This window comes from Parasteatoda tepidariorum, chromosome 9, assembly GCF_982258835.1.
Source record: "Parasteatoda tepidariorum strain Cologne lab strain chromosome 9, Ptep-v5.0, whole genome shotgun sequence".
Taxonomy (NCBI): Eukaryota; Metazoa; Arthropoda; class Arachnida; order Araneae; family Theridiidae; genus Parasteatoda; species Parasteatoda tepidariorum.
In genome coordinates, this window is record NC_141763.1 from 43,192,383 (window position 1) to 43,323,619 (window position 131,237).

General features: G+C 30.4%; 1 protein-coding gene across 1 annotated transcript; it reads left to right on the top strand.

The window, feature by feature from the left end:
- The first annotated feature begins 12,972 nt into the window (after positions 1-12,972).
- Positions 12,973-120,086, top strand: LOC107448262 (nose resistant to fluoxetine protein 6). The gene is made up of 15 exons (XM_087151688.1): positions 12,973-13,803; positions 61,609-61,832; positions 72,318-72,432; positions 75,389-75,482; positions 85,771-85,865; positions 87,160-87,330; positions 95,141-95,234; positions 96,287-96,370; positions 98,985-99,150; positions 100,588-100,667; positions 102,648-102,770; positions 104,351-104,471; positions 109,963-110,149; positions 114,395-114,537; positions 116,382-120,086. Exons 1-15 carry the CDS (start codon positions 13,506-13,508, stop codon positions 116,631-116,633), a joined length of 2,247 nt encoding a protein of 748 aa, XP_087007814.1. The 5' UTR covers positions 12,973-13,505; the 3' UTR covers positions 116,634-120,086.
- The last annotated feature ends 11,151 nt before the right edge of the window (positions 120,087-131,237 follow it).

Sequence of the window (131,237 nt, forward strand, 5' to 3'; positions counted from 1 at the left end):
CTCGGAATAAGTAAATTTTATAATGGTGTGCAAAAATACTTTAATTCGCTTAAAAAGTTCTTATGGTGAAATATGCGAAAGGTAAATTTAACCATAAGGGTTGCAAACAAGTAGCGACTCTCCTGACCAAACGATCGGGACCATATTTTCTAGATTGCGACTACTCCGATATTTTGTGCTGTTCGAATCCGTCAGAACCCCGCCCCCCGATCAATAGATCAACAGTTATTCAAAGTGGTTCGCTAAAATTTTTTTTTTTTTAAAATTATTATTATTATTATTTTTTTTTGCGAACTGTACAGATGATTATACATTGAAGAAGTACAAAAGAATATTTGCAAAATTACTTCGAATAACTTTTCTATCAAATTTAAGTATGACAAAAAATTTGACGCAAAAAAAAATAAAATCAAACATTATTGAGGAATGTTATGCTAGAAGTCAGTGAAAAGTTCATTTGTAATATAAAAACAAATACTTTCTTCATTGTCATCATCGAAACAACATTAAAGATGCATAAATAATACTGATATAAAAAAACGCATATTATTAAAGACAAATGACTAGTTTACATCGTAATAGTTGCATCTTATATTCTAGAAATTTTTTTAAACATGTGTTAAATGAGGAAAAACATATGGGGAAAACATTTGATACTGTCTCATTAGCTAAATGTCATGGCTTGAACGTGCGTTTCATATTTTCATTGTTCCTATTTTCAATTTACCAGAATGTTCTACGAGTAAAAATGCCGATGATTGGAATCTATAAAAATAATCTCCTAATTGGTTATTACTTGCTAATATTGACAACGATATCGATGATTTTTTTTCTTCATGTTTATTGGCAAATTGATTAAAAGAACGAAAGCAATTAAATGTCTGAAAATAAATATGTGTTGAACAGTAACTTAAGTACACTTTTTTTAACTCTTTATTATTGCATTTTCTTAACATACTAAGCCATGCACCTCCGTGTCCATGCACCACTCTGTCCGCCGCACTGATTTCGAGTAATTTACGCAACGTCGGGTTCCCGATTTTCCTAAATGCCTCCTAGGGGGCAGGGCAGGGCTAAGCGAAGCTTTCTTGAAATACTATGTTCTGTAAATTAAGAGAAAGAATCCATAAAAATTTTATAAAGCAGTTTTTAAATATACCTACGCTACCACTACGACTTTAAGGTAAATAAATTATAATGGTATTTAATATTTTAGTATAAAAATGTGCTACTGCAATTAATGTAAACATCACAGATTAAGCTCGTATTTCATGTATATCCATCTAATCATGGCTGTATTCATTTTTCAATGGCAATTAATGTAAATCTCCGATCAAGTTCGAACATACTTCTAATCATGGTTACTTTATTATAATGTTACCACATTGTTACATAATTCAAAATGTTTTATTCACTGTATATAATTTTCATGATGAATGGGATAGGGGCCGCTGCACGGCCTAGGCACCCAGTTTTGTTTAAATAAAGAAAAAGAAAGAAGTATTAAAATGTGCGAAACCTCGCAGTTTACTGTCGCGGTTCCCTGTAGAACGCCGAAGTCGATAATCACTGGCTGCAGTCAGTAAGCGAGTGGGTGACCACTTTGATGAGCTTGCGTAAGGATTGAGGGTGCGCAATTTCGGTCCTTGTAAACTGTTCTACCATAAATGCTCGACCTCGAGGGCAGGTCATCGGGTTATCAAAGCAGGGGAGCCATCCCCTCTGCTGAGTATCGAAATTGCGATGGCATGTTCTCGGATCATCCTCTGGGATGTTTACCAGATCGTCATCAATGGCATAAAGAAATACGCCGAAAACAAAACTTCGCTTATCTAGATAGCTGCGTTAATAGGTACACGTTAAACATTGTACTTTTTGTACATAGCAATGTACAGAGTATATAAATTGTACTTTTAAATTATATAACGATATAAAGTACATAACAATGTACAGAATATTGAAATACTTAAGTCAAAAATAATGCGTGGCTAATCTAGATAGCAATATTAGCTACATAAATACACATTAAACATTGTACTTTTTATACATAAATCATTATAACAAAATTTTTTTCTGGATAACAATATTTAAGTTTTTTTCTCATGTACCCTCTTCTCAGAGTGAGGTCATACAACTTTTTGTCATCAACTAAAAGGAAGGTACTTTACTTTTTTGCTATAGGGGGGGGGGAGCTTTTTTTATCGCAGTTATAATAATAGAAAAAACAATTGTGGACAAAATGAAGGAAGAAACAGGAATACAATAAAAATAAAATTATAAAATATTCATGGAGTGCAAAAGTTATCCTAGAAGGCGTAGCTTATTATGAGTAATACATATGGATGATAAGCAAAAATCACTCTACATCGTTTAGTTTTTGTTGTATTGCCACACACGTTACACATTTACGACCTCTACAATTACAGGAGATATTCAAAATTTTGACCAGATGCCTAGAGACAGTAATTACATTGCCTAAAGTGACGCATTTACTCAAGGATACCAGATGCATCTGGAACACATACTGCCACAACAGTCAGACAAAAGCTTTGTCAGATTGTAATGACAGATAGTCTGTAGTCTTTGTTGAACTCCTGTAATCGTAAATATGTTATATGTGGAGAAATACAGTAATATCAGAATGATGCTGATTGATTTTTGCTTATTGTTATTATATATTACGCATAATGTGCAGCATTTAATTTTTATCATGTTTTCACACACATTTTACATTTACGACAAATACTACTATGTGAGATAGTCATGGCCAGACGCCTAGAGACAAGCACTACATCAATGATGCCTAGAATTGCACACTTTCTCAAAGATACGAGAAAGGTATCTGGAACTAATCCTACTGCAACAAAGCACTCTGCTTGACTCACTGTGTAGTGGCAGACAATCTGTTGTCTTTGTGAGACTCATGTAGCAGATGCTCAAACGTTTGGACGTTGCGTTACTCCTAAATATGTTATATGTGGAGAAATACAGTAATATCAACATGATGCTGATTGATTTTTGCTTATTGTTATTATATATTACGCATAATGTGCAGCATTTAATTTTTATCATGTTTTCACACACATTTTACATTTACGACAAATACTACTATGTGAGATAGTCATGGCCAGACGCCTAGAGACAAGCACTACATCAATGATGCCTAGAATTGCACACTTTCTCAAAGATACGAGAAAGGTATCTGGAACTAATCCTACTGCAACAAAGCACTCTGCTTGACTCACTGTGTAGTGGCAGACAATCTGTTGTCTTTGTGAGACTCATGTAGCAGATGCTCAAACGTTTGGACGTTGCGTTACTCGTAAATATGTTATATGTGGAGAAATACAGTAATATCAGAATGATGTTGATTGATTTTTGCTTATTGTTATTATATATTACGCATAATGTGCAGCATTTAATTTTTAGCATGTTTTCACACACATTTTACATTTACGACAAATACTACTATGTGAGATAGTCATGGCCAGACGCCTAGAGACAAGCACTACAACAATGATGCGTAGAATTGCACACTTTCTCAAAGATACGAGAAAGGTATCTGGAACTAATCCTACTGCAACAAAGCACTCTGCTTGACTCACTGTGTAGTGGCAGACAATCTGTTGTCTTTGTGAGACTCATGTAGCAGATGCTCAAACGTTTGGTCGTTGCGTTACTCGTAAATATGTTATATGTGGAGAAATACAGTAATATCAGAATGATGTTGATTGATTTTTGCTTATTGTTATTATATATTACGCATAATGTGCAGCATTTAATTTTTAGCATGTTTTCACACACATTTTACATTTACGACAAATACTACTATGTGAGATAGTCATGGCCAGACGCCTAGAGACAAGCACTACAACAATGATGCCTAGAATTGCACACTTTCTCAAAGATACGAGAAAGGTATCTGGAACTAATCCTACTGCAACAAAGCACTCTGCTTGACTCACTGTGTAGTGGCAGACAATCTGTTGTCTTTGTGAGACTCATGTAGCAGATGCTCAAACGTTTGGTCGTTGCGTTAGTCGTAAATATGTTATATGTGGAGAAATACAGTAATATCAGAATGATGTTGATTGATTTTTGCTTATTGTTATTGTATATTACGCATAATGTGCAGCATTTAATTTTTATCATGTTTTCACACACATTTTACATTTACGACAAATACTACTATGTGAGATAGTCATGGCCAGACGCCTAGAGACAAGCACTACAACAATGATGCGTAGAATTGCACACTTTCTCAAAGATACGAGAAAGGTATCTGGAACTAATCCTACTGCAACAAAGCACTCTGCTTGACTCACTGTGTAGTGGCAGACAATCTGTTGTCTTTGTGAGACTCATGTAGCAGATGCTCAAACGTTTGGTCGTTGCGTTACTCGTAAATATGTTATATGTGGAGAAATACAGTAATATCAGAATGATGTTGATTGATTTTTGCTTATTGTTATTATATATTACGCATAATGTGCAGCATTTAATTTTTAGCATGTTTTCACACACATTTTACATTTACGACAAATACTACTATGTGAGATAGTCATGGCCAGACGCCTAGAGACAAGCACTACAACAATGATGCCTAGAATTGCACACTTTCTCAAAGATACGAGAAAGGTATCTGGAACTAATCCTACTGCAACAAAGCACTCTGCTTGACTCACTGTGTAGTGGCAGACAATCTGTTGTCTTTGTGAGACTCATGTAGCAGATGCTCAAACGTTTGGTCGTTGCGTTAGTCGTAAATATGTTATATGTGGAGAAATACAGTAATATCAGAATGATGTTGATTGATTTTTGCTTATTGTTATTGTATATTACGCATAATGTGCAGCATTTAATTTTTATCATGTTTTCACACACATTTTACATTTACGACAAATACTACTATGTGAGATAGTCATGGCCAGACGCCTAGAGACAAGCACTACAACAATGATGCCTAGAATTGCACACTTTCTCAAAGATACGAGAAAGGTATCTGGAACTAATCCTACTGCAACAAAGCACTCTGCTTGACTCACTGTGTAGTGGCAGACAATCTGTTGTCTTTGTGAGACTCATGTAGCAGATGCTCAAACGTTTGGTCGTTGCGTTAGTCGTAAATATGTTATATGTGGAGAAATACAGTAATATCAGAATGATGTTGATTGATTTTTGCTTATTGTAATTGTATACTACGCATATAATGTGCAGCATTTAATTTTTATCATGTTTTCACACACATTTTACATTTACGAGCAATACTATTAGATACTCATGGCCAGACGCCTAGAGACAAGCACTACATCAATGATACCAAGAATCGCGCACTTTCTCAAAGATACCAGCTGTGTCTGGAACAAATCCTACTACAACAACAGTTTGGCAAAAGCTTTGCCAGACTGTATTGGCAGACAGTCTGTTGTCTTTTCTAAACTCCAATGGAAGACATTCAAAGTTTATGTCTTTGTATTGCGTGTAAATGTGTAATATGTGGAGAAATACATTTATATATTAAAATGATGTAGATTGATTTTTGTTTATCGTCATTTTATATTGTGTATAATTTGCAACCCCCTTCAGAGACTACAGATTGTATGTGCGACGCCATGTTGGTCTGCTTAGCTCTTTTACTTTTGACATGATTTTTTAAATCACCCTGCATTGTTTAAGATATTCGAAGAGTTATCATACGATATCTATTTCAAATTATTTTTACATTCACGACATTAGTCACAATCAAAAACAAATCTTGTTCCATTATACTGAGGATAAATTTTTCGGAAACGGGAATTAGTTAGAGGAGAATGCTAAATATTCAAACCCCGCAAGATATGAATATCGATAATGTTTTCAATGGAAACAAACTAGTTCGGGAAATACATACCGCCGTGTTGTGAAAAATAATTCATTAATGAAGAAAAAAAAAGAAATAGTGTTTAAAAATTTTGAATAATTATTAATTGATTCTACTTTTTAAGGCAATCTCAAACGTTATATTTAGAAAGTATTATGTATTACCTTTGGTAATGACGTCAGATATTAGTACAAAAAGCAAGAGCAATAATCGGAATTTTTACCCAGCTTATCGAAGCGGATGCACTCTTCTCGTTATTTTTCTTCTTGTAACTTTACTTATAACAAGAAACCTCTCTGGAGCGACCACTCTCCGTTCTGCAAAAAATGGTCGTTGATGGAGGTTGGTCGTTCTCAAAGGTTACCTTCATTGACTTCAAAATTGTTATCGAATGTACATGATTTTTCGCAAACAATTTTAATTTTAGTCAGTGATTTTAATTTCTTGGTGCAGAAATGTCACTTTTGTTGGTGTTATGAAGAGATGGATGGATGAATAAAATTTAACTCATATAAAAATAATCCCAACTAATATAATTATGTGTAAAAACAAATTTACCAATTAGGAATTATAAAGTTACTAGTGGGCTGCGCCCCCTGCTCGCTAGCGCTCGCCAACCCCCGAAGATTGCTACGCAATCTTATATGGTTTGCTTCGCTCGCTACTAACTTAGGTGCATTGCAAATGCACAAAATTCTAAGAATTCAAAACAGTCATTCAAATCCATGTAAAAACTTCCTTTTTTTAAAAAAAAAATTACATCTTTTTAGTAAATACTAAGTCATTAAAATAAATTTGAATTCAAATAAATGATATGTAATTCGTTAAACCTATTAGAAATGTGCTATAGTATAATTCGTGATATAAGTCAAAAATCGTCAAATAAATTCGTAATATATAATTCGTGAAAAAAGCGCTTTCGACAAAATACCAAAATAGAGATCTATCGACAAAGACTACTCACTTCTGCCTAGCTTAACAGTAGGAGATTGCCGCAGCTGATGATCTCTGGTTATTTCAGTTTCCGTTTTTAAAAGAGTTATATGTTGAGCCACCTCAGCTAGATTTGGCATGTGACATTTTTAGCGGCAATCATTGGTCGATTCACCGTGTAAGAGAAATAGTAACGTAAACAAAACAAAGTGAACGTTGCCACCGGCGGAAAAGAAATACAGCCAAAATTTGGTAACTACGTAAGAGAATTATATATATTAGATTATTAATAAACAAACAATTCTGTTTTTTGTTCAAGTTTGCATTTAATTTTATATCGAAAACTTACTTAGCTTTAAAAGATGAGAAGAGGTTTGTTTGTAAAAGATTATTGTTTTTTCTAAAATAAATTTTCTTTCTAATTTGATATTCAACTCTTAAAAGTAACTATTTTTATGACCATCTTTGAGCAGCCGATCCAATTTTGAGTTTGCGACCACCAATGTTCAACTCTAAAAGTAAATCATTGATAGCATCCTCTTTAGTGCACTCTGACTGCAACATGAGGTTTTATCCTCAAAAAGAGCTCTCTAAATAAGAGCCTCACACAAATATTTTGAATGCATTTTAAGCTACTTATATGTTTGATTAAATTTTTGTTTTGATATTTTTCGTGTTTCCTTATTTCACCTTTTCCACTTTTGGTGCAGATGTTTTCCCGGTTGCTGGGAGAGGTTTTAGTGGTCTCCCCTAAAGGTTTTCTCCAACTCAAGTCTATGGAAAAATATTCCGGGCTTCTCAAAAGTGGTTGCAAATAGATGTGGTCGCTATATAGAGGTGGTCTTTCCTGGATGTTTCACTGTATATACTTCAGTTCGGAACTGTTCTTCTATTTTACCTCATTAGCGGTAATAATTTCATAATCTAATATGAAATATGTGGTAATAATCATATTTCTTTTTACTATGATTAAACATTCTTAACTTCGTACTTTTGAACCTGAAAGGCCACGTATAATTAATTGTCCGTGTGAAAAACATGGTGTGCTCAAATCTAAGTACAAACAGACGTTGTTTGGCCTTCTCATTGCAAATGCCAATCTAATAGGGAACTAAATGCGTCAAAATTGAATTGGCACATCTATGAGTATAATAGGGATTCGTGGAAGTAATATACTTTCACCCCAGAATTTGTCATTTAAAATAATACTTTCGATAACGTTGTTCATTAATTTTTTAACGACCAATCGCGTGTCGTTGCTAAGCCGTGGTGGGTTCAAATTACGATGCAAAATACCCGGAGATCCAGCTTTGAGTACTAAATTATGCGGTGGTATGCCTAGTAAGTCCAATGAGTTTAAAAACTCTGTTGGAAAATTTGCAGCTTCAATGGGATCGCAAACTGCATCAACGGATTTATATGTCACCAAGTTACGAGTTACCTGGCAATAACTGTTGTATCTTCAGATTCAATTCGTTGACGTCCACATTTTTTGCTGCTAAAATCGCCCTTTCTGCCTGCCACTCATGATGAATGTATTGTGTGTGTACATCGGGAAATATTAGGTTAATGAGAGAATCTTGTGAATCGATGATTGAGCAGAAATCGTCCGGTAATTTTATGCATCCAGTCTCATCCTTAGTAACTTTTCCATCAACGATATCTAACAATTGTTTTGAGAATGTTTCGGCAGATGGATCTTGAAACATTTAGACGCGCATATTTACTTTTAGTAGAATTTTTTCAACATTATGCCACAGTGAAGAGCATTGATATCATAAGTGCACGTTGAACGCGGAATGACGGGACGTGTTTGTCTGAAATCACCTGAAATGTGTAACAGAGTGCCGCCAAATGTTTTGTCATAGTTTTTTTGTATCTTTTAATGTCCTGTTCAACGCCTCAAGCGAATGTTTGTGTGCCATAGTGCATTCATCCCAGATGATTACTTTACAGTGTTTCAACACAGTGGCCATAGAATTACTTTTTAATGTTGCACACTGTATCTGGATTATTTTGAATATTTAGCGGCAGCTTAAATACTGAATGAGCTGTTCTGCCTCCATCCAATAAAGTTGCCGCAATGCCATTATTTAATCGTATTTCAGCGAGAATTAGCGAAATAATAAATATTTTGCCAGTTCCACCTGGTGCATCAAAAAAAAATCCACCTTGTCCTGCCAAAACTACGAGCATAATGCGGTCATAAATGTTCCTTTGTTCCTCATTCATTAGTGGAACATTGCGAGTAACAATCGCTGTCATTTCTATCATATTGTATTGAAGTTCACGATTCATGTCAGTTTTTAATAAATCAGATGCTTTTGATTTGGCGAAGGCATACCGAAATGACAGAGTTGCAAGTTGGCAATAATAATGCAAAGATCCTCAATAGCAATCAGTGTGTGGGGGGCGGAGTTATCGACCATGCCAACCGTCATCTATCAAAAGGTACCTCGTGATAGAATCAAGTTAGCATGCTTTTATATACTAGTGAATGATGTTAAACTTTCATAGTGGTAGTTACGCCACAGTACTCCCCCACCAGAATTTTATCAGGGATATAATTCGATGAACAAATCTCACTAGTTGATGTAATTGTGAAAGACCGGGAGAGAGAGTCACCGGAGTTTTGAGTGCTGAATGAATGTGAGAGGTGTATTAACTTCACAGTAGTGGTTGCTCCTGTGTTGCCTTTGGCAGTCGAGTGTGTGCTGGCCGACGTTGTGTGTATGTTTGTGACGAGACTGAGCAGCAACAGCGCAGGAGAGTGAATGTTGCTTTCACAAATTAGCAAGTCAACCGTACAATGTGGACTATCCATCGAAGTAGGCGTAACCGTTGAGAGATTGCGAAGTGGGCGTTACTTGCGTGATCAAATCACGTCCGGGTCACCAATGTGGGGGGCGGAGTTATCGACCATGCCAACCGTCATCTATCAAAAGGTACCTCGTAATAGAATCAAGTTAGCATGCTTTTATATACTAGTGAATGATGTTAAACTTTCATAGTGGTAGTTACGCCACAAGTGCTTCATTGTACATAGCATCGCTGAATGCTATCGTTAGATCGTTGCAACGTGTGCGATGTTGATACCGTATATCATCAGTCATCGAATCTTTGTGATTATCCCATAGCGTTTCTATACTGGCCGGGGAACATGTAGTTAATTCTATAGCAAATAGTAGACGAATTTGCTTTGCAGTACAGTTCAATGCCGCTTCAGCAAGCATACATTCCCACTGGTTGTCGTCTTTCAGCAAGCCGAGTGCAAGAACCGTTTTCAAGATGGACTTCATTGGAGCTGATGCACCGGTCAATTTGGTACAGCGTTATTTCGTCGTTGTTATTCACTGGAAGAGCAGTCACATTGGTATTTTCAACTCGAAATACTGCCATATCACTGCCTTTATTCACATACTTGCAAATATATTTGATGCTCTTCTTTTAAAGGTGAGCATAAGTATTAGAGTTTAATATGACTTATTGCAACGTGCGTGAATATTTGATTTATCATGTTTCTATGTCTAGTTTGGATTGGAATATGATTAAATAAAGATATATTTAAAATATACGTTAAATCTGTTCAAAAAATGAAAAAAAAAATTAGTTATAAACCTATTCTCATACCTACTGAATATACATATAAAATTTCATCAAAATCGGTCGAGCTGTTTAGGAGGAGTTTAACCACTAAAACTGTGACAAGATATATATATATATATATATATATATATATATATATATATATATATATATATATATATATATATATATATATATATATATACTAGCTGACCCGGCAAACGTTGTTTCGCCATATGAATTATTTCTAGAGTATGAAAATATATCTTATTTATTGTAAGTGTGGTATATGAGTGAGAGGCATGGAGCGCTGTGACATGGGGCATAAAAGGCATGGAGCGCTGTGAACGATGACGGAATGTGAAACAACACACCAAATAATAGTTTTTTTTTAAATGTATTGTAACTTTTTTTATAAATTATATATACAACGAATTCTGAAAATATTAGTCAACAATGTTAATCTCTTAGTGCAATGGAGTGTACAATATTTTTTGTCATTCCATCTTTAGCTAACACAAATAAGCTGGATGGTTTGCCCACTCGAGAGCATGCCACGTATAAATTGTCTGTGTGAAAAACATGGTGTGCTCAAATCTAAGACACATAAAGACATTGTTTGGCCTTGTCAATGCAAATGCCAATCTAATGGGGATCTGATTGCGTTTTAATGGAATTGGCACATGTGTGGGTATAACAGGGATTCGTGAAAGTAATATACTTTCACCCCGGAATTTGTCATTTAAAATAATGACTTCGATAGCGTTGTTCATTAATTCTTTAACGACTAATCGCGTGCCGTTGCACAGCCGTGGTGGGTTCAAATTAAGAAGCAAAACAACCGGAGATCCAAATTTCAGTACTAAATTATGCGGTAGTATGCCTGGTAAATTCAATGAGTTTAAAAACTCTGTAGGAAAATTTGCAGCTTCAATAGGATCGCAAACTGTATCCACGGATTTATATGTCACCAAGTTACTAGGCAATAACTGTATCAACGGATTTATATGTCACCAAGTTACTTGGCAATAACTGTATCAACGGATTTATATGTCACCAAGTTACTTGGCAATAACTGTTGTATCTTCAGATTCAATTCGTTGACGTCCACATTTTTTGCTGCTAAAATCGCCCTTTCTGCCAGTGAACATCGGTGCGTGTGTACATCGGGAAATATTAGGTTAATGAGAGCATCTTGTAAATCAATGATTGTGCAGAAATCGTCCGGTAATTTTATGCATCCAGTCTCATCCTTAGTAACTTCATCACCGATATCTAACAATTATTTTGAGAATGTTTCAGCAGATGGATCTTGAAGCATTTGGACGGGAATATTTACTTTTAGTTGAACATTTTCAACATTACTCCACACTGGAGATGATTTCAAGCAAGCATTGATCTCATCAGCGTACGGTGAACGCGGAATGACAGGAAGTGTTTGTCTGAAATCACCTGAACTGCCGCCAAATAATTTGTCATTGTTTATTATATCTTTCAATGTCCTGTTCAACGCCTCAAGCGAATGTTTGTGCGCCATAGTGCATTCATCCCAGATGATAAATTTACAGTGTTACAACACTGTGGCCATAGAGCCATAGTAGCTTCATTGGAGGTGATGTACCGGCCAATTTGGTACAGCGCTACTTCATCGTTGTTATTCACTGGAAGAGCAGTCACATTGGTATTTTAAACTCGAAATACTGCCATATCACTGCATTTATTCACAAACTTGCAAATATATTTGATGCTCTTCTTTTAAAGGTGAGCATAAGTATTAGAGTTTAATATGACTTATTGCAACGTCCGTGAATATTTGATTTATCATGTTTCTATGTCTAGTTTGGATTGGAATATGATTAAATAAAGATATATTTAAAATATACGTTAAATCTGTTCAAAAAATGAAAAAAAATTAGTTATAAACCTATTCTCAGACCTACTGAATATACATTTCATCAAAATCGGTCGAGCCGTTTAGGAGGAGTTTAACCACTAAAACTGTGACAAGATATATATATATATATATATATATATATATATATATATATATATATATATATATATATATATATATATATATATATATATATATATATATATATATATATATATATATATATATATATATACTTTTTTTTCCGGTTTCTTGTTACTTTTATATTTATTATTATTTTCTTCCCCTCCTTTCATTGTTCTGTAATTTTTCCCTTGTTTTCTCTACATTTTGATATACATATATATAGCATCGTGAAAAGTTGAATATTACACTATAACATCCAAATAAAAATATAGATATACAGATTATTAATAGAATTTTGACAAAACAATTTAATTATAATGGAATTAAAGCTCGATGCAATCTTATCATTTATGAATGATTTTATCCCATACTCCTATCCATTACATTGTTTAATTTAATAAAGTCATAAGATTAAATCACAAAGTTTATTTATTCTTTTTCAAATTAGCGAAAATTATGCAGAAAACGTTACGTTGTTTTGTATGATGTAAAATCTCACGGGATTAAAAAAAAAACAGAGTAATAATGCTTGTTAGTTCCGACCTCTAATCGGTGAACTTAAACTCATCAATTCAGAAAACAGGATAACCCGAAGGAAAGAGAAGTTAAACGAAGTTCAGCAAGGTAAAAATGATTCAGTTTTTTCCCCTTCTTTTTTTCACTCTCCCTTCTTGGCCTTGGAAAGCAAAACGTCTTGCTGATAAGGTAAAGAAGTGAAAGACGCAAATGACGAAAAAAAAAAAAATAATAGAAAGGAAAGCGAAGAGACCAACAGATTCACTCATACGAACAGGTATTAACCCTTTGGCATCTTTGTCCTCAGCATCTTTTCTCTTCAGCTTGCTCTTGAAATTCATCTCTTGTCTTGAGATCATTTCTCCTCGGAGATCTTCCATTTTTTTTTGGAATTGTATTTTTTTGATGCGTAAAAAAATAAATACTAATAGACAGGTGAAAAAATTATTTTATTATATTTTGTTTATTAAAAACTGATTTCTGAAAGAAATTTTGGATAGGTTGTTGAGCTACCTTTCAGATGTGAACTTAAGAGTATTTCGCAGTTTGGATTTCAACTGTTGATTTCTTTAGCTTGAATTAATCATTAAAATGGGCAAGTGGAGCATTCATGGAACATTTTTGTTGGTGGTGATGTTTGTAGGGTGCCTTCCATGCCATTCATTGGATATTGATCCTGAAGAAATTCCAAAAGAAAGCGAGCTTCACGCCAGGCAGTTTTGGATGCAGGCAGACAAAGATTTAAAAACCGCTGTAAGCAAAATCATTCGCAAGGCTATGCCAGTTGTTATGAAAGAAATTTACAAAAAAGACATTTCAACGACATGCTTGTCAACTCTTCTACAGTTTACTTCAGCTCTCAAACAATCCAAGAAATGGGCATATTTAAGTAAGTTTTTATTTATTTTCCTCAAAAATTAAATTTTACGGCTAATTATAAAACATGTCTTTGTTAACATGTCTTCTAATTTAACAATATGAATACTTGAATTGATTGAAGAGATTTAATACTGATTGAACTTAATTAATTTATTTAATTAATTAATAACCATTCTTATTTAGATACTTTTCAAGAGATCTTCACACTTATTAATTAAAAGAGAATGTTGTTCACGTTGAATGAAATATGTATTTGTTGAAATTTTCTCGTTATTTCTGTGTCAGTGATTTATTTAACAACTTAAAACAATGTCTTGGAAAAATTTAGAGTGTTTCCGCCCCATTGTTTTATTTCAAAATGCGCGAAAAATTATTACTGAATCATTTGTATGCTTTTTAAGAAAATGAGTAAAATATAAGTTGACGCTTAGATTAATATGGATAACTTTTAAATATTAACTACTAAGATTAATATTAACCTAAAGTTTTCAGAATTTAAAATTAACAAAAAAGAGCAAATTACGTTGGTCATTGTTTTTGTTGTATACGTTTGTATATTTTTAAGATTGGCTAAGACTACCAAGTGACAAATGTCTCGGACTGTGAACAGTTCGAAATCGCGGAAGAACTTTAACATTCACAAACGAATAATTTACATGAGCTGAAACCTTTCTGTCGCTGCAAATTTTAGGATGCTAAAGTTGGACAGACAGGACATTAGCAACTGCCACTGTAAATCGAGAATTCTATAAGGTATATTTGCCTTCCATCTGACAGGTATATTTAGCATCTATGTTCCAGAGATGCCAACCTGATGTGCTTTGTAAAAAAAAATATTTTCTTGTGGTAAGAAAATCTAGGTTTTGTTTTTCATTTCTAAGTGATTTTTCCACCATTACATATCAAAAATTCAAACCATCATGATATTTTTTCCAATGACTTCCTGTCATATATGGCAGTACTTTTACTTTCGTTACTTGTACCGCCGGTACAAGTAAAAAGTACGTACTTTTACTTGTACTTCGTTACTTTTTAAATTTAGTACTTTTACTTGTACTTTCGTTACTTTTTTAGGGAAAAAGTACAAGTATTTGTAACGGAAATATCGAACGAAATCGTTACTTTTTTTTCTAATACTCGGCAAGCTTTCTAAAAAAAATATTAAATTGAAAAAAAATGCGTATGTTTTTTTTTTTAATTTATAAAACTATTGTGCAATATACATGCATTCACAGCTAACTTCGTGTTTAAATACCTTCTGTTTCAACTTATACTGCACATTCAATTATTTTTTACTAGCTCAAAGATCACAAAGCTATCTGAAACCCTGTGTTTGCTTTGTTTATGTTTGTGCTTTTAAAACGCGTCTCTAAAGAGTAAAACAATCTTAAATCAATGGTAATTTAAATAAATAAAAATAATAAACTGAAAATTAAAATCAATAGATAAAATTTCTTTTTCGTGCAAATCCATAAAAAGTTTGAAATTAAAACTATATTTGATTTTAAAATTATATTATACGATTATATTATAAAATTATATTATAATATTCTTTCGAATTTAAAAATAAATTTAAATCCATAACTTTCAAAATTAAAAATAATTAACTAAATGACAACAATTTGGCAAAAACTTTAAAGAGCATAAGAATATTATTCAATAAAATTTTAGGTTACTTTGAATTTTCGATTTCCTAGAAATGTACTTTTAAATCGTTACTTTTTTTGCTTAGTACTTGTACTTTTACTTGTACTTTTTACTCGTTACTTTTTAAAATAAGAACTTTTTACTTTTTACTCGTTAATTTTTTTAAAAATACTTGTACTTTTACTCGTTACTTTTTAAAAGTAACGTTGCCATATATGCTTCCTGTTGAAGAAAACCCCTCCCAGCAACCGGGAGAACGTCTGCACCAAATGCGGAAAAGGTCAAATAAGGAAACACGAAAAAATATCAAAACATAAAATTCAACCCAAACAAATAAGTAGATTAAAATGTATTCAAAATATTAGTGTGAGGCTCTTATTTAGAGAGCTCTTTTTGACAATACAACCTCATATTGCAGTCAGTGTGCACTAAAGACGATGCTATAAATCATTTAACTTTTAGAGTTGTAAGTTAAATAACAAAAAAAAAAGTTTTTTTTTTTTAGAAAAAACAATCATCTCAATAACTTCTTCTCACCTTCTAATTTTTATGATATAATATTAAATGCAAATTTAAACAAAAAACATAATTGTTTCTTTTATTTATTGGAACTTTTTTTTTACACATATTTATATCAGTTTGGATCATTTTTATAGCCGCTAAATTTTATTTATCGATTCGTCTTTTCATGACGCCTACAGAAGTGCCATTACCGCACCAAGAAAAGGACATTGACTGAAATTAAAATCCTTTGCGAAAAATCATGTTCCTTCGATAGCAATTTTGAAGTCAATGAATTTAACCTGTAAGAACATCCAACCTCCATCTTCAACCATTTTACTGTGGAAGGGAGAGTGGTTGTTCCCGACAGGTTTCACTGTATTAATAAAATTGAAAAGAAAATACTAAAATGTAATTTACGGTTAAAAACAAAAATTGAAATTGAATTATTTAGTCAAAAGAGATTACATTCAAAAATGGCAATTAATGAATGGCACAAAGTTCCAAATATATTCGAAAACATAATCAGACATTCGCTTTTAAGGTCATATGTTAAATTCCTTTTGAATACATAATATTTTCTTATTTTTAATTTATAATGTTCTAGAAAACGAAATAGTTCTCTCTTTTACCTAGAATAATTTTTTTGCATTACAGTGGAACAATTTTATTCTGTAATTAGTCACACCAGTTGTAAGATTACACTCGCACAATGGTAAAACAAAAGAACATAATAAGATTTTAATTCAAAATTTGAGTAAAATATGACTGAAATTGGCCTTACAGAAAATTGAAAGACTTCAAATACGATGTAGAACTGAAGATTTTATTTATAAGAAACATTTTACCCAGAAAGTTATTCTTTCTAAATGCCAACAGAATAATAATTTAAAAAAAAAAACGTTTTTTATAAATTAACCGTGATTGGATTAGCGATTTTGAAAAGAATTGCTTTTTTTGTAAACTCACTCTATAATACGATTTGAGTTATATTAGTTTACTTGTTAATATTTAGCAACGGCAAATACATCAAATGATGAAATTTATATTACGAATTATGCTAATAATCTTCATTAAAGTTAATCTAAACATTGAAACCGCTTACGATTTTTTTTACACCCAGCTTGAAGCTTTTGACATGAACTATGTTAATTCCTAATTTTCGTAACTGGGCACCTGCGGCTCTTGCGGTACTAGACAAGTCACCAGAATTCTGATTTGAATAAAAGTCGATAATTGAGATAAAGTCATAATTAAAAATAAAATAAAATGAATTCCATGGACTGGAAGTTGTAATTTAGCTCACCTACCCAGCTTTTCCTGCTGACGCGACCCGCGGCTAGATTGCTAGGATTATTGCTTTCTTAAGTCCCATAAACTTGCATCTTAAAGTAACATCTGATGTTATTAATAAAGTTCTTGGGTTCTATTTTTTGTTATAGTCGATGTCGCGTATCTGTTTGAAATTTGTCGCTTCAAAATTGAGGGCATCTTTCTAGAATGTAACTTTGATTTTTTTAAAAAAATATAATAGATATTTTCTAGAGGATAGTTTATTGGTCATAAATCTTGATGCGTTAACTATTTGTCTTCGAATTTTATTTTGCGTAGTGTCTATGGTCTTGATTACATTTTTGCCCAGTCAGGTGATGCATAAGTCATTATAGGTTTTATATAAAACATGTATCCGAGCTTCTTGTTATATAAACTAATCGTTGATGGTCTATATATTGGAAGATAAAGATTAATTTAAGCGGCTCTAGCTTTTTAAACAGTTTCCATGATTTTGCTTTTAAAAATGTTCCAAGTTAGTTTTTCCTTTACAATAATGCCGAGGTATTTGGCTTGTTTAATTCTCGAGATATCTTCATTAAAAAAAATTGGTATGAAAGATATCGGGCTTCTGGTAGAAGTTTTAATATTAGGAGGTTCGATGAACAATATAATTGACTGATGTAAAATTACATAATAATTAAACTTTTATTTTAAAAGTGACAAAAATTTTTTTACATATACTTTATAATACTAATTTAAAAACTATTACTTGAGGTTAAAAAAAATAGCCGTGTAATGAATGGGAACTACTCCTTTTAAAATAAATCTTTAAAAAAAATATTAAAATTATACAATACATCAGATGAAACATTTCATTTATGAGCGTTTCGTACTTAATTATAATTTGATTTATATACATTTCAATGCAACAAAAAAGATTACATTTAGGGATAATGCAATATATACATATTTAAATTCCGGACACACACACACACACATATATATATATATATATATATATATATATATATATATATATATATATATATATATATATATATATATATATATATATATATATATATATTCAGTCTGTTGAACAGTTATCTTTTAAGTTATCATTTTTGCTCAGCTTAGTCTGTTGAAGATTTTCGTTGCCAACGCGAAAAAATAAACTTTTTCTTTTGTATGTTATACGAACATATGTTAAGCTTTTATGTAGTATAGATTTTTAAAAAAATATCCCGTCTTGTTTTCATTTCTTCTGCATGAATAAGAGTGATTTTATTAATATTGCGACTTAAAGCTGACTCACGCGTAATTCGTAATAGTGTTTCGATTTACAAGCGCTTCGATTAATACAGTCGTTTTTTTTTTATATCTACTATATTATAAATTTGATTTTAAACATTTATATTAAAATTTGATTTTATTGAATAACATGATTAATATGATATTAAATAGCAAATTTCCAACTTTCCACACGTTTTTGAAATATTTCTTTTAATGATAGCTAGGTTAATGTTTTAATAAATAAATTAATTAATTATAAATTTGATTTTATTTTATTTTCTGCACCACTACATAAAATTTATTCAAAAGCACATGAAAAACGTCACTTTGTCATAGGTAGAGAAGCATTTAAAACATTAGTAAAATTACCACAAATTTGAAAGATATAGTTTTAATTGTATACTACTCAATAATATATTTTGCAAAAAGCGTTGTTATTGGCATATACTATATGTACATAACTATTCAATAATAGACATAACTGTTTAAAAATTATGTATTTGCTAGGCTACGAAATTTTCCTCAACTAATGTACATATTCTTCAACTGATACGGAATTTCTGTAGCGTCAGAAAATATTATTCCTTGTGGTATTAAAAATAAATTTAAATGTTTTAATAAATATGAATTAAGAGAATTTTGTTTACCACTAAATATAAATAATTTAAATATATATATAATTTGTCAAATATGCAAATAGTATTAAAAAAATTAATTTTATTAATTCCCAAAACCACTAATTTAACAATTGTTGTATTCTATTGTTATCTGTTTGTGCTGTCATTTAATTTTTCGTGTCCTTTCGTTCATTTAATTAATTACTACTATCGATCTTATCAACTAATTTTAACAACATAGGCCTTTAATTCAAAATTTAATTCATCATTTACGGAGGTGGCCTTATAGGCCAGATACTCCGTGTCACCCATTATTAGTTACCTTAGTATAAACAGTCATATTCTGAAGTTCTAATAAAAGTTTTAAAAAAATTCTATATTATTTAAAATATCATATGAGCATAAGGCGAATGTCTTATCTGAGTAAGAATGTATTATTTGATCTTAGCTTCGGTAGTAGTTTTTCTCCCAAGGCTTTTTATTATGAAATGGTTAATTTCTGAACTCTTTCTTTTAAATATTATTAATCTGTTTATTCTTAATTTTCAAACTCCATAAGTTATCAGAGAAAATAATAGCTTTCACATTCGAAGGGAAAATAACTTCTTTAAATATAATTCTTTCTTTCGTTTTGTAGCAATCAATTCATTTGAGATTGACATTCATTGTATTCTTTAACTACAAAGCCGCAGTGAAAACGCAACTCGTAAAAAGTTATGCACGAAGCATCTGGCAACAGCTGATTAATTTGAATATTTAAAGGAAAGCAACATTTCAATCTGTGCAATATTGCTTGAAAATTGGAGAAGGAAGTAGTTGAGCGCATTAATCCCAGCTAGAATCGACTCATAATCTATTTCGTTTTTATTTTGCTTTATTTGACATTGAATTTGCTATTGTCTTGTCGTCATTCTTAAATCGAGCGGATGCCTCATGTCGTTTTTTTCCTACTAAGAACTCAGTTGGGTGTTAGATTTCATCAATCCCTGTTTTTTAGATTTAATGGTCATGACCTTCTTCTGATGTTCAGCATAGTTTTATCGTTTTATGAAATTTCGTTTAAATCGTTTGGAGATAAGTAATCGCTTGACGTCTATGCAGATAATATTTCGGATAATTTGTCAAAATAAATTATTTGACGTTCAGAGTGTTATCAATTTATGAAATTCATCTTAAATCCTTTTTAGATATAGAATCTTCTGACGTCTGTGTAGATAATGTTTCAGATAAATCGTTAGAATAAATTGTAATAAAATTTAATTAAACTCATCAAAGAATCTTGGTTGGTTAAGATAGGAGAATTGGATAATTTGTTAAAATAAATTATTTGACGTTTAGAGTGTTATCGATTTATGAAATTCATCCTAAATCATTTTCAGATATAGAATCTTCTGACGTCTATGTAGATAATGCCTCAGATCAATCGTTAGAATAAATTGTAATAAAATCTAATTAAACTCATCAAAGAATCTTGGTTGGTTAAGATAGGAGAATTGAATATTTTGGATAATTTGTTAAAATAAATTATTTGACGTTCAGAGTGTTATCGATTTATGAAATTCATCTTGAATCATTTTCAGATATAGAATCTTCTGACGTCTATGTAGATAATGCCTCAGATAAATCGCTAGAATAAATTGTAATAAAATCTAATTAAACTCATCAAAGAATCTTGGTTGGTTAAGATAGGAGAATTGAATATTTTAGATAATTTGTTAAAATAAATTATTTGACGTTCAGAGTGTTATCGATTTATGAAATTCATCTTAAATCATTTTCAGATATAGAGTATTAATTTGCATCAAGCATTCAAAATTATTTGCGCATTGAGGAGAATAGGGGGAGTTTTTGAGTACGATTCATAATAATATAAGCGAAGCTTTTTCTCGGAAAATATCTTGAGTTAAATTTGCATCAAGCATTCAAAATTATTTACGTACGGAGGGGAATAGGGGAGTTTTCAAGTACTATTCATAATAACATAAACAAAGCTTTTTGTCGAAAAATATCTTGAGTATTAATTTGCATCAAGCAATCAAAATTATTTGCGTATTGTGGAGAATAGGGGAAGTTTTCAAGTACGATTCATAATAATATAAACGAAGCTTTTTCTCGGAAAATATCTTGAGTATTAATTTGCATCAAGCATTCAAAATTATTCACGTACGGAGGGGAATAGGGAAGTTTTCAAGTACTATTCATAATAACATAAACAAAGCTTTTTGTCGAAAAATATCTTGAGTATTAATTTGCATCAAGCATTCAAAATTATTTGCGTATTGAGGAGAATAGGGGGAGTTTTCAAGTACGATTCATAATAATATAAACGAAGCTTTTTCTCGGAAAATATCTTGAGTATTAATTTGCATCAAGCATTTAAAATTATTTGCGTATTGAGGAGAATAAGGGGAGTTTTCAAGTACTATTCATAATAACATAAACAAAGCTTTTTGTCGAAAAAGAAAAATATCTTGAGTATTAATTTGCATCAAGCATTCAAAATTATTTGCGTATTGAGGAGAATAGGGGGAGTTTTCAAGTACGATTCATAATAATATAAACGAAGCTTTTTCTCGGAAAATATCTTGAGTATTAATTTGCATCAAGCATACAAAATTATTTGCGTACGGAGGGGAATAGGGGAGTTTTCAAGTACTATTCATAATAACATAAGCAAAGCTTTTTGTCGAAAAATATCTTGAGTATTAATTTGCATCAAGCAATCAAAATTATTTACGAACTGAGGAGAATAGGGGAGCTTTCAAGTACTATTCATAATAATATTAACGAAGCTTTTTCTCGGAAAATATCTTGAGTATTAATTTGCATCAAGCATTCGAAATTATTTACATACGGAGGGGAATAAAGGAGTTTTTTGGTATTATTAATAATAACATAACAAAGCTTTATGTCAAAAAATATCTGGAGTATTAATTTTTTCTGAGAAGCATCCTTCTTTTCATATAATTGCTGGACTGATTTACAGAATTTTTTAAAAAAAGTGAGGCTGCCTAACGAGCAGTAGCTTTTCATGGGTCAAAAGAGAAAGGAAGTCTCGTGACTTTGAAATGAAATCTTTGACCTAAAATCTTTGTTACATCGGAAGTTTTTGAACAATGGTAGTTTAAAATATATTTAAATAAGTCAAGTGCAAGGAAAGTAAGAGTAACCTTTCTCTATTCATTAATACGGTTATCGCTGCGTTTGGATGTTATTCGAAACAGTGTTACAAAGTCTGTTTAAAGGCGAGTAAGAACTGTAAAAGGATATGTTATATGCATTTCTAAGAGTTTGTAACATTTAAGGTTCGAAATAAATCGATTAAAATTTTGAAACGTGTTGAAATTTGTTGCAACCATTTGAACTTTTTTCATAAGTTGCCAAACGCAATTCAGAACAAAAAATTTAAAAAAAAAAATTTTTTTTTTGTTTTCCGCGCATGTGCAGTATGAAAGAAATACTTGAAATGCTCATAATTTGAGCAATTTTTTGTGAATTTGTTTCAAATTATAATGTGTTATTTGCGTTTTTAACCAAATATTGCTCTAAAAGTTTTGTTTAATTTAATTGAATGTTTCTCAGTTAAAATAAAAAAACGTGAAGCAAAAAAATAAATTCTTACTCTAATGTTCTTACTCTGAAAAGTTCTCCTCTGAAATCTGTGAAGGAATTGGTTCACAAAATGAGTTTTATCAATAGACAAAAAAAAGTATACTGTATATATTTATCTGAGTTATTACTTTTTGCATTAAAAAAATTAAAAAGCTAAAAATTGACTTAAAATACAAAGTTTCCTCTAACGCATTAAATATATAAATATTTTTAAAATGTTGTGTTAAAATTAAGTGTTTCTTTTGTGCCAGTCTTTTCTTTTATTTCATTAAATCTTATAAAATAAAATAAAAGACTGGCTACTGGAATAACTCTTACTAAATGGAATTTCTAAAAAATCATCGACAATGGAAGTTCTTTGCTAATTTTTAAGAACTGCATGGTGCATAACCAAAGCATCATGTGTAACAACAGTGCGTCAGCGCTCAACTCCACACGTATGCCCTGAAGAGATATGCATCGGAAAAGTTGACAGACAGGATTGTATTAGTGCAATTATGAAGATCAATATTGCATAGATAATTACCTAAATATCACCATATCTAATTTATTTTATTTCTCTATTAACCATTAGCTTCGCTAAATAATACAGAAGAAAATCTTATGGTACTAAATTTCACATCATACGCATTTAAACGCACGGGTTTCATAAACTATTCATAAAATGAGTAAAATAAAAAAGGAAAGCAATTACCGTCAAAAAGTAATCCTAATTTTTTTTTCACGATGGAATTTTACCTAAATATCACCATGTCAGATTTAATTTATTTAATAATGAGCCATTATCTCCGTCAAGCAATAAAAAGAAAATCTTATGATTCTAAATTTCGAATTATAAATCACGTGCATTTAAATCTACGTGTTATATAAATAAATGAATAAAATAACTGTAATAAAATAAATTAGGAAGAAATTTCCACTGAATAAGTAATCTTAATCTTTTTCACGATACTTGAATTCACAACAGATTTCCTTGAGAACTTTTAAGAACTGCATGCATATTAACTAAGCATTATGAACTGTGACATTGTATCAGTGGATTAATTATTTCACAATAGAATTTTGCCTAAATATCGCCATATCAGATTTAATTTATTTAATAATGAGCCATTATCTCCGTCGAGCAATAAAAAGGAAATCTTATGATTCTAAATTTCGAATTATAAATCACGTGTATTTAAATCTACGTGTTATGTAAATAAATGAATAAAATAACTGTAATAAAATAAAACAGGAAGAAATTTCCACTGAATAAGTAATCTTAATCTTTTTCACGATACTTGAATTCACAACAGATTTCCTTGAGAACTCTTAAGAACTGCATGCATATTACCAAAGCATTATGTGGTGTGACATAGTGGAATTATGAAGGTTCATCTTTACATGGTATTTTACCTATACATTGCCGATTAATTAATGTAATTATTTATTATTTACTCCGTCAAATGATAAAAAAATTTATGATTCTTAGTTAAATTTCGAATTATAAATCACGTGTATTTAAACCCACGTGCTCTTTAAGCAATTCATAAAATAGATAAAATAAATTTAATTAGGAAAGAAGCAACTTCTTAGTATCTCTAACAATTTACACAATACATGCGCTAACAATGGGAGTTCTTTGAGAACTTTTAAGAACTGCATGGCATGTTACCTTAGCATCATGTGTAACGCCATTGTTCCAGTAAAATTATGAGGTTTCTTTTCCCTGTCTGGTTAAACTCAAATACGAGATCAGAGGTCGTTTGTCTAGGTAATCAAGGCTAGAATGATACGAAATGAAAAGTTAAAAATCACAAGTTTTCATTGCGACCGTCAACCGGGTCATGCTTGCAATCAGCGTGACAAAGATGATGGAGAAAAAAAGGCAACCATTTTCGTGTGATTTATGAAATGTTTAATGTTCCACAAAGCATGTGTTCTTACAGGAAATTTAGCTTTTTCATCTAATAACTGTGATTCTTTATTTTGTTATGTAACAATTCCAATTTACGATAACAATGCTGCAATTATTTATTTATTTTAGCCTTGTTAAGTTATATTATGTCTAACTAATTATTTATTTGAAGAAGGTTTGAATTAAAGAATTCATCTCAAACTGATTGCGATTTTAGTTCGAGTTGTTCGAAGTAGAAAAAGTAAATGTCCCCTAAAGAATTATTAGTTTTTCCCCCTCAGTGGTTGGGATATAAATCATAAAAGGCAATGATCAGCCATTTTCATATTTCATGATATGCTATGTTCACAATTTAATAAGTAAAGAGTTGAGTATTTTCTGAATTATGCTTTTTTGCTAAAACCAAAATAAGTTGCTTACGGTGTTGATGTTGCAGACAGGACAGTTTGGAGTAGTGTAAATGCAAATACGATTGAGATGTTCACTTAAACAGCCATGGTTCACCTGGAGAAATCTGTAAAAGGCCTTTCCAATGCTAGGCTTTAACGCTGTTTTTCGCCAAGGAAAATAAAGAAAAACATAGTTTAAGTGCCTTAGCAATGCGATGATTTTAAAAATTTATCGATAATCCTGCCGTGAGGTATTATCTGCTCTTTAGGACAGACAAATAACTTAAATATTATAAACGTCATTAATTTTTCTAAAAAAATTGCTAATTTTGTGGCATTTTTCCACCTAGAAGAAAATTATGAAAATCACTATTTTATTCTCAGTTTTTGCAAACTTTCATAAGCTCAAAATGCAGTATTGGAGTAATGCAGTATTGGAGTAAGCTTTTAAATACTGAAAAATTAGACCACAAACGCTTTTCATTTTCACAAAACTGAGGCTTTTCTCCACATTGACTCTTTGCTCCATTTTCAAATAAGCGTAGACAGCGCGTAGTGGCTTTAGATGGCTAAAGCCACTAACATTCATGAGTAACAGTTGTAAAATCACAGCAGTTATAAAAATAGCATATTATTCGCAAAAAAGCATAATTTCATATTACGACGGAACTTTCAAAAAACAGCCTTAATTCGGTATGGTGTTCCTTCGTAATATGTTTGGCATGCAGTTTTACAGATTTGCAAGATGTTTTAGAGAATCCTGATTAGAGCACTTTTGGTTTGTTTTTTTGCGAGAAAAAAAATCAGCCTGCTCGTTTCCTAACGTCACACGCTTTACTTTTAAAGTAAACCTCTGAAAGTACCTAGAAATCTGAGAGATGCCATACGACAAAGGGAGTGAAACCGAACTGTAATGTTCTGAGTAGAGGGTGGGTATCAGAAAAGAGGATCACTGGATAGAAGAGTTAGGGCGCGATTCACCAAATCAAGAAAATAATTGATTAGGTTTTTAGTAAACTATTCATTAAATGTTGACTGAATTTGTTTTCGATGCATTTTCATTGATATTTTGTTGTTATGATTTAATTTTGAAGAACAGCTGAAGTAAAACAAAGAAAACTCTTTCTTAACAGGGTCATTGTTACGGTTAAAAGTAAGAAAGTTAAGAGTAATTGCTTATTAAGACCTTAAGGACTGCTTTAGCACGAAAACGGCCTTCAAGGTCTTAAAAAGTGGTTCCATTTTGTATTAAAGAAGCGAGAAGTACCTTAGAGTTGATTTCACTTTCAAATTAAAAACCAAATTCACTGGTTTTGGATCTAGATTCATTTAACTATTAAAATATTCTAATTGTATAAAACCTAATGCAATTTTGTATCTCAATATTGCAAGGACTTTTCAAATTTTTCTAAATGCGGGCGAGCTCTGGATCTTTTACTGACTGTCCTAAAGATTGCTACACTTAAATCGTTAACAATCGTATGATTTTTGATGGAGTTGATTGAATTTAAATTATTGAATTCGAAATTTAGATAATATGTCTGTTCATCATATTTCGGGGTTAGCCTTTCGAGCTGTTGGATAAACTGTCAAAAAATCCAGCATGTTGTTTCAAATAATTGCGTTATACTAAATAGAAAGGGGAATTTTTTTTAAGAAAATATGTGTATTATGTTTTTTCCAGATTTATTTATTGTTTATCTTTAACATGCTTGCGTTTTTCAAAATTTCACAAAACATGAAAGAGTTATTTTCATATTTTGAATACCTCATTATACAAAACTGTTGCACACCTTTCCAGAAACCTACTGTTTTCAAAGCCAAGTCGATTTATGACGCCTATTGCACGAACGATGGGGGGTTTAAGATAGCATGTTGCCCAACAAGGCTTTAGATGCTATAAGGAAATGCCAACCAAATCTGTTTCACTTTCTTAAAAGAAATTCTAAGAAATAATAAGTAATGTACTTTAGTCAGATTTATTTTTATATTTACTGTTTTTTTGAGAAATATATGATCAGTTATTTTAATAGAAAAGGTAGTTCTAGAATATTTCCCGAAAGTGTGAAATTTTTAGATAATAAATATTTACATCAAGGATTAATATGTTGTTTTCTTAGAAAGCGCTATAGAAAGAAATATCATAAACATTTTTTTAAACTTTTAACCAATAAATATGTTCTTCAAGGCTAAAAATAATTTGTCAAAAATAATTTGTTTTTTTGAAATGCGCATTTTTTACTGTTTTTAACCCTTTGACGCAGAATTTTCTTTGAACATCTTTTTCATTATTTTCTATTAGTTTTCGTCAAAGTAAGTGCAAAACATTATATTTAGCATTCAATTAATTTATAGTTATGAGCATGAAATTATAAGATAATTATATATATTCTATGAGTATGAAATCATATAATTACAGAGATGCCAACTGCTCCGGACACGTCAAAATAATTTAAAAAACGGTTAATAAATACAACTAAAATTTGCAAATATTTGACTAATTTTGCTTACTTTTTAAAAGGTTCAGTATAACTTGACAATTAATTTTAATTTTTTTTTTACAAAAATTGGGCACCTGGGCCACTTAGCGGCCCCTATCCCATACATCTAGAAATTTACAGAAAATTTATAGTAATAACATTTTGAATTTAGCAGTCGATGTGGTAGCTAATAGAAAAACAAGCACTTTGCTTGAGTAAATATAACATTTGAATATCTGATTCATCGAATCTAAGTTGATATATATGAATATAAACATAATTTGACTTATATATACATAAGTTGACATAAATAAATAATAACATAAATTGATACATATTTCACTAATTAAATTTCAATATTTTAACTAGCACATATTTAATTGTGACATACATTGAAGTTCATTCGAATACATTGTGGTAACCATAAAAAAAAATTAAGCCGTTTGCTTGTGAAATAATAAAACAATGAAATTTAATATGACAAATTGACTTAACACTAGAAATATTGATTGTAGACTTAAATTAAAAATAAAGATAAAACATGATTTGATATGTACAGTAATTGATTTTTGAAAAATGAAAGGCATAATTGATGAATATAGATAAATCATACCTTGATACATGATGAAATAACATATTTGGAGAAAATGCAGTGAATATATTTTATCAGAGAAGTATTGCTCATTAAATACAATAGAATTTTCAAAAGAATTTAACATGCAAAGTTGATATATATGTATGCATAAATTGGTTATATTATCAGAAAATAATTCTTAATGTAATTTAATTTAACTTAAGTAAAAGTCTGATGTGAAAAGTTCAGTGAATTTAACTTGAGAGTCTTGAAAATAAAAGTAGAACTCACTGGGATTGAGATGTTTCCCCGATGATCCCCCGCAGAAGACGGAGCACTTCTTCATTTTTGAGCAATTCCTGTAATTCTTTGATTAATGACACTAATCGATGAACAAGTTTAGGCGTCGAATATGATGTTGTTCGAGGGCTCCTTCTGCTGGGACGGGTCTCGCACCCAGTATAGTTGGCTGTGTGGCTTTTGTAACAATTACAGCATTTTGGAGGTGTAGTTCTGTCTTTGTTGCATTCATGTGACCTGTGGTTTTCAGCACATTTTACACACCTTGCAGGTGCATTGCAGTGGCTTTGTGTATGTCCATAATTTTGGCAGTTGTAACATTGTATAGGTCCTCGACCTCCTCGAAATCGTTCGATTTTGATCGGGATCTGCTGTATGTTGTTGACTTCGAATATTCTTTGGCGATTCGCCGTTGATGTTAGGATTATGAGAAAAAGTGGAAGGAGCCGACAGGCCTCTCCCATTCTTTTCTTAAACTGCACAATTTTAAAGGTTTCAATACTGTTTTTCTGTAATTCTGTATTGATGGCATCTGTATGAAAGTCCACAGGCAGACCCCAGACCAAAACCTTAATATATCTGGCTTGCAGTGTTATTTCAGGTTTGCTGGGCGGATCCCGTACTTTGTCGGTATCCTCCTTAGGTTTTGTTGTCTGCAAGATAGTGACGTCATCTGTTGAATTATGTTGGCTAGAAGAAGGACAGCTGTTTGCAGATATGAGTGTAGAATTATCTTCAATTGTTTTGATTGCATTTTGCTTTTTCTTCTTCTTTTTTCTTTTCTTTGCAGGTGGTTCTGTGCTATTGTTAATATTGATGTCCGTGTCTGTTTCTGTATTCGGTGTTGTATTCAGGTTTTCATCTTTATTTTCCATGGTTATGTCTTCAGTGCTTGGATTAATTTCAGTCATTATTGATTCGAGTTGAATGGAGTTTTTATTTATCTCCTTGTTTTCTTCCGCTTGAAAGTTTTTCCTCTTCCACCTGACGTGATAAGCTGCATTTGTCAGTTTTAGGAAGTAGGAGTATTCATAGTCTCCAGAGTAACTTGATCTTATTTGAATGAGCAGTTTGCTAAGTAATTTATCTAAACCAATCAGCTCCTCTGTATCAAACTGAGTGTAAAACTCTACGAGATCGTCAATATGTTCGTGTTCAACTGGTGGAAAGTATTTTTTTGATATCCCACAGGTAGCAATGATTTCTTCTAATGACGTGGATTCTTTGCAATGCGACGGTGAATTACGAATGGAGAGTGAGACCTTTCCACCACGAGCTGTTTTATGATACGGCATGACTTGAAAAAACAAAATGGCGGGCTCAAAATCCAGACATCAAAATGGCCAGTTGTCAGTATTGTCTCTCCCGACTCAGGAACCTGACGAGATCAAAATCTGTATTACTCACCATAACTTGACAATAACAAAATGGTGAATTATATAAGCCTTCGAATCATTCAGAAATAGTGGTGGACAAAAACCTAATAAATTGAATTTATTATCCCTAGAATCACAATTAATAAACTACCACTCGAAAATATTTATTCTCTGTCCGGAGCAAGTTGGCATCTCTGTAATTATGTAATTATATGATAGTTATAGCATGAAGCACCGGCGTCTTTTTCTGCTTTAAAGGTAAAATAATAGTCATGAGACATCATAAAATATTTTTATATGATACGTTATCAAACTCAAATCAAACACCAGTTTATTTATTTGAGCTTTTCAAATCTGAATCAAAGCAAGTCTGAATCAAATGAGATGTCAAGAAAGTGTTTGAATCCTATCTTTGCACTCTAAATTCTTAATCAAAACTTTATAATAAAATCATGAAACATTATATATTTTTGTATGATACATCATCAAGTTATAAATTTAGCACAAATTATAACTTGAGCTCCATTAGCACAAATTATAACTTGACTAGCGTTTTCTAACTCATTTTACAAGGCCAAACAATTTGATATGTAACCAGACATTTATTTGATATGTTATCAGAATACGACCCACACCAGATAATTTCAGTAATGACGCATCCCTCTCCTAAGTACACAAAACAAAATTAAAAACTTCACTTATATATAGAGTGTTCTGTATGTATGCACCTCTTGTTTACTTCATTTGTATTCCTAACACACATCACAATGTTTACAACGCTAAAAGTTCATCGTGAATGGAGAAAAGGCAGCAAGCTGTCTCATGTGCTCAACTTCATATGCATATTTTAGGGTATACTGCATCCTAAACTTTAATAAAATAATTATTTTTTCTTCATATTCTCCTATACTAGAATACTGCTTCAGAAGTTCAACATACCATAGCGATGCACAAAGCATCTCTTTAAAAGCATTTATATTGAGTATTTAAGTTGGACTAATTTGATATTTTATAGAGCTTCCTACAACTTTAATTTTGAAATATCGCTGTGGTTAATTTTAAATCAAATTATCAAAATTTATATTATTGACACGTTGAATGCCGTGGTGCTCACCGGTGACGGCACTGAGTTTGTTTATAGCACCACGGGGGTCACCGGTAATCGGCGAAGCCATGATTATTAGAAACACATAATTCGAGTAAATTTTTAAATTTTTTTATATTATTATCGTTACTAAAATGTTTTGAAGAAATTAATGCATATAGAACACACAAAAATAGTGTTATTTATGTACACAGAGATACCAACTTGCTTCGGACGGCGAATAAATATTTTCAAATGGTAGTTTATTAATTCTGATTCTTGGTTTAATAAATTCAATTTAATAGATTTTTATCCACTACTATTTCTAAACAATTCGTAGGCTTATATAATTCACCACTTTTTTCAGATATGTCATGCTAAACCTTTTAAAAAACTAGCAAAATACGCTAATATTTGAAATTTTTTTATTTAGTTTGTAGTTATTTACCGTTTAGCCAGACGGTCAAGCGATATAAAATTAGCGTGGCATTCAACGTGTTCAAGTTTTACGGTAAATGGAACGTCTAGTTTCTCCACGATAAATACTACGATTGAAATCATTTGAGTTACCAGTTATTTTCTTCTTGAAGTAAGTTCATAGGTTGAGAAAAAAACATTTTACAACAGAAGTGTCTGATAAAAAACAATCTGTCGCATATGGATTCGAAACCTCTAGCAAAAGGAAATTTTTTCTCTTAACGTTGTCTAACCAAAGCGAAGAAAGAATTCGTATTTGTACCTTTAACGCAAATGAAATACCGGTGTCTCTCTTACAAATATTTTTTTGACACTTTAATTACAAGCAAAAATATATAAAGATAGTTTTTTTATTTAAAAAGAAAAGAATTCAATGGTAACTTAAAAAAACCTGTTAGATCATCAGAATTATATTTATATAAAATTTAAAAAAAAAGCAGTTTGAAAAGTTTCTTTTTCAAAGAGTTATGAATGATTGATTATGTAAATAAAAGAAATTTCATTGATGAATAATTATTTCTATTGTATCTAAGTAACTGCAAATAAGTGAAAATATGAAAAATAATTGTTTGGAAGAGAGGCGTGTTTAGAAAATTTTAACTTTAACTCAGATACCGCCATTTCATACTGTCATCAATTATTAAAATGTTAAATGTATTATTTTTAACTCATATTTGCTTAAATAATACAAAATAATGAGAAAAAAATCAAAATAAAAAGTAATGTTTTTAAAAACCACATTTTTGTAGTGGAGAATAATAATAAAAAAATTTGAAAAACGAAAAATTTTGGACGCATGAAATACATAATCGTAATGTTATATTAGTGTGTGTATATGTGATCATGAGAATATGTGTATGTATATCTGTAATTGTATCTGAATGTGGATGTGTATATGCATGTGTATGAGAATGTGGCTGTGCATGTGTATGAGTAAGAAAATGTGTATATGTATGAGTATATGTACTGTTATGTATTTCATGCGCACCACGCTTTTCATTTTTCAAATTTTTGTTTTTTAATTATTATTCTCCACTACAAAAAGTGGTTTTTATAAGTATTATTTTTTATTTTATTTTTTTTGTACTCACTTCCAAAATCTCAATTTTTTCACTCACTGTACACAAAACTTTTCAACTGACATGTGACACTAATTTGAAATAATCGAATCGACAACAAAAGACAATCGAAAATATTAATTTTTCTTTAATTTTAATTTTATTTTAATTTTGTATGTCTTTTTTCTCTTCATTTTCATGCATTGTCATCCAATTTTGAACAATGTCCCAAATTTGAAGTCTGTAGCTAGTCGGGAAATTAGTTTAAAATCGATTACAAAATTCCACCCGAACAGACATACAAGAAGGCAAGTTCATATAAACGTGGTAAAAAAGAATGAAATAAAAATTCTGCGTCAAAGGGTTAAATAACAACGAGACTTTCCATAAGGATTCTGAACTTGTTTTGTGAAATCGCAGAACTGAGCTGTATGAAATATTTTGCACCTGAGGCCGCTTGCTGCCCTTTTCCCATTCATCTTCAACTTGAACTTCGCGGTGTTTCAATGAGATGGTGGAATGTAAATGAAGTAAAGGAGTATTCTTGTAGATAGATGATCGATTATTCTAACTGTGTAGTTATATGCAGTAGGGCAGTGTTTCCCAAACTTATGACTTTTGTGTACCCTTTCTAAATTTTTCGTAACCCTGTGTACCACTAATAAAAAAATTTATGTATTTTTTACTATAAAAATAATTGTACAAAAATTAAATATCACAACTCGCTGTTGACACCACTAATTATTAACTTTTAACTCCGCAAAAATAGCCAATAGAAAAATATGTAATCGTAAATGTTCATGGTTAGCTTTGCTTTTGAATAAAATGTTTTGAAATTTTTGTTAGTTCCAAGATATTTCGCATAAGAACGCGTGCCCTCACTAAACTGTTCCCGTACCCCTGGGGGTACGCGTACCACACTTTGGGAAACATTGCAGTAAGGGGATAAAACCATAATGCAGAAAATGCGAAATCGCAACTCAACATATTGTAGTGATATAAAAAATTATCTCAGGAAAAAGCGGTAGTTCCTGTGTTGAGTAATAGGTAAGTAATAAATACAGAAGTGTCTGGAAAAAATAATCCGTCTATATGTTATTAAATATACCTAACTGCGAAACAGAAGGTCATCTATTACGTAGATATAGAGATCAGAAACCTTTAGAAAAATTAAACTTTTTTTTTCTCTAATGTAACGTTATCTGAACATAATGAGCAAAGAATTCGTATTTTAAGACAAAAATAACCCCAAGGCTTTCTATAAGGAATTACAAGTTAAAGCTCGTTCAACGAACTGTAGTTAACTTTCTCCAATATTCTCTCTCAGTATGAATTACTAAATGAATGACGTAGAAAGAGGCCCCTTTTTAGGGGATCACCTCGAGTAAAAAGAAAAAAAATATTACGCCAAATGTAAACAAACATGTAACAGGTTATGCCATAGGCAATGTTGTAAGGGAGAGTTTTATGAGACGCATACCAAACAATTTCTAGGCATCTTACATAAATGATTTTGACTTGTTCTTAAATAAATATTTGAAAAGCCTGAAAAGAATAATTGGTGCTAAATTATAGCTTATAATGTACGATACAAAAATATTTATATGACACTTTTTTTCATTACTTTGTAATAGAGATATGTAGAATTCCGAGCGAAAGATAGGATCCAAACATTTTCTTGACATCTCACTTGACTTTGACATGCTTATAAATAAACATTAGAAAAGCTCAAACGAATAACTGGTACTCATTGTAAGCTTGCTGATATTCGTTATAAAATATCTGAAAGATAATATCTAAATTTGATGTTTTAATCATTTGATAGTAAAGATATAATTTAGAATTTCAAGTACAAGCATATGTTATCAAAAAATTTTATTCTGCGATAATTAAGGGCTTGAGCTTCTCTAGTGCTTTGGAAAGAAATCCCAGTTTTTTTACTTAACACGTTCACTCCGGGAAAAGTGAAAATACTGGTACGGGAAAAGAGAAAATACTGATAGAAGAACTATTTCAATATTAGATAATATTTGGGAGGAGTTAATCTATTCTCAACAATAACAATTCACTGCAAGGAAATTTATCACGGTGAAGAAGCAATTCAATATAAAAATTGCATCTGTTAAAAACAATTGGTAGTTATGGATTTTTATAATTCCCGGAAAAAAACTAAAAAAATGAAATTTATTGTTACCAGTTTTTACTTCGGTGCGCTGCCAAGATAAGACAATCTAGCGTGAACCACCGGTGGGTCACCCCGGCGTGAACATGTTAAAGAGGTGTCCAAAAACCTAAAAATAATAAAGCTATCTGGATTGAAAATTGTTGCTCATACATACACATGTGTGCGCATTCCAAAGACGGCTTATAAGTCCTTGACGAATAGAAGAACAGATAGTACAAATTAGAGAAGGACATCACCGAGATTCCAGTAGAAGAATTCAGTACGATGCGATTCTAAACCTCTTGGCTAGGAAAGTCCCAATTTGACTGTAACTAAATGGCATTTTTATGAACTTTTAAATTATTCGTACGTAGTGGGTGGGCAAAACAAATTCATAAAACCAAGAATTATACACCAAAACATAAATGTTACTATCACTTGAACAAATTCGCCCAAAAAGCTGAACAAGTTGGCGTGTATCACTGTTTATTGTTTACTAAGAAAAATGCTTTTTCTTTATTTAAAGTTTTGATTTATTTCATTACTTCTTTGAAGAAAAAAAGCTTCTCAAATCAAGCTTATTCCTCCAGCTAGTTTTTCCAACGAGTCCAAATCTATATTTACATTTTGAAATAAGTTTAATTAAGAAATATGTGTGAAGTTTCAGTTGTCAATGATTTTCTTTTTTTTTTATTAAATCGTAACACAAATGGATTTTAAAATTTAAAAATGGTTAATTCACACAAAGGCAAGATACATTAAATTACACATTTTTCCAAATATGCTTAAAAATAAAGTCTTCTCTATTCCTCTCACTATAACTTTAAAATTGTATGGTCAAACTGTCTCAATTATTAATTCATTTAATAATTTAAAGCATTTTATAACAATCGAGTTTAGCAGAAAGGGCTCAGATGATAGAAGTCTTGTTTCCCAATGACGTGACCATTAGTTTGTTTCCTATTGCAGATCAATTAAGCAACATAACACGTAGGTGTATATTGATTATTGTTAACATTTTTCAAAAATAAATATTTGCAGAGATGCCAACTTGCTCGGCTTTGTATAAATAGTTTCAGTAGTAGAAAAATTTATGTTAATTCTTGGTTTAGTAAATTAGATTACTAGTTGTGTTACCCACCGCTACATTTAAATAATTCAAATATTCCTCAAAAAGTAACAAAACTGATGCGATTAAGTTGCTTTTCATATGATACTTTGCTTTTTTGATGCGTAGTACAAATTACTTAAAATGAAAAATGGTAAATTAATTACGACTTAAATTTCGTGACCACTAGAATTTTTTTATTTATATAAAGCAGGACAATTTTATCTTGGTGTAGGTGTTGCTAGATCCAATAAATCAGGGCAAGTCCACCAGGGCTGGTACTGACAATTCTAAGTCAAATATTTTACATATAAATATTAGAAGTTTAAGAGCCAACTTTGATAATTTTATTTCACATATTTCTAGCATGATTGAAAATATAAGTGTCATAATTATGTCGGAAATTTGGATTTACCAAAATGAAACTAATTTTTACTCAATAGATGGTTATAATTCATTCTTTAATTGCAGAAATAATAATCGCTCTGGAGGTGTTTGTGTTTTTATTAAAAAATGTCTTGATATTTCAGAGTTAGCTATACATTTTGTTTCCGCAGAATCTATATTACTTTATTGCAAATCTTTAGATTTATTATTTCTATCTTTATATAGATCTCATGATTTTACTGTTGATTTTTTTAATACTGAACTTAAAGTAATAATCTCTAAGCTTAAATATCCTAATATAATACTTATGGGTGATATAAATATTGATATTCTAAGTGATGATTTTATTACTCATGAATATATTAATTTATTATGCCAATTTGGATTTCAAAATTACATAGACAAACCAACTAGAGTAAATTCCTCATCAACTTGCATTGATCATGTCTTCGTAAAAACAAATAAATTTTCAATCAAATCCGGAATATTCATAAATGACATAAGCGATCACTATCCAACCTTTTGCAGTGTTCATTACAATGAGGTAAATAAAATTAAGGAAGCTGAAAATAGAATTTCAATCAACTATAATAAGCTCAATAATTATCTGTCAAATTACAAATTTAATTACAATCCTCAAGATTCTCTTGATCAACAATATCGAAGTTTTGTTTTCAAACTCAATAATTTAAAAAATAATTTTAAATATAAGCATAAATCAAATAAAAAAGCCAAAAATAACTGGATGACTAGTAATATCTTGATTTTAATTCGAAGAAAGGAAAAACTATTCAAAAAAACTAGAAAATATCCATGGGATATTATTTACAAAACAGCATACAACACTATAGTTTCTGAGCTTAAGAACTTAATTAAAACAGCAAAATCAGAATATTTCAAATTAAAATTTTTAAATTGTGATTCAAATAAACAAAAATGGGATCTTGTAAATGGTATTATTGGTAATCAGAGCAAATCACTTACTTTACCTGATATTTTAAACGACTATGAATCTTCTGATCAATTCAATAAATCATTTGCAAACAGTACCTCAAACCCATATTTAAACAGTTTGCAAATATATATTTCACCAAGTTTAACCTCGTTTGTTTTCCTAGAATTGAATGATTGTGAAGTACTTCACTTAATAAATTCTCTTTCTAATAAAAACTCCTTTGACTATGACGGTATTAATGTTAAATTAATTAAACTATTTGCTCTCAATAATATAAATTTTATAACTAATTTCATCAATACCTCAATCAAGTCATCCATATTTCCAACTTCTTTAAAAAGAGCAACCATAACTCCTATTTTTAAAACCGGCGATAAAAATTGCCTATCAAACTATAGACCAATTTCAATATTACCTGTTTTTTCCAAAATCATTGAAAAAGCTCTAGCTGATAAAATGTACAATTATTTAAAACATACAAATTTTTTCTCTGTTAATCAACATGGATTTATTAAAGGCAAAAGTACAGAAAAAGCTCTTTTGGAATTTTCAAAATTTATTCATAATAGTATTGCTGAAAATAAGATAACAGTAGCTATATTTCTTGATATATCAAAAGCTTTCGATAATGTCAATCACAATCTTTTAATTAAAAAATTAGAATCTGCTGGTTTCAGAGGAATTATGTTAAATTGGTTTGTTTCATATCTTTCAAACAGAGAACATAGAGTTAAAATCCGAAGTAATTTTAGTAATTATATTTTTTCAAACCGTGGTGTTCCTCAAGGATCTATTCTAGGACCCTTATTGTTTATTATATTCATCAATGACTTTTGTCAACTCAAACTTTTTGGTAAGATAATAACGTATGCTGATGATTCCGTAATTTTGTATTCTTGCACTGATTTAAATCAACTAATTTTTCAAATTGAATCTGATTTACGCATTATTTCAAAATGGTTTACAATAAATGACTTAAATTTAAATCTAAATAAAACTAAATATATTTATTTCAGTTTAAGAAAATCAGAATTTAACTTAAATTTAAAATTTCACTCTCTCTCCTGCAAAAGTACTAATGAAAATTGTCAATGCTATATTCTACAATCTGTAAATAATATCAAATATTTAGGACTATTTATCGATTCTAATTTAAAATGGAAAACACATATTAACAATTTAGTTAAAAAATTGCGTTTCGTTTTAGTTAAATTTTATCACCTTAAGAATAAAATTCATTTTAATTTTGTGAAAGCACTCTATTACTCCTGGTTTTATTCTTTAATTAATTATGGTGCGATAATATATGGCGGTGAATATAAAACTAATTTACTTCCCTTAATCTCAGTTCAGAATAAATGCTTCAAGATTATTAATTCTCTAAATATAAATAATTCAAGTGTAACTACTACCAATATATATACAAGAATTAACCTATTACCATTTCGCCATAATGTATTTTTTCGTATTTTACTCTATTTACACAACAATAAATTAATATGCAAATTAAAAACTAATGTGTCTGAAAGGAGACCAACTGAAATGTATGAGATTCCCTTCTTTACAAAAGAAATTTCACGAAAACAGTTTTTTTACTTAGCACCTAAATTATATAATAAATTACCATTTCAGTTGCAAAACATCAAAATATATTCTTCTTTTAAGCGTGCTTTATTTCAATTTGTGATGAACATTGACGATTTAGATCTCTATTTTTCACTTTAAAGGAAGCATTTGATTTTTTATACCAGTCTTGTGCCAATCCAAATGAATTTATGTTACCTTTGTTATTTTTTTTTTATTTATTTATTTATTTTATTATTATTTTTTTTATATATAGTTTCATGCATTTTTTTGTTTTTTTGTTTTCTATTATTACAATGTTCAACAATATATGACGTCTTATGATGAGCAAAATAATTTATGATTGTAATACCTTTTTTTTTTTTTTTTTTTTTTTTTTTTTTCCTTTAAATTTCTATTTTAAATTTATTGTATTACTTTTCTTTGTCGCCTGGACAGGATTTTCCTCTTGACGACGAATATATATTCTTTGTATTTATGTGTTTTTGTTCTCAATAAAGTTATATTTGTTTGTTTAAAAAAAAAAAAAAAAAAAAAAAATAATTTTGCTCACAGACTGCTATCATTGCTTTCACATCATTGTTCACACGTTGAACGCCGTGCCAGCCATCGGTGGCTGACACTGGACTTTCCATTTAGGCCGCGTCAGCCACCGGTGGCTGACACTGAAATTACATTTAGGCTGCGTCTGCCACCGCTTGCTGACACTGAGCTTTCACATAGGTCGAGAAAAACAGCTGGCTGACAGCGTATAACATGATATAGAACTATAAAATTTACTCTTTTATGGAATTGCAGAAAATTTATTCAAAATTTACTTAATTATTGTGATTCTTGGTTTAAGGATAGATGGGGTAAAGGTAGCTTCGAGGCCCCAAGGTGCCCAAGATTGTATCATTTCGCGGTTAATCTGCTAAAGAATTGACGCAATTGAAACAAAATAATGCGAGATTTAGTTTTAAATTCTATACAGCTTAATAAAAAAATTTGCCGAAAGCGGAGCAGCTGACATCCCTGTATATATATTAAAAAATCTTTTTAGATATCCTTGTATACTTATTAAAAAATCATTTCATTGGTAACAGTTGCAATAATTTTTGCAATAACTAAATAATATATTAATACCATATAAAAAACACTTCCTTTTACTCATTAAATTACATAATGTTATATAAATGGTTTTTCATCGGTGAAAAGAATGTATTTATAACTTTTTCCAGGAATGTTGTTCGTGTATTTTATCAGTAAGCTTATTCGTTCGAATTCAGGGTGTGTCATCTATAATGTTGAAAATCAATCTTTACTCTTGTTGGGATTCTTAATGATCTCGTTGACCTTGTCAATGACCCTAAATCATTATTTGCAGCCAAAATTTTAAAAAACGGAAAATTATTTACAAAAATTGTAACGTATGAGGCTTTATGAATTACGTGTAATTAAAATGTGTTCTAATTATTATTCACTTTAAATTTTAATATTTGTGAAAACTTCATACATTAGGTATTTAGCACATTTATAGCTAACCCGGAAAAAAAATTCGGCTTCTAATACCAAACAAAAAACCGCTTTTTAAAACTCGCTGTACCATTTATGGTATGGGCGCCGAAAAATGCCGAAAGTCGGTGATAGTAAAAAAATCAAAAATCTATCATAATTTTTTCAGATTATTATTAAAAATGAATTCAGGGATGACTTTTGTTTCAAATATCTGTCACTGATAAAGTAATACATAGTGGTAGATAAGGAGGAATACTTAAACTATGAAATTACGCAATAAGAAGCTAAGTTTCAACCACTCTTTTTTTTTTAAATATCGGTCGTTGAACAGCCGATCCAATTTTGGGTTTACGACTACTAACGTTCAACTCCACAGCCTTGCACTTTTGAACCAATCCTGAAGACAAGAAAACTCCTGGATCAGTACCCCCAGAGGTATTGATTTATTATGGGAACATGGAGGACTTTGCGACTCGACAGATTTAACGCGCATCAGTCACCATTTATTACGCGAGGATCGAACCCACGAACTCTTGGACATGGGCCCAGTGCCCTACCAACCAGGCTATCCCAGCCTTCAACTACTCTTTTGTTTTTAAAACTTACATATGATCGGTGTTTGCCCCTTAAAATTTAAGTAGTGGCGAATTCAATAAATGAATTGTTATAACTCCACGCACAAATATACTGCTAAAGAAATTGTTTTGCTGATAGTTTTATCTTTTCTTTTTTACCCTGATTAAGAACGTTTCATGCTGACTCATACAAGTGACAGTCGGAGCGAAAGGGTGAATAAGGATGCTACACATACAACTGAAACACAAAAATTTGTTATATACCGCTCCACGATAAGACCCATAATGACATACGCCTAGTGTCATAAACCCAAAATTGGGTCTGGATGCTGGATATTGGTGTGAGCGACACTAACTGATTCATCTGTTCTTGGTTATCATGTACGTTTAAAAGTCATGAAAATAAACAAACTTATGCTGGGTCCAAAATTGGGTTGGCATTTCAAGGACGGTTATAAATATAAATACGCTTGGTATAATAACATAGACAATCAACTCAAAAACACACTGCAAAACATCATTCTGGAGAGAATTACAAAAGCCTTGTGGTTTCAAAGGAATAGTGACATACATACGGATCTAAAAATTTATCTATGTTTCACAAAATGAACAGAAATTTCTTTGTCTTGACTATAACGCTACACATTTCAACAATATATTTAAATTTGGAAACCTTAAAGAAGATCTCACTCTTAGATTTATTGCACAGTTCTTCGCGAGTGATGCAGTATTAACCATACAACCTCATCAGTAAATAGACATCTCCATCTGTATATAGTCGTCATCATTTTGTATACATTTATCATTTGTTTCTCTAACGTATTTTATCTTTAAACTTCTAAATTTCATCTTGTTCAATCAGCAGCGGAGTGCTAATTATTCTCCCCCCCCCCATTGTTGCTTCCCAGTTGCCTTATTGTTCTACCACGTAGTCCATACTTTTACGATGACAGGAAAAGGGCAAATGGGCATTGTGTGTTCTCAGATATTAGACCTCAAGTTCTAATTTTATGATTATTACTATCATAACAATAAGCATGCTAGACAAAAGTGGGTTAATAAGTCCCCTCTCATGATAAATCCATAATTCTAACTTTCTTAAACTTGGCAGTTATCCAGTTAAGTGTTAGCAAAGTAGCTTTATTATTTTAAAAATAACTTTTTTTATGATTTTACGCCTAGCAATATCTATGAGAATGGTTGCTCAAAGGGCCGTGGTGGCTCGGGTGATAAAGCGCTAGATTCTCAATTAGGTAACCCGGGTTCGAATCCCATTGATGGTCGATTCGAGTTCCACACCCGGCTCGCACCGGCCACAGTGCTGACATAAAAATATCCTCAGTGGTAGACAGATCATCGATTTGAGTCCCCTTGCCGTCTAGCTAACATTAGGAGGTTTTCCTCTCCATGTGACGCGAATGTGGGTTAGTTTCATCAGAAAGTCCTCTAAAAATGATTGATCCAGGAGTTCCCTTGTCTTCTGGATTGGGCTCTAAATTTCAAGGATACGGAGTTTAACATTAGTAGTCGTAATCCCAAAATCGGGTCGGCTGTTTAACGACGGTTATGAAGTTAAATAAAATGGCTGCGCAAAGCAGTAGATTTTGCTTCCTTTGATAAACGCGCACACTATTATGTTTTTACACATAAAAAGTACACCATTGCAAACTAACGTTGCTTAAGGCTTATAACCTTAGAATAAAAGAAATAGCGGATAAAAGATTGCTTCATGTTTACATAATATAAACTTTATTTCGGAATTAATATTAATACTCAACCTTGACCATTTGTGTACTTAATACACAGTAAACTAAGACTGGTTTTAATTAATGTTTTTATTTTTATTTGTTTTTATTTTGTTCTTAAATAAACAATTTTACTTGAAAGAAAATTCTTGAAGAATCCTAGTTTATTATTATTGTAGTTTATTGCTATTGCATTTTGTTGCTATTATGGTTTTGTTCAGTAACACTTTGTTATTAAGTTAATTTGATCTTAACGGAATTGACCGTAAAGCTATTGAAATAAGATTGTAAAAGATTTTATAGCTTTTCTGCGTGACTTTCATTTTATGTATTCCATTGAAAATCTTGATGTTATTTTACTTTCGTCATATACTTCTTTTGTTGTGAATTGAATGTTCTAAACCTAAATTTTTTAAAAGGAACACACACACACACAAAATCTAAACAAATCTGAAAATTTAATTCCACCACTTTTCTTTATTAATCTTTCCCTGAAGATTTACGCAATAAAATATTTGATTCCATAGAAAAACGACAAAAAAAACTTGAAGAAAGAAATTGAAAGAGCAATCAAGAGATAGTAATTAAAGTGTTTTGGAAAAACTTTAAAATTATTTTTTTTAAATCTACATCTTTTATTTCTTTTTTGTTTTCGAATCTACTTGTTTTATTTCTGCTATCTAGTGTTAGGATTCATAAATTAAATTTAAAATCATGCTAACTACCATTATTTGAAAATAAATTAAATATACTATTTACACTTGAATTGAAAGTCAGCATACAGACAAATAACTCACATGTTTATCCTTGGTCACAAGATGCCTCACCAATTAACTTGCAACTTTTTTTTATGAAATTAGTTCAGTTTTTTTTATAAAATTAGTTTCCACACTACGATAAACGAAATGAAAATCTTTTTAATTCATGTAAATACTTCAAGGTATGTATATTTTTCAAAATTCAGCCTGCCATATTAGGTCTGAAATGACCATGCACTGATTATTAACATGTTGAATGGGTTGCCCGTCTCATACCTGCCAACTTTTAATCCTTTCCATTATCATTTTTCCCAGTGGTATTAAAATGGAATTAAAACTTCAATTTTAAGCAAACAAGTACGTTGTATTTGAGAAACCTTAAGTTGACAACCATGATAGTAACGCATATTAATATATGTGCTTAATTTTTGCAAGAATAGTGGTGATCAAAATCATTTAAAAATGAAGTTTATAAAAGAAAAAATAGTATATATTTACTACCACTTTAAATATAAAAATAAAATCTTCCGGAAAAGTTGGCAGGTATGCCGTCTGGTCAAACGGTAAATTAACTATAAACTAAATTTGACAGATTTTGCTAGTTATATACGCGGATATGTTTTCAGGTCATAAGCTTATTTAAGCACGGTCCTAGTCCTAGTGTTCGATTTTATTGGGCACCTGGGCCGCGAAGCGGCCCCTATCCCATTCATCTGGAATTTTAGAACAGTTTTGGTTGAGCAATGAGGTAATATTTAAGCACGGAAAAAGTGGTGAATCATATAAGCCTACGAATTGTTCAGAAATAGTGGTAGATAAAAATCCACTAAATTTAATTTATTAAATCAAGAATCACAATGAATAAACTACCACTTGAAAATATTTATTCGCTGTCCGAAGCAAGTTGGCATCTCTGTGTATATAAATAGAACTATTTTTATGTGTTCCATATTGGATTAATTTCTTCAAACCATTTTAGTGACGATAATAATGTATAAAAATTTATTCGAATTATGTGTTTCTAATAATCTTGGCTCCGCCAGTCACCGGCTACCCCCATGGCATTCAACTTGTTAATATGGTCAATAATGAAAATGAATCTAGCGAGATGATGAAGACAAAACGATGAAAATCAACGTATAAAAATCTCTCAAACAGATGGACTGAAAGCTATCGAAAATGCCATTGAACAACAAGGAGAGACGACATCAGCCTTCCTGTTATCTCTAAAAAAAATGGCGAAGCATTGCCACAGAAAGGCGCCAAAGTATGTGAAACAAAAAACGATTAAGGACTTTTTTTAGCAAAAACTCTTTCATTCTCGTAAAGTATGCTATTTAAGTGTTTTTAAGTAAGCTTTTTAATACGAATTGTATGTATTGTACTCAGACGAATGTGTTATTTGTTAAATATATTACATTTATTCTTTTTCTTTCCTTTTTATACTCTTCGCTTTAACCGAGTTTTTCAGTTATCCGAGTTAGTCGTGGTCCACATTAACTCGGATAATCAGAATTCTACTGTATCTACGAATTAAAAGTAATTTTGCAGTCTTGCGTAGTAAAAGGAGCAATGAGTTAAAATTTATTTTCTTCGATAATGATAAATCTATTTATTATAAGTAATCGCTTTGGACCATTAATTACAAGTAAACGGTCGTTTCCAACGACATAATTAATTGAGTTTTATTTTCAAATGAAGAAAATGATTTAGAATGTTCTACGGAATTCGGAGAGCTTTCTACTGTTTAGAAATTTTGCTTCTGACCATTTGTGCGTGACAGAGGGTTTCCATCCATTTAGAAAAATGATTGAAAACGTGAAAACGCACGTGATTATTTGTAGAAAAATAATCGAATTTGAAACTTCGTATCATAAAAACATTCAGATTTGAATCCGCATAAATTTTCTAAATTCAGGTCTCCCAAAAGGTCCGCTAAAAAATTTAAACTGGTAGCAAAGATTATACTAGAAAATACATTTCTTGTTTTTAAAAATTCTTCTTTAAATGCTTCTTGAATCACCACAAAGGTTTGAAAACTTGTTGCATATGTATTATAGTCTGATACATTCTCGGTGAAGACTGGGATAGCCTGATTGGTAGGACGTTCGGCCCATGTCCAAGAGGACATTAGTTCGATCCCCTCATGCCGAAGATAGTAAAGTGGAGACTGATGCACGTTAAATTTGTCGGGTCACGACGTCCTCCATATTCCCATTAAAAAAATTATACTTCTGGGGGTAATCAATTGGAGATTGATCATTCTCTGGTTGAGGTCAAAACTACGATGTGTGGATGTACGAATGGGTCCGGCCTATAAATGGGTTGTGACGTGTGTGTGACTGATGTCGTATTCTTGGCCTTAGATGGCGCCACTTAAAAACAAGAAACGCTCCCTCTGTCTTAAATTCGCTAGTTTTCACCTAGCAGGCTTGCTGATATTGGCAAGCGACATTAGAAAAAACAACAACACATTATAGATGAATACTATCTAAATTGAAATGGTTGCAAAATAAGTAAAACTTCAAATTGCTTTGATGAATAGTTAGTTATCATTGGACTATTTCATCAGAAGTGTGGGAGACCCGAAAATTGCATTAGCAACGAATTTAAAAGAAAGATATACTGGTAGTCACAAAGCTATTAACCCTTTCGCGCCGACTGTCACAAATACGTGACAGAAAAAAACCGTATCAATCAGGGTAAAAAGATAAAACTGGTAATCAAAGTATTTCTTTAGCAGTTTATTTGTGGGCGGAATTATAATTGTTTGATTTATTTAATTCACCATTACTTTGTTCAAAATAAAACTATTTAGTTATACTTTGAATTAACATTGATTATATATATGATTAAACTAACAATAATTAAAATAAAAGCAAAGCAAGTCTGTCAAATTAGCAAAGACTACATTTAAGTTACCGTTTTTTATTTAATTGCAACTTGATTCTGATTTTGTACAAATGCTTTTCTGAATCACCCGTCCCCAAGGGGTTAAACAAGTGATGCTTGCCAAGTTTCTGTTACCCTCTTTAAATTTTCTGTGACCCACAGATACAGCGATTAAGTTCTTAGAAATCTTAGTTTTTTAAAAACGAAAAACAGTATGAAAACAATTAGGCTTTTAATTCATGCTTAAAGAGGTATGAAAATATCTAAAAAGGGTATAATGTACAATTATATCCTATTTAGTAAGAATGTTAGTTCTTCTTCATTATCTGTACCTTATTAACGAGTTTTCTTCTTCGAAATATCGACAATTAATTGTAATGTTATACGTAATAAGAGGGTTGGATTTCATTTTCCTCGATAATGATAGATCACTTTATTCTAAGTAATCGCGTAGATCATTAATTACAAGTAAATGATTGTTTTCATTACATAATTAATTGAGGTTTATTATCAAATGAAAAAAATCGATTTGAAAGTTCTTATGAATTCCGAGAGCTTTTAATCATAGAATATTGTATGCGATGGATAAATCATTGCATTTCACAGCGTTTACATTTCTAACAAAATATTTAAGAACATAAAGATTTGAATCCGCATACACTTGCTACATTGTACTACCTAAGAGAATAAAAACCAACTTATTAAGCAAGGTGTTGCATAACGGCAGTCCTTAATATATATTTTTGGAATCCTTATCAAAATAAGGTTTAAAAAAAGTATGTGGTTTGGAATTTCCAAAATAATATTTTAAGGGAGGGAAGAAAAAAAACTAGGATCGTAATTTAATGCATCACTTCTAAGGATAAAGGAACTGAAACCAACAAGCCCTGTTCGGATGAACGGAAAACGGTGAAGGTCCGATCATGAGATCAGAGAAGTTCGTTATTCAGAGAAGTTCGTTTTTCATTTTATATTCATTATCACAACCAACGTTTTTCCTGGACTCTATATTTACTTTCGTTATCTAAACTGTATAAGCGTTTCAAGTTATTAATTGCTGCCACTATAAACCCTTAACAGTCACGTAATAAATTGATGGGACAATGCAATAAACGTTTTCATTTTATTTCTTTTCATGTGCGTTAACTTAAATATTAACAAAAAAGAACAAAATAACTCGAAAAACTTCCAAATAATATTTTGCATCAAATCTTTAAAAATAACATGTTACTTTCGTGTTCATGTTCATGTACTTTCGTGTTCATGTACTTTCATGTTACTTAAAAATAACATGTTACATAAACTGCCACACATCCAAAATATCTAATACGAAAAAATATTATCCATCGTTGAAATCAAATTACAGGGAATCAGCCACATGATTTGAAAAAGCGCAATAAGTTCGATTGAGAGACATAAAATTCACTAGAAGTCATCGTGAGTCGCTGTGGCTTAGGGGATAGACTGTTCACCTTCTAATGAGGTGACCCGGTTCAAATCTTAGGGGTGGCTGGTTGGAACGAAATCTGCTTTCGGTTGACATCGACCACAATGCTGACGTAAAAGATCCTCAGGATTAGATACATCATGGGTTATAATCCCCTTGCTGTCAGGCTAATTGTGAGAGGCTTTCGTGTTCTTCCTCTTCATGTAACGCAAATACCGTATATTTTTGTATCGTGATCTGTCGTGCCAGCTACAATCGCCAAACAGATTTTAAAAAATAAATAAAATCATGTATGCGTTTGCCCTTGGGGTGGCTACGAGTTATACCTTCAAGTTGGCCTATTTCAGCGATTTTTTTTTTTTAAAAAATTTAGTTTCTCGCGGGACGCTGCGCAGGAGTTGCTGAGACTTGGCCATTATTCTGCCACAGATACGGAAATCTCCCTCAAGTACGGGTCAGTACCATCAAAAAGTTCTCCACGAAAGTTAATTTGTCCCATTCGATAGAGTTCCATTGTTTTCTGGGTAGGGTTCAAAATTACAAGTCTACGAAGTTGAACATTGATACTCGTGAACTCAGAATTGGGTCAGTTGTTCAACACCGGTTATAAAATAAAATATAAAATAAAAGTAATGGAACTAGTATTTTTTATTAACCTAACTTAAATCACTGTATTTAGCTTTATCACTATATCATACCTGCTAACTCTTCCGGATTTTCTCGAAGATTTTATTTTCATATTTAAAGTGGTAGTAATATATACTATTTTTTCTTTTATAAACTTATTTTTAAATGATTTTGATCACCACTATTATTACAAAAATGAAGCACATATATTAATATGCGTTATTATCATGGTTGTCAACTTAAGTTTTTTCAAATGCAACGTATTTGCTTGCTTAAAATTGAAGTTTTAATTCCATTTTAATACCACTGGGAAAAATGATAATGGAAGGGATTAAAAGTTGGCAGGTATGCTATATTAACCTAACTTAAATCACTATATTTAGGCTGACTACATTAAGCAAATTTATTTAATACATTATTAACTTCGACTATTTTACTATTAATATCAGATTAGTTTACAACTTCCTCTTCCTTTTGCTTCCCTTAGGCTATTTTGATGTACAAAATCCATTAACGTCAATGTTTTATTCCCTTCCAGAGACGTAATTAATTATCATAAAATTTTATTTTGTATTTATTTAAATAAACATTATATCTGCATAGAAGATGGTATTGAATGTCATCCTTGAAGTAACTTTCATGACACTAGGATTTATTGGCAGTGAAAAAAAGTGTTGAACATACATAAAGTTGTGCATGAGAAGCACATAAATGTGTACAATAACAATACTTACAAATGAACATTAACGTGTTTCTCAATTTCAATTTTAACCTGATCACTTATCCACTATTAATCTAAGCAAGGTCAATTTATTATTGCTTTTAAGTATTTTTTTATACTTATACGTAATTGCTCACATTATTCTATCGTACTACTTGTTTTTGAAGGAATTTGTTAGATAAAAACCGGTCTTAAGTAGTTTTTGTTTTTAAAAAAATTCTGGATCTATTTATCCATAAAATAATTTTTGTTTGTCTAAATGTAATATGCTGCGTAATTGTAATAAGTTTGTAGCGATAATTAAAACCCAAAGTAATAGAAATAGCTACAATGAAGGATTTGAAAAAATACGAGAGCTTTAAAATTCTAAGTTATTTTAAAAAATGATATTTTGACATTACATATAAATTATCTAAAAGTTCATATGCAACACTATTTTTTTCCAGCTCTTCGTGGTGAGGCTTTTAAAATGTTGGCAAAATTACCCAAAATTCTGTAAGCTTTGGTTTTTAAATGCTTACCACTTTATAACATATTTCACAAAAAGCGTAGTAGTTAGCAAGCCAGTAAACATTTAAAACCCAAAGATTGCAAAATTTTTGGTAATTTTGCCAACATTTTCAAAGCCTCACTGCAATAGAACTGGAAAAAAATTGGCGTTGTATATGCACTTTTAAATCATTTATAAATAGTGGTGTGGAAAATAATTTAAATGAATATAAATAATACATTAACTTAGCTACCACTAGAATAAATATTTAGAAAAAGTGAAGAAAGCAATAAATTTATTTTTAAAGTTATTTTGTTCAGATGAATTAGTTGGAGCCCGTAGCGGGGCTGATGCTAAGATAACCAACACATATGAGTATGAGAAAGTTATTTTGTACTGATAAATAATTCATGTTTATAAATAAATTAATTATGAATTTTACTTCATGTTCTCATTTTTAAAGTGTTTACAAACTAAATTTAAGGAGTTTTAAATTTTATCTCTTACCCATTTCGCATATACAACAATATACACAAGGCTGCCAACCTTCTGTGCATTTTCGGAAATTTTTTTCGAGTGGTAGCTAAGTTTATATTTTAATGTATGAATTGATGTTTTAAAATTTTGATTTTATATATATATATATATATATATATATATATATATATATATATATATATATATATATATATATATATATATATATATATATATATATATATATATATATATATATATATATATATATATATATATATATATATATATATATATATATATTAATTATTGGTACTAGTTGGCAGTTATAGCGAGGCTTTTAAAATGTCGTCTAAATTTCTAAAAATTCTGTAAGCTCTAGTTTTTATTGTCTACCATTCTATAAAATATTTCGTCGCACTGTAAATAAATAATTTTAATAATTATATAAAAGTTCTAACTATATTTGTTATAAATATTGTGTGTTGTGAAGTTTAAACATTTACTGCTGGCATTTGTAAATTATGTTGTTATTTTGCGACAATACAATCTAAATTATACAGAACGTATGCTTTTGCACCTTTCTTCCGGAAGAAGTAAACTTATTTAAAACAACCACTACCTGTTGACAGTTATACCGTCCATACACTAAATAATTTTTTCATGTTGCCAAAAAAAGTGGTAACTAACTAGAATTTACTTACCTCGAAAAAAGGTGAAAATGAAATGTTTTTACTACCAATTTTTCATATTTTCCGATTAGTATTGCAGTAGCATATATATATATATATATATATATATATATATATATATATATATATATATATATATATATATATATATATATATATATATATATATATATATATATATATATATATATATATATATATATACATACATTGTATGCATGTATGTGCATACATTGCACGAATATAAGTTAGGAAAGCTTCGTAAGGTTGCGATTGATCCAGAAAAAGTGAATGGAAAAAAATTATTTTTGATTTTTTTTCGGGAAAATTAAACTGTTTGTGATTACTATCATTTATTTACAATACGTGATATATTTACTCATGAAAATTCAAATATTTTACGAAATTTTTCTAAGTGATAAGAGAAGAGTGGTTGTCACAAATAATTTACTCTTCCTGATAAGAAGGCCGTGAATATTGTTATTACCAGCGTTTCATCTTCTCCACATAAATAGCAGCCCTGGCTATGTGGGTTAAACTTTGCAATTATTACAGTAAAGACCCAAACATTACATTTATTTGTCCATTAAAATTTACTACTTTTAAGAAATCAATATTCTGGAAAAGCTCTGAGGACCGACCTTGATTAAAGTAGTTCTCAATCGTGCAAACCCCTGAGGTAAAAAGAATAAAAGAACTTTTGAATAACTGAACTACCTGTATTCTCATTCTATGCGGAAACTATATTTTTAGAGGAAATTGCGTTTATAAAATTTACATGACTTATTAATTGATTTGTTTATAAGTCAATTTTTATGTTATTTGTATTTTTAATGAGTTTATAATGTAAGGTAAATTTTTTTTTAAAAAATGTAGCTAGAGATTTGAAGAGACGTATGTACAAGGATAAGATAAAACAATAACGAAAAAAATTAAAATCGAAGTACAAAAACATCATATATTTTTTTAGAATAATACTAGTCTTATTAAGGATCGTTTATGCTACGAATTTAAGTTTAATAAAAGTATCCATAGTTAATTTATCATCTAATGTCATATCTAATGATGTCATAACTAAGTTAATATTTGATAATGCCACAGTTTAATACATTATGTTGCATACAAAAATTTATAAAAGTTTCCATTGTTTAAGAGTTTATATTTAATAATATATGCAATTCCTTAGTGTTCTTATGTCAAATATTTAGAATAACAAACCTATTACTAATGATTTTTTATTTCTATTAAACTTTATTTTCTAAAAGTTTTCACTATGTTTAACTTTACAAAAGTTTTCGTACTTTAATATAGTTTATACTTATTTTTTAGATTAAAAATACCTAATTATTGATTCTTCCATTGCCACGAAATTAAACTTTATGAAAGCTTTTATAGTTTGTTATGTTTAGAAAAAAATTTACTCAATTCAATAATATTTATATATACAATATCAATATAAAAATTAAAAACAAAAAACACTTTCCTATTTCATATTTAATAAAAGCTTTTCTAATTCTTTTAATGTTGCTAATTTAAGTTTCATAAAAGTATGCTTCGAAATTAAACTTAATGAAGGCTTTTATAGTTTGTAATGTTTAGAGAAAAATTTACTCAATTCAATAATATTTATATATACAATATCAATATAAAAATTAAAAAAAAAACATTTTCCTATTTCATATTTAATAAAAGCTTTTCTAATTCTTTTGATGTTGCTAATTTAAGTTTTATAAAAGTATGCTTCGAAATTAAACTTAATGAAGGCTTTTATAGTTTGTAATATTTAGAAAAAAATTTACTCAATTCAATAATATTTATATATACAATATCAGTATAAAAATTTAAAAAAAAAACATTTTCCTATTTCATATTTAATAAAAGCTTTTCTAATTCTTTTAATGTTGCTAATTTAAGTTTTATAAAAGTTTTTTTCAATACAAATAGAAAATAAGTTTTTTTCCTTCTTCAGTCTACATCTAATAACGTACTTAATATGTAGTATTTGCATAAACGCATAGTAGTATTTGCATAGTTAATGTAGTATTTGCATAAAGGAATGTAATTTAACACTTTAGCCACTAAAAAGGCAGGTTCTACGCATTGACGCTGAATTTTACTAAAAATATTTTTCATACTTTTTCATTATTTAGTACTTGTTTAGTTCAAAGTAAATGAAAAAAATTATATTTATCATTTTAATAATTTGTGGTAAAGAAGTACAGCATGAAACACTGCTGTCTTTTTCTGCTTTAAAGATAAAATCTTCTAAAATCTGTTTATTTCCAAACAATAGTTTTCAAATTTGTACTTATTTGCAATCTTACTTATTGTACTTATTTATAAGGTGAAATGTACTTATTATAGATGAAAAAGATTTTTTTTCAAACTAGTTATTTTTGGATTTTATATTTTAGTACAAATATAATTCCGATAATCTAACAGGTTTTTTAGTAACTATTCTTATAAATAAAAATTATCGTTTTTATTTTTGCAATCGTATATATTTTTGCTTCTAATTAGAGCGTTAGAAAAAAAATATACATGGGATATCGGTGTCCCATTTGCGTCAAAGAGTTGAAAAATATATTAGTAAAGTAAACAAACAATTACTTTTAGTTTGAGATTGAAAAATGTTTAAGGTACTAAGTAATGACGCAAAAGCAAAGAAAAATTTGGAATCAAAACAGGAAAATAATAACTTCCTCTTTAGAATAACAGTGTTATTTATGATCATTTGCATTTTAAAATTAGATAAGCTTTATGAAAGAATGAATTGATATAAATAATTTGCATTCAAATTACATGGCCGCAAATCAACGTTATGTGTATAAATGTAGTGTCTCTTATCTATAATAGTTAATGAAAAGATGTTCCTTCTCGTTCATGTTTTAAAATTAGATAATCTTCTTGAAAGAATTGATTTATATGGATAATTTACATATAAATTACAATGCTTCAATCAAATATATGCATATAAATGTAGTTTTTCTTCAGAATCACAGACTTTAGTGAGATAGTCCTTTATTTATGTTTTAAAATTGGATAAAAAAAAGCATCATGAAAGCATTGATAGTTTACATTTTATTGCAATACTTTAAATCAACGTTATGGATATAAAATAAATGTAGTGTTTCTTTAATATTAAAGTTATTTGTTGGATATTACTTCATTTATGTTGTAAAGTTAGATCAACTTTATAAAAGCATTCATCATTAGTTTTCATGCATTGAAGCTAGTTTACATCTTATTAAAATGCCTTCTACCGCTATGTGCATAAATATTGAGGGGACTGGAAAGTAATGTCGTCTCGGCGCATTAAATATTCTTAGTCTTAAAAACCAATATATTTTTTCGATTCATTTTCGATCCGGCATTGAAAAGTTGTTGCTAACGAGGCTGAAGACATTATTGATTAAAAATAAAATCTTGATAATAAATATCAAATGCATCGAAACGGTATTACTTTCCGGTCCCCCTGATATAGCGTCTCTTTAATATCATAGCTATTAGAAAAATGTTCCCTTATTTGTGATTTAAAATTAGGTAAGCTCTATGAAAGCATTGATTTTTATGGATAATTTAACTAAAATTGCGATGCTTTAAGTTAAAGTTATGTATGTAAATAAAGTCTCTCTTCAATATTACAGTATTAAAATATCCTTCAAATATATTGCAAAGTTAATTAAACGTTTTGAAAGCATTTATTGTTTTTGATAGTTTACATTCTAGTGCAATGCCTTCAACGCTATGTGCATTAATGTAGTGTCTCGTGAATATCATAGTCATTTGAAAATTATTCCTTCATTTATGTTTTAAAATTAGAGAAACTTCAAATAAAAACAATGATTTTCTTATGAGTTAAGGCATTACAATTTAGATGTGAACTACATCTAAATTTTAATGCCTTAACTCAACGTTATGAAAATAACTGTAGTGTTTCTTTAATATTACAGTTATTACTAAGATATTCATTCTTTTATCTTGCAAAATTGGATAAACATTATGAAAGCATTAATTGTTTGCCTCTTTTTGCAATGTCCTTAAACTGTCAGCCAAAAAAAAAAAGAACAAAGAGGATTACACTTTTAACTTTTTAACGGTTAGTCAGATTTTCATTCTGTAAAGTATTTTTATAATGTCTCAAAGCAATCTCTTAAAATATGTATAACAGTTAAATGTAACTGTAACCCTTATTAGGACGAAAAACGTACTTTTTCTGTAGATACCATTTTTCATCAGATTTGGATTTATTATGCAGATACGTCCCTAAAATAAGGGTCCCAAGGGTAAGGGGGAGGAGGAATTGACAAAGTTTTAAAATGTTGGCTGTTATAGTTTCACCGCTATAACGGTTCAAAACTTTTTTACTCTAATATTATTTTAATGTGTCTTTCTGTTCACATCTTTTGAATGATTGGTAAAATTACAATAGTTCTTTCGCAAAAAGTTATAAACCCTAAGCCTAAAGTCAAATATGTAATGTAAGGTGAAATTTAGATGAATTAAGTAATTTTTATTAATTAATTTGTTAATGATGAAATAATTTTGAATTGTAAAGGTATAAAATTTCTTACATATTCAGAATTTTCAAATTTTTTAAACCAAATCTAGATTTTCATGCCATTTGATCAACAAAAAAGAGCTTAAAAACTAATTAAAAAATTCTATTATGGAATGGTATTGAAATGAATCCCCAGTTTGAAATTAAATCACCAAATTGCGTTACTTCATTTTATGTCATACGAGTTAACTTATAAATAAAAGATTTAATTCATTCTTTAATTATTTATACCTCTGAAATTAAGAAATGCCCAGATTTTTAAGAGTTTTGTAGGTAGAAAACTATGGTATGTAGTCATCTTTTTTTTTTAGTTTGATATTTCTCCTTTATTTAAAATTGTGTGTTTTAAATTTTAAAAATTTTTCCAACCGTCTTCATTAATAATCTAGTAACGGATTCATTAAAACATTTTTTCCCACAATAGTGCCACTGCTTTCTTAATTTTGGAGGATTACGTTTTTCAGAACCTACATCAGGTAAAACTTTTTGAAGGTAGAGCAATTATATTTTCTACTAAAACATTCTGATTAATTCGCAAGTAGCCGCTTGACTTTAGTGTTTTAGATTAAATGTTAATAAAATATTGAACAAAGCTCTGCAACAAGGCTTAGTTATTTTTCTACGTAGCTGCCTATATTGACGGAATTAAGTTACGTAAATATCGCAGGAAAAAAAATCTTCCGTGAGAGTGCTAAAATTGGCACCTACATGCTTTCTTTATTCCTTGGCTAAGTTCTTTTTCTATGTAGCTGCTAACTGTCACTTATGTTATTGAATGTGATTTGAAAATGTTTAAACTTTCTGGATACATAAATTAATAAAACATATAAACACTCTGATAATTATATATTTATGTTTATAAATGATTTTAAAAATAAAGCAATTGCTGCGGTATTAGCGGAATATGGTTCCGCAAATACCACAGAAAAATATCTTCCGTGAGAGTGCTAAAATTGGCAACTACATGCTTTCTTTGTTCCTTGGCTAAGCTCTTTTTCTTTTTCTACGTAGCTGCCGACTGTCACTTTTGTTAATGAATGTCATTGAAAGCGTTTTAACCTTCAGGATATATAAATTAATAAAACATATAGAAAATCAGATAATTTTGTATTTATGTTTATAAATGATAGCAAAAATAAACTAATTGCTGCGGTATTATCGGAATTTAGTTCCACAAATACCACAGAAAACTATCTTCCGTGAGAGTGCTAAAATTGGAAACTACATGCTTTCTTTGTTCTTTGGCTAAGTTCTTTTCCTTTTTCAACATAGCTACCAACTACCACTTATGTTACTGAATGTGATTTGAAAATGTTTTAACTTTCCGGTAACATACATTAATAAAACAAATAAACACTCTGATAATGATGTATTTATGTTTAGAAATTATTGCAAAAATAAACCAATTGCTGCGGTATTATCGGAATATAGTTCCGCAAAAACCGCAGAAAAATATCTTCCGTGAAAGTGCTAAAATTGGCAACTATATGCTTTCTTTGTATTAAAAGTACTATTGTATTAAATACAATAATCAATCGCTTATGAATATATCATAATTTCAAAGGCAAATAAAAGGATGTTATTGCTTAAAAAATCATTGAAAATTCAATGCAAAGGGCACTCATGATAATTCATTTTAGCTTTACTTAGTGCAAATCGCACATAAAATTTCAGAAATATATATTAGTATATATTAATCATATTATTAATAAATATATAATTTTAAATCTTTTTTTCCTGCAAGAAAGCAGTTACGATATTATTATATTCAAATTATGTAGCTGAAACCGTTCGAAGGTCGTGGAAGGTACAATTATCACCAATTTTAAGAGTCCATGGTAAATTATTTTACTTCTTTTATTATGGGTTTCCATTTGTTAATAACGTCAGCTCTATTGAAGTACGTTTGAATAAAATTGGTCACCATTTGCCAGTTTCAGAAAACGCATAAAAAGTTATTATAGGTGTAATTCCTTTTGCAGTTTGTACATAGTATTATTTCATTTTCATAACCGTCGTTGAACAGCCGACCCAATTTTTGGGTTTACGACTGCTAATGTTCGATTGCGATTTTGCGATAAACGAGTATTTTATTGAATTTTTATTACTTTGTTTTATTACTGATGTTCCGTAGCTTTATAATTTTGAACGCAATCCAACGCAATTGAGCTAAAATCCGTAGTTTTGTAATTTTGAACGCAATGCAGAAGACATGGGAGCTTCTGTATCAATCATTTTATAAATTAAAAAAGTTGAAGTCAGTAAGCTCCTTCTTTTTCTTTCTTCCTTTTTGAAAGTCGTTCTCCTATTTAAATCGAACTATTAAGTCATAAATACTTTTAGTGGACCTTAGCATCGAAGTTCAACGGTCGTTCAAAAACATTCGAAATAAGGCTATTTTATAGTATAATTTTAACAGTCAATACTTCTTTGCTAACTGTGAACCACAAAGGTATATCTGTCTGTGAATACATACTAATGAGTACTAACTGAAAAAATATATTGGTGATGTGCAGTGTCCCCCCCCCCCAAAAAAAAAAAAATTGGACCACCCTGAATAAATTTTGAGGAATCTTAATGGCTCGTAGGTGTGACCTCAAATATGCTAATTAATTAGTGCACAGGATATTTTAAGTTCCGAAATCAGACACAGTAACGTACTTTCTCTGAATAAACATGCCTTTTTTTCTACGGATTCGGTTTTTTGACTCCCAAATTATAAGGGGTACCCGCAATCCGGGAAATATGGTTCCCATAGTTTGATCTACAGATAATTGAAAGTGAGAGGTCCACATTGGTACATTAAGTCACAGTAACGCTGTCACATTAAAATACATGCATAAAAATAACAAAATTTGACTTAGCTCCTTTTCATACATTTTCAAATACCTCTTCATTTCTCGGGATTTGAGTATAACTTGTTATCTTAACACGTTCACGCCGGGAAAAGTGAAAATAATGGCACGGAAAAAGAGAAAATACTGGTGGAAGAGCTATTTCAATATTAGATAATGTTCGGGAGGAGTTAATCTATTCTCAACAATAACAATTCACTGTAAGGAAATTTAGTACGACGAAGAAGCAATTCAATATAAAAATTGCATCCGTTAAAATCAATTGGGAGTTATGGATTTTTATTATTCCCGGAAAAGAACTAAAAAATGAAATTTATTGTTACCAGTTTTTACTCCGGTGCGCTGCCAAGATGAGACAATCTAGCGTAACCCACCGGTGGGTCACCCCGGTTAAACAAAACTTTTAGTGATTTGCATTTATTTAAAGTACCAAAAAGTAAGAAATTTGGTTTTTAGCTGTGTCGACAAAATTGAAAAAAAATTAATAAAAATAATATTTCTACCTTATATTTTTCTAAAAGCAATTCGAATGCTTTTAAACGTCATGTTAACTAAAAATTATGTTTTGTAGAAACCTAAATTTATAATTACGTTTATACCTGCACGCATATATTTACTATAAGTTTTAGCTTCATTTTCAAGAAAATTCTTTTTACCTCCAAATAAAATTAAAACATAATATTTTTATATAGAAAGAAAATTGTATTTACCATAAAAAAAAGAACGAAAAGAAAAAAATTGTAATCTTATTAATCGACTAGATTAAGTGCTCACGGAATGAAAATAAAATTACATGACGTCAACAACGGCATTGAAAAAAAATAATTAATTAGGCAGATAAGAACTATGCTTCTTACAAATGTTATCGGTCGAGGATAAATTATAGAAGATAGAAGTTTTTTTTTAATAATGAATAGCTTCGTATTAAAATAATAATATATTTTAGTTCCTTAATTTACTTAACACCTGAACTTAGGATGAAATTAAGCTCTATATATAATTAAGCCTTAGACATATTAGAAGATTAATGTGAAATATTTATCCCGCTTACATAATTCAGCAATTAATTTCATAATTTTTTTTCCTTAACTTCAAATATAGAACAGAAAACAATATTGGTACTAAATTTCGGTTTTTGACTAATCTTGAGGGATCATATTTTCCAGATTTGTTTCACTTTTAGCTTTGATGCTGCTGTTGTTAATTTACGTCGCACTAGAGCTGCACAATGGGCTATTGGCGACGGTCTGGGAAACATCCCGGAGGATGATCCGAAGACATGCCATCACAATTTTGATCCTCTGCGGAGGGGATGGCGTCCCCGCTTCGGTAGCCCGACGACCTGCGCGCGAAGTCGAGCACCTTACGGTAGCACACTTTAACGAGGACCAATACCGCACCCCCTCGTTCCCTACGCAGACTGATCCAAGTGGTCACCCACACGCACACTGACCGCAGCCAGTGATGCTTGACTTCGGTGATTAATAAATTAAAAAGAATAAATGAATTTTAGAACAAAGGATTATTGTTTATATAACGTTGTAGTTTAATTATAAGATTGCTTTTTTAATTATAAATGTTATAGTTACCAGTATTTTTAGTTATTTATTAAAATTATCTGCCCTAGGAGAGTATTAAAAATGGCTTCGCAATATCCTAAGTACCTAGGTTTTTCTCTTTTATTCAAAGAAACCCTTTTAAATTGAAAAAAAAAAATGTGGAAAAAATGCATTTTTGAAAATTATAGATTTAGGGGAACATTGGCTAAGCAAGATTTTAAAGAATCTACGTTAATCCCTTTTATCCAAAAAAAGAAAACTCATTTCAAATTTAAATAAAAGTTGTATGAAAAATTTTATTTTTTAAAATTATGAGGCTTGGGGAGAATTAGGAATGGCTCCGCGAGATCCTAAAGTAGAGCCATGCTCATATGTGGTGGTTATCTTAGCATCAGCCCCACTAGGGGCTCTAACTAATTCATGTGAGTGGGAATAAATAAAAAATCGCCGAAGCGCAAATGAATGGTGAAATTGGGGTTCAGTAATATTTACTGGGTGAAAATTAAAATTAAGTAGCGAGATTAAACAAACAAATTTAAGAGAGAGAAGAGGTTTTTGTGGCAGACTGCCTCGCCTCCCTTCGAGGTATTACCCCCGAGCTTCTCAGGTGCACAGTAGCCACATAGCCTCAGAGAAAATGAAAAATGCATGATAATACATGCGCAAAAATATATGCAAGTATTTGCAATTATTTACAAAATTTACGGGACAAAACTCCATCGGATAGGAAAAAGGCGGTGGCCGGGCTATATTTTATATTGTCTTTGATTAGCTTAAAATCAAAGTTTTTAAAGTAGTTGCATGTATCACAGGAGAGTGCATCTCTGAAGAAACTTGCACATAGTTCAGCTATATGCGCATCTACTTTGTTGATTTTTAAATCTCTTCTTAGATCTTTCATTCTCATGGATCTGGGGGCTCCAGTGATGTATCTGAGAAATTTGTTTTGAGTACTCTCCAGTTTCTTCTTTTGAGTATCCTAAAGTAGAGACGTTATTCCCTTTTATTCAAATAAAAAAAAATGTCTTTTAAATTGGAAAGACAAATGTGGAAAAAATTGCATTTACAGTATGCATATATTTGGTTGACAATAAAAACATGTGTCCCAGACTACTAATAACCATATATGGCAACGTTACTTTTAAAAAGTAACGAGTAAAAGTACAAGTATTTTTAAAAAAAGTAACGAGTAAAAAGTAAAAAGTTCTTATTTTAAAAAGTAACGAGTAAAAAGTACAAGTAAAAGTACAAGTACTAAGCAAAAAAAAAGTAACGATTTAAAAGTACATTTCTAGGAAATCGAAAATTCAAAGTTACCTGAAATTTCATTGAATAATATTCTTATATTCTTTAATGTTTTCGCAAAATTGTTGTTATTTATTTAATTATTTTTAATTTTGAAAGTTATGGATATTAATTTATTTTTAAATTCGCAAGAATATTATAATATAATTTTATAATGTAATCGTATAATATAATTTTAAAATCAAATATAATTTTAATATCAAACTTTTTATGGATTTGCACGAAAAAGAAATTTTATCTATTGACTTTAATTTTTAGTTTATTATTTTTATTTAATTAAATTACCATTGATTTAAAATTGTTTTACTCTTTAGAAACGCGTTTTAAAAACACAAACATAAACAAAGCAAACAGATAGCTTTGTGATCTTTGAGCTAGTAAAAAATAATTGAATGTGTAGTATAAGTTGAAATAGAAGGTATTTAAACACGAAGTTAGCTGTGAATGCATATATATTGCATTCACAGTTTTTTTTTTTTTTTTTTTTTTTTTTTTTTTTTTTTTTAAGAAAGCTTACCGAGTTTTAGAAAAAAGTAACGATTTCATTCGATATTTCCGCTACAAATACTTTTACTTTTTCCCTAAAAAAGTAACGAAAGTACAAGTAAAAGTACTAAATTTAAAAAGTAACGAAGTACAAGTAAAAGTACGTACTTTTTACTTGTACCGGCGGTACAAGCAACGAAAGTAAAAGTACTGCCATGTATGCTAATAACTGGCTTACGTAATATTTGGAAGGCACAAAAGTTTAATTGTAAAGACAGGATGTTCAATTGTTAGTAACAAATTTTTTGATGTAGTTTCGCATAAATTAATTTTTCTATTTGTTTTTATAGTGCTTGATTCATCGGGTCGCATACCAGAGGGATTTTTGCAAGGAACGGTAACGTCCATGGGAAATTATGATGAATGCTTGGCCATCAACGTAAATGAAACGAAATTGAAGTTGAGAGGACAGTACTGCACTATTGAAATACACCCACCTCTACCTGTCTGGAAACCATTCACACCACTACATCAAACTGTACCGGAATTACTCAATATTTCTGCTCCAGATTCAGTAAGTATTCTGCAGTCAAATTATAAATTCATTGTTGAAAACTTTCATTCGCATGTTTTTGTTTGATGTATGTATGCCATACTTATGCTCTCTCTAGCATTTGAAGTTTGAGAGGAATATTTTTTCCCAGTGGTAGAGTATTTAAGCAGAAATTTTTATAAAGTTTATAGAAGCACAACCTCTGACCCTTTATGAATTTATTTAAATAATTTATATGCGATGACGAACAAAATTGTTTTATTTCTAATTTATTCAAATGTATAGATTACATTTGCTAGAACTAGGAAAAGCAATGACTGAAACTACGGAAATGTTTTAGAACTAGTGGGCTGAACCCCCTGTTCGCTAACCCCCGAAAATTGCTACGCAATCTTATATGGTTTGCTTCGCAAACCAAGCTCGCTTCGCTGGTACATTGCAAATGCACAAAATTCTAAGAATTCAAAACAATCATTCAAATCCATATAAAAACTTTTTTTTATAAAAAAAATAACATCTTTTTAGTAAGACCAATAGTAACCGACCTACCCCCGAAGGAGTTTGCGGATAAGGGTTTCACCCTTTTGCACGTGACTAAATACTTCCAAACTACAGAAAAGTAAAAGTACAAAATTAAAAAGATTAAAACATATAGGAAAAATCCCAAACTCGAAAAAGTAAAATAAAAAGGAATAAAAATTAAAAGTGCTTAAAACATCAAAGTGGATAAAATCAACCGACAATAAAAGTGTCAAAAATACAGGTAAAAACATATAAAAGTAAGGTCAGGTAAAACATCAAATGGTAAAATATGAAAAATCACATTAAAAAACAAATAAGACTAAAATAAGCTTAGTAGAATAAATAAAATAGTCGACTAAAAGTTCAAGTGTTCCCTTTCAAGGCTAAGTGCCTCTAAGACTAAAAATGTTCTAAGGTAAACCAAAGTTTCACTGAGAGGATAACACTCAAAGATGACACCAGGTAAGACAGAGGGTGCTGAATTTGACCAAGAGCAAGATTTCATTTCGAATGTCCCATGTATAATGAAGATGCCAGTTCAAGGGGAGAAATAAAGTCATGGAAGCGGCAAGTGCCGAAGTAAAATACTAAAAGCAGAAATTTAAAACCAGAAAACCTAAAAGCCGAAAGTTTAAAAATAAATCTTTTTAGTAAATATTAAGTCATTAAAATAAATTTGAATTCAAATAAATGACATGCAATTCGTTAAACCTATTAGAAATGAGCTATAGTATAATTCGTGGTATAAATCAAAAATCGTCAAATAAATTTGTAATATATAAATTCGACAACGCACTTTTGACAAAATACTAAAATAGAGATCTATCGACAAAGACTACTCACTTCTGCCTAGCTCAATAGTATGAGATTGTCGCAGCTGATGCTCTCTGGTTATTTCAGTTTCCGTTTTTAAAAGCGCTATATGTTGAGCCACCTCAACTAGATTTGGCATGTGACATTTTTAGCGGCAATTGGGTATAATATTAAAAAAAACACAACTACTTCCACTTAGTAGCAATAACATTTACCATGACGCAATGCTAAATTCTATGCCACTATCCACATAAATCAATTATTAATCAAAAATCGAATATCAATTACTTTTCTTTATAATGCAATAAAATCTGGCGAGCAGCTATTTAAACGATCAAACACTTCGCTTGTTTATTTGTGGCTTGAAGTTAGGCTCGCAGAAAATGCCGTTCATGGGTTAAATTTAGTAGGAATAACACAACCTGTGACGTAGGCTATAGTATACCCAATTATGGTCGATTCGCCGTGTAAGAGAAATAGTAACGAAAACAAAACAAAGCAAAGGTTGCCACCGGCGGAAAAGAAATACTGCCAAAATTTGGGAGCCACGTAAGAGAATTATATATATTAGATATAAAGTGTATGCATACTATGTTTCATGTTTTTCTTTAAGAAAATCAGAGTTGAAAGTAAGACAGTAAAAATGTAAAACAGGTAATAAGCCATATTATTTATAGTGGTTTTTGTGAGACAAAATAAGCTTTCATTTTTCTTTCTCATAAACTATTGATTTATTTTCTCTTTGAAAGAAATCTTGGTATTTAAAAGATATTTTTAAATTTTAAAAAACAAGCCATAATGAAATGTTTTCCTCACAAATTTTTTTTTCTCTTTTCCGTCTTGATTTATATTAATTTCTATCCCTGATGAAAATTCTGAACAATAAGTGACCCCCATGTGCTCTGTCTTAGGGTCAAGAAATTGTTTTTATTTCTACATACAGGGCTGTCTCGGACGACTGAAAATACAAAATTCAGCGACTAATAAAATTCAAAACTTTAATGAACGAGATTAAAATAAGCAATTTTCTACAGCATATTTTTTATCAGTTTACAAAAAGTTAGTAAAAATATTTTTGGTTTCAATAAGAACAATTTGAAACGTAAGCATAGTGGTAGTAGTTACAATTCAATAATTAAAGAAATCATCAATAAAAAAATGAATTGAGTTACCTTTTTTATATTTTACCTTTTTATTCGTTCATTGCATCCCCGTCTCTTTCCACGGTTGACTAAAAATCCAAAAAGTGGTGACTAATAAAATTCAAAATTCTATTTAAAGAGATTAAAATTGGTACAAGGTTCTCACGACCTTGAAAAAATGAATAAGGGGTACCTAAAATTTTTCAAGACTATAGAAAAATGCTTAAATTTACGAAATTATCCGCAAGGTATTTTTTTTTTTTTTGCTCCCACATATGTTTAGATCAAAATATAAATCTTGAAACATCTAGATTTATCTCACTTATGCTACCACTTTAAATAATTTTCCAGACCGTGAGAATCCTGCTGGTAACTTTTTCTAGCATATTTTTTGGCAATTTACAATTGAAAGCGACTGCAATGAATGTCTTTGCTTTAAATATGAATAATATAAAACTTAAATCCGTTCACATTCGCTGAATAATTAATAGATAATAAAATACGCAATTGAGTTTCAACCGCTTATAAGAATTTTTGTCGCGTCTGGCTTCCCTGCTAATCCTCATCATCATCGAAATATATCTGGGCGCCTGGGGCCGTTAGCGGCCTTTTTCCCATTCGTCTTGTATTGTGGTCTTTAAGGTGATTCTTTCTGGTAATTGGAATGCAATTGGAATAAAAGGAAATTAAATATTTTGTATTTTAGTTCAGATTACCTCACTACAAAAATGAGCTGCCATCGGTCTGAGGTTTATATGCTTCCCTGCTAACTTATTCTTCTTTATTTAAATAAACTGGGCTCCTGGGCCGTGAAGCGGCCCCTATCCCATTCATCATTAAATTACATACAGTAAGGTAAAAAACATTGATTTGGCAAACATTGTGGTAGCCATAAAAAAAATCAAGCCGTTTGCTTGTGAAATAATAAAACAATGAAAAAATTCAATATGACAAATTGGCGTTTTTACATAACACTAGAAATATTGATGGTAGACTTAAATTAAAAATAAAGATAAAACATGATTTGATATGTACAATAATTGATTTTTGAAAAATGAAAGACATTATTGATGAGCTTCCCTGCTAACAAAACTGGTACATATCAAGACAAATGAGAGTAAAAACTGGTAAAAGAGAAATTTTATTTTTTATTTTTTTTGGAGGGGGAGGGGAGAATAAAATAACTATGACTACCAAAATTTTTAACACCTGCAATACATGCATCAGACTGCTTCTTCTCCCGGCGGGGTGTTAAAATGCAATGTTAAGTAGAGATTTATTCCACCTAAAAAACCATCTATTTTTGAGATGGTTTTATTACGGGCGATTAAAAATGTAAAAAGTGATAGAAACGCAATTCCAATTTATTTATTATAGCTTTAATTGTAACTACCGCTATGACTTCAAATTATTCATACTTAAAGCAAAAACAATATTGTTATTTACATTCATTCCATTAAAGAACAACAATACGATAGTATATACGGACAATGATAAAATCAACGTGTTTGCTAAAACCATGCAAGTTTTCTTTAAATGCCGAACCTTATTGCCCCTACAATGATCAGTATGTTAAAGAGGAATTTCAAAAAATTATGAACACACCCTGTTCTACTCAAGGCATTCAGAATACTAACGATGACGAAATAATTAATATCATTAGAAAATTAAAAAATAGAAAGGCACCAGGGCATGATAATATTACTAATGAGATGCTTAAGAATGCCCCTCCAAATATAATACCAATACTAAGTAACATCCTTAACGTCTCCTTCAACCACTGCTATTTTCCTGATTGCTGGAAAAAATCAGATGTAATTCTCTTTCCATAACCGGGTAAAGATACTTCAAATCCAAGTAACTTCAGACCCATTAGTCTCTTGCCTACGCTATCAAAGGTTTACGAAAAGCTTATCTACAGTAGAATTAATAAATACCTTTATAACTTACCCAAACAACAGTACGGGTTCAGACAAAATTTGTCTACCACCAAACAAATTATTAACCTACTAGAATTCATTATACATCCTGTACACTGCAGATTTTCCGACTAATGATGATAACCTAAACGAGTTTGTAGCACTATATGCTGATGATACGGCAACCATAACTAAGTCAATGAATACAAAACGCGCTATTACCCTGCTACAAGATAAACTACAAGTAGTTGAAACATGGTGCAGCAAATGGCGCACAAAACTACACCCCGACAAAAGTCAATTCTTAATCATAAATAGTAAGAAAAAACAACAAAATACTCCCCACATCTATCTCTTTAATACTGAGATCAAACCAGTGAAACACGTTAAATACCTCGGCGTCACGATCTCATATAATTTGAGCTGGAGTACTCACATAAACGACATAATCAAAATAGCCAGAGGAGCGTTTTCTGCTCTCAAAGTCCTCCTGCGTAAGAATTCAAAGCTTGATCTAGCAAATAAAAGAACTATCTATATACAAGCGATTCGACCAATTCTTACGTATGCTTGCCCACCCCTAACTACTATAAGCAACAACCTAAAAAAGAAGCTATCTACAACCAAAGGTAAATTTTTACGCACAATGACTGGCGCCCCAAGGGCGATTAGCGATAGATTACTCAGAAAAGACTTAAACATTGATGATATCAATTGCTTTATAGCTAAATTGACCACAAAATTTTACAGCGACGCAAAAACATGCACCACATCAGATTTCAATAAATTGTTCGATATTGGTATAATCCATGATAATTCGAATTTCAGCCCAATTACCGCCTTTTCATGCTCAGACTGCATACTATCAAAATACTATTAACTTTATCATACAACTCTACTCAGGGGGATCTTCCCATTCCAAAGATGATTTTCCCTTCAAAACTAAAGATTTACTTCTTTAACCCTTTCGCGCCGACTGTCACAAATACGTGACAGAAAAAAACCGTATCAATCAGGGTAAAAAGATAAAACTGGTAATCAAAGTATTTCTTTAGCAGTTTATTTGTGGGCGGAATTATAATTGTTTGATTTATTTAATTCACCATTACTTTGTTCAAAATAAAACTATTTAGTTATACTTTGAATTAACATTGATTATATATATGATTAAACTAACAATAATTAAAATAAAAGCAAAGCAAGTCTGTCAAATTAGCAAAGACTACATTTAAGTTACCGTTTTTTATTTAATTGCAACTTGATTCTGATTTTGTACAAATGCTTTTCTGAATCACCCGTCCCCAAGGGGTTAAGGACTTGATTTGTTGTTACAACATACTACAACTTCAAAGATATATAGGACCTCCCAGAATACAACAAAACAGAATCGATGAATCGGTTAGTGGCGCTTCGCGCCAAACGCCGAGATAACCCCAATATCCAGCATCCAGTATTTACATTCACCCAAGTGCTTGAAACATTCATAAAAGCAACTCCACTGCCTGATTACCTCAATGTTCAACCAAAACATAGGACTAGAATTTACATTCACCCTACCGATAACTAACCTTATGTTAGTATACCGATAATGCCTTTCCCCAATTATCAAACTATGAGTTATCTTCAGCTTTTTACTTAACTTAATACTCAGATATGACTGTAAATTCGCAGAGGCTTCGCAGCCAACACTCGAATCTTTTTTGCCAAAGCCATTTAGTCTCAGCTATTATACCATTACATCAGATGAAGGAGTGAGATGCCCGCTTTGCAGGCAGGTACTCTGCTACACCACATATCAAGTATTTACATTCAATTAAAGGGCCGTAAGGCCTCAGACGCCCAGTTCCACTACAACGAACGAACGATTCACATTCAATTGTATATAGAAAGAAAACAAATACTACCTAAAGCTGCCAATTTTATTATTATATAATAAATTTATGAGTTTATTAAGTCACCATCTTTTGAATTTTTAGTCACCCATGGCAACATTGCGATTTTTTTCCGTCTCACTTTTAGGACTGGTCTCCCGTAAAATACCTGTTTCCAGCATTTTATAGCGGTAAACATTTTTGTTTTATTAATCAATTTCGTAATATACGTTCCATATTTTCCTTAAAAATTTTTAATTCTAAATCTAAAACATCTATCAATTCTCTGTAGCAGTTGCATGTTTTGTTCAAAGAATCAGTGCTAATCAATAAAACAGTTGAATAGTTCTAGCGTTATTAAATTTTTATTTCTCAAAAACTATTCTACTGATTTCTTTAAAATTTGTAAAATTTAATGTATCAAAAAAAAAAAACATTTTTTTTCCTGGAGTTAAAGAAATTCCAATTCACTTGAGATACTAAGCTGCATACCTGCCAACTTTTAATTCCTTCCATTATGATTTTTCCCAGTGGTATTAAAATGGAATAAAAATTTCATTTTTAAGCAAAAAAATACGCTGAATTTGAAAAGACTTAAGCTGCCAACCATTATAGTAACACATATTTATATATATGCTTAATTTTTTTAAGAATAGTGGTGATAAAAATCATCTAAAAATTTAATTTATAAAAGAAAAAATAGTATATATTTACTACCACTTTAAATATAAAAATAAAATTTTACGCCAAATGCGTAAAAGTTGGCAGGTATGAGGCTGGTGTTATGCTGTAATTTATTTAACACATGTAAATACTTCTTTCTTTTCTTTATTTAAAATAAATTGGGTGCCTGGGCCGCGCAGCGGTCCCTGACCTATACATCATGAAATAATTTACAGTGTATTAAAACATTTTGTGTTATGCTACATTATGGTGGCATATATATAAACACTTATAGAGGGCTAGCAGGCTACCGTATATAGTTAAATAATGTAAATGTAACGGTAGTCAAAATCATTTTTCATTGTATTAATTTTAACAAAAGTAAAATGCGGTTATATAAATTTTTCTACCGCAATAAATAAAAACTTAAAATCTTCCGAAAAATCCAGAAAAGTTGGGTGGTATGAAATTATTTCTAAATTAAGTGTTAACTTTAGGAAGACTTGGACCATTCATATCATCCCAGCATAAATGTTTATATTTTTAGTACATAATAGTAAACAATATTAATTCGTTTCTGAAAACGAATGATACCACTCATTACCTTCTTTTAAAAAAAGGAACCAACCTTTAACCCTTTCGCGCCGACTGTCACAAATACGTGTCAGCATAAAACCGTATCAATCAGGGTAAAAAGATAAAACTGCTAACCAAAGTAGTTCTTTAGTGGTTAATTTGTGGGTTATAATTGTTTGATTTATTTAATTCACCATTACTTTAGTTCAAAATAAAATTATTAAGTTATACTTTGAACTAACATTGATTATATATATGATTAAACTAACAATAATTAAAGTCAAAGCAAAATAAATCTGTCAAATTAGCAACGCCTGCATTTAAGCTACCGTTTTTTATTTATTTACATCCTAATTCTGATTTTTTACGAATGCTTTTATGAATAACCCGTCCCCAAGAGATTAAATAGGCATAAAACAAGCATAAAAGTATTTTTTATCTGTTCTTCTAATTAAAAAATATTCCTATTCTCAACAAAAACATTCACCAATAAAAGAACCGCGTTCTGACTTTAACTAAATTTTTCTTTTAAAGAGAAATTATACACGTTTACTTTATGTGTACTGAAAAATTATTTACATGAAAATGCAAGCAAGTTATCCCTTATCTCCATAATTTTCGAATAGAATATTTAAATTATGAGAAGAATTAAATAAGATGCCTAAGTTACTGCAAGAAGAGATTTGAGATATATTCCATAAATTTCAGAATTCTGAATAAGTTTCGGTCTGGGCGAAATGCAAAAAAAGAACGTAATTCCTCATGAAAATTCTTAACCGCATTGAAATGGTGGGCGTTCCCAAATATTTCTCAGAAAATAATAATTTTGAATTTTAGTTTGTTTCCAAAGTGAATTAAGAGGCACCATAGGTTGCTAGGATATACCCATGATTTCAAGCCTACAGAGCTGCCAACTCTCAACGCGTTTTGGGAAAACTTGTTCTACTGGTAGCTAAGTTTATGTTTTAATACCCGATTCTCATAAAATGTTTAAAAAAAATACCGAAAATTCTGAAAGCTGCATACTTTCTTACCAGTTTTTACCCTTTACAGTCTTGGTATTTCTAGGAAATCACAGAGTACCTAATCCCCGCAGGGCTATCGACTCTTTCAACTAGGTCAGGACAATAATGAAAGAAATAGATTAAGGTGCTGGATGCTGGATATTGGGGTTATCTCGGTGTTTGGCGCGAAGCGCCACTAACCGATTCATCGATTCTGTCAAGTGGTAGTATTAGATTAAGGTCATTGAGACTAAATATTATGTGGTAAAAATTTTAACATTTAGAGTGGCAGATAAGGTATAATTGATAAGGTATTTGATCTACTGGAGATTTTTTTAATAGTAATCAGTCGTTATTTAAAGAGACAAATTTTCCAGATAAAGTTGTTAGAGATCTGACTAATGGAATGAGGTTTCCTAATGAATAATATCCTAAGTTTAACACGTTGAATGCCATGGGGGTCACCGGTGGCAGGCACTGAGTTTGTTCGTATTGCCACGGAAAATACATATAGTAATGAGCATTGAGTCTTTTAAAAGGTCGGTATCCTTCTTGATACAGACGTGCCAACTTTGAATCCCTTCCATTATCATTTTTCCCAGTGGTATTAAAATGGAATTAAAACTTCAATTTTAAGCAAACAAATACGCTGCATTTGAAAAAAATTCAGTTGACAACCATAATAGTAACGCATATTAATATATAAGCTTAATTTTTGTAAGAATAGTGGTTATAAAAATTATTTAGAAATTAAATTTATAAAAGAAAAAATAGTATATATTTACTACCACTTTAAATATGAAAATAAAATCTCCCGCAAAATGCGGGAGAGTTGGCAGGTATGTTGATATATGTAAAAAGTGCTCGCGTCATGGTTTTAATATCAACATTTCTTTTCCTAAAGTTAGTAAGTAATGTCCGCCAAGCCGAAATTTCTAGCATTCTGCTTATGATAATTTTAATAGGGAAATAACTAATTAAGCAATAGTTTTAATATATTTAAACATCACCGTTCGTTGTAGTGGAACTGGGCGTCTGAGGCCTTACGGCCCTTTTCCCATTCATCCTGAAATTAGACTAAGAAACATACACAGGGGTCTGTACAGACATTTTGTGAAAGGTCCGTTTTTCGTGAAATTGTGAAAAAATTACTCACATTCTTTCAACCAGGGTCCGCTTTTATGAATTTGTGCAAATAGGGTCCGTTATTGCAAAAAAAAAACTTTTTCAAAGAGTTTTTAAATTGTAAAGACATACAATGCTCAACACTGTAAAATTATAATTAAAAAAATTTAATTTTAAAAAATAAACAACAATTGCTGCTTCTAAATTAGAGATGCAACATACAAATATTTGGTATTTAGCCTATACTGCTGAACACAGAATATTCATTTCGGACGAATAATGGAAGAATCGTCTGCCGAAGACAAAACTTAATTCATTTACATCCATCTTTTTTGTTTTCTGCCCTGGAAAGGGTTTATTCGATTAACAAAATAATAATGAAGATTAACAAATTTGTGAAGGGTCCGATTAAAAGAAAAATCATTTTGTGAAGGGTCCGTTTTTAAGTTAAAATATTTTGTGAAGGGTCCGTTTTTATGAAAAGATATTTTGTGAAGGGTCCGTTAACGGACCCAAATTTCTTCTAAACAGACCCCTGATACATGACAAAAAATAAAGTTTGGGGAGCAAAATGGAGTTCTTGAGAGAAAAAAATGGCAAAACATCACAGTTTTTTTTAACTTTATTTGACAAAAGCTGGGCACCTGGGCCGCGCAGAAGACCCATATTCATCATGAAATTATTATAGACAAGTTAAAAACAATAAATTATTCAGGAGTCTCTGGGGTGACTGAAAAACATCACAGTTATCTTTAATAGATTTCGATTTATGTTTGACTTATTCAAAATGGCTAAATTAATTTTAAACTTTATATTAACAATTTCGATTTGAGATTCAAGAAATTTTATTATTTATTTTATCTATGAACAGGTTATCACCTATATTGCAACGATGTTGCATAACTTACATGTAGTATCAGTGAAGCTTGGTATATGTACACCATCCCCATGTACAAGGGAAGATATTAGCCACCTGGTGCAAATAAGTAAGTAAAATTATCATATATAAAGTCGATATTACATTTTGCTTTAAATTAAATCACCTCGGGGAGTTCTTTATGAAGCTACTGGTCCCTCGACCTCGATGTGCTACAATAATTCATCTGCTTTTCTCGTTTTTTTTTTTATTTTTTTTTTTAAATTTTGCTCTTAATGAAGTTTATCTGCTGTACCTGGAGTACGTAGAGTACTTATTTTCGTTTTTGTCACCCAGTACAGTCGAATTTCATATCCATCCTTATTGGCTGTTGAAACGCGACATTTGATTATGTTAGAAACTGTTCTTTCCTTTTTATTTCGAATAAGCCAAGTCCGTCAAGTATGAATTCTCTTACGTGACACATTTTATATTCTTTCACAAAGATTTCAATGCTTTTACTATTTATTTCCTACTCAACAAAGAAACTGGCGCGAAGCAGAATAATATTGTGTCATAGTATAAAGTAAAATAATGGCAACAGATACTTATTTTTCTTTTTTGGAAAAATTAAATTTATTAACTGCTGAAATAAAAAATTAGATTCCAATCATACTAATAAAAACACAAATATTTGTCATCATATAATTAAAACGAATATAAATACATCGAGGAAAATAATTATTGACTTGAGCAACTAGCAAAATGAACAAATTAGGCATTTGAATTACTTTTCTGTCTTTAAAATTTCTTATCAGACATCTTTTACTACCTGTGGTGACAGAATAATTGCCGACATTTTACTATTTTAGATTTCCTCATCAATAAATAAACCAGTTTATGATTTTCGTAGCTCATCAAAACACCTTGGCCAAAAAATTTCAAAATTTAGTATTGGAACAATGAAAAGATTATTCAAAAGAAATTTTCCTTGAGCTTTAATAGTTGTTTTTCAGCTCTTTTCATGTATAACTATTCAAAATTATTTTAACACGAGAAACACGACAGACAATTAAATTTGTTTTCTCATTTTTATTATTGTTTCGTTCTAAATTAGCTAACTATCCGTTTTTCGTATGGGAACTACTGAAAGGCTCGTACCGACGTGTTACTATTTTATTATTATTATTTATTGCATTTTCCGGTAACTTTACATTTTTAGATTATTAAAAAAATTCACTTATCCAACAATATATATAAAAACTATACTTGGACAACAAAATGTTATTGATTGTGGCGAATACGCAATTATTACATATTTTAAGAGTCAGGTTTTATATACCTGTATTTAACAGCAGTTGCGATGGCTCATGGTTAAGGCACTTAATTGTCATTGTGAAGAACTTTGGTTCGATCCATAATGGCGGCTTGAAGCCAGCCCCCAGATTCAGATCAATAATACCAGCTTGTCTCGGACGCAGGGCCCGATTTAGCCTAATTGGAACCCGGGGGAAAAACTTCTTTGGGGGCCCCCCTTTGCTTCTCTACTTCAGTAATAAATAATTGAACTTCATTTAGGTATATAAATTTTTCACCTCATTATACATGTATAAGCAAGAAGTTGACTAGAACCTAAAATAGCAAGTCCAATTCAAGTCCACCCCTACAATGGTCAGACGAAATATCGTTCTGTTCATTTTCTTGATTTCTGACAATTCTTTGCCCATCATACCGAATGCAGTTTTCTGATTGCTGACTTTGTCATCTAGCTGCGAAAAATTCATATCCTTGCTGACGTTAGAGCGAAATACAGCTAAATTTTCGCAATTACGATGACTCACTTAAGCCAATCAGAAGCCTGTATTTTTGTAAAAATATCTTTTGCTATATGTAAAAATACAGGCCAAATTTTTCCATCGTAATTGTAAACATTTAGCTGAATTCCGCACTAGATAGCCATGGATTTTCAAAATATAGATTTATTGTGTTCATACGATACATTAATGAAGAAGCTAACATAAAACTGGCAGATTTTATACTGTACTAATATTTTGTTTTAAAAAAAGTACATTAATGAATGAAGCCTAAAATAAACTTTCAATTCGATTTGGAGGCCCCCTCTGATGTGGGGCCAGGGGCAACTGCCCTTATGCCCCTGCCTTTGTCAGGCTCTGCTCGGAAGTAAAGGTTGTCTGTGCGCTGTGCTGCCCCTATTGCCCCAATCATGCCGTTGGTCACAAAATTGTGAAGCCTTAACCTCTATGAACCATAGCGGGATTTTGCGGGAATGTTTTCTTTTTATTTAATTAGCAGATAAGAGGTTTAGCACTTTTAGCTGCCGATCTCGCTTCGGGACTAGACAAAATTCATCTTAAGAGTTTGTGTCGATAATACAGATCAAGTGGTAGCAAGACGCAACTAGTTTCGCTGAAAATATAATATTTTTACCCCATGGTAACATCTTGTTTCTTGAAGTAAACTTATTGTGAATTTTAAGAGCTAAAATGGTTGCTTAAATAAGGAAATTTAACTTTGATTTTATCTTTGTCGATTACCACTTTTCAGTGATACATACAGTATAACCACTGATATTCAGCTGGTAGTGATCGTATAAAAAGAACTAATACTCACTATACGGAACTAGTGAACGTGTAAAAAGAACTAATACTCACTATACGGAACTAGTGATCGTGTAAAAAGAACTAATACTCACTATACGGAACTAGTGATCGTGTAAAAAGAACTAATACTCACTATACGGAACTAGTGATCGTGTAAAAAGAACTAATACTCACTATACGGAACTAGTGAACGTGAACGCATAGATTTTTACGAAAATAGTCCACAAAAAATGACAACTAATGTATTTTAATTCGCGGTCCTATAAAAAAGGCCTCGAGGGCCGCCAGTTTGTAACCACTGATCTAGATAATTAAAAATTCTTTCATATTTGTTTACCTCAAAGCATTAATTACTCAAATTAAGATGTTTTAAGGCTTGTCGTATTTTATAACTATTTGCTTTTAATACGTTACTATAAATAGCTAGAAATATATGTCTGTAAAAGCATTATTTTTAATTTTCAGTTCCTGAAAAGTTAAACCTTAAATGGAAGTTTGAAGTGAAGCATTGCGAAATAGAACAGGATCTACAATTTACTAAATCCCAATTGATTGTTCTGTAAGTATTAAGAACAAATTATTCTTTAATAATTTTCGTAAAATTTTTTTTATCGTATTATTTTTTCATGGATATAAAATAACTATCAGCGTATAAGCAGAGTTGCCAACTTGCTTGGGACTGTGGATAAATATTTTATAGTGGTAGTAGTCTTTGAATATATGATTCTTGGTTTAGCAAATTCGATTTATAGAGTTTTTACCCACCATTACTTCTAAATAATTCAAAGACTTGTGTGAAATGCAACTTTCTTACAATTGCACCCCAGCTAGCTGCTAGCATAAAAGTTCAGTTTAGTACAATTACGCTATTTAGAACCTCTTAAAAAATTGGCAAACTTAATCAAAAATCTGCAAAATTTAGTCTATAGTTTAAAAATATTTTGTTGATTTCGGAGCAGTTAGCCTCCATGAATAAGAATTCAGTATAAAATAGCTGCCTTAATTTGGAGATATACAATTTTAGGAAACTAAGATCATGCTGAAACTTACTCAAGCTGGGATTGGTTGCTCCTATTACATGCACAGAATTGTCAACTATTTTTCTTCTAAAAAACTTTATACTAAGTCAATTTTTCAGACTTCTTATTTTATGTAATTGCATTTTTGTTCTTCACTTTTTTTATTTTTACTTTTGTTCTGCTAACATTTTCGCCATCTTGAAATTTATATAAATTATTCCCAAATATATCACCAAGAGTTAATAAGATTCCACGGACATCAAATTTTATAAGAATCAGATTGAAAAGCAAATTTATGTATTTTTAAAACTTAAGTTCTTGAATTAATGACCTTAACCTTTGACATTTTTCTTTTTTTAAATTCTAAAGAATGTGCACGTTTTCACGATTGAAAGAAATCTTCTTTCAGCGGGAAGCTTGAGGTTTGCTTTTTTATCGAGAATTAATTTTTCTGCTCCACATGAGTTGATCTTGCATTCATTTTCAGTTCATTGAAATGTCTGATAGCACTTAAGAATTAACTTGGCAATTTATGAAGCTTCTGCTTCAATCCATTCATGTGACACAGGAACACGCACCTTAAGCTAAATATACTGCTGAAAGTTCATAAGTTCAAATACGCAAGTTCTACGCAAAATATTACATCATCAAAATCGAAGTGCGTTTCACATACGTACAAATCTGTTTTCAAATTATTTAAAAACATTTTAATATTCCATAAAAATAAGTTCCATAGAAGTAAGTTATTACTTATTGATGCTGAAACTAGGCTTAATTGCGTTAAACACATTTAAATCTCGTTAATCTTAAAAATTACGTATATGCTAAATATTATGTTAAGATTATCTATGCTAAACATTACATCATCAAGATCAAAGTGCGTTTCACATACGTTGCTGTTTTAAAGTAAAATTATAAATTTGTCCAAAAACATCGTATAGGAATGTACTTGCATACCTGCCAACTTTCACTCCTTCCGAGAATGGACTTTCAGAGTGGTTGTAAAACAATAACCGAAAATCAATCTGATTCAAAAATATATTTATATTTTGATCCCGTTGAAATTTGCTTGCGTAAAGTTTATTATGTTTTGATATATCTATTGTAATTATTTATATGTAGTGGTGGTCAGACTCATCTATAATTATCATTATAATTCAAAAGGTTAATTGGAATAACCTGAGTATTGCTACCAATTTAAATATGAAAATAAAATCTTCCGGAAAATCCGGAAGAGTTGGCAGGTATGTACTTGCTAGGAAGTTTTAAAATTTTAGATTAACTAATAAAAGAGTTCCCGAACAGTGGATTATCGTGAAAATACAGAAAATCTGTTATTAAATTGTTCAAAAACATTTTATTATTCCATAAAAATAAGTTATTACTTATTGATGCTAAAACTAGGTTTAACACGTTCACGCTGGGAAAAGTGAAAATACTCGTACAGGAAAAGAAAAAATACTGGTAGAAGAACTATTTCAATATTAGATAATATTCGGTAGGAGTTAATCTATTCTCAACAATAACTATTCAATGTAAGGAAATTTATCACGGCGAAGAAGCAATTCAATATAAAAATTGCATCCGTTAAAAACAATTGGTAGTTATGGATTTTTATTATTCCCGGAAAAAAACTAAAAAATGAAATTTATTGTTACCAGTTTTTACTCCGGTGCGCTACCAAGATAAGAAAATCTAGCTTGACCCACCGGTGGGTCACCCCGGCGTGAACGTGTTAATTGAGTCATACACATTTAAACCTCGTTAATTTTAAAAATTATGTATGGGTAATTTTGTGTACAAAAGATTGCTACTTTTAATAAATACGTAAATTGTAGCTTAGAAATAATACACAATCCATTAACTATTTATGTTAAATAGTTTTTTAATAAAAGCTTTTTCTGGGTGTTTAATTTTATAAATATTGGAAAGGATGAAAAAACATATAGCTGCTGATCACGCTGATCTATTTATTTAGTTACACTTGGTCTTATTTTGGTAATACCATACATGCCAATTTGTACGATTGTTACAAAAATTTGACAAAGTGGCAGAAAAACAATTATAAAGTTTTAAACGAATTTTCTAAAAACAAAACTATTGATATATCTATAAGCATAATTCAGAGATGCCAACTGCTCCGGACACGAAAAAAAATTTAAAAAAACGGTAATTGGGTATAATATAAAAAAAACACAACTACCTCCACTTAGTAGGAATAACATTTACCATGACGCAATGCTAAATTCTATGCCACTATCCACATAAATCAATTATTAATCAAAAATTTGTGGTGGTAGTTTAATTTTAATCGTCGCGGTAGTTTAATTTTTTTTTAAGCTTCAAGTTTAAATACGCCAAAATGCTAATGAAAATTATTTCGTAACAGCCGTACAAGTTGGCAGCTACATATTACGTATCGATTTAAGCCTTGTATTCTGTGTGCTTAGCAATCTCCACTAGAAACTTCATAAGACTAATACATGATTCATAAAGAAAATTTTGTAAATACAGTTCCAGTTACAAAACTTTTTTCCCTTATAGTTTAGATATTAAAAAATATTTTAAGCAAAAAATAATTTCGAGTCATATACATTTCAACTAAGTAAATATTCAGCTAAAGCTATTAGCTAAGCAAATATAAATGTTTTATGTATCTATTCAATTAAATAAAACTTTTCTGATCGATAACCTTATTAATAAAAAATGTGTCAAAGATATTCCGTTCATTAATATTAGGGAATAACAACACCCTAAGTGCACTTCAAAAGATAATGAATGATCTCATGGTTTTATAAATATTTAAATTTATTTTTCAATTTGGGATTAAATCGAGTGAAGGTTAAAACGCGAAGGACAAACTGAGCTTCTATCGTGAGCATTTCTACAAAAAATATTTAACATATTTTCTTTATAAGATTGGTATTTTTTAGATATGTAATTAATTCAAGGATCCTTAAAGCTAAAAGTGTTATCCTTATCGTTTCATGTTTTAATATTTACATAACAACACAAATATCATTCTCATGTATCGAAGATGGCCTTTAAGCTGGATTTGTTATGTCTTCTCAAATATTAACAAACTTCTATAATTACATTTTAAATTGAACTTCATGTGTGTTAATAACGCATAATAAATGTTGTTTTTCCCAAAGTTTGATTCAAGGGTTTTTCATGGTTCCCAAGGGCCTGAAAAAGTTTGTTAGTGTAGTAGCATTACCCTTCAATCATTACAATAATATTTGTAGTTCTCAGAAATGTAATGTATTCTTATATTTCAAGAGATTATAATTATATGCAATTTGCTCACCACTTCACGTGAATAATCTTTAAAGAAATATGTAAAGAAATTAAATATTGACAGGACTATGTTCACTCAATTTTTAGTATTTTTTAAAAATTACTTCTACTTGTAAATAATTCTAATTGTACTTTCATGTTAAAATTTAGCAATTATTTTTATTTATTTATTATCCCTTTAATTATGCAATCATAACTACCACTATGACTTACGTCTCGAATTATTTATATTTAAAACAAAAGCGTTCTTTACATGAAATTTTAATTGTAAAAAATATGTGATAAAAGTTACGAAATATTAATTTTAAAACATTGAGTTTTAATAGTCACCACTTTTTGCATTTTTAGTAACCTGTGGCAGCTCTGATGATGGCACGTGAATAATCCTAGATTTAATTAGTACAGTCGAACTCGTTTATAACGAGCACAAAGGGACCGTAACATGTACTCGTTAAATCCGAGTGCTCGTAATAAACGGGTCCTTAAGGCAGGCGTGCAACCAGAAGAGGGGGGGGAGGTCAAATTATTGAGCTTACATAAGATTTAATTAATACTTACTTACTTTAATTAATTTAATTAAATAATTTTCTTAATTTAATGACAACTATCCCCCCCCCCCAACCAGCAAAAAATTTCTAGTTGCGCTACAGTCTTAAATGAAAGAAGCAATAAACGGAAAGAAAAATAAAGGAAAAGATTCTTACCAAAACATTTATTTTTTTCATTAATCTACATATTTAAAATAGTAGTTTGTTTAAAATAGTAGATACTTTGAAGTTTCAGTACGCGGTTTTTTTTATTTCGCGCAAATTTCTTATCATTTTGAAAAAAAAATTGCAAGACAGAAAAATATTGCTCGCTAAAACCGGGTCTTGCTCGTTAAAAGCGACTTCTGTTCCATAGACTTAACATTGATCCAACCAAATATTCTCGTTTCCCTCGTTAAATCCGAGCTCGTTATAAACGAGTTCGACTGTACTGACAATGGCAAGGCGTTCTGAAAAGTCGACATTTTGTGACCCGACTTCTTAATCCTGTACTTTAAATTTTAGACAAAAATTTTCTTTTATTTTTAAAGTGGTATCGTATTCATAAATTAATCTTTTTTACTTTTCTTTAGCTAAGTTGAATTAAAATGATTATGACTACCACTGCATACAAATAGTATAAATAAATACCGATAAGCTCTAACAAGTTTCTTTGAAAATACACTAATTGAGTCGCTAGAATAATTCGTGCTTTCAACTGTAAAAAACAATAAATATACCGATTCCATTGCAAATAATTTTAATCCAAAAGTATAAAAAATTTTTCATTGTATATAAAGTATACTTTTTCTGAGAAATTCCATTTCAATTAAACCAAAATTCTTTTGAATTTTTCCTCAAAAATGGATTATTTTTTGAAATATTTTGTAAACTGAGATTTTGTAGAACAGAGTTTTACCGAAACATTATGTCAACACATTTAACATTAATATCAAAGCTTAGCTAATATTAAAATATCTATTCTAGGTATTAAATATTAAAGGATTATTGAGTAAACTTTTTTAATGCTATTATGCATTTCTTTTGAAAAAAAAGTACGTTTTATTTTTATTAACAATTTGGTTTTGTATCCTAAAACTGATATTTTATATTAGCTAATCTTCGAATTTTGATCTAAAATGTAAAATTCATTGACATAATAGTTTTCATCATGAAATTCGCATTTTGCAAAACATGTAAAATAGCCAATTATAATTGTAAAATTAAACACCTTTTTATATAAAATGTTTGAACAAATTACTAAGGAGGCCAACTAATACAAAAGCAATTAGAGTTCTATTCTAAAGTTATGTAAATGGCAAGTTGGAAAATGTTATTTTCAGACCACTTCAATTAGGCCAATGCAATTCAATCAATGCGAATTACATTTGTTAATAATTCACAACATATACATTATTTTTTATATGTAAAGACATACAGTCATATTTTGAATAGTAAATTAAAGCTTATATGCTTGTATTTTAAAAGGAAAAGATCTGTCTCTTCATACGTCAAAAAGAAAATGAAAGTAGAAAAATAATCAACAATAAAAATTGAGGAAATATTATCATAAAACAAAAGTTTTTAAACGATATTTATTATATATTGAGATATGGAGGTCATAGTGTTATATAACTTTTTATGGCATATTCCTCTTTCTTGGCATGCCTTCAACCCTTCTTTGTCGTCTGAAAATATTACCTAAATAACGAGAAAAATATGCAAATAACATTATTTTCTTCACCCAATTATTCCAATTAAGCTTAAACTTTCTCAAGGCCATATGATGATTGATAGTAATCAATGATCATGTTTCAGATATGGATGATTATTGATATTAATTTTTGTGATAAAAATAAAAGTTCATTAATAATGGATTGTTTTTTTTAATTCCCGAGAAATATATTTTTGCACTATTCGAATTTAACTTACGTTAGATAATGATACATTTCAAGTTCAAATAATGGTCTTGAAATGTTTAGTAATATGGAATTCTTATCCCAGCTATAAACAGCGATCCATATAAAGCGAAGCCTGTATAAAAAACATACAGTGTAAAAATGTATTTTCAATATAAACTCATAAAAGCAATATTGTTTATACCACGGGCATAGTTCTTCCTGTTACCTACCACTATAGTTTTTAAAAAAGCGCTATGCGTTGAGTTTTGATTGAAGTATAAATATTGTTGATAAATTATGAATCATAGTACTTTATTTTTGAAAAATAAATTGTAATATAGGAGCACTGATGCTACCACCTTTTTCCTTTCTTGGAAAAAAAAAACACTTTTTTTATAAAATTAACCAAGAACATACTTGCCAACTTTTACGCATTTGGCGTAAAATTTTATTTCTATGTTTAAAGTGGTAGTTAAATGTATGCTTTTTATATATTCCTTACCTCTACAAACTTAATTTATAATCTTTTTTTGTTGACCACCACCTTTTTTAAAAAAATTAAGCATATAGATTAATATGCAATAAAGGTGAGATTATCAACGTAAGATTTTTCAAAATACTGGGTATGTTTCTGCCCAAAATTATAATTTAAATTCTGTTTTACTACCAGTGAGGAAACTCATCTTTGAAAGAATTAAAAGTTGGAAGAGATGTCAACAACTCCGGACATGCCAAAATAGTTGAAAAAACGATAAATAACTACTAAGTAAATTTTGCAAATATTTGACTATTTTCGCTTGCTTTTTAAAAATTTAGTAAGATGACATAAATACTACAAAGTGGTGAATTATATAAGCCCCTGAATTATTTAGAAATAGTGGTGGATAAAAATCTACTAAATTGAATTTATTAAACTAATAATCACAATTGATAAACTACCACTTTAAAATATATATTTGCTATCCGGAGCAAGTTGGTATCTCTGGGTATGCAAGAAGTGGCCTGACTCAAACAAATTAAAATTATTAAATATGAACGGTTTGCATTGCTTGCTTGCTTTATTCAAACAAACTGGGCTCCTGGGCCGCGAAACGGCCCCTATCCCATTCATCATTAAATTACATACAGTAAGGTAAAATACATTGATTTGGCAAACATTGGAGTAGCCATAAAAAAATCAAGCTGTTTGCTTGCGAAATAATAAAAGAACGGTTTGCATTAAAAATTGTATTCAAAGTTTGTCCAATCTTTGAAAAAAATAAAAGTGGCAACTTTATTTAGTATTTTTTTTTATTTTAATAATTTTTGGGAAGAAATAAGGTAAAGTAAGTATATTATGTACCCGTGAATTACGGTGAAGAGCTATATTATCTGGGCGAAAACACGATAAATGATCCTAATGCCTTTCATCTGTAACAAAACAATTTTCAAAAAGACTGAAGGAAGATTTCATCTTTCTCAATAATTCTGTTTTTCGATAAGCCCAAAAGGTATTCGCGATCGCAACGCTCGAGTACACCGTCTAGCGGGAGCCTGTAAATACCAGACATTAATTTATCACGTTTTCATTTAGTTCCATCAAAATCGTTGACTGAATCAGACGCCATTTTTTAGCAGCAAATAAGAAACAAAATTTCCCTAAGGAAAAGGCCGAAGAACTTGAAAAAAATCTCCAGAATATCTTTCAGGAACAGAACACGCCAAACATTTGAAGAAAAATTCCTCAATAATTTTTAATTTCTATTATCAACAAACTTGCAACTGATGACTTCCGATTTCGGATACTGTTACAGATGTGTGTATTAAGGTAAAATGCATTTCTTCTGTCTTCAATTCATTACGAATTAAAGTGAAGTCAACATTGCTTTCGTCATTCCAGTGAATAAATATGAATTCAGAACATACAGAATTCTAATAGTTATAGCATATTCTTCTTCGTTATAGAATAGTATATATTTCTGTATCCATATAATTCGGAAAACAACAATAAAAAATTATCCAAGTTACTTGAAATAGTGCCATTTGTGCTGATTCTTAATTAATTTTAATCGTTTTCTTGGTAAGTATTTTTTAGTTTTGAAAGAATAAGTTCAACTAGAATTCAGCTATTCTGTTTTTAGCTACATATTCAAATTCATATCAATTATAAAATTTTGCTGTGTAGTATGTTATCTAAAAGTAATGAAGGTATAAACTATGTATCTATTATTTGAGAATAAAGTTTTCAAACAAGGAACTTATCATTTTGGAATTCTCCGGGAATTATAAATCAGGTAAGTGCAATGATTTTTACAATAAAAAATTTGCTTGTAAATATTTTTTTTTCATTTGATGATGGTTCTCTACAGAATGGTTTTTTACGTCTGATTAAGAACTATAAGAATAATAAAAAAAGAAACAATATGAAAGTTTTTATTTCAATGTAACGAATTCTTAAAATCGTTTTTTTATCCTAAGAATTCTTTATTTTCCGTTTTTTAGTTTATAATTTTTTGATAAAAATTGTTCTCAAAATACTTTTTTTAAGAAATTAAATGGTATAACATTATGTGTTTATGTATACTTGTATATTCCAATGTTTGAAGTAATATGATTCAGAAAAGTAGGGAATAAAAATTCGGTACTTACGTATTAACGCCACCGCCGCTACAGATTTGGCGGTTTTTAAGTGCCGCCAATCTGCACTTAAAATTTTTGCGACAATTCATAAAATAAAACACTTTATTTAAAATTAAAATAGTCAATCGGATTTCGATGGAAAATGGGCCGATATAGAGTTTGGCATAGATTCAAAACAATCATATCGCCATATGAACTCTGATAAATAAGATTCCAAATGAAATAACATTTCCAAAACGTACGTTTACCAAGATAAAGTTTCATATTGTGGGAATTGGTACATTTTCGTTTTTTCGGTAAAATATTTCCCTCCTGAAAAAATAAAATTGCATCTTGTTTTGTTTTTGGCAAATCCCAAAGGCACTAAAAATGGCGACAAAAAAGAATTGTTTTTTTGTCTTCGTTTCGTCAGCATTCTTTATTTTACGTTTCTTAGTTTCTAAATAATGATTTTTATTGAAACTTGAAATTTTTTGATAAAAATTGTTGTCAAAAAACTTTGTTTACAAAATTAAATTTCATAAAATTATGAGGCTTATGTATACTTTTTGTTCATTTTAATTTTTGAAGTAATATGATTCTTAAAACTATAGAATGTGAAGTTTAAATGGGCCTTTCATGTTATATCATTAAATTTAGTAAAACTATTTCTCGGGCATTAGGTTTTAACTCTTATAAGAATATACATATTTTTTTCTGTTAATGTACAAATATTTTTCCGATGTGTTTTGGATATTCCTTCTCTAATAAAAAGAGATACCATTTTGTTTTCGTTTGCATAAGAAAGAATATCAAGCATTTTTCTTTTTTAAATTTAATTAGCCACAATAAAAAAGGAACGTTGCAATGCTACGTGCTACATTAACGACGTCTCTAGAGTAACTGAATGACTGTTCATATAGAAATCGCAGGTATTAGTCTCATACAACAACGCCCCCTATAGTTCGTTGCGATCGCGAATTGTAAATTTAGTTGGGTTTCAATAAAGAATTCCTTGTTAGTTACAACCAGCAAGATCCATTTTCAGATACTGCACGATATAAAAATTGTTCATTATTCTGGCAATATCAAGTATTTGTCCTTATTTGTACCTTATAATTTCTCAGGCTCAACATTAGAATTCAGCACAATGTTTGAAGTGGTAGTAAATTTAATGTATGAATTAAAATCATTTTGAGGGCCACGGCATTTAAATAATTAGTCCTTAAACGTATTTTTACAATTTTTATGACATTTTTGTGTATTATATATTTAGGTAGGTGGTTGGAATTGTATTAGACATTATGACTTTTTTGTGTATTATATATTTAGGTATGTGGTTGGAATTGTATTAGACATTATGACATTTTTGTGTATTATATATTTAGGTATGTGGTTGGAATTGTATTAGACATTATGACATTTTTTTGTGTATTATATGTTTAGGTATGTGGTTGGAATTGTATTAGACATTATGTCATTTTTGTGTATTATATATTTAGGTATGTGGTTGGAATTGTATTTTTACTTTTAATTGTTGGTACCGCAGTCGACATCATGTACCCGTCTGAGAAAATGGAAAAGAAAGGTTACAGATGTAAGTCCATTTTATTTTGTAAATCCATATTTTTAAAAAAAAAATTATTCAATAAAAATCTTCTGTAATTGAAAAAAATCACTCTTAGTTGAGTATAAATTTTTCCTTAAATTACCCATAAATAACATGAAACAAATTAGTATTTTGGAAAATATAATAAATATTTTTAAAATGTAAAAATATCGAACCCTATTATTTTTATTTTTGAATATTCAGATGAAAAACTTCTTAACTCAACAGGGATGACTTTCAAGGAAAATACAATTTTAGATTTATTTAACGCTAAAAACATATTAGAACCAATGCATGGAAATAAAATTCAAGTAAATAACGTGAAGTAAGTATTCCCTTGAATTAGTTCAGGAATTAAAAAAATAATTAACTTCAAAAGCCACAGATTTTGAAAGTTTTTAAAAAAATTTTGAAAATAAAACAACTTTTATCTAAAGTGAATTAATAAATCATACATAACCGGTTTTTCCAATCATGTCGTCTTATTTTTGGGTATTTTCAGCTCCCTCATTTAATTTTACGAAAAAAATGTCTCGAATCGGTTTTATCTTCATTATTTAAATTTAACAAAAATAATGTAAATTAATAAACTCAAAATAAGAAAGCAAACACATTTTCTCGATAACTCTATAACAGGGAAATCACAATCAGAAAATTTTTAAAAGTTGTTAGAAAAAAGACCCATGACACAAAATTTTTTAGCTAATTCTTACCTACCAAAGATTATTTATAGATTAAATTTTCAAGTTCAAACATTTTTTTTAATATTTCCAATGAGCTGCACAATCGGTCTTGCCGATGAGCAATGGGTGAGATACCGCTGGTCAAGTTAATTTGGACGTCTAGTTTCTGCCATACTAGATGGCTAGACCCGAGACTCTATGTTATGGAAGTGCACTAGGAATTTAATTTTGTCGGAAATGCGAAGAGCCAATAAGGCACTCCAGGGATCTTTTACATGCCGCATAATCATACGACATGACAGCTGAGAATTTTCTGCATCCCGAAAATCCAGTGTCTAGGCCGGGATCGAACCCGCAGACTTAGGCTCAGAAGGCCGACGACAAACCAACTGCGCCACCCAGCCACTCAAGTTCAAACATACCAATTCAGGCTTTAAAATTAGTCAATTTTTTTTTCTAACTCTGGCTACTTTGTATCCTGAAATGAAAAACACATAAATTCTATTATATCCCAAAATAGGCTGTGCACAGTGTAATACTTTTTTCCTGCATTTATATTAGTAAGAAAACTATATAGGTATTTTGGTTTTTTTTTCCAGCAACAATATTTGAAGTTACGAAGTGCTTTTCAGCACTGTCGAACGCTCAGAAGTTATCTGACTGGACCTGTCCTCAAGCGAAACTTGGTTTTGTGTATGGTATCATCTTTCATATCTACTACTGGGTAGTTATTTCGGATACATTCATGTACGTCAACTATGACACAACAGGTAAAAATCTATTATACTTTTTACCCTTTACCTGTTATTGACGTAATATTACTCTATAGGGTACTTCGCCCATCCTGTTTTTGGCGTGATATTACTCGATAGGGTATTTCGTGCATCCTGTTTTTGGCGTAATATTACTCGATAGGGTATTTCGTGCATCCTGTTTTTGGCGTAAAATTACTCTATAGGGTATTTTGTACCCCCTATTTCTGTCTTAATATTACTTTCCAATCACAAGATAACCATAGTTTCGTATATGGTATTACCTTTCTTGTCAACTACAGGGTAGTTATTTCGGATACATTTATGCTCGTCAGCTATGATACAGCACTTAATGATTTATTAGAGACCTAACCTGTTGCCTTTTTTTGGCGTAATATTACTCGATAGGGTATTTTGTGCATCCTGTTTTTGGCGTAATATTACTCGATAGGGTATTCTGCGCACCCTGTTTTTGGCGTAAAATTACTCTATAGGGTATTTTGTACCCCCTATTTCTGGCTTAATATTACTTTCCAATCACAAGATAACCATAGTTTCGTATATGGTATTACCTTTCTTGTCAACTACAGGGTAGTTATTTCGGATACATTTATGCTCGTCAGCTATGATACAGCACTTAATGATTTATTAGAGACCTAACCTGTTGCCTTTTTTTGGCGTAATATTACTCGATAGGGTATTTTGTGCATCCTGTTTTTGGCGTAATATTACTCGATAGGGTATTCTGCGCACCCTGTTTTTGGCGTAAAATTACTCTATAGGGTATTTTGTACCCCCTATTTCTGGCTTAATATTACTTTCCAATCACAAGATAACCATAGTTTCGTATATGGTATTACCTTTCTTGTCAACTACAGGGTAGTTATTTCGGATACATTTATGCTCGTCAGCTATGATACAGCACTTAATGATTTATTAGAGACCTAACCTGTTGCCTTTTTTTGGCGTAATATTACTCGATAGGGTATTTTGTGCATCCTGTTTTTGGCGTAATATTACTCGATAGGGTATTCTGCGCACCCTGTTTTTGGCGTAAAATTACTCTATAGGGTATTTTGTACCCCCTATTTCTGTCTTAATATTACTTTCCAATCACAAGATAACCATAGTTTCGTATATGGTATTACCTTTCTTGTCAACTACAGGGTAGTTATTTCGGATACATTTATGCTCGTCAGCTATGATACAGCACTTAATGATTTATTAGAGACCTAACCTGTTGCCTTTTTTTGGCGTAATATTACTCGATAGGGTATTTTGTGCATCCTGTTTTTGGCGTAATATTACTCGATAGGGTATTCTGCGCACCCTGTTTTTGGCGTAAAATTACTCTATAGGGTATTTTGTACCCCCTATTTCTGTCTTAATATTACTTTCCAATCACAAGATAACCATAGTTTCGTATATGGTATTACCTTTCTTGTCAACTACAGGGTAGTTATTTCGGATACATTTATGCTCGTCAGCTATGATACAGCACTTAATGATTTATTAGAGACCTAACCTGTTGCCTTTTTTTGGCGTAATATTACTCGATAGGGTATTTTGTGCATCCTGTTTTTGGCGTAATATTACTCGATAGGGTATTCTGCGCACCCTGTTTTTGGCGTAAAATTACTCTATAGGGTATTTTGTACCCCCTATTTCTGTCTTAATATTACTTTCCAATCACAAGATAACCATAGTTTCGTATATGGTATTACCTTTCTTGTCAACTACAGGGTAGTTATTTCGGATACATTTATGCTCGTCAGCTATGATACAGCACTTAATGATTTATTAGAGACCTAACCTGTTGCCTTTTTTTGGCGTAATATTACTCGATAGGGTATTTTGTGCATCCTGTTTTTGGCGTAATATTACTCGATAGGGTATTCTGCGCACCCTGTTTTTGGCGTAAAATTACTCTATAGGGTATTTTGTACCCCCTATTTCTGTCTTAATATTACTTTCCAATCACAAGATAACCATAGTTTCGTATATGGTATTACCTTTCTTGTCAACTACAGGGTAGTTATTTCGGATACATTTATGCTCGTCAGCTATGATACAGCACTTAATGATTTATTAGAGACCTAACCTGTTGCCTTTTTTTGGCGTAATATTACTCGATAGGGTATTTTGTGCATCCTGTTTTTGGCGTAATATTACTCGATAGGGTATTCTGCGCACCCTGTTTTTGACGTAAAATTACTCTATAGGGTATTTTGTACACCCTATTTCTGGCTTAATATTACTTTCCAATCACAAGATAACCATAGTTTCGTATATGGCATTACCTTTCTTGTCAACTACAGGGTAGTTATTTTGGATACATTTATGCTCGTCAGCTATGATACAGAACTTAATAATTTATTAGAGACCTAACCTGTTGCCTTTTTTTGGCGTAATATTACTCGATAGGGTATTTTGTGCATCCTGTTTTTGGCGTAATATTACTCGATAGGGTATTCTGCGCACCCTGTTTTTGACGTAAAATTACTCTATAGGGTATTTTGTACACCCTATTTCTGGCTTAATATTACTTTCCAATCACAAGATAACCATAGTTTCGTATATGGCATTACCTTTCTTGTCAACTACAGGGTAGTTATTTTGGATACATTTATGCTCGTCAGCTATGATACAGAACTTAATAATTTATTAGAGACCTAACCTGTTGCCTTTTTTTGGCGTAATATTACTCGATAGGGTATTTTGTTCACCTTGTGTTTGACGTAATATTATGTTCAGTCCTTCCTTCTCTTCTTTTTTTGACGCATTATCTCGTTCTCTACGCCTTGCCTGCATGCTAGCAGAGAGATAAGAATGCAAATGGACTTAAATCAAAAGCAAGATGAATTGATATTCACCGCTTGATTCGCATGAATGAAGTTAAATATTTGCCATTCTTAATCAGCAGACATTAATAATTTTCATAATAATTTTATTACTGTCCTTCATAAATTTCATGATAATTCATATCATAATAATACTGTCTTTCATAAATTATATGATAATTCACACCTTGCTATTATTGTCGTTCACAAATTTCGTGATAACTCACAACATGATATAACTATCGTTTATAAATTTAATTATAATTCACATCATATTACTGTGGTTTATAAATTTCATGATAATTCGCATCATGATATTGCTGTGGTACCTGACTTTCGCGATTATTTATGACATGATACTACTGTGATTTTTTAAATTTCGTGGCAGTTTACATCATGATATAATTGACCAATCATAATCAATACAATTTACCCATGATTCTGCATTCATTCATAACTGCCAATGATAAATAATAGTCTATTTCAAAGCAATTTCGAACGCGTTCGTTTTCGTCATCTATGCTTCACCTTATATTCGAAATTAAAGTTAATGATAAATCCTTCCGAAAATTCATAGGAGAGTAATTATCTTGCGGAATTCAAAATCAATTTTGATTAACCATTGATTAAACCTTTTGATTAGCTCTTGATTAACCTTTTGCACTTGGATGTCGCCTCTAAAGTTACACCATTCTAAAGTTAAAATGGTGAATCTCTCTTGCCTAAGTCATCACTCTAAAATAAAAATTCTTGCATGTTAATAATTAGTAATCACAATATTTTATGAATTTTAAAGATTATACGAAACTAATGTATTATGTATTTTAAGTGATTTAGTGCTTACAATAGTTCAAACAGCATATTAAAATGCTCGGAGTGTGAAGGCAAAGAATATATATTCTTTGGTGAAGGGTTAAATCATTCACTCCTCCAAGCAGAGGAGAACGCGTCATGTGCATTGAATATATGATTTAAATTATTTTTTCAAAATTGGTTTAATTGTCTGAAGTATTCTGTTGGCTTTATTAATAACTTTATGATCTTAATGGATATGGTCTAAAAATAAATGTGAAAAAATATATCTTTAATTTTCTTTTCAGTTCTCGTATCAGACATAAAATCTTTTATTTTTTGAAGAACAAAAATGGAATGGCTATTGGCTAAAGAACCACGTTAATAAATTTGGCAATTTCCAGAAGATACACATCTAATAGATAAAACAGGCAAAGAAAATTTTTAGAAGGCTGGGAATAACAGTTTATTGTACCGCAGGCTTTACTGTTTTTTACAGACTGGCATTTTGCTAAAACTTTGAATCAACATTTGTACATACGAGCAAACATTTTTCCGTTTGCACATACGCAAAAAGTAAAATCAACATTAAAGGGTCCAAACTTTGGACATAAAAAGTAGCTGCCCCTTGTATCTTCGTATAATATTCACAGTGATAACGCAATTATATTTGATTCAAAGTAATAGCGTTTATGCATCGATTTAAAATTATTATGCATCGGAATCGATTTTTATGTACATAATTATACCTAAAAATCAAGAAAAAATATATATACATATGTGTACATAAACTTTTTATGTATCGTTTCGAAAGTCAAATGGCTAAACATAAAATTCGCTACAATTTTAAGTACTTAAAAAAATCTTCCGTAAAAATGGGAGAGGTTAGAATCTCTGTTACGTACCAATTATAGTTTTTTCTTCAATTTTACAGTCACATGATTTTATAATGTCTGATCCTGAATATTAAAGATAATTCTATTCTGTATCTATTATTCTATCAGTGACGTCACGGAAAATATACTTTTTTCCTCGAACAATTTTTGAAATTATTCAGCGTTTATCCCATTACAGATTCAACCCCTACCTTTCTTCATGAAGAACTATTTATCATTTTTTTCCCCAAGGACAATGAAATCGAAAACATCAGCCAATTTCGATTACAACAAAGAAAATGCATTTTTTTTTCAAACGTAGAAAAGTTAATTAAAAACCTTACACGCATTCTTAAACATATCGATAGGTGATTCTATTAATTTCACTTATCGTATCATCTTTTTATTGATAAATATAGACAGATACTATGCGACTTAGTAAAATAAATGATCTGTTATTCAAAATTAGGGGCGGTGCAGGAAATGAATTGTTTTGACTAATTTATCTTATTTGACAAGAACAATATGGGCAAAAAAATGCAAGATAAGTTTAAAATTAAACAACAAAGTGATTTACCCTTCATCATTTTTCATCCAATAGTTCTCAGAATATTCTAGAAAGCTTTACTCAACATATTGGGCTGTTCGGAAAGTAATTTCGATGTTTTTTTAAAAAATTTTTTATGAAAATTGATGGCAATTTTCGCAAACTGGATAAATATTTTATTGAACCATATCTAGTTCATTTTGGTCCAATATCTTTTGCTATTTTCCTGGCAGTAGCATGATTTCAAGCCTATAAATTTTTCGTTTTTTTGTTGGCAAAATTTTTTTTACGGCTTTTCGCGGTCACTGCCGTGCCACTGCGCATATGCTTTTTTGAAAGATTTTATGAAATGATCAGCAACAGTTAATGATGTGTATATGACGCACACAGTAGGGATGAATCAGGCAGGTATGCGCCTTTCTTCAAACAGAGGGCTTTCACAACAGAGGACTTTCAGCTCCGACAGATTTAAAGAAAACCTAACAGCATACACACACCAGCTTTTCTGTTTTCTGTCAGGATCGAACTTAAGGCCCCTAGTTTTCTACCAGAATGTTGACTATCAGAATATAGCATCCCCAGCACTCCGATGGTCCGAAGGATCCAGGGCCCCCGGACACGGGAACCACACAGCCGTCACCCAGAAGTGGTGTGTCCAGTCCCGCGAACCTAGTGCCTGCGTTTTGTCCATCGCCTGCTCCCCCAAAAATGCTAATCCTTCACCGTTTTTGTCACAGAACTGTTCAATGTGAAAAAAAAAACTGCATGAACCTTTGGTGTAACGCTGATACCTAAGTTCATGCAGCTCTTTTTGAAAGCTTCTATACATACTTTGTAATTTTGGTCAAGATTATTTCCGAAGCATGCAGAAACCACTTTTTTGAAGTCGTCAAATACTTTAACATACTTCAGTATTTCTAGATTTTTAAACTGGAGCAGAAGTTCTTCTTTATCCAAAAGTGTTTTGCATGCATTTCCCTTAAACCCAGAACATCCTCGTCTGATTTCACGCTGAACGTGACAAGCTTTTGTCCATGTCAGAGATTCATTTTCACACTCTTTCAACATATGCGTGAAAACCACTAATTCTGGAGGTGGAATAATGTCTAGGAATGTTTTGCCTCCAACAGTTGCAATTAGCGGTGGATGAATGCAATTGAAATAATCTTTCGCTTTGATTTTCGAACCTTTTCCTTCAGTCAGCCAACTTGTATAATACGATGAAACATTTTCGGGAGATCTCAATTCGCCACAGCTGCTTAGCTCATCTTTCTTGACATAACAATAAGAGCATGGGTATGCGCTGCTGTGCGACATTATACCTGCTAAGATATTCGCTAACTTCAAATCGGTTGCAATTGTGCCGTAGAAAGGACTTATATTCAACGTTGAAATGAGTTGATCTACATTCTTATAATTTTCTTGTGCATTCGGAACGGCTGAAAGAATGAATAGTCGTTTAACTCCAGAATCCTTAAATTTTCTTGCAGCTATCCCCTCATCATACTTAGCACGCTTACCGCTGCACTCGAAGTCCAACTCATTTGATTGTACAGAAAGACATATTTTTAAAAATCCACCTCCTCCGGCAATACCCATTTTTAAGTGAACATCCAGTACATCTCGTTTATTTTTCACATACTGAACAAAAGCAGGAACATCTTTGCAGTTAACTCCAAGCGCAGGAGCATCCGAGACTTCATCACCTTTTGTACAAACGAAAGGAAATTCCTTAAAATCAAAATAATCGTCGACAGAATGAGCTGTGATATCAATTTTTGTTTTTTATCCTGGTTCAATTGCTTTTCCACTTCGTGTACACACACGAATGGAAGCTGCCATTTTTAAAATCACAGTGCTTGTGTCGCTGAAGTCGATTTAAGTTCTTATTATTTTTGTTTTTTAAATAGTGGTTCATCGACTATAATTAACAATTAAAAAACTTCTAATAATTATAAAATTTATTATGAACTGTTATTATGAATATTTAATACAAATATATTATTTTTTTTTCTATTTATAAGTATAAAATGATGCTAACATTTTTGAAATATCGTACTTCGTGAGCAAAAATGTTCAAAGTGGATTTTTTTAAAAATCTCTCCACAGATTATTTTAATTTTTCGATTTTTATTATCTAAGAACATTGTAAATTCATAATCTCTTCTAATTTTCTAGGTGTAAGAGCATTTTATTTAACGTTGGTTAAGGCGCACCGTGAGGAATCAGCTCTATTTCTGCAAGTTGTTGGAATCTTGAGCATAAATTCAATTTCGATGTTGCCACAATTATTTCCAGCTAAGTCTGTTCAGCTAATCTTGATGAACTGGAATCTTGTTTACTTATATGAATGCTGATTCCTTTGTTAACCACATTAGTTCCTCCCCTCCTCACCATAACAAACGTGTGGAGATGCAATTTACCCTCATTTACCTCTCGGCCACTGTGATTTTTCTTGTTCTTGTTTTTACTCTTTTTTCTCTCTCTCGACTTCTTAGGTTTAAGTTTTCTTTATCACCTTCATTTTTCCATTTTTCTTCAGCAATGTTACGTTCTATACTTCAAATCATTTTTCTTTCTTCTCATTCACGTCTGGCAAGTTATGAAAATGGGTGCCTATTTTTGAGCGCTTGAAACATGTCGGCTGTTCTTTCTAATTTTTATATTTTCGAAACGACAGAAGCTTTTAATCAGTACTAAGTGAGTGATTCAATAATTTGCATCGTATTGTGGTTAAAAATAATTGCTAATTTATTTATCTTTTTTTTTTTCAGCGAATACCGTAGAAGCTTTCAAGATACTGAAAGAACTATTTTATGAAATAATGCTGAATAGAATATTTCCACTTCAAGTGCTGTTTTTCATCAGGTAAATGGAAAGTTCATTCATTTTTATTTGTAAATGGAATTCCTGTTTTCTGTTATATTCGTACAATGACCGCTGATAATAAAATTACTGGATTAAAAAATCAGCTGCTTTCTTAAAATCAGATTTGCAAGAACGGAATCATTCTAATTTCAAAACATGATAAAACCATTTTCTTATAAATTCATGATCGCCGATTAAATCAAACTTATGTTTTAAATAATTAAAACGTTGCCTTTTCTTTCTATTTTCACAAGTTTTTAAAGCATTTAATATCGAATTTCATTATGCCCCCTACGAGGAAATATATATATATATATATATATATATATATATATATATATATATATATATATATATATATATATATATATATATATATATATATATATATATATATATATATATATATATATATATATATATGTTTTATAATGAACTTTAGTGCCAAGGAAAGGAAATATTGAAAGATACAAGAACTTTTATAAACTTTCAAATCATGTTTAATTTTTAGTTTTAAATTTTGTTAATCAAATATGCTAATATTTTAAAATCCCAATATATGCTATTTTAAAATCCTTATAAATATTTTCTAAATTGTTTTCTGGTGTGTGTATACAGTTATTCCTTTAAGAGATATTTTTGCCACCAAAAGTAAATTAATTTTTCCATAATATGTTATTTCACTATGTTGTTATATGTTATTTTACTAACTCTTGGAACAATTTATACAATTTCTTTCTCAGCAACGTAACTGAATTCCTTGCAGAGACATTTTTATACGTTAAAATTTTATATATTCATCTCAAAACATTGTTTCAACATTTTTTTTATTTAAATCAAAAGTTAAAATATGTATTCGAAAAATACCCTGTAGCGCTGTATTTTATTTAATATTTATTTCTATAGCTTATATTTTTAAAGGATTAAATGCTTTACTTCTCTTGGGTAACTATTTCATATACTAAAGAACAAACAGTATTGTACTAATTAAAGATTTTACATTTAAAGAGACATTTTTAACAGAATATTTCATTTCTTCTTCTTCCTTACAGTGGATTAATGACAGCTTTTCGATATTTGAAAGATCCAGATGAAGGACTAAACATTGTGAAATTCTTCCTTAAAAAATATTGGAGGTAAGTTTTTAAAAATAAATCATAAGAGAAAAGATGAACTCATATTTTACAAAAACATTTCCATGCCAGTTCTGTTATCTATAAACTTCAATTCAATTTCTTTAAGTCAACAATTCTCACACCTAGAATGAGATCGAGTATGAAACAAATAACAACAAATTTATTAGACGTAAAACATGAGGCTTGCATCTTCTTTCATTTAATCTTAGATTTGGACTAATAATTATTATTTTTTCTTTGCAAAACGCCATCTAGTGGCTAGATTCTGCACTGAACATTGCTTGAATACGGCACACGAAACGAAAGGGTTAAACAAATTTAATAATATTTATTAAAACATAACACGCAATATAAATGTTAGGACTGAAAGAATAACGACCGTTAATCTTGAAAGCTAAAGCATGACTCATAGGTTTATAAATTATCCACTGAGTCTATTGGTTATGAAGCATGACTCATTGGTTTATAAATTATCCACTGAGTCTATTGGTTATGGTTATGAAGCATGACTCATTGGTGTATAAATTATCTATTGAGTCTATTGGTTATGGTTATGAAGCATGACTCATTGGCTCATAAATTATCCACTGAGTCTATTGGTTATGGTTATGAAGCATGACTCATTGGTTTATAAATTATCCACTGAGTCTATTGGTTATGGTTATGAAGCATGACTCATTGGTTTATAAATTATCCACTGAGTCTATTGGTTATGGTTATGAAGCATGGCTCATTGGTTTATGAAAAGTGTAAGAGGGGAAAACAGATAACAAATTGGTTGATTATGCCGTAGATGTTTTCTAACAGAAAAGGTTAAAGCTGGTATGAAACTCCAACGCAACAAGAATTTAATTTAAAATATACTGGAGAAAGTTGAATAAAAATCACTATAACTGTGAAAGATATTGCACTTACTTGCCCTACTTATATACCTTACTAATACTTGCTCTCTAATATACCTTCTCCTACTGATTCAAACATTAATTAATAAAAAGAATGCTACCAGTTGCTTCCTTTTTATACGGAAGTAGTTGCACGCTTAGTGTTTTCTTTTCAAAACAGGATTTATTTTTGAAAAAAAAATATTTGTAATATTATTTTTTCAATTATTTGAATTGAATGTTACAGCATCTTAACATGGCTTAGAAGCGTACTTGTTAGCTATAAACAGGCTGGAAGGTACAAAATTGATATGATTGATTTTTCTTAATCATAACTTCATTCGCTTCAAAAATGTATTTTTTAATTGAAAATAATAGTTGACATGTATTAAGTAAGTATTTTATTCACTGTACGTATAAATCAAACCTTATATCAATACGTGCAATGTATTTTAGTTCTAGATAAATTTATTATTTTTATTAAGCTCTAGATACATTTTTTTTAAAATAATGTTTATTTAAGTCTTACATAGCTGCAAACTTGTGCGGTAATTAAAGAAAATGTTCATTGGAAAGAAATTTTTTATATTTTGATTTATAGTTCTAGGTTTTAAAAAATAAAAAAAAAATAATTATTCTTCCCACCGTCATAAATCAGTAATTATAACATGTATGCATAAAATCTAGGCAATTGTGTCAGCAAAACATCTCAAAATATAGAATGCTCTTCACATTTTATATTATTACCATTTAAATAAAATCGTTTTTAACGATTATGAAGTTTGTAAAATTGTTTAATTTAGTCTGAAGTGAGATAATTTTGAATTGATAATTAAAAAAAACGTTTCGTTACAATATTTAATTTATATGTTTTACGCGATTTTTTTTTAACTTTTAAAATTATAAACTAAACAAACTTGTCTTTTTATTTCAATTGATATCACATCATTTTTTCTAAATGAGTAGTATTCACAAGTTTACAATTTTAACAATTTATCTCGGTTAAACAAGATATCTACCTATATTCATCCTATATATATATATATATATATATATATATATATATATATATATATATATATATATATATATATATATATATATATATATATATATATATATATATATATATATATATATATATATATATATATATATATATATATATATATATATATATATATATATATATATATATATATATATATATATATATATATATATATATATATATATATATATATATATATATATACGCCGCAGTACGTGTTGACTTTAGCTTTGTTATTGGTTACTCTTACCAAAATCAAATTATTTCTTCCAATAATATGCTTTCCGATATAATGCCATAAAAATAAATAAGATAAGTGTTTTTAATAAAAATAAATTTATATAAATATTTGCCTTCTAGGTACACGCCACAGTACGCTTTGACTTTAGCTTTGTTATTGGTTACTCTTACCAAAATCAAATTATTTCTTCCAATAATATGCTTTCCGATATAATGCCATAAAAATAAATAAGATAAGTGTTTTTAATAAAAATAAATTTATATAAATATTTGCCTTCTAGGTACACGCCACAGTACGCTTTGACTTTAGCTTTGTTATTGGTTACTCTTACCAAAATCAAATTATTTCTTCCAATAATATGCTTTCCGATATAATGCCATAAAAATAAATAAGATAAGTGTTTTTAATAAAAATAAATTTATATAAATATTTGCCTTCTAGGTACACGCCACAGTACGCTTTGACTTTAGCTTTGTTATTGGTTACTCCTACCTGGGGATCTGGTCCATCATGGTTTTCTCGAATGAATCCAATGTATAAAAATTGCAGGGACCATTGGTGGTACAATATTTTGTACATCAATAATTTCATGGACTCTTCTGAAGTGGTTAGTATATGAGGGATCTCTTTCATTTATAAGCTAATTTTTTTCATCACCATCCATTTGAGGTTAAGAGAATGAATAACAGAATAACGTTCGTTATTTGGTATCAATTACTCAAGATTGAAGAGTGTTCGATTTTTATTTCAATTTACAAAACGTTCATTTTTTTCGATTTATAAAAGTTCAAGTGAAATATTCTTTTAAATAATGTACAATTTATTTAAGATTGGCCAAGATTGAATAACAGTATAATTTTAATTATTTAGAAAAATATAAGTATCATAAAGCTTATTAATTTATGTTTCCTTAATCGCTCACTCTTAATAGAAAGTCATTTCACACATTATTTTTTGCAGGACTGTCTTCTTTATAAAAACAGTTTCATAAAAATATGTATTTAATTTCTAAAAAAGAAGATAAGATAGAAAAAAGCAATATGAATGTGGTAATTTCAGACAATGGGAATTTATTCATGAACACGAAAAAATAGTTATTTCCAGGTAAATGTTTTAGATTAATTTTAATACACATACAATGTTTGGAAAAAACAGCTATCAGTGTGAAAAAATATATAATCTTGAGAATTCAAAACTCTAATGTATTTAAATTTAATCTAATGTATTTAAAGAAAATATTTAAAATAAATCTTTACTTTTAATTAACTAAACTTTTTTTTCAAATATGCTGAAAATGTCTGCAGCCAAATTAATTAAATTATCTAAATAAATAAATGTATGTATTAATTCTTTTTATCTATCTTTTTTTCAAAAAATATCTCCAAATATCATAGAAAATGTCTCCTTAGTTTAAAACTTCTTTTAACACGTTGAATGCCACGCTAATTTTACATGTCTTGCTCGTCTAGCCACATGGTAAATTTGCAAACTAAATTTGCAAATATAAACAGATTTTGCTAGTTTATCAAAGGTTTAGCATGATATTATATCTTCCTTGTCCTAATGTTTTGATTTTATTGGGCACCTGGGTCGCGAAGCGACCAATATTATATATTATAAAAGTGGTGAATTATATATGCCTACGAATTCTTTAAAAATAGTGATGGATAAAAATCTACTTAATTGAATTTATTAAACCAAGAATCATAATAATTAAGTAAATTGTGAATACATTTTCTGCAATTCCATAAAAGAGTGTAAATTTTGTAGTTCTATATCATGTTATACGCAGTCAGTCAGCTGTTTTTCGCGGTCTATGTGAAAGGTCAGTGTCAGCCACCGGTGGTTGACGCTGCTTAAATGTAATTTCAGTGTCAACCACCGATGGTTAACGTGACGCTCAACGTGTTAAATATTTAAAATACTTATCCGTTATTAAATTCCGACAATTATTTTAACAAGATAGTACAAATATTAATTTTTTTAAATGATCTATTTTTGTATATTTATGAAAATTTGTATTAACCAATATATGTTTTTTCAGTGTCTAGATCACACTTGGGTATTTGCTGTGTACGCTCAACTTCATGTACTATCAGTATTTATTTTAATACCACTGAAAATGTAAGTATTTGATTATTCTTATTATGGAATGAATTTCACTCTTATAAATTAAATCTTACTTTTAATGTAACTTCTAAAACATTAAAAAAACATAATAATTTACTTACCAAAACGTGCATTATAGACATTAAACAACTATATTTTATCCATGATTTATTTTTGTAATTAATTTGTATGTTTTTACGCTTATTGAATTCAATATGTAGTTACAATGGTTATAGTTAAAATTTCAATGGTTGTGTTTGACAATATCAGAATGGTAATGTGTGGCAATGGGACACATTTAAAAAATAGTTGAACTATATTAAGTTTACCCAAAAATAATTTTTTTTAACTCACTGAGAATAAAATCTTTACTTTTTTTTAATTATTTATAACTTTTTTTCTCGGTTTCATAAAACACATTTAGAACTCTTAGTTTCTGTCCCAAATTAGTTGCTATGTTTGAACATTTTTGTACTGACTATTGATACTGATAAATTTATAATTATGTTTGAACACTTTTCAGAGATTTTAGGATACTATGCTATCAATCAACTCCATTTACTTACCAAACATTTCCTCCTTTAATCAGTTTTAAATTAGTTTTAGAGATGCAGGGCTTGCAAGCTCTTAGACCACGCCCTGTCTTGTAACGATTCCTCCACCAGGAATTGGGTACTTGCTCTTCAAGAAGGAAAAGAAGATCTTTGATACTTAGACATGTGACATATGACCTAGCGTCTATTGGTCATTTATAAACAAGATGGCGTGTTAAAGTCGAGCTAAGTCTCTCCTAATAAGTTAGAATGTTAATTAACGTGAAGATAATTAAATACGTACGCCGTATCGCACATCGAATTTGTTAAAATATAATTAGTTCTCTTCCACGTCTTTTACTTAACTTAAATTTATTATTTGTTTGTGTATTTTATCGTAACAGTGATATATTTTTGCTTTGCGTACCCGGCAGCTTCGATGCATAATTAGTTTCTACGCGGCTTTGTGCCTGTCTTTGTGTTAAGTAAGAAATATTCAGTGGAAGAATTGAAATCTTCGAGAAAATCTTTTTGAAAGAAATTAGAATGTGCCACTTAAGAGGACTGATACTTGACGGGCTTGGCTCACACGAAATAGAATGGAAAGAACAGTTGATGACGTAAGCAAATACTACGTTTCAACAACCAATCAGAGTCGATATACCCACACTACGTCACTTGCCGGTATCCCATTGCTTAAAACTTTCGTCTAAAACTAATGAATGGCGAATTTTGTCGATCTACTTAACTGCATCGGAAGTTATTTATGATTCCACCTACTTGAATTGTAGCAACTAATTTGAGACAAAATTTTCGACTTAAATGCAACTAATTTAGGACGAAAGAAGTATAAAATTTTTTTGTAAAATATTAGGGTTCAAACAGTCCTTAAAAATTTTTAAAAGTAGTAAGCAAATTAAAACAAGGAAATGTATTTTAATATGTTTGTGCATACCACAATTCTTAATATTTTCAAACAAGCATATCTAGTAGCGAAATGCGACCCATAGATATTTTTAAAGTCAAAACTAGTAAGAAGAAATTCGGAACTTCTCTATTGGAACATTGCCACTACTTTTTAAATATTCCAAGGACCGTATAAGAATCCTGATCTAAATTACATATTAAATAACGGCCTCAGGTGCTGATTATAATAATACGTCTGAAATAGTTACAGGAATCTTTTAAGTACTTTTTTCTTTCACTCAGTACCATAATGCAAAAATTATACTAATTCCAAATTCGAGACAATTTTCTTAAATAGTATTAAAAATAATGTTTTAAAAATGCATTTATTTTTCACGGAAATGATTTTAAAATTTGAATAAAGTTGTTCATACTAATTACAGAACTTTTTTGCTTTTGGAACTTGGAACATTCTCTCTGAAATTTTGAATATTTTCACTTACAGCAGAACATTATCTACTAATATACAAATTATATATGGTATATTCGTTTTTAGGCGACCAAGGATTGGTTTGCTGGTCAACTTCTTGTTAGCTGTAGTAAGCTTGGCATCTGTCGCACTTACCAACGTCTATTACGATCTGCCTCCAAATGAAATGCTTACGTTCATTCACGTAAAGTGAGTAGCTGACAGCTTTCTTTCTACCTCATGAATATTATTTGCTCCTTACTGTACTAACAAATTTAATTTAATTGAAGTTTATCAATTAATTATTCTTATTTTTAAGACCATAATATTCAATTTAATTGTTTTTTTAATGTAGTTATGAATAACTTGGTTTTATTTGTTTTAACTCCGTAATCTTATAAAGGACGTGCAGGGGTAGGACATGGACAAAATATTGCGAACAATGATATATTAATCTTATGTAAAAAGCCTTTCTTTTAGTAAAATGTATTTTCACATAGTAATGTAATGTATATTAATAGTAATGTAATTAATAGTAATGAAAGTTTCACATAGCAATACCGCTAGATTATTTTGAAAAATTAAAATTAAAGTAATTAGAAATTGCAAAACTTTTATCCATGCAAAATTTGTAGCCTCGAAAATTAACGGAAAAAATTACGAGCTTTTTTTGATATTTTATGACAATTTAAACCTTTCCTTTTATTTAAATCACAAACTAATTTTTTTCTAATTGCCGGCTATAAAAAAGAGAAAAAGTCTAGCTTTCTTCGCTCATTTTAGTCTTTATAAATTTTACATTTTTAAAAATGACACCGTTTTCCAAAAACTTTGAACACGATCCTTCAATTGTACTTTTCAATCTGTTTTGCTACGCAACCGTTTCTTACATTTTCAGTTAAAAGAAACGTATTTTCCATAGGGTTATGTTTTGAGATATATGCAAACAAAAGATAGAAAACTAACCCAATATCTCGTACTAGAACCAAATGCAAATTTTTCTCAATCCGAACTGCAAAACCCATGTATAAGTTTAGTTTTGAAATGATTGCGAAATATCGTAATACATATTTCAGAGATTACCAAAGTGTGACTTGACTTTGAGTCTAATATTTATTTTTAGTAATAAATTGTTGCTATTCAAAGCAAGAAAGTTTCAAAGTAGAAAAGTCTAAGGCTAAGTTATGGATGTAGTACTTAAAAATTTAAAAAAAAATTCAAAAAAAGATAACTATTTTTCTGAGTTAAACAGTTCTTTTCCTTGATCTTCGAAAACTATACTACAGACAAATATTAAAAGAATCAGCTGCTATAACGCAATTTTAAATCTTTAAAATACTAACTTTGATTGTTCCCGAATCTTAACATCAACAATTACTAGACTAAGAGCAAACCACTTTAAAGGGATGAAAATTCTTCCCGACGAAATAAGAACTTATATTCCCTGCAAGAACTGCACCGATGTCCAACTTACCCCGTATCACATGCCCAGCCCTTACCCCATATGTTTTACAACTGGGTGTGGTGCCACTGGCTTCAGAACTTCGTGAGATCCTTTACAGTAATGATGTATTGGAGCTTGCTGGTGCTGTTTGAAGGCACACGAGGCCATTTAATTGTCCATGGACACGATAAAAAAAATCTTTTAAAGGTGCTCGAACCTACAAACTTTAGTGAACCCCTGAGGTAATGTATTAATCTATATTTAGTGACAGTTGTATGATATAGTGACAAATAGAAATCTTAAATGAAAACATCAAACATTTAATACCTTTTTTTCCAAATTTCAGGGACAGAATGTTTTACGCTGAGCATTCTTATTACAGAGTATATACTCACCTGACTATGTATTGCTGTGGTATATTTGTGGCATTTTTGGTCCACGAGTATTCAGACCTCAAGATATCTAAAGTAAGTGCTCATACTTTCCTATGTATTTGTTCAGGTTAGTTCATTTACTTTGTAATCTGCAAATAGTCATACAAGTATCGGTATTATTGAAAACACTGATGTTTATATTAAAGCCCACGATCAAATAACTAATCTTGACATCGATAAGAAGACAGCCGCTATTCTCATCAGACTAAGAACAAAACATCATAAAAATATGAAAATTTCTACAGATGGGACTAGAAAATATCAAAACTGTGGCAACTGTCTTAATGTGGAACTGACACCATATCATGTTTTTAACTGCCCTGCAGTCGCTGCAGGCCTTCACCTCTCAAACTACCCCACAGAAGAGGATTTGTATTCATTTAATGCCATAGAAATAACAAAAACTATTCAAGCACACCATGAAATATGATACAATAGAGGATACGACACCAACCAACCAACTGATGTTTATACTATCACAAAATCCATGATATTTCTTTTCTCGCGTTCGCAAAAGCTAAAACAAATTAAACTATAAGTTAGAAAGAAATGGAAGGTAAAAAGAGAATAGTTCATTTAAACTCATCGGCGATTCAATATTTTTTGTTTTAATAACTGTGCTTATTAATTTCCTCAGGTAGGATAATAATTTAAAACTATATTTTAATTTTAATGAATTTTTTAATATTTGAAGCAGGAGAGAAATGCGTTTTATGAAGACATTTCCATATCATTATGCAACCGTCCATGAGCCAAATGCATTCTAAACTTGCAATTGGGTACTTGCACTTCAAAAAGAAGAAAATCACGGATACCCACACATGTGGCCTATGACATCAGCTCCAGCTGATCATTTATAGGCCAAATGGCGTGTTAAGGTTGATCTGAGTTTCGCAACATAACTTATAATGTTAATTAACGTGAAGTAAGTTAAATACAGCGCCTTATCACGCATCAAATTTGTCGAAATACATTTCTTCCTTGGCTACGTCTTCTGCACAAATTAAATTCATTATTTATTTATGTACCTATTATTTATTATGTATTGTTACCGAGGTAATTTGTGTACCTACCAACTTCGATACATAATTATAGTTTGTTTATGTTCTACGTGGGCTTAAGAAATATATAGTGAAGTAAGAAATATATAGTGAAGAATTGAAATCTTTGTGAAGGAATCTTTATGTAAGGCAAAAACTAGAATTTGAATCGACTGTTTTAATCCCTTTATAATAAGGGTGAAGAATAGAAAAAAAAAGTTTTTGGTGAAAAATAGCTTTAAACCGTGAAATATACGATGAAAGTCTCTAAAAAAATGGGCATTTGTTGCAGCGCGCGGCAAGCGATTAAAAACAGAAAAAATCCGTATTTATCTTTAAACAGTGTTTTTCTGTTTAAAAAAAGTTATTTTTTTCTGTCGAATTTACAGTTATTTTTAACAGTTTAAGTAAACGCTTTAAATGAGTATTAGACATTTAAAGATTTCTTTTCTTGAAAGCTTGGGGACAAGTCATATAAACAAGGCATAAAGAGTTCAGCACATACAAAAAGTAAATTATAAATTTTAAAAGCTAATTTGCATAAATTCACTAATATTCATCCACTCGGATCTTCATTTGTTATTATATTTATTGAGGAAAATTTTACTTGAAATTGAATCACAGGCATCTATTATTCTTTTGAGAAAGAAACATTACAATTACATTATTTGTCACCATAATTTTTAGTTAAACAATAGTAAGTCCATTTGCATCAATTTTCAAAATTGATACTATATATCTCTTTAAATACGTTTTTATATTTTTTTTCTGTATTTCCTTATTAAAGAGAACTCTTAGGAAACATAATGATCACCCACCAAATGATTTAAATGTGTTCTTAACAGCTACCTGAAAGCCAAACTTGTTAAAGGAAATATATATTTAACTCAAAAGCTGTCATTTTGAGAAAAATATGCATTGTTTTATTGTCACTCTATTATTCTAACGCTGACTGTGATGAAAAATCATGAAACAAAGTTGAAACAGAACATTTCAAAAAAGAAAGTTTGCTAAATTACTTTTACAAATTTTTGTAAATATTGAATTATGAATGAATTCTGCTTATGAACTTTGTTCTTACGAACCATTATTGTTTTACATGAAGCCCTTTATATGATGATAGCTTTAAATATAAATAATGAATTGATAATTCATCTTATAATAGAACATTTATGGCATTTAGAACACCAATTCTATTCCGAACTATTTCAGATAGCTGGCAACCTTACGGCAAGCGTTGTATTTTCAGTTTCATTTGGTTGGCTAAGAAAGCTTGACTAATTAATCTTTTTTTTTTTAAACTCAGTAGAAATATTAGTATGGCAAACTTGTTTATTTAATGATTTAATAAAGGCATGCAAAAGACGTTACAAAACTATATATTTTTTTAGTACTGTAAACCTTGTTTTTGCTTTTTTTTTTTCATTCTATCTTTGTCCAGGCGCTTAGATGCAACATTTTCGTTGTGTTGAAAACGAAATGATCAGGCTAACATTCACCTAACAAAAAGTGTTAAAAAATGTATATTTCACTTGTGAAAATAAACCTTGTTTCAGGGATGGTTATAAAATCTAAAATAAACCTTGAGAAGGTAAATTTATCCTCGGTTTGAGAATGCTTTCTAGTCTTGCTTTGCGAATGGTGATTCATTCTCTTTTTCAGAATGCTTTTTCAGCCAGATTCAATCTCGGCGTAAAAGGGTTGTGAAAAGTGAACCTTAAAAAGCGTAAACTAGAATAGTTAAGTTTAACATTGTTTCAAGCTTGTATGGTTTATTTTCTAATCATTTATAAGCCTTGTTGGTCTAAGTTGTTGCTGACATTAAAATAAACTTTACACTGCTACCTGGCATTGGTCTTTGAACAAAAACTGAATTAAAACAACTACACTGGTGGACAAAATTAAGAGATGGAAAGCATTTTCGCACATTCATTTGCACATGCAATATACACGCACACATCTCCATGTGTTTGACAATGGTTCCGTGAATGCCCAGAGGTACAGGCAGGAGGTCCTAGAGCCCTATGTACATTTTTTCAGGGGCGCTGTTGGCCCTGGGTTCATTTTTATGGACGACAATGCTCGGCCACATAGGGCTCTCATGGTTGATGAGTATCTGGAAAGCGAGGATATTCAACGAATGGATTGGCCAGCCAAATCCCTTGACCTGAATCCGATTGAACATGCTTGGGATGCTCTTGGGAGACCTATTGCGATGCGCCAACCTCCCCCCAGAACCATTCTAGAGTTAAAAATTGCTCTGGTGGAAGAATGGGAGGGTCTTCCACAAGTCCTCCTTAACTCCCTTATTAACAGCATGCATACTCGTTGTGCATGCTGTCTGTCAGGGGTGACCATACACCATGCCAGAGGCAACACACACTGTACAAGCCTCACTTTTATTGTCATCTTTTATTCTTAAATTCAGACTACATTGGATTTATTGGCAATAGGTCTTGCCAGTGAATGGCGCTTTCAGTTTTGTTTTGCATACTTTATTATCATGGAATAATCTATATCCATACCAAATTTCATTTATTTATATTCAGTATTTTTTGAGATATTTGGGAAAATGTCTTCCATCTCTTAATTTTGTCCTCCAGTGTATTAAACGAATCTTGTAAAAAAGGAGGACACAATGAAAAGTATTGGAAAACACAATGGGTATTCAGTAAAGAGATATTTTTTTTAATTACAGCCTACTCTTAAAACAATAATGCAGATGAATTTAAAAAAATGGTCGAATTGTGGACCATTCCAGATTTAATGCCAGTACGTAAAAACTTCCAGAAAAATTTAAGAGGGAAGAAAATTTCCTATTGAATTAGCATTTTTTTTAATTTATCAATTAAAATATTGATTTAAGTATTTTAAATATCATTTTTGCTTCTCAAAAGTTCTCTTTAGTTACTTAATAAATTTTAATGAAACATCAAAATTTTAAAATAAAAAAGTACTTTGTTCTGTGCAGTACTGTTATTATAAAGTGCTGTTTTATCCTATACTTTTCCTCCATTTAACCCATCTATGTTTAGCGTAATTTAAAAAGAAAACTACTTCCACCTAGAATAATTTTTTAAAAAAACTAATTCCTTTTTTTTTCAAAAAAAGTAAAAATTGGTAGTATAAGTGTTTTTTCATTAAAGTTTATTTAGCAGAAATAATATAGTTCTACGAACTATAAAATAACAATTGTATATAAAGGAAGATTTATTTGGATCTTAAGTTCAGACTCAGTGCTTTTTAAAAGCTAAAATGGTAGGTAAAAAAAATATCCTCTTGTTAATTAATTAAATCATTTCCTAAACTCAAGGTGACCAGACATCTACAAATCTCGAGGATAGTTCTCAAATTTTCTTCATTGTTCTCAAACCTTTCAAAAGCTTTGAAGACAGAAAATGTCTCTAAATTTTAGCAAGTTTCCTCAAATATACTCAAATTTTCCCGAAAGCATATAATATTTTTAATGCAGTAAAATATCAACAACAAAAATCGGAAATGTAGAAACACGATAATTTTGTCTCACAATGAAAAAGAGAAGAAAAAAAAAGCACCATGCTAAAACTAACAGATGAAAACTCAATACTCGTCTTAAAATAATTTCAGCAAAAAATAAACAACAACATATTATATAATATTTCGAAACTACTTAGTAATGAAATCAAGTTTGATAAAGATGATTCAGCAACTGATGTTAGTGATCAATTAAAAAGAAAAAAACTTTGTTGCCCATATAAATTAATATTTTCCATAAATACATGGCATCCTGAAATCGTAAAATTTTTCGAGGATGCTCTGATAATTTGTTCTCGAATCATTTTATAAATCTGGTCACCTTGCATTAAGCTATGAAAATGCACTTGTGACTCTGGCATACATTGTAAATACCTCAAATCTTTAAGTTCCATAAATTAAGATACCAGCGAGTGAGATTGGTTTACGTTAGCAACTTCTCTTTCCATTCTATTTCGAGTGAGCCAAGCCCGTGAAGTATCAATTCTCTTCAGTGACACAGTCTCTATTCTTTCACTAAGATTTCAAATCTTTCACTATATATTTCTTACTTAACGCAAATACAGGTAAGAACCCTTGCAGAACATAAACAAACTAATTATGCATCAAAGTTGCCAGACACAAAATAAAAATATAACACAATTACAATAAAAGACATAATCAAATAATAAATATAAGTTAAGCTAAAGACGTAGATGAGAGAGAATTATATTTCAGCGAATTCGATATGCGATATGGCACTGTACTTAATTAACTTCACGTTAAGTAGCATTCTTACTTTGTGTCGATAGAAACTTAGCTCATATTTAACACGCCATAAGCGATCGGCTGGCGCTGACGTCATAGATCACATGTGTTGGTAGCTGTGGTCTTCTTCTTCTTCTTGAAGTGCAAGTACCCAATTATAAATGTATGTAATTAAATGAAGAGCTTTTCAGAAGAACTACATAAAATCTTTTTATTTCCTTTAGAAAATGAGCTGGTTCCTATGGATAATAACTTTGACAGGATTTGCAGCATCATCGACAGTTGTGCATGAGTGGAACACAGGGCTTGTGCCTAGTCCTCTTGTTTCTGCCCTCTACACGTCCTTCAGCAAGGTTGCTGAAGCAGCCTTTCTGTCTTGGGTATCCGTCGCTTGCATGACTGGACACGGGGGTAAGTTTGCAGTTGCATTTTTATTTTACCGGGTGTTTATAAAGTCCCGGACCCATTTCGATGTTTAATAACTCATAAAATAATAAAGATATATTAAAATTAATAACATAAATGGTTAGATAGACTCGAAAAGTTTCATGACCCTTGTCAATGAACTTCCACGTGTGCCCCCTTCGTCGCACGGAGAATATCAAGTCGATAGTCAATTTCACGCCAGGTAGCGGCTAGCATGTCGGTGTATGCATTCTCCTTAATATCCGATCGAATAAAACATCACATAGAAAAGTACTACAAAGAACAAACACATCAAAAGTGAACATAACATTGCAATAGTTGCCAAAAACAAAAGAGAGAAAAATGCAATTAATAAGCAGACGATATTTAGAAAAGTACAGATATTTAGACTGAAAATGAAATTATCTGAAATTAACCACACGCGCAGACGATATTTACAAAAGTAAAGATATTCAAACCTGAAAAGGAAAATATATGAGTTATTCCATCAATAAATTCTATAAGTTTGTTTATATCTTCATTATTTTATGAGTTATTAAACATTAAAATGGGTCCGGGAATTTATAAACACCCTGTATATTTATAGTTTTAAAAAACATAAGATTATGAAGAAAATACGCTTCAAGTTATTAAAAAATCTTGGATCAAAATTTGACAAATGAAAATTATTGTTACTTATTGTCAACAAGTAAAATTAATTATCTTTTATTTTTTCTTATTGTACACACATTCTATTTTCCTTAGTTTCCTTTCATTTCATTTACATCTTTATTTTATGTTTATAATTTTTAAAAAATTAAAAATATAAAGAAAATACACTTAAAGTTATTAAAAAAATCTGGAATCTAAATTTGACTGATGAAAATTATTGTTCTTTACAGTCATCAAGTAAAATTAATTATCTTTTATTTTTTCTTATTGTACACACATTCAGTTTTCTTAAGAGTTTCCTTCTTTTTAAAAAACAAATTTTAAAAAAATACCAATGGTTTTATTTAAATTTTTTTTCAAATCCAAATAATACGATTGACATATAAACAAATTGTACTCACATGGAATTATGATAGTTACATATTTTATTAACAAAATAATATTTTTTTTTTGGCAAAAATATCGTCTAAAAAAATTAATGATGAAGGAAAAGCAATTACAGCGAGCAGCAAGTTCTAAAACAATGATTAAAATATATTCTTAAATTCTGTCAAAACTATGTGGAAATGAATCTTTTTTAGTATAAATTTCCTGTAGCCGGGTAGTTACGATTTTTTAATCCAGAGGCTTTTAACGATCCGCTCTCCTGTTTGGCATTTTCTGTAGTAATAATTTTTAAAAAAATCTTTATTCTCGTCTTTTTTAAGTACAGGTGGCATATTTTGTAAGAAATGAAAGTCTGCATTATAATTGCGACCAACTACAGCCAAGGGGAAAGTCTCCAAAAAAGTGATCGAGATGTTAAAGGCCGTTGGATTGTAAATTAGATACTCGATACACGAAAAAATCATTGAAAATATAACTTAAATTTATAATTTTATAGCCATCGATGAACAGCCAGCCCAATTTTGGGCCCAATTTTTGTAATTTTGAACCCAATCGAGAAGACTAGGGAACTCCTAGATCAAGTATTGAGAGAAATTTGCCTTCGCAAATGACTTTTTGAGGGAACTAACCGCAATTGCGTTACATGGAAAAGAAAACCACGAAAATGTCCCTCGGTTAGCCTGATGGGAAGGGGACTCTAACCCATGACCCGCTTGCTATTAAGGATATTATACGTCAACACTGTGGTCGGTGCGAGCAGTGTGTGGAGTTCGTATCGACCAGCCATCTCTAGGATTCGAACCCGATTACTTTAAATTTTTTTATTTTTAGCGATATAGGCACATTATGAACAATAATTTTTGTCTTAGGATAATTATTCTTCATTCAGAAATATCTTATTAACGCGTTCACGCCGGGAAAAGAGAAAATACTGGTAGAAGAACTATTTTAATATTAGATAATATTCGGGATGAGTTAATCTATTCTCAACAATAACGATTCACTGTAAGGAAATTTATCACGGCGATATAAAAATTGCATCCGTTAAAAACAATTGGTAGTTATGGATTTTTATTATTCCCGGAAAAAAACTAAAAAATGAAATTTATTTGTTACCAGTTTTTACTCTGGTGCGCCGCCAAGATGAGACAATCTAGCGTGACCCACCGGTGGGTCACCCTGGCGTGAACGTGTTAAATTATTCCAAAAGATGTGTCCTGAGGTAGACTTTTGCTTTTTCACATTAATAGTTTTATATTATATTATTATTTGTATATATATATATATAAATATATATATATATATATATACTAGCCGCCTAAGGCGACCAGCTGTCTGCCACGCTGAAGGTTTTCACAAATAAAGTTTTTTAAAACATAGCAGGAAATCTGAAGATTAGTGGACAATTGGGTATAATATAGCCTACGTCACAGGTTGTGTTGTTCCTACTAAATTTAACCCATGAACGGCATTTTCTGCGAGCCTAACTTCAAGCCACAAATAAACAAACGAAGTGTTCGATCGTTTAAATAGCTGCTCGCCAGATTTTATTGCATTATAAAGAAAAGTTATTGAAACTAAATACAACTAAATAAACAACAACTACTAATAACAATAACCAAATAAACAACAACTAAATTCCATTCGTTTAGCATTGCGTCATATGTTGTTCCTACTAAATCGAAGTAGTTGTGTTTTTTTCATATTATACCCAATTAAAGTGTTCCTGTCCAGCAATTGGGTATAATATAGCCTACGTCACAGGTTGTGTTGTTCCTACTAAATTTAACCCATGAACGGCATTTTCTGCAAGCCTAACTTCAAGCCACAAATAAACAAACGAAGTGTTCGATCGTTTAAATAGCTGCTCGCCAGATTTTATTGCATTATAAAGAAAAGTTATTGAAACTAAATACAACTAAATAAACAACAACAACTAAAGCAAATAACAACAACTACTAATAACAATAACTAAATAAACAACAACTAAATTCCATTCGTTTAGCATTGCGTCATATGTTGTTCCTACTAAATCGAAGTAGTTGTGTTTTTTTCATATTATACCCAATTTTGTCTTCATATCCAATTCTGCTGCAGATGTGTTATAGCTCTTAAGGATGTTTGAAATTATATAGCTACAACGCTTAAGAAAAAAAAACTGAAATGCTAAATACATGAAAAGAACACGAAAACGAATAAATTTTTTATGGTATCAATTTCTATTTCTAAATAATTTTTTATGGTATCAAATTCTATTTCTATATCTGTTACGTCAAGCACTCAGGTATTATAATTTGATCTAGTTGTGCTTGTATAATTTTGATCTAGTGCGCTTTCTACGTCATTTTGTTAACATCGTTTGGTTTGTTATTTAACATCGTTTGGTTTGTTATTTCTAAGTTAACTTTCAAAAAATTGGCTGGCATCAGCATTTTTATTCTTTAAGTTGTTTATTTTTTCTTTTGGAATTCGTTCCTTTTTAGCGAAATGTTTTTCAACCTAATCGAATTCTTTGCCGACTGTTCTCTGTATATATAAAGAAAATAAAGTAAATATTTTTAAAGTGTTGCGAAAAGAATTTTTAGTTGTACAAAGTACTACAATATCGCTATAAAAATTATCGTCTTCGCTTAAGAAAAAAAAATAGAGCGTGGAAAGAAGAAGAAAAACTTATTATAACAATTATGAACAGCGACAAATATATCAAAGCGAAGCGTTCTATTTACGTATCGAATATGTTGCCACATTTTTAATACAGAAGTTAAACTTTTCTCCACTTTAATAAATGTAAACTAATACGAACTTTACAATTAAATTATTAATTCCTTCGTATATTATTGGTTTAAGTTGTCGAAAATTAATATTTCAATTGTGAGGTTCGCATTAGCATACATTTATAAGAGTGGGGAAAAGTATATGCATTTTTTAATAGTTTTTTTGAATATGGCTCTTTGAAGACGAAAAAGCAGACGAAAAGCATAGACTTACAAAATGACTGATAACTAAATAACTAATCAAAATTTTTGAAAAAGAAAAAAAATACTTCTTCATTATGTCAAAACACAATTATGGGCCGAGTTTCGTGCCCGGGCGAGGCTTCTGGGGCGATATATTGTGATTACAGACACACACACACACAGCCGCGTTTATTATTATGTATAGATATAATTAAATATTTACCTCTTTGAATAGGTTTAATAAAAGATTACCTGTCTTGGCGCCCATTTGCTTTCTTGGCGCGGTTGGTGTTCCTCGCTCACTTGATGCATGTGCCCGTCATCACAATGGTCAACGGATTCAGAAAATCTCATTTTTTTGTCAATGAATTGGAAATCGTAAGTTTTATGTACTGTTAGTTTCAGCTTTTTAGTTAGAAGAAGACAATTATTTATGTTTGATTAAGTCATCAGAATTTCAGCTACTAAGTTATGACATTTAGCTAATTCGAATTACTAAGTAAGGCTCGTATTAACAAAGTACGAAACGTTAATTATCTAATTGCAATTTTTAAGGTATGATAATTAAAAGAAACCTATTAAAAAGTTAACCAGAACTATTATCAGATGCCATATAACTATGTTTTGATGATTAATCTATTTTAACTATTAAACTATGCCGATTTTTAAAAACGTGCAAATTTACTATTTAGAACTATTTGGGTATGATAATTTACTAATTATAACTTTTAAAACATAACTAATTAGACATGCTTATTAACTAATAGAAGATAACCACTTAAAATATTACAATATTATCAACTAAGACGCGTTATTTTATAATCAGAATTCATATTTTTCGGTCATAGGTATAAACACTAAAAATTTGTGAAGATGATTCGTTTTTATAAAAAAACTTACAATTCTAAGTTTATCTGTACATTCATATGTTTGTAGTAAATTCATGATGATTTCCTGTGTGTAATCTTTTTAATGATATATTTGCAACTGATTTCTAGAGTTGCATTTTACAGTCATTATTGTTGCATTTTTGCAAAATATTTTATTGAGTAGTTAAACAATTAAGCTTTCATAAATTTTGGTGATTTTTGCCTGCATTATAAGAACTTCACCATGGGAGAGCTGGAACAAAGTGGAGTTCCATATGAGGCTTCGAATCGCTTGCGTGTTGTTGTGTGAAAATTAATTCTAAATCAAATTTACAAGACAAGGAATCTCACATTGAAACATAAACTTAGAACCACTAGAAGAAATTTTACTATTCTCTTAAAAAAACATAAAGTTTAAGTACCTCGCTTTATATTTTATGTAATTTAAAAAGTTGTTTTTTAACCCTTTGCTCTCGGAGTACTTTTAAAAGCTGTTTGATCTAAAATCAGCACTATAGCATTTAAAAAACACAATATACTATTGTTACACAATTTTAAAATAATGTGGTTTCTAATTAATAGGTTATAAAATTTCTTAATTGTAAAGTGGTGACTGTTGATGGTGCCTCCGTGGGGACATCGGAGAGCAAAGGCTTAAAATGTCTTGTATATCAATATATGCTGGCTGAAATATAACACAGAAGAAAATTCCTTATTGGTATTTCTTACTGGCTAAAATGTAACCGTAGAATAGATTCACACTCAGCGTTTCTTATTGACTGAAATGCAATCGTAACACAAATTCACTGTCATAATTACTGTTGGCTAAATTGTAACTGCGAAATAAATTCACTAACAACGTTTCTTGTTAATCTTAATTTAACTGTGGAACCAATATTTTCTCAGTGTTTTTATTTAATAAAATAAAAGTATTTACCTTCTATGAAAGGCACTGTATATTTCCAAAATGGTTCATTTATTTATTTGTAATAGAAACAAGAATCAGTCCTTATCTATTACATGATATATTGTTAAAAAGCTTATTTCTTAATTCGTATATTTTCATTCAAAACTTATATCAACTGAAGATATTTTGAACAAATAAAATCCTGAAATTAAATGCTACATAGCACGAATAATGAATTACAAATGTTATTTTATTGTTCTTTGCTACATACATTTAGATGCTACGAATCACCATCAGAATAAATAAAATCTGCATCGAATGCAAATACCTGTAATATGAAATATTAGCCATATCTTATGATTAATTACGCCAAGTAACATATTATATCCACATTTATATCATTATTTAATGTTTTCCAAATTATTAATGTAGTGTCTTTTATGCAGTTCTACGAGGCACTCACCAATATGGTGGCTACTCTGGTCATAGCCTACATACTGTTTATGGGATTCGAAGCCCCATTCATCTCTTTGACGCAACTCCTGACTAAAAAATTCCGAAATCGTCTGAACAGCAATGATATGGAACCACCCATAACTGAGAAGCCCATCAAGTTTGCTGACAAGATGAAGAACACCGTCTCAACATCGCCACAACTCAAAGTGTGGATGAATATTAATGAAAAGAGCCGTTGTTGACCTACGTTCAAGACTGAAAATTTAAAATAGTTGTTGCTTAAATGGCCATTCTCACTGCTTTCAACTCACGCTCCTCCGCAAAAGTAAACGAAAACTGATTGGAGAAATACATTCTCATGTGCATTCATAAATTCTCATTTTCTCAACAGCGATCTGAGGTGCGTGAATCGCATGCAGTGTGAATGGTCTTACGTCAACACAACGTCTATTCCTGTACAAAAGAAGCTTTAGGAGGATCTAGTTCACTCCACTTCCTTGAACTTTTTATGTATCTTTGAAAATATTCAATTGTTGAGAGACATGCATTATGTGTGTTATCTTATCATTTGCATATTTAAACACTCAAAGTATGGTTGGTTTTTATACCTGATGCTATATTATTTTTGTATAGACAACATTTGATATTGGATATCGTTCATCATAAATAATATTTTGTCACGCTCATTTTCATGATGAATTAATACTCGAATCATTTTAAGTAATTCGCCGTGAAGAATCCCGTGCTATTATTTTTCTGAGCTGTTGCGATTTTTTTATTTCACAATTAAAGAGCTTATTGCAATTGTGACATTCTGAAATGACACAATATTTGTGTTTATGGATATCAGATCAGACTGTTTTTTTAGTAGGAAAAAGTGCTTCGTTGACAGTTGCTTGCTGTTGCCTGTAGCTAGTATTTTTGAAGTTACAAAAATGGCACTTAAGACCTACTTTCGTTAAGTTCTTCAATTATATTTAACCTGCACTCACTGTTTAAATTGTACTTGTATTTTTAAATGAAGTATTAAACTGAAGGTGGGAAAATATTCTGTGACATTTTTGAAAAAATATCTCACAGACTATTTACATATAATGAATAAAAAGGAAAAGGTATTATGTACCTTCCCATAAGAAAAAAAAAGATAACGTATGTTTTTTTTTATTATTTTGTTAACTGTTAATCGATCAGAAAGCCAAAACGTAAATATTTGCCTCCAGCTTGTTTAAAATCTAAAGAAACCGTTTTGCATACCTGAATAGGGTTTAAGAGTTCCCCTGTACTCTATGAAGTTTGAAATAGATTTTTGCATTGATTTTGAAACAATTATAATGAATTCTACGATCACCACATGTTTCTAGTAAGAACTGTTCAAGTAAGCATGTTCACGTAAGCATACGGTGACCAGGTTTATAAACTATGATTTGAGGACAAATTACATTTAGAACTCATATAACATTTAGAGTATTACACATTTTGAGTTCAAGACCAAAAACCTTATTTGTCTTAATGCCTAATTCTGAGGTATAAATCTATGAATTCAATTTTATTATTACGAACCAAGTTAAATAAATCAAACACGTTTATTCAAAAAAACGTTTTTAATATTGTATATTGGTGAATTTCTGTATTGAGAAGTTACGTGAACTATTTAATACGTCAATAAATAAATAATTATGCTTTTTTTCTATTTGATATATCATAGTTTCCCAAACTGAGTTTAGTTATGAACATCTCATTATTGTGTAAATATGAGACAGATTTATGTTACATATATATTGAGTTAGAGACTGTGGACCTCAAAGAAAAACGTACTCAATGAAAACAATCGAAGTGCTTACAACGAAACAATGATAAACTCCAAATGTGAACAACAATAATAGAAAACCATGAAATCTAATTCCAATGGTGTAAAAAATCTAGTAAACACTATTGTTGTTTTATAATTTAGTACTTGTGAGGATTTTCTGCGGCTAAATTCAATCGATATTATAATTTTGCGAACAGAATAAAAGCTTATCATTGTTTCACAATAAGCTCTTCATTTGAAAGCATTGCCCAAAAGTATGTTACTTGCATTAAGTAAACTTTGCTCAATATAATATTTAGCAAGTGTTCCTTTTCTCGTTCAAACTGTTTCACTACACGTAAGAGTAATTCGTAATTATAAGCTCTCCAAACCCAACATGCCTAGAGAAATCATGAGAACCATCATTAGGCTGGAAATAACTCAGTAATATTTTAATGTTTTTCTTATCATAAATTGGGCCTACTAGAGATTACCTAAAACATATTTATTTTAACATACTGAATAATCATGTATTACCTTATACATGATCATCTTTATTATGTTAATCAATATTTGTCTAATTTTTTAAGATGGCGACATGAAGATCATCTGGCTGAAATTGTAAGTGGCAGGTTATAAGAACCCTCACAAACCCCATTACACCTCGTCTGGATAATAAAATCACCTGATTTTAACTCCTTAGAAATTCCGTGGGATATGTTAGACCAGAGAGAAAAAATCACCACCCCCACAGTTTATTGGAATTGCCCAATCAATCACTATTTACACGAAGTCGTGCATCACAGAGAGAACGAAAACGCATTTTTAAGGCCTGTTCACACGGTCCAATTTCTTGAATCCGAGAAATTGGATAGATTTCTCTGTCCAAGAAATTGGATGATTCGTTGACACTATCGAAGTTTTTTAATGTCACTGATTCGTTGGAAGAAAAACTTGCGCATGCGCATTGTTCATATTCAACATTATAAAATAATACTTACATAAGTTAAAATTACTAAATAAATTCAAATAAAATCATAATAACACAAATAAACCGCAACAGATCAATTTATTTGGACTAAAATATATTAAAACAGACAACAAAATGACATAATTTGCTACCTGATTGTTGACGTCACAAAACCTAAGACGCTGATTGGTTAAGGGAGAAAAAACTTGGATGGAAAGTAGAACATGCTCTACTATCGTCCAAGAAGTTCGACCAAGTTCTTGGATGATTGTTTACACGATCCAAGCTCAAAGCAAAACAAGTTTCCATCAATATCAATCAATCTCTGTCCAAGAAATTGGATCGTCTAAACAGGCCTTTATCCTCCAATTTTTCTAGCCAGGTTTCATGTATTCATTATTTGACGACAACAAGCTATATTCAGGGACGCCAGGCCAAAATTCAGGCACCTGATGATTGGTCCTTTAAGACACATAGTAAACGGTGATTTGATGAACTGGCTAATTCTATGCATTATTGATGCTTTTCATGATTTCTCAAGAAGTTGCTAAGTAATATATCTGATCCATGCTTTTAGAAAAAAATGTGTAGTTCCAATACTTTTTGCACGATGCAACGAAATTGTTCAATAACATGTTTATATCTATATTTTTAAATAAATATTATCAGAACCCTACTCCAACTAAGATCGATTTTATCGATAAAAAGCCCTCTAGTATACTTCAAACGGATGTAATTCACGATTTTCGCCAAAATTCTGTGAAAACGAAGTATTAATCCAATAAATGTTATTTATTTTTCTACTGTATATTCCATCAATGAACTACATGTTTTCTTATTTTTATAGTTACAAGCAAATTAGTGTATTGTAATACCTTATGTTAACCATATGTTATTTCGTTACAATATTTTTAATAAAATTTATTTCTTTTGCAATTGTTGTTGGTTTATAAAGTGTTTGATAATTAATTAAAACAAAAAGCAAATAATAATAATAATAATTTTCTTTAAAAAAATAAGGTTTATTTTAATATAAACTCTATATTAAAATAAACCCATATATTACATGGTATTTTAAATTTTAAAAAAAATATTAACGTTTACAAAGACATTTCTTGTTTTCTTCCTACTTTAACCAAACATTTTAAATTTTGAATACTTTTTAAGATTTTTAAATTTATTTAATATTTAATTTCAACTTAGATTGAAGTGAAAGTCTTAAAATACGAATGTACAAAATTTTATTATTAATTTAATTTTATTAAATAAATATATGATTTTATATGAAAAAAAAAATCATATGAAAAATTACTTTCAAAGATAGCAATTTGTATTGCTTTATAAGTAAATTGTTTCTAGTAGTAGAAACATTTCTGATTTACTTTATAATTTTTGATCTAATAATCTTAATTTAATTTTATTTTATAACTGTCGTTGAACAGCCGACCCAATTATGCGTTTGCGACTACCAATGTTCAACTCGGTAGCCTTCTAATTTTGAACGCAATCTAGAAGACGAGAAAGCTCCTATTGGGAGAAATCCGCTTTCGTGGAAGACTTTTTGATAGAACTAACCCGCATTTACGTGACATAAAGAGGAAAAACCTCCCACGGTTAGCCAGATGGAAAGGGGACTCTCGCCTATGATACATCTACCATTGAGGATATTGTGGGACTAGTAGTTATCGACCATGTCAACCTTCATCTATGAAAAGGTACCCCGTCATAGAATCGAGTTAACATTTCTTATATACTAGTGAATTGTAATTGTAATTTTGTAGTGGTAGATTCCATACAGTACTCCCCCACCAGAATTATATCTGTGATAAAATTCTATGAACGAATACCACTAGTTGATTCATTGCTGTTTTTGTGAGAAGACGGGAGAGCTGTATTAAGATCACCGTACTTTTTGAGTGCTGAATGTAGGAGGTGTATTGACTTCAGGTCGTAGTCGCTCCTGCGTTGCCGTTAGCAGTCGAATGTATACAAGCCGACGTTGTGCGTGATCGAGACGAGGCGAAACTGAGTAGCAACAGTGCGAGGAGGTGAATAAAGTCGCAGTCACAAGTTGACTGTTCAATGTGGACCATCCATCGAAGTGGGTGTTATTGTCAAGATAGACGTGTTTATATCAAAGTGGGCGTTACTGCCAAGGTAGGCGTGTTCACATCACGTCCGGGTCACCAATGTGGGGCTAGTAGTTATCGACCATGTTAACCTTCATTTATGAAAAGGTACCCGTCATAGAACTAAGTTAACACGTCTTATATACTAGTGAATTGTAATTGTAACTTTGTAGTGGTAGATTCCCTACAATACTTTATGTCACCTCTGTGGTCAGTGTCGGATGTGGAATTCGTATCAACCAGCCATTGCTGTGATTCGAACTAGTGTGACCTCATTGGGAGGCGACAGCTCTTTCCCCTGAGCCACCACGGCTCAATAATCCTAGTAATTAACTATTGGGAGAAATTCGAAAACTTTTTGATAGAACTAACAAACAATCTTAAATTATAGTTTTAAAGTAGGGGAGAAGAAACTTGAAAAAAAACCTACAATTTCAAGCCAAATTTAGAAACAATTTTTTTAAATACACGATAAGTTTATTTAAGGACTGATTCGAACATTAACACGTTGAATGCCATGGGAGTCTACGGTGATCGGCGAAGCCAAGATTAATAGGAACGCATAATTCGAGTAAATTTTTAATTTTTTTTATATTATTATCGTAACTAAAATGGTTTGAATAAATTAGTGCGATATAGAACACACGAAAGTAGTTTTATTTATATACACAAAGATGCCAACTTGCTCCGGACAGCGAATAAATATTTTCAAGTGGTAGTTTATTAATTGCGATTCTTGGTTTAATAAATTCAATTTAGTAGATTTTTATCTACCACTATTTCTAAACAATTAATAGGTTTATATAATTCACCACATTTTTCAGTTATGTAATGCTAAACCTTTTAAAAACTAGCAAAATATGTCTAATATTTGCAAATTTAGTTTGAAGTTATTTACCGTGTGGCCAGACGAGCAAGCCATGTAATATAGGCGTGGCATTCAACGTTTTAAAATACAGTTTGAAGTTAACAAAAAGTAAAATAATAATAAGATTTAGGCAACATTTCTCGTATCACACTGCCGCTTCACATTTTGTGACAGACCTTTAGATGCGTCATCTTATTTTCAAAACAGACGTGATGCTGTAACAGATATAAAATAACTGGTTCAGAAAATACCAGCTATCTTCACAAGGACTCAAAAGTTTTAAGTGATTAGTTTTTCTTAGTATCAGTTTAAACCAAATCTACTAAGAAAAGTTTTCCATTTCTAAAATAAGCTTTATTTGTATAGTCTAGGCAGCAGAACATTAAATACTACTTTGCAAAACGAAATTAAAACACTCATTCATTTTTTTTCAATGAGCTTTCTATGAATTTCATTTTCTCTTTTAAGAATTACTGAAAACCCGTGGGAGTTTCTTACTATAGATTGAATGTTATACTTCACGTTTTATTTTAGAAAGATATTCTTGATCTTAATACAGAAGGAAAAAAATCTTTAAACACATACCACACTTCACAAAAACATTAGTCGCAATCTGGCCTGTAAAGTGCGACGAAAAAAAAAATAAGACTGGAAGAAGAATTATTTCAATAATAGATAATTTTCGCGAGGAGTAAATCTATTCATAACAATTAACAAATCACAGCTATTAAAAAAGGCTAAAAAGGAAATTTATTTATTACCAGTTTTTACTATTTTCCGTCTTGCTATGTATAAATACCTCATCCTTTCGTGGATGATTTTCCCCAGTATTGGATGATTTCCCAGTTTCGTGGATGATTGGTAGTAAAATGGAGTTTTAATTGCAATCTTAGACAGAAACATACGTGGTATTTTAAAATTGCTTAGGCACATGGCAACTAGAGTATCACATTTTACATAAACTTAATTATTTTAAAATTGGTGGTGGCCAAAAAGATTATAAATTAAGTTTATAAATGCAGAGAATATCTAGAAAGCATACATAGCACTTTGACAAGTTCACGCCTGGGTGACCCACCGGTGGGTCACGCTAGATTGTCTCATCTTGGCAGCGCACCGGAGTAAAAACTGGTAACCATAAATTTCATTTTTCAGTTTTTTTCCGGGAATAATCAAAATCCACAACTACCAATTGTTTTAAACGGATGCAATTCTTATATTGAATTGCTTCTTCGCCGTGAAATATTTCCTCACAGTGAAATGTTATTGTTGAGAATAGATTAACTCCTCCCGAATATTATCTAATATTGAAATAGTTCTTCTACCGGTATTTTCTCTTTTCCCGTACCAGTATTTTACCTTTTCCCGGCATGAACGTGTTAAATATAGAAATAAAATTTCACGTCAAATGCGTAAAAGTAGGCTGATATGGCCTAGGTCTTCTGTCAATGAAATATCAGTACAAGCATGTTCATGTTAAAAAATCTTATGTGATTTTAAATCGTCTTTGCTGTATGACAAAGATGAGCAAAAAATTAAAAAAAAGTGAAGGCATAAAAAAGCAGAAACTGTTTTGTAATAAAATACAGCTAATAATCTTTCGTTTTAGCTTGCACTTCAATTTTAGATAGTAGTGTCAAGTCTATATCAAATCTATATTATAATTTCTTTTTCAACACATATATTTAGCGCCTTTACTACATCTACAATTTAATACAAATGTAGGTCCGTCTGAGCTAAAAAGATGTGGAAAAAACTGGTATTAAAAATATATCATTACTAAATATCTATCTTGTTTTCTGCAAGATAAAACTACAGTGATTACGAGATATATATATATATATACAGGGTTCCCACGGTCCTTGAGAATTTTAAAAAGTGGTAATAAAAATAAAAGAAATTTTGACATTTTTATTTCTGTGTAGCCACCACTAAAAGATGTTTTCAAAAAAATATATATATATTCACGAAAATTTCAGCACCTTACGATGAAAAAGCATATTAAAACAAAAAAATATATTGTAGCTCCACCCTAAATTTACTACCACTTTTTAAATTTTTCAAGGACCGCGGGAACCCTGATATATATATCATACCTGTCAACTCTTCCGGATTTTGGGGAAGATTTTATTTTCATATTTAAAGTGATAGTAATTATATACTATTTTTTCTTTTATAAACCTAATTTTTATATGATTTTGATCACCACTATTCCTACAAAAATTAAGCACATATATTAATATGCGTTACTATCATGGTTGCCAACTTAAGTTTTCTCAAATACAACGTATTTGTTTGCTTGAAATTGAATTATTAATTCCATTTTAATACCACTGGGAAAAATGATAATGGAAGGGATTAAAAGTTGGCAGGTATGATATATATATATATATATATATATATATATATATATATATATATATATATATATATATGTAAAAACAGGGCTACATCCCTGTTATCAGTGTTGCATTTAGCTTGAAATAATGCAGTCGTAAGCCATCATACGTTCTAAACAGGTTAATTTAATGGTAGGCTGGTATTGATAACAGTTCACATCCACACTCCACACGGGAGGGGGATGGACAAGGCTTCTGACAATTTCGTAACTGCTTATCAGGATCACATCATGATGAAAAGGACACGCAAAACTAGTGTTCCTACGTTTTATACCAACACAGATTTGAGGTAAAAAGACACACTTCGTACATTCCTTGTAACCTTACGCATTAAGGAAAATCATTTACTGCTTCCTAATATGAAAAAGTGAAAGAGGGAAAGATTCTAAAAATAACTCTTCCTTTGAAATATAAATCTAATTATATTTCAATAGTATGTTTTCAGCCTTGAATTCCCAAAATAGAATCCTCTACGCTTATTCTTTAACAAAGACATTTTATGAAAACGAAAGAGTTTTAATTCTTTTATTACTACAAAAGTATTTAATTTTTGTATTACATATATATGTATATATATATAACAGTCTTTGGCCAAATTATTCTACGCAGTACAAGATTCTATGTAAAATCTGAATTATCAGATGATACTATACAACTTTATTGTTTTCATACGACTAAAACCGGTTTGCACTTGTTGACGTTCGTGTATCATCAGTTGGATATCATATAAATTCGACGATTGGATAAATTAGACGATATATTATATAAATATAGAATATTTATCCTTAGGTATTATATAAGCATATTATAATAATTCGACCAAATTATTCGACGCACTGTTGTGTTTTAATAATTGCATGATTTTGCACGAGTTTATATGCAATACTTTTACATTTAAACATGCATGTAATGGGTTTTTATAGAAATTTTTTTTTATATAGCTACTTCCTATTTGTATTTATATTTAACGTATTGCATTACAATGCTAACCAAAAAAAGTGTAATACGGTTTTACCGGCGTTGAAAAATAAAGCTGTAGAGCATCACCTGACAATTAATATTTTACATAGAATTTTACAGTGAGTCTAATAATTTGGCCAGAGACAGTGTATATATATATATATATATATATATAAAAAATTCTTAATACGAGGTATATATACCAGTTCTTATCCCTTATAAAATCTGTTTTTGAAATAAACAGCTCTAAAAATAGAAAGTTATTTTGATTTCGATAAGACAACAAATTGAATGACTAGCGATTTTGCTGAATGAAAATAACTTTTTTTTTTTATATAAAAATTATGAAATGAATTCACGTTCAAAACAGATTTTCTTTTCAAATGGTAAATAATTGAATTCAAGTGTTACATCAAATATGCGTAAATATAATATCTATGAAATATTTCACAATAAAATTTAAATGCATTTACTTCATTTCGATACATACATATTTAACATTAAAAGATATGGAAGAAGAAAAAAAATTTCTCATATATTTTGACGTTTAAAGAGGAATAAAAAGACTGTAAAAAGTAATGTAAGTAAAATTTTTTGTTATTGTTAAAATTTGAAAAATTATTAAGTAACACTTTATTTATTAAAATCAAATCATTATTATTTTCAAATTTCAATTGTCGAATAAAAGTAAATATATAAAACATTCTTATTTCATTAAGCGTGTTGCTTGTATTAAACAATACTGGTGGCTGCTGGTGCTGAGAAATTATAAATCTTACAATTTCTTTACCATACATGCCATTTATTGCACTCTTTGAACAATCTTTTATTTCGCGGAAGTAAAATAAAATATGTGAACACTATAAGCAGATATTTTGTTTATGAGTAAAATATATCTATGCAATACTTCGCAATAAAACTTAACCGGTTAACGCCCAGCGTCATATATTTAGGACAGTTCCTTTTTTCAAAGACATTCATTGTGGTGGGAAACTTTTTTCAGCATTTTCACTTATCTGGGTGAATTAAAAGATTCTCAGATACCGCAATGATTTAGTTATTTCTGATTAGATCTAGAATTATAAGGAACAAGTACTCTTTGATCTATCAAAGACTTTTTGAATGCCATAACAGTGGAAAAACCAATAAATTTCGATAATATATTAAACCACTTTTTCCATAAAACCACTTTTTGTATCATTTCCATATATAAATTCGGGACAAAACGGATAAAATGCATTTGTTTTAATTAGATACATACATATTTAACATTAAAAGACATGAAAAATTATTGTTTTCCTTATTTATTTTGACGTTTAAAGACTGGAAAAAGTAATGTAATTAATATATTTTGTTATTGTTCGAAAATGAAAAATTATTAAATAACACTTTATTTATAAAAATCAAATTATTATTATTTTTAAATTTTGTAAGTCTAAAATAAATTAGATTAAATGCCCTTTTCTCTAAAATACGTTCACACCGGAGTAAAAACTGGTAACAAATAAATTTCATTTTTTAGTTTTTTTCCGGGAATAATAAAAATCCAAAACCACCAATTGTTTTTAACGGATGTAATTTTTAGATTGAATTGCTTCTTCGTCGTGATAAATTTCCTTACAGTTTATTGTTATTGTTGAGAATAGATTAACTCCTTCCGAATATTTTTTAATATTGAAATAGTTCCTCTACCAGTATTTTCTCTTTTCCGTCCCGCTTTCAGGCGCAACAACCGGCGTGAACGTGTTAATTATAGTTGTTGCTTGTATTAACCCTTTCGCGCCGACTGTCACAAATACGTGACAGCTTAAAACCGTATCAACGAGGATAAAAAGATAAAACTGGTAATCAAAGTATTTCTTTAGCAGTTTATTTGTGGGCGGAGTTATAATTGTTTAATTTATTTAATTCACCATTACTTTGTTCAAAATAAAACTATTTAGTTATACTTTGAATTAACATAGATTATAAATATGATTAAACTAACAATAATTAAAGTAAAGCAAAGTAAGTCTGTCAAATTAGCAAAGACCACATTTAAGTTACCGTTTTTTATTTAAATACAACTTGATTCTGATTTTGTACGAATGCTTTTCTGAATCGCTCGTCCCCAAGGGGTTAAACAATACAGGTGACTGCTGAGAAATTTATAAATCTTTCAATGTCTACATCATACATGCCATTTTTTATTGCGCGGGAGTAAAATAAAATATGTGAACACTATAAGCAGATATTTTGTTTATGTTTAAAATATAATATCTATGAAATATTTTGCAATAAAACTTAACATTTATTTTATTTTGATACATATTTAACATTGAAAGATATGAAAAATTATTTTTTTCCCTCATATATTTTGACGTTTAAAGAAGAAAAAAGACTAACTTTTTTGTTATTGTTCAAATTCACTTATGCGTGAACTAAATTTAACCCTTTCCACTCGAAGGCTGTGTTCCAGAATTATAAATTATCGACCATATTGAATATTCTTAAGGCGTTTTAAATCTTAAAGACCCAGACTGTAAGATTGCGCTGGCTAGATATTAACCCAATATGTGCAAAGGGGCAACATATTTATTTTAAAAAGGTAAAATTGAATAAAAGTTTTCCTTTCTAAAAGCTACCATTTAAACACTAAAAACGTCCATTATAAAAAAAAGTTAAATCCAAAATTTAGTAATGCATTCTAGTGCGTATAGATAATCAAAAATTTCGTATGTTCCTAACAAAACAGCTTTCCTAGAATTTTTTCATCAAGAAAATTAACTCTCTTCATTGTATCATGTCTTCGAAAGAAACGATAAGTTTCGTTTTGTATGGTCGGTTGCTTTACCTGAATCTATCTTTTTGAACTTTAACCCCTTGGGGACGGGTGATTCAGAAAAGCATTCGTACAAAATCAGAATCAAGTTGCAATTAAATAAAAAACGGTAACTTAAATGTAGTCGTTACTAATTTGACAGACTTACTTTGCTTTTATTTTAATTATTGTTAGTTTAATCATATATATAATCAATCTTAATTCAAAGTATAACTAAATAGTTTTATTTTGAACAAAGTAATGGTGAATTAAATAAATCAAAAAATTATAACTCCGCCTACAAATAAACTGCTAAAGAAATACCCTGATTGATACGGTTTTTTGCTGTCACGTATTTGTGACAGTCGGCGCGAAAGGGTTAAAGAACTTTGAGTGCAATGTGTTGATATAATTAACTCATTATCCCTGGGCGAATAGTTTATTGAATTTATTTTAAATATTATTTTCATTTTTAAAGTGGTAGTAAAATATTTAAATTAATGTTTTAACTTTGGTTTTTTAAAAAAAAGGCTTAAATTCTAATAATTATGACCACTATTACTTATTATGACCACTATTATAATTAAGACCACTATTAAATAATTTTTAAAAAAATTACAAAACCTAAATGTTTTATTTTAAGAATATGAAGTGCTTCATAGTTAAAGATTCCCGTTTACGTTAGTGAAATCAGTATTTAGTTAAGTGTGTTTAGATATATATATGTATATATACATGCACACATTTAGTAAATAATAACTAATCATCCCACAACTAGCGTACATACTCCCTGCCCCCCCCCCAAGATTTACAACTTATTTACTGGGCCCTCCCTTTATGACATCGTCCACTAAATTGTTCTGATTATAATTCATGGCAGCCAATAATGATAGCCATCAATAATTGAGAATAGTCTTGGATATTTTATTCTTTTCTAAAACAAGCTAGATATAAAATAGGTTTTCAAACATTTCTTTCTCCTATTTAAAATAAATATATAAATAATAATGTTAATAAAAATATGATGAAATCTTTCTTAAAAATCACAGTAGGTTTGTGTTTCAAGCGACCGAAAAAAAAAAAAAAAAAAAAAAAAAAAACTAAAACGTACACGCTACTCTTATTTAGTCTACAGACGCGACAATACCTGTTACATTATATATTTATTGTCTAGACATTTCTAAACATTTTCTAAAATGATTATTTGTCCATTATAGTATTCTAGTATTCATTTACTAAAGTAAATAGTCCAAAACATAGCACGTAACGCAAAAAAAGGAGTAAATTGTGTAATAAAGTCCTAGAAATCATTCATAAAAATTTTAAATTACAAGCATACTAGTAAACAGACGTAATTGATGAGAGGGAGTTTTCAAAAATGCACTCTCTCTCTCTCTCTCTCTTTAGCTTTTCTTTCTTTTTGATCATACCAAATTAAAGTATGTTTTAAAATAATAAATTGTTTTACTGTATTAATTTAAAACATGTGGAAAATTTTAATTGTTAACGTCAGAGAATTTCAGATTTAAAGTATGGAAATAAGTCTTACTCATGCTTACAAATTATCCAGACCGAAAAATGAAAAACAGAATTCCCTTTGCACTCACGGTTCTTTCTACAATTAAAAGAAAAATAGGACGCCAACATAGTTCGAAAAATCCAACCTTTGCAAAACTTCGTTCGTTGTAGTGGAACTGGGCGTCTGAGGCCTTACGGCCCTTTTCCCATTCATCCTGAAATTACAATAAGAAACATACATGACTAAAATAAAGTTTGGGGAGCAAAATGGAGTTCTTGAGAGAGAAAAAAAATGGCCCTTTACCATTATTATGTAATAACAAAATTACAAGTAATAAAAAAGTACATGAAGAAAGGTAAAATTAAAGTACAATGGGAAAATAAACACTAATGAATATTTACAGTATTTACAGTTTAGGAATACATATGAAAGGGGGGCGAGTTAAAGGAATGTGATGATGTGTGTATATGTGTAAGTAAGTGTGGCTCTGCTAAAGTAGAGATCCGGCAGTCCTGGTAATTACCACTCGTGCCGGATTGCTCTCTACACTTGGATTAGCTTACCCCTGATCAGACCCTGATGGGTTCCTTTACACAACTCCTAGTGTTTTGATTTTATTGGGCACCTGGGTCGCGAAGCGACCCCTATCCCATTCATCTAGAATTTTAACCCCGTTTTGGTTGAGCATTGAGGTAAGCAGGAAGTGAAGTTGCTTTTATGAATGTTTCAAGCACTTTGCTTGAATAACTAAAAAGGAATCAAAAAATAAAATGATCAGCTCTATAGTTGTGTTTGTTTGATTTTGGAGTTGTTCAGAATTGTATCAGCATAAGGAAACGTTATTTTCAGAAAGGTTGATGAAGTTATTTGTTTTGATAGTTATGATATGAGGCGTCGGAGGTGAAATGTGCAGCTATTGGTCTGTAGTTTTTATCTTGTAGTTTTTATTTTCAAATTTAAAGATTTCATTAAAATTTGCTGTTTTACATTCTATGGCTTTATCGAAAAAATCTGCGTTTAGCTTGTATATATGCTGTGATAGAGTTGGTATTTTGAAGTTCTTTGCACAACTAACGTATAACATAAAGACAAATAAATAAAAATTTTGCATTCAGAGTGGTACTAATTTATGGTGCCGGATTGGCAGCCTCGAGTATAAAGGATTAAAGATCTTCCTCGCGATTTTTACTTCACGATTTTCAGGTGGCAAATAGCATGATGGAATTAATCATAATCTCTGAGTTTCGAGTAATGAGCGTGTTTACATTAACAGGCTAAGTGTAAAAGTGCGGACCCATGACCAATTACAGGTTTCAGACAAAACAATACTATCAACAATCTCTCTTATAGTAGTAAATGTTTTGAAGAATTTTACTTAGCAAAACTGTTGGCACAATTGATCATACTTGAAG

Coding starts and splice junctions, on each gene's coding strand:
- LOC107448262 (XM_087151688.1), top strand. CDS start 13,506: ATGGGCAAGTGGAGCATTCATGGAACATTTTTGTTGGTGGTGATGTTT. Junction 87,331..95,140: donor CGTCAACTATGACACAACAG/GTAAAAATCTAT, acceptor TTTTTTTTTCAG/CGAATACCGTAGAAGCTTTC. Junction 104,472..109,962: donor CAGACCTCAAGATATCTAAA/GTAAGTGCTCAT, acceptor TATTTCCTTTAG/AAAATGAGCTGGTTCCTATG.